General features: G+C 38.8%; 4 protein-coding genes and 1 further gene across 9 annotated transcripts; 1 reads left to right on the top strand and 4 right to left on the bottom strand.

The window, feature by feature from the left end:
• Positions 1–10,952: 10,952 nt before the first annotated feature.
• On the top strand, positions 10,953–46,556 carry ada (adenosine deaminase; the record flags this gene model as incomplete). The annotated part of the gene is given in 14 exon segments (NM_001329302.1): positions 10,953–11,318; positions 18,873–18,934; positions 20,674–20,796; positions 21,841–21,984; positions 22,098–22,213; positions 23,603–23,727; positions 25,626–25,697; positions 28,593–28,694; positions 30,638–30,705; positions 31,232–31,361; positions 32,701–33,172; positions 36,543–36,560; positions 40,373–40,391; positions 46,528–46,556. The product of NM_001329302.1 is annotated as an adenosine deaminase (mRNA).
• On the bottom strand, positions 42,690–67,788 carry pkig (protein kinase (cAMP-dependent, catalytic) inhibitor gamma). Of its 2 annotated transcripts, none has more exons than XM_017488181.3 (3): positions 67,605–67,788; positions 45,567–45,745; positions 42,690–43,145 (listed from the first exon to the last, which is right to left on the bottom strand). In XM_017488181.3, the coding sequence occupies exons 2-3, from the start codon at positions 45,715–45,717 to the stop codon at positions 43,066–43,068; spliced, it is 231 nt and encodes a 76-aa protein (XP_017343670.1). In that variant the 5' UTR covers positions 45,718–45,745; positions 67,605–67,788; the 3' UTR covers positions 42,690–43,065. The 2 variants fall into 2 exon arrangements, with proteins under 2 accessions (XP_017343670.1, XP_017343671.1); XM_017488182.3 differs by lacking the exon at positions 67,605–67,788 and adding an exon at positions 61,134–61,330.
• A 5,695-nt stretch (positions 67,789–73,483) lies between these two features.
• ttpal (tocopherol (alpha) transfer protein-like) lies at positions 73,484–77,951 on the bottom strand. Of its 3 annotated transcripts, none has more exons than XM_017486325.3 (5): positions 77,854–77,951; positions 76,775–77,233; positions 75,303–75,496; positions 75,091–75,201; positions 73,484–74,663 (listed from the first exon to the last, which is right to left on the bottom strand). In XM_017486325.3, exons 2-5 carry the CDS (start codon positions 77,214–77,216, stop codon positions 74,397–74,399), a joined length of 1,014 nt encoding a protein of 337 aa, XP_017341814.1. In that variant the 5' UTR covers positions 77,217–77,233; positions 77,854–77,951; the 3' UTR covers positions 73,484–74,396. The 3 variants fall into 3 exon arrangements, with proteins under 3 accessions (XP_017341814.1, XP_017341813.1, XP_017341815.1); XM_017486324.3 differs by having other exon boundaries at positions 76,775–77,278; positions 77,854–77,915; XM_017486326.2 differs by lacking the exon at positions 77,854–77,951 and adding an exon at positions 77,646–77,844.
• A 4,003-nt stretch (positions 77,952–81,954) lies between these two features.
• On the bottom strand, positions 81,955–86,826 carry hnf4a (hepatocyte nuclear factor 4, alpha). The gene is given in 10 exon segments (NM_001200576.1): positions 81,955–82,102; positions 82,381–82,503; positions 82,614–82,850; positions 82,975–83,127; positions 83,224–83,311; positions 83,940–84,095; positions 84,250–84,356; positions 84,762–84,856; positions 84,977–85,151; positions 86,716–86,826. Coding segments are annotated over 10 exon segments (1,365 nt in total). The 5' UTR covers positions 86,804–86,826; the 3' UTR covers positions 81,955–81,959.
• Positions 86,827–106,339: 19,513 nt separating this feature from the next.
• Positions 106,340–112,485, bottom strand: r3hdml (R3H domain containing-like). 2 transcript variants are annotated; one of them, XM_047160342.2, is made up of 6 exons: positions 112,281–112,485; positions 111,366–111,685; positions 111,173–111,255; positions 110,228–110,330; positions 106,946–107,061; positions 106,340–106,860 (listed from the first exon to the last, which is right to left on the bottom strand). In XM_047160342.2, exons 2-6 carry the CDS (start codon positions 111,642–111,644, stop codon positions 106,728–106,730), a joined length of 714 nt encoding a protein of 237 aa, XP_047016298.1. In that variant the 5' UTR covers positions 111,645–111,685; positions 112,281–112,485; the 3' UTR covers positions 106,340–106,727. The 2 variants fall into 2 exon arrangements, with proteins under 2 accessions (XP_047016298.1, XP_017343348.1); XM_017487859.3 differs by having other exon boundaries at positions 111,137–111,255; positions 112,281–112,479.
• Positions 112,486–126,056: the final 13,571 nt, after the last annotated feature.

The following is a 126,056-nucleotide window of genomic DNA, read 5'->3' as shown; positions in this document are numbered from 1 at the left end:
CAAAAGCACATTTTTATTTATTATCCCACAATAATATTTTTTTGTCAGTTTAGATTTAGTTTGAACATACATTTCTTCCCTGTTATACAACTATATCCACGATCTTTTAGGGCAAATCCCAAATGGCTTCCTATTCACTTTCTATGTGCTCTATATATAATATAATGCAGTGCAGCTGAACCCTATACCTAAAGAAAGAATATTTGCAATTCAGCCAAAAACATCTCTCTATTTTCACTAAAGATTAAAATATTGGCACACTTACTTGTGGGTTTGTTTGTTTGTTTGTTTGTTGACAAATGCAGCATCAAATGAGAGATGCTTGGTCACTACCCAATAATGCCCAGAGATCTGCTCCTACTTTAACAAGTAGTATATTATGTGGTGGGAAACCGTCACATACACTCAACCTGGATATGAATAACCCCAGGTTTCAATTCGACTCACTCTCTCTCCCTCTCTCTTTCTGTCTCTCTGGCACAGGAAAATGTGATTCAGTCCAAGTGAGATAGAGCAATATTTGACCACACACTGTGATTCAAGATGACTGATCTTCAAGCCAGTTATGAAGTCAGAGATTTGGCAGTTCATCATTATTATTAAGTAAAAGATTCTGAGAGTTCAAAAGGGATTATGAAGTCAGAGATTCCGGGGGTACATAATCGTATGTAATATTGTTTCACTTTGAACTTATAAAAATTAACTAAATGGTATGCATTTATAAGCATAAATAAACATGTTGAAAAAACTTTGCCGCAAAGCTACTGTTGACAGTTACAGCTTCTAGTCTAGACTACTAAAAGAAGTAATTAGTTTTTACAGCATCAATTTTGGCCCACTCTTCTTGGCAAATCATTTTCAATTCTTCATGGCTATGAGGGTCCCTCTGTAGACTCATAATTTCAAAATCATCAATAAATTTTCATTGGAATTCAAGTCAGGACGTTGGATAGGCCATGCAAGGCCTCCTGGGGTTATCTTGGCTGTATGTGTCAGGTCTTTGTACTGTTGAAATGTCCATCTTCTTCCCAGAATGCATTTCTTGGCCTATAAGATTATATTCTAGACTAATATGACCCAGTACAACTCTCCATTCAAGTTTCCTTCATGATGTGTAATGTCCCAGTACCATTTGTAGAGAAGCAGTCCCATTCTACTACTGCACTACTGCAAAGTTCTTGGCTCCCTTCCTAATGTTTATTTGCCACCCTATCAAAACAATCTCCAGAGTACAGTACATCCAGAGTTCTCACTCACACCAAACTTTCTGCTCACATTTCACCCACGCTCTTTAAGTTGCACTGGTTATCCAGCTCCTACCATATTCAATACAAAACCCACCTTCTCACCTACAAAGCCCATACCTATCTGATTGAACTGTTACCAAATATCTATACTAATCTGATTGAACTGTTACTTCCATATACTCCCACCTGTGTGTTAAGGTCATCTGGCTTCAGTTTACTCCAACTGACTTTCCTCAGTGAGCAACAGGTCCTTCAATGTTGGTTCACCCAAGTTATGAAATTCATTTTGAAAAAAAGGCCTTTGAGAAACCTCCCCACTTTTCCTGCTTCAAAACACAATTAAAAAACCTCTTCACTCTTCACCTCAATCACTCCCTGATTGTAACTGAGTAGCTCCAACCCCTTTTGCATAGGATAATTAACAGAACGATGTGAAGCATGACGTGGTGAAAAATATTGTGATTGATCTGATTCTTTACATTTGCTGACTATTTTGGTGAATTGTTATATTATGATGCTGATGTAAAGCAAGATTGGGTTTGAGAAAGGCACTACATAAATATTGTTGTTGTTATTATTAGGGGCCAAGCACTGAAGATGAGTAGGCACCCTATTATTATGCTACCTTTTCTTCTTCTTCTGGCTAGGGTGTCTCTTGTAGCCCATAGAACCATCTGGTAGAAAGTTGTGAAATTTGGCACACTGATTTACGAAGGTCTAAGGAACATACCATTTTTCTAATCATCACCACATTTGGCTCGTAAAAAGCTTGAAATTTGGCACAGTGATTGGGGAGGGTCTAAGGAACATTTTGACCACATTTGGGCCAAGTGCTGCCGACACTCTAGCACCACCATTGGGTCAAATTTGGGCCTAATTTGGAAGCACGTTTATGGTCATAACTTTTGAACCAAGTGTACAAAATTTAAAAGCCAAGCATCCCTGCATTCCATAATGAGACCTGGTCGAGATGAGTTCAACACACCTTACAATGCATCATTTCCACCATCTTGGATTTCCCTACTCCTCCTATACATTTTGTCCAATCATCACCAAATTTGGAAAAGTCATCTTCAGAGTAAGCCTCACAAAAATGGTTAAAAGAAATTTGAATACTACAAAAGGTTTGCCTGTAATGGGCCAATGAAACCAAACAAGAAGTGAGGCTGTATCGCAGCAATGACTTTGTGCACTGACACAAAACTTGTTAGGCATTCTCAGGACCATGACCTTGGAACAAAGGCTATGGAACAAATTTCGTGACAGTGCCACCTACTGGTCAAAAGTTACAATAACATCATAAAATGCTTGCGCCTAACTGCCAATTTGCAATTTTGTCCACTCTTCATCAAATTTGGCTCACATCATCTTGACAATCTGAGCAAAAGTTATCAACACAATGGTGTGTAGGAACAAAGATGATTGCAATGGATTGCATCTCTTTCTGTTCTTTGTATAACGTCCTGACGTCCTGTTGCTTTCCTATGTCCTGTTGCTTTCAAGTTGTCCTGCAACTCTTTTTTGAGTGACTGTCTGCTTCTGTTTTACTTTCTTTACCATTAGTCTGAGAGTGCACTGTGAACTTTTGCATAGCGAACTTTTCGCAAGATGATTAGTTGTGGCTCCATCTGCATATTATTGAACCAATTGTACTGACAGGGATATTTAAGTTCTTTGCTCTTTTCTTTGGCTCTATACCTTTTTGCATTCAAGTGTTGTTTAATAATATTGTCCCTGAGCACTTTAGGACGGTCCTTCATTTTCACCATGATTGCTACCTGTTTCATGAAATCTTGTCAAACAAACAGGTGCAATTTGCACAAGAATGTTTTGTTGTTGTTGTTGTTGTTGTTTTTTGTGCAACATATTTAGAACATTTTTTTTTATAAACATACATATCTTTGTTTTAATCCTATGTACAAATACTCTTTTGTTTGTATTTGTAAGTACAAAGTCAAGATACATGGTGTTTGTAATTTATGAACTGTGCATAAATATATGAACTGGAAATAGATTAAATAACAAAAACAAAAGTGTCTGAATACTTATCTCCCTCACTGTAATTACACATTTGATTACAAGTAAACATTCTTGTGAATGGAATCATATGCATGAAGATAATTTGACACATAACCTGAAAAGAAACTAAACAAGTTGGTGTTTATTTGTTTTATAGAAAGAGCACAATCCATAATACATTTTTGCAAGTATTTGAAAAAGGCGTAATATGGCCATAAGAATGGACACAAATGTTCGTCCCAGTTTCCAGAAGTCAGTGAGTTATTTACAACTCCTGCATAGGTGGAGCAAAATAAACATTTTAAATTGTATTCATCTATTTTTAATGGGTGACTGCATTACCAAAATGACATTATGATTTTTCATTCTAGATTGTTGTTTCTGCATGACTCATTATTTCAGTTTGAGTTTGTGGAACTCACAGTAAAAATAGGTTTATGGGAATTTAACTTGAACTATTTAAAATAGCCTGGAGTCTTTAAAAAAAAACAAAAAAAAAAAACACCACACACACACACACGCACACACACAAAGCAAACACAAATTATTGTCCTTTTCTAAACCTTAAAATAAAAGAGAACAAATAAACATGGAACAAGAGCTGTATTCAATGTGCAGCCACTTTCAAACATGTGGCAGGAGTGTCAATATTTTGAACAGAGGATATGCACTCAGCAAGTGAACAAGCACTTCTGAGACATATAGGGGTCAGGAGCTTTCTGCCTGAAGCATAGCAAATGTATGCTGTAAAATAATAGCAGCTTAGAATTGGCCATATATTTCAGATATAGTAAGATGAAACGACTTCCATTTTTCAGATGCTGGCATTAAATTGCATGTAACTCTTCAGTCGCAGTTATTAAAATGTTGGGTTATAGGATATTTTTCGATTTGTTTTTAAAACGATCTAGCGACCTTCTGCACCTTAATATAACATTTTTGTAATGTATCTATGGAGTTATATGGAATTTTCTGCAAAAGAAATAGACATTTCTGCAAATTCCCACAAGTATGCACGTAAATGGTTGTCGATAAAACATCACTTGATTTGGCGAGGTATTTTCGAACTCCAAAGTTTCAGCGGAGGGCAAGGGCAACAAGCAAAAGGCTGGGAGACTGTAGTGGCAGTAAGGAAAACCACACACTAAGGGGAAAAAGACATAAATAAATGTCCGCTGGAAAAACTAATGTTTTCACATCTGCGCAAAAGCTTTCAAATCCATGCCCTCACAGCATGGGGAGCGCGTTTCTCGTCAGCTACCACATTCTTGACACCTATTAGAGCACACATTTATGTATGACACATTTAATAGGATGCTTTTGTTGGTTGTGTAATAGAAACAGGCTTGTGTAGGTTTCATTCTCACCATGTCATTTCCAAGCCAAACAGAAAACTTGCTTTATCCAGGCCCCTGGAATAGGAGCACAGAAAGAAGTGTTGAAAGCAACAGCTGTTTTGAGATCACATCTGTAATGAAAGCTACAATGCCTTCTTGTTAATGAGACACGCCCAACTGTGTGCATTATGTATTCGGGGTTTTTCTTTTTCTTTTTTTCATTGGCAGAAAAGGAGGAAAATTATACTATTTAGAATTTGGTAGCTTGTTGTGCTCTGGTTTTAATCACCAGTGAGTTGCATATAACAACATCAGGTATATTCAAATATATACTATTATCTTTTAAAATCTACCTTCAAGTGTACAACTTGTTCTATGATATTTTATCATCAACTGTATTATGACACACACACACACATTTACACTTACAGGCAATTTTGCATAATTAATACACCCACAGGCATCTACTTTGGTGATAAGGACGAAACCAAAGAACCCAGAGAAAGCCCACACACACGGGTAAACAAGTGAAACCGCCTACTGCACGCCAGCGCCACCTTGCTGCAAGTTTTAAATGAAATCTGCAAACATATTAGCTTATATTTATCCTTTCACCTTTGTTCTATTGCGTCTATGCGTAGATGAAAACTTCACTTCTGCTGCAATGCTGGCATCTAGTGGCTACACCGTAACAACATGCCATGCCTGCAAGGATGCTGTTTGGTGCTGAATGAAATATTTGCTAGTCACTGACTATGTTTACATGCACATCGATATTCTAGGATTAATCTGAATTGTTGAACACTCTAATTAGTACCGAGTCACATAAACGTCACAATCTGATTGCACGATTTATTGCGATAAAGGCAATATTCTGATTGTATATTGTATTCAGAACATGGTTGTAATCCAAATATAGACCTTAAATGGAATTTGATATGCATGTAAATGTGTTCACTGAGAAATGCTGCTATATGAGTAATATGAAGACACCAAGGAAGGCATGAAAATGCCTTGTACTGAAGACTGATTACATGCAGGTGTACACCGAGAAAAAATTTAGAGCTTACACAACAACAAAAAGATATCTTGGTAATCATTTTCTTGCCACTAGACATTTTTTCTTGTTTACTCGACTTCCGTAAATAGCGTGTTATTTAGTTTAGCCAACTGCCATTCTGTTGTCAGCACTAAATGAAATATTTAGTTGAAATAACATAAGAATGTTTATTGTACTAGAAAGCTCAAAGTTATAAGTAATCTTGAGTAAAACACTGAGTTGTACTTCTTTTTTTATATTCTTTTCTATAGTGAAAGAAGACATTCTGTTTATGTAACCTTTAAAATCTTTCTCTCTTAACAAAATGTACTGACGTCAAATAATTTTTTTTTTATTACTGGAAATCAGTACTAAGCAATGATACATTTTGTTGTTAAACTAAATGTACACAGTTAGCATCAGGCTTTATAATAAAACAGCAAAAAAGCTACATTAGCTTTATTTCACTACACTCATGGTCTCTAAACGTATCAAATAAATTTGATCAAATATATATTAAGCACCAGTCACATATTTATTTTCACAAGCAAGATTTCATTCATTTCACTACGATTCAATAAGATTTGTGTCGAGTTAGTACGAATAAAGTGTGCTGAGTTAACGTGTTGGGTAGGTTGATTTATACTTTTTAAGCATATTTAGGTAGCGTCACAGAGAAGGGGTTTATGGGTAACCAGAGCTCACAGACACTCACAGAGGGGCCTAAATGTCACGTGTCGTGTAAGAAGTTCTTTTTAGGTGTGAGAGTACGTTACACAATGTGTGCCTTCAAACAATTTGCAAGTTTCAAATGACTTAATGCAGTGTTTTCGGGTGGTTGTACTAAACTACCCGTTGTACATCATATTAAACATCATATTTAAACAAAATGCATTGAACATTTTACACCCTGTGGTGATGTAGCTAACGTCACTGCAGTAACAGTGTATTTATAAGAGATGAATATTTAACTGGCGAATTATAGTGGAACAAACACTGACTGGGTTGCACAACAGGAACCACAAGCCATCCACTGTCTTTAAGAGTGGCAATACTCATCTGGTGATGAGTGGAGACAGTTTTTTTTCTGTCCTCCCTGTATTTCACTGGCAACTGTTTCTAGGCTATAAATATGCAGGTCCTTCATTCCTTCCTACATTCATTCCTTCAAGGTCAACCCTTGGATAGAATCAACCGTAGATATTTGAAACTGCAACAGAATGAATTAAGATGTAGGCAAAAACTCATTTGAGAGGTGTTTTTTTGGATCCAGAAGACCAAATTGTGTTAAATTGGCACGGTACATCTAATTGCAGAGCTGTAGCCTTTCTTACAGCAGGGTCAAAGGCAGCATCTGGTTATATCCACCAACTAATATCCAGAGGAAGCCTAAGTAGATAAGTATACTGAAAGTGTGTATAATTTGTTCATTTGCTATAGACATTTCATGGCAAAATAAATAAATAAATAAATGAATGAATGAATAAATAAACAAACCCGGGGCGCATGGTGGCTTAGTGGTTAGCACATTCTCATCACACCTCCAGGGCCGGGGGTTCGATTCCCACCGGAGCCCTGTGTGTGCGGACTTTGCATGTTCTCCCCGTGCTGTGGGGGTTTCCTCCGGATTCTCCGGTTTCCTCCCCCACTCCAAAGACATGCATGGTAGGCTGATTGGCGTGTCCAAAGTGTCCGTAGTGTATGAATGGGTTTATGAGTGTGTGTGTGATTGTGCCCTGTGATAGATTGGCACCCTGTCCAGGGTGTACCCCGCCTCGTGCCCGATGCTCCCTGGGATAGACTCCAGGTTCCCCGTGACCCTGAAAAGGATAAAGTGGTGTAGAAGATTTAGGAGTATTGAGTGACATGTTCTGATATAATATAGCTGGGTATTTAAATATATTACATGGAACCTGGTAGCCTAGCGTAATAGGTAATATCGCCCTGCTCTGTGAATGTAGGTTTAAATGTTTTAACGTTTTTTAAATGGTCCTTTTTAAAGTCTAAATTTGCTCTGATATCAGTTATTTATATAGTTCTGCTATTGCAGTGGCTCCTCGTGCACGCGCACACTGAGGTGTTTCCTCACTGAGCTGTTGTTGTCTCTCAAAATATCTTAATAAGATTAAAGTTTAATCTCCTGCCTCGCTAGTTGTTGACTAGACTACAACTCAAACTTAAAATAGTCTCCATTCCCGTCCTAAACAAGTGAAATATATCACTTATAGTTGGTTGAACAGCTCTAAGGATGTCAGCCTCCATGAAGAGGCGTGGCTCAAAACGGGCCAATTGCTGCCCACGTGACCTCGACAGCATGAGCTATTCAAAATCTAACGGCTCGTTCTGTTCACTGACAGAGTATGCAAATAGTGTTGCCAGTTCCACAATTATCCCTCCACCCAAAGCTACCTTTGTTGCATGATCTGATACATGCATACGAATGCATACCTCCCTGCTCCTCAAATCACCACAGAATTGCCTTAAACTTCACAGCACACACAAACAGACAAATCACGTGATCTTACTTTACATCTTCATTCATTTATTAGCTCTGTAGTATACTTTTTGTTATTATCATACAAACATATCATACATAAATAACTCATGAAGTTGTACAATGTTTGTGCCAGATGAATGACATTCTTTGCTAAAAACATATACTTAAGCACAGGTGGAATATAACAAACTACAAGTACTCTTGTTACAGTACTTGAGTATGTGAGTTCACTGTAATGGTACTTTTTTAGTATAATCAAATCAGTGTTTTATACATAAAATAGAATATTTTGACATAGTTATATTTATTTTTGATCACTGTTATAGAGTAAAAAAAATGCATTTAACCCCATAAGACTGTAAGACAATTAAAAGACAATATGTGCAAATTAAAATAAAATATATATTTTGAGACCCAATAAAAAAAATAAAATAAAGCACTTTCCTGGCAAAGGTCTACACTTTAGGCACCAAATGCTTAGTCAGCAGCAGTAATCTCTTAACCTAACACTTTCTGCTTATGTTAGTGGAAAAGTACTTGGGGTTCAAATATTTTTTTTTATTTTAGATATTTGGGCTTGTTTTTTTTTATGAATGACACATATACTTTTACCATTATTTAACCGGAAACAAGAGAAGTGAAATGTTAGAAAGTTGTAACATGTAAGGGGTACGTTGTAACATGACTATATGACAACTTAAAACCCCCCTCTATTAATTTAATCTGATTTAATTTAAAAAAAAAAAAAAAAAAAAAAAAACATACAAGATAAACTATGATATTAGGTCAGTAAAAACATTTCTTAACTTATAAAATAATGTCAATTTACAGCAAATTTTAATGTTTGAAAATGAACACAGAACAAAGCCAACATAATGAAGGCAAAGAGATTGGCAGCTGAGATTTGGACCTGGATATTCAATTATGTAGGCTATGTAAGCGTTTAAGGACTGTGTAAGATTATAACTGAAAAAATAAAGATTAAAATGATACAAAATTTGCCTCGTTTTAAATGAACCGATTTTGCTTTCTCATTTGTAAGTCGCTTTGGATAAAAGCGTCTGCTAAATGAATAAATGTAAATGTAAATGTAATGCTAAACACAGATGCCAGACAGGGACGGCAGAAAATTTAAGAAAAACTGAAGGAGGCAGCAAAAGGGACAGCTTCCTTATCAACATGGGTGGAAAAAAGTGGGATAATATGAGATAGTTGCAACAGATAGTTGTACAAAAGCCATCATATGTTTACAAAGAGTGATAGTCGGTGTTACATGGTGTTCTGAACCATTTAGTTCAGTTGGAGAACGTTCACCAGAAGCTATAATCTGAAAGTGTCTGCTCCATTCAGCATGAGCTGCAGAGTCGTAGCACAGAATAATAATGAACCCACTTTTCACGATAACAAATATTGTTATACTATGTACATATGGTAACTTGCTCCTTGGTAACTAATATGGCAAATTTAATCCTGTAGCCTAAGCGATATGAAAAAATTGTGATAAAAGATCATTAAAATCTCAATTTATCTTTTTAAAGTGAAATTTTGAAGGAAAAAATGACAAGCTTTGAGACTGAAAAGCCAGTTCAGCAAGCAGTGCTGCAGTTGTATGGACCTCAAAAGTGCTGCTGCCAAATGTAAATTTTGAAATTATTAGTTTTACTGACTTTTACGGTAAGAGACATACAGTGGGCATGTCATTACATCTGCAGATGGTAATACTGTATTTTTTTTGGTATATTTCATAATGTTTACATTTTCTTTTAAAGATTCATTGGATTCATCTCTTCAGTAAAAGTTGCCGTTTCGCTGTAATTATTTCTATAAATGTACAAATAAAATACCATGAGGCTATATTAGTAGTGTCATTTGCATATTCATTATTGTGACCATACACAGTCCGTTTACAACTGATTACGGCTTACAGCTCATGGAAATCAAAAATCCAGTATCTCAAAATAGTAGAATAAAGAATTTATAATATAGTAATGTGGACCTGAGAAGAAGCGCTCTAATCAGGTAATTAACTCAAAACACCTGCAAAGATTTCCTGAGGCTTTTATCTCTCAGTCTGGTTCAGTACACAAACACAATCACGGGGAAGCTGAAAGTAAAGTTTAGTAAAGTTTGCGGGTCAGGCGAGCGGGTCAGGCCTTGATTTCCAAATACCCAACATTTGGAAATCAAGGTCCCAGAGTCTGGAGGAAGAGTGGAGAGGAACAGAATCCAAGTTGCTTGAAGTCCAGTGTGAAGTTTCCACAGTCAGTGATGATTTGGGTTGCCATGTCATCTGCTGGTGTCGGTCCAGTGTGTTTTCTCGAGTCGAGAGTCGATGCAGCGTCTACCAGGAGATTTTAGAGAACTTCATGCTCCCATCTGCTGACGAGCTTTATGGAGATGCTGATTTCCTTTTCCAGCAGGACTCTGCACCTGCCCACAGTGCCAAAACTACTAGTAACTGGTCTGCTGACCGTGGTATTACTGTGCTTGATTGTCCAGACACCTCGCCTGACCCGAACCCCATAGAGAATCTCTGAGAGACACCAGACCCGACAATACAGACGAGCAGAAGGCCGCTATCAAAGCAACCTGGACTTCCAGAACACCTCAGCAGTGCCGTAATTCCTGCAAAATGATTAAAGTCCAGAGCGAGTATCAGTGCATAAATTATCATACTGTTCACAAGGTCGACATTTCTGTATTATAAATTCTTTATTCTAATATTTAGAGGTACTGGAATTTCGATTTCCATGAGCTGTAGGCCGTAGTCATTAAAAGATTAAAACTAAAAAGGCTTGACATATTTTACTTTATGTGTAATGAATCTAGAATATATGAAAGTTCTACTTTTTGAATCAAATTACGAGGGGGAAAAAATAAATAATAACTTTTCCACGAGATTCGGACTTTTTGAGATGCACCTGTAGAGTTTAAACAAAAAGCGTAATTGTATTTGGGTTGATGTGAAATCGCAAATACGGGCACTTTACGCACTCCTGGCAACCCTGTCTGTAACCCCCCGTGCTGGGTAGATAGGCTGAACTTTTAGGCTCAGCGCGTGCAACTCGGTAACTTCGTTTCGGTTTGTCTCGCGTGTAAATCACAGGGCAGTCGCTTGATTGAGAACCATGGCGGAAAATTGTGTGAACGGCGGAAAAGCTACATTTGACAAACCCAAGGTGAGTTCATTTGTTTCTTTTCACTCAGGGTGTATGTAATAAGCAGTGTTTCCGTGTTGATGTGGACGTTTGCGTTTGGTGATACTTTGTTTCTGGCAACTGATCCAGCACTTATTCAGCAGAGTTCTACTAGTATTACTTCTCCTTCTTCTCCTTCAGTATTATTATTATTATTATAGTAGTAGTAGTAGTAGCAGGAGGAGGAGTAGTACTGATATTGTTAATAATAATAATAATAATAATAATAATAATAATAATAATAATGGTTGTAGTAGTAGTAGCAGCAGGAGGAGAAGTAGTATTGATGTTGTTGTTAATAATAATAATAATAATAATAATAATAATAATAATAATAATTGTAGTAGTAGCAACAAAATAAAAATGATAATTGATAGCATATAAATTGTCATGCTTGTATACTGTATTCTGCGTACTACACTGTACCATTCCTCAAGCATAATACTCCTTTTATACCTTTTTTTTTTACTTAGAAAGGTAGTCTGCCATCAGATTTCATAAAATTTACTATAAATGGAAATGATTTGTACCTTCAATTTAAAAAAAAAAAAAAAAAAGGTATAATATATCTACAATCCCAGTTACAAGAAACGTTTGAAACGTACAAAATATATAAGGTGAGCACATCAGCGACAAGGAAAGCTGCCGCCATTGTCTGCGAGTGTACATACTATTTCCTTGTAGGTATAAGGTGTACGGTATGCCGTAGGCAACAATTTACAGTTTGTTGCAAAGTCCTAATCCATACTCAAGTCAGCAGCTCTGAAGTCTGTCAGCCTTTAAGTCTAACATTTAAGTCCATAAGCTCAAATCCAGTCCTGAAAGGGATCCCCGGGGTCCGCTCCCGCCCACCCATTTATGGGGGATGGTGAGTGCCTTAATGAACTGCATTAGGTTTTCGATCCCAACCTAATAGGTCCTGTAGTTTGAGTAGCATTATTAAATGTTAAACAGAGACACACGACCGAGCACGAAATAAATCAGTCATGAATAAGTGAGTCGAGATCAAGTTAGAGGTCCTGACTATCAAGCATGGCTGCTTTGTGACCATCGTACAGTTGAATTCACTGCAGCCCATGACAGCAATCACGACGACGGCCGAATGCTTTAATAGAGATAGAGTTCATCAACGTGTCTTAAATTTGATGAGCATAAAAATCACTAAACCTTTTACAATTCGGTGTAGAAACCTGACAGATGGGATGTTTTGGCTCTGACAGTTGTGCCGTCTAGAGAATGTTGCTTTTAAATGTTCCGGATGTACAGACGTGTCGCCAGCATGCGAATAATGTTGCGTGTGTTGCTGCTGCGTCTGCACACACATGCAAAGTCATGTGTCAAGTATAAACCAGGCTGCTTCGCGCTGGGCCGTATCATACCACCATGGCATGGATTTTCCAACAACGCCACAAGTTACAGGCATAATAAAATGTTGCAATGTTACAGTAGTTCTATATTATAATTATAGTTTAATAGTAGCCATATTTAGGCTACTGTGAACACAGCCATTAAACCATTGTGGCAGTACCAGATAAAATCTCCACTGTTAGTGAGATGCTGCACCTCATTAATCTGCAAAATGGTTTCTGGTTTGTTTGTTTTTTTCTGACCTATTGACAAAAATTTTTGTGCCCAAAGACTGTATGATCAAACTAGGTGAACTGTCCTGAATGCTGACTTCATCAAAGGAATAAATATCTTCACATGGTGACCTGTTTTGCATGGTAACTAGTCTATATACATAATATATTTTTCACACTATGGTTTTAGGAAATGCCAACAAGTAACCTTCTAACCCTGAGGCTACAGAAAAAGTACCTTGTACCATGATCTTGGAAACAAAAAACAAAACGCCGTGACTGTGGCTGTGCTATGTTTAAAGTCAACGAAATACATCCATGAAGTTTCTTGGACGTGACACCAGTAACCTCTGTTAGATTGGGCATTTAATCATTTTATAAAGAGAAATGCCTACGTTATGAGTTATACGACTTACAGGTTGCACGTCTTCGGTTCAGTTTCTTTCTGAGTGCTTAGGAAGTTTAGTGTTATTTTTCAATACAGGAAAATCAAGCAGCGCTGTTTGTACAATACAGGAGTACAGGAGTCAATCAAGTCATTTTATGTCTACTGATCCAGTGTCAATGCCATTCAGCAGGATACCGAAAAGCAAAAAGAGAAGAAAACGTATTTCCGAGAAGCTCGCATGTCACCAACCGTTCCTTTACAGAATGCTTACTAAGTCGTGCCCTTTGGAGCCATTCACCTTACTCAGCATGCAGCGAACAAAGATATTGTGAACTGATACAATAGTACAGCTGATAGGAGCGTTATGATGTCCTCTGTAACCAAACTGACCCTTTGCTCTCCATTCATCACGTTATCGTGAAAGTGTAATAGTGAGGAGAGGTCACTGTGGGTTCACGCTATTGATTAGTACTGACTGGGGAATTAAAGCGATGCCTTCTGTTACTATTATCATATTACACCCACCATGTGTAGAGGTTTTTGGCCAAATCTGTAGGCAGCGCTGTACAGAGGAAGGTGGTGTGCATGTAGAGCTGGTGTCTTTTAAAGCTACAAAAAGAGATCAGTATCAGTAAGGGTTAGTTATTGCCAACCACATCAGATTATTTGCCGTTTATAAATGTCTTAAGGTGGATTTTCAAAAATATATTTTTTTGGACCCAAACACACCACCACCACTGAAATTTGTTCTAATATTTTTTAGTCCACTTTGCTGACATCTATATCACTTCCTCAGCAGTGTTTGAGATGGCACATGTGAAATATAGTTGTGGGTATAATGAAAGCAAACATGGTGGTTTATGTTCTCTATTTGGTTGAAATGAAAAGGTTGCAGCGTTTCTGTTTACCATGCTTGGTATTCAGAGGAAGACATATGCATGTTAGACAGTAGGGCTAACAGACTTGAAACACTTTAAAAAAATATATAAATATAAAAATATATAAAAGTCCCAAATGAAGCTGCCTATTTGTCTTATAAAGTGTGACTAATAGTTTGTCCCACATTATTATTATTATTGTGTCAGTGATTAGCGATTTAGATCATTGATATTAATTTTAGCTTTACTAATATGTAATATCTAATATGAGGACCAGCCATCGCTGGTGGTGCATATATCCTGTTCAACGGGCTGCAACTAACGATTATTTTCGTAATCGATTAATCGGCCGATTATTTTTATTATTATTATTATTATTATTATTATTATTATTATTATTATTATTAATAGATTAGTCGGATGATGAAGAAAAAAATTTCAGTTCCATTTTTTCATGTATTTAAAATAAAAGCCATAAACTGAGTGTTACATATATAAACTTCCGACACTGTGTGTATGATTGGTTTATATATGTATTAGTTTATATTATATAGGAGTTCTATTATATATATGAATTTATGCATTATTTTTTATGACTGTACAAAAAGCACTGATAATTATACTACAGTCTTGAATTAATAATAAAATCTCCCTTTCACTGCACCTTGAGGTTTCTGTTACTCACTGCTTTTAAGCATATTTCGTTTATTCGTGTTTACTTTGATCGTAGCGTTTTAATTTCACATTACAAATCTTACTTGCGCTCCCACTGTTTATCACCGTGTGTACGTTACGAGTGAGGAGCAACGCGGCCTGATTACTAATAGATTCACTTACAGATCGCTCCTGTTGTGATAAACGACAGAATTTACACTGCAGGCGCAAATACGGCATATGATGACAATAAACTTGAATTAAACGAAACCTTTTAAGCGACTCGCACCAGTTTCCCCAACCCCCATGCACAGAGTGGAATATTTTGGATATAAACATAAGTTTGTGCTCATGCGTCACTGTCATGCTTCCATGCTACACAAGCTCCACTTTGTGAAGTTTGAAGGTTACAGTTTTGTTTGTGTGGGTCACACACTTTTTTTCCGCTGGCACTTGACGATTACACCTCCGTCTGATGGTGACTGAGGTCATGTAAACTGAAGAAATGAATCATATTACGTCATTTGGGTCTTTACTCTCCGATGCGTATTTTTGGAACAGAAGTAACGCAATGAGTAAATGTACCCCGTGCCGCGCAGACCAACTAATAATCCATAATGAGATTTGTGGACAATGATTTTCATAATCGATTATTATCGATTTCATTGATTAGTTGTTGCAGCTCTACATGGATGTCATGTCAACCCTTTCTAACCCTTAACTTAACGGTGTTGCCATATGGCAACAATTCATTTATCTCCAATTGTTTACTAGACAATGATACAAAGCTACTATTTTCCTATGTAACTGGAAAGGGGGAGCTTTATCTTTGACGTGACATAAAAAATGGCTTGTCAGACGACCAGGAAATGCTGTTTGAACTTCATTTTCTGCAGTCACATGGCATGGTGAAAGTCATCCTTGGAGGGCTTTCAAAATGTGATTTATTTTTCAATATTTAGGCAAAACCACTTAAAGGAAAAAATGTAACCCTATCTGAGATAACCTCATATATTTTGAGTATTTTGTTAAATGGTAAAATGGCATTGAACTGCGGTATGTGCATTCATGAATTGAAATAGGTGCGTATGTATATATATATATATATATATATATATATACACACACACACAAATACATAGCAAAAAAGACACTAGGCTTCTCTCATAGTATATTTACATTTTTTCACATTCAAAGTAAAACTGTTGTAGGTTCAGACATTTTGCAATTGCACCTTATTTTCAAAATGTTATGTTTCGAGGGAAAGAATTAAAAAGATACTCCACCCAAAACATGTTTGGATCTAATTTTTGTTTGTATTTCGTGTGAGTAAATCAATCCATATACTTTTTACAACTGTATTTCCTTTGTAGAAGATGTCAGTTTTACATGCTTACTAGGTGGCAAAAAACAAACAAACCACATAGTCTGGAAAATGCAGTAAATAGAATTGTAATCTCATACATTTTGTGTTATTTTTGACTATAGGATACTTTCCACCATTGCACACTGTTACAATATGGCAACAATTTGCCAGCTACCCCTTTCCAACTAATTTTTTTATTACGTGAACTAATTCGAGTAAGATAAATCCATAAAAACATTTTTTGATGCAAATGTTCATGCAGTTGAGGGTTAATGGTGGAGGGCTAATAAAAGGTTAACTAATAGACGGCTAACTGAGACATGTTTTACACAGTAAGGGATTTGTCAGTTTCCAATACTTAAATACAAACATTTTGACACATTTAACAGAAAACCAGAGTAGATAATGGATTGCATGTGATTTGCTGCAGAAAACATGGAGGCACACATGCGGATGCAGATTTTCCACAATAATCCACTCCTGCGCATAAAAACTATGTTCTTGGAAGACATGCGGTGATTTCTAATGGATTATAAAGGACACACAGTGGAGGCCTTAAGTCTGAGATGGACCATCTGGCAGTGCATTCCATAACAATACAAAAAGTTCACTACAATTTACCCAAACATTGCATACAGGGCCCCCCAGTAATATTCTTAACATATGGGCTTTGCAAAACATGCATTCGTTTTCACCATCCCCTCCATGATGGACATATTTATACTGATCCAGGGTGTGGACAACTGTGTTTATATTGCATGTTTATAGACTAGAGTGTAGAAATGCACTCACATTGGTCTGATCCCTGACTTGACCAGACCCATGCTGGTTTAAAAAAGAAAATATCCATGTATAATTTTAATACGTGCATCAGAAAGGGAAAAAAAAAGATTGGATTAAAAAATTCTCGGCCACAAGCAGGTACCACATGACAAAAAGTCTAGCATTTCGGTGGATGTTTCATGTCTCTAATTGGGTGCTAACAAAGTGAATACAACTTTGAAGTAAAAGAAACTTATAAGCAACAGTGCGATGACAAGTCACATTTATCTCCCACTTTTCCTAAAACCAGTTTATTCATTCATCTTCAGCAACATCTTCAGTAATCACCCCACTCGTCTGTGTTTGTCACATAAAATTCCAATTCCAGTGATTATTATTATTATTATTACACCAAAATCATTACTACGGTAGAATTAGCGACATCATCGGCGGACGTGGCGAACGGTCCATTTTTTCATGAATGTAACTTCTGACTTAAAATATGAAAGCTTGTCAGATAAGAATGAAATGGAACAAGGGAAGCCAATTTTACCAGAAGCAACTTAAACAACACTGACTACGTTTACATGGACAGCAGTAATGTAATTATTGAGCTTACTCTGAGTAAGATAATAATGTGGTTAAGGTGTTTACATGAGTCGCTTTTAGAATACTCCTTTCATGTACCCGTTTTACAGGTTTTAGAACATAATTAGATTAACGGCACACGTCATTACGTCACCGTGCCACGCCGTCCCTCCAGTATTTCAGGTATCGACATACATTTTTACGAACGCTTTAAGTGCAGTTAATTATCTGTCATGCTGTACGTGCTAATAGACGACTGATCGAAGCCGTGGGCTGCGTCTCAAACCGCGTACTTACCGTCTATATAGTAGCCGAGATACATGTATTTTTCCCCACTACAGGCCTATAGTAGGTAAGTACGCGATTTGGGACGCGTACTCTCTTGATCGAACTCTCTTGTTCGCCGTAAAACGTAAAACTGCCGTGTGTGATCGTGTCCTGTCGCAAAATGCGGTGAAAACTCCCACACGACGTTCATAATGTGATTAAGGTGTGTACATGTCTGTAATACACCTCCATGATGCGACTAAAACAGGAGTACTCCACCTGTCTTAATTCGATTAGTGCTTAATTCGAGTATGACCTTAATCAGATTAAGGTAAGTAAAAATTGCTGTTTAAATGGTAGTTTCTTAATCAAAGTCTAAGCGCTTGTTCGCTTCCACGTGAAAGTAAAAAACTCCAACTCTTGCAACTTTTTTGTTGCGTATATGTATTTGGTTACATCCGTATTTCCAATCCAGTACTAGCACTGATACGGAAATTTATATATATATTTATATAACTTTATTAATTATAATTATAATTAATAAACAATTATTTATATTTGTACCTGCCTATGATATTTTGAAACAAATTTAGTTGGTTCTGTTTCCCAAAATATGAGCTTCATTTAAACTGCCACAACACAGACCAGGCAGTTACTAAAGATAAATAAAAATAAATAAATGAACGATCGAACACTGGTCTTTTCTTTCCAGCAAGCTTCATATCGGACTGCTTGCTCAAGCATTTTGGAAAGTAAAAAACCTTCCATTTACACGCCTTTATTTGTTGCATCCCGTAGGATCCCAATCCTGATGCACATCTGTAGACTCAATCAGGTAGCCTATGGAAAAAAAAACAATATAGTGCACCTTCTATTCGTATTTGTACCTGTACATGACATGCTATCTGTTCTGTCCAAATAAAGATTGGTATTCGGTTACATCCCCAAATCTCCACATCTCCATACATTCTTCAATTTGTCTTTGTTTGGTAGATTGAAATGGGTAATAATACTATGTATAATGAATATTGCGTCATGCTTATTGACCCACAGGTTGAACTGCACGTGCATCTTGATGGCGCCATCCGGATCGAGACCATACTTGATGTGGCCAAGTAAGGGCAATTTTTTTTTGCTGTTAATACTATGGGCTTTTTTCCTGGGGGAAATAAAAAAAAAGCAAGGATACATTCAACTAGATCATTTGATGGACAGGATCTCAGGTCTAAATAATGTTACTTATCATAATATTTCTACTGATCTGATTAAATTGAATATTGCTTTATGACTCACTGTATAACTTTAAATAAATTAAATGTAAAGATAAAATACTGGGGTAAAAATAATTATAAAAAAAGAAAGAGAAAAACTTGTTCCACAACATTTAAACATTTAAAAGCTTAAGATATTCAATTTAAATTTTTCCACAACACCATACAGGCTACCTTACATTTCTTTTGGCAAGTCGGTCAGGGCGTCGTCTTTGTTCACGTCAGGTCATTTTAAAACATTTGTTCACGTCAGGTCATTTTAAAACAATCAATTAGAGACGGATTTATTTCAGCTTTAATTCACTGTATCAAAATTCCAGGTGGTCAAACGTTTACATTCACCAGGATGACCTGTCTCTTTAAACAGTCTAGAAGATTCCAGAAATTGATGTAATGACTTTTAGATGCTTCTGATTGGACAGTTGTCATAATTAGGAGCTAACCTATGGCTGTATTTAAGGGCCAGTGCCTTTTTGCCCTCGATACCATGGGAATAACCAAGCAATTCAGCCAGTACCTCAGAAAAAGAATTATTGCTCTCTACAAGTTTGGTTCCTCCTTAGGAGCAATTTCCAAACAACTGAAGGTACCACAAGCATCTGTACAAACAATTGTATTCAAATGTTAACACAGATACTGGATTTATTATGCAGGAAATAGGCACGAATAAATCCCCAGGGATAAACATACTTTGGTCCAAAAGGTTCAAATGAACCTCAAGACAGCAACATTGGAGTTGGTTACTACTATCTATATACCATCATCCAGCACAGTCAGTTCTTTATGTCACCTTCATTTTAGCAGATATAGAATCACTTTTGTAACCTTACAAAGTGATTAAAACAATTAAAATACTTACCAGATTCTAGAATGTTTATAGGCTTAGATGTTCAGTTGTTCTCATAGGTTTTTATACAGTGTTTCTGCAATCTGAACTTTGGTCCTATTTGACTGTGTTAGCAGATATGAGCCATCTTAAGATAATCTTCACTGAGCAGCAGCCACCATGTGTGTCGGCCCTGGAAAATAGTTTCTAAAAAAAATAAATAAAGTGGGAGCCTTGAATGACGCATGAACTAGGTGTTAGATTGAAACTGGTCTTACACACCGTGTCTGATTCCTGTAAAAAAAAATAAAAATAATAATAAATAAAATAAAAAAGATGATGATGTCACCTATGTGAACTGACTGACCTGTCACAGATTTTGTTATTGGCAAAACCTGAATGGTCTGGCATTTGTGTATTTTCGAAATAATCCATATGTCACCAAAGACAGTCATGCACAACTAACAAAAGAACAAACTTTAGTAGGTCGTGGATACAGCTGCGTGAATGTAGTGAACACTGATTTATTGGTATGTTATTGAGCTTCGTCGATGTATTCAAAGTCTATGGAAGCTTTTTGGCTAAATAAATACACAAATATGACATGGTGAGAATGCACATGGACTCGGTTTTACACCCCTGAGCTCTTAGGAAAGGAAGTTAGTAGTGAGACCTCCATGAAAGTAATCAGCATGCTTTTACTTACGGTTACATGGGAGTGCGTGTGATCACATTAATCTTCCTCTGAATGTTTTAGGAGGCGAGGTATTAAACTCCCTGCAACCACGGTGTCTGAGATGACTAGCCTGTGCACGGTGGATAAGCCGGGAACACTCACCGAATTCTTGAGCAAGTTTGATCAGTTCATGCATGTCATTGCGTAAGTATTACCCTAGATAAACCGTCACAAAATGTATCATTTAGATCACTAATGACATCACAGAAAAATGTGTTGAAAATTTTAGAATTTTAAAGAGAGCATCTGCGCTGACGGTTAATATCCAGTTGGACAGTGTGGTGTCCAGTACGTTATTGTCTGTCTCAAGGTTGGCAGACTGACTGTTTTTACCAATGTGGTTAGTACGCAACATAATATTTGCCTAGACAAGCTTATAAAGGAAATGATGATACAATGTGAAATATGATTATGGTTGAGGTGTCTGGAGGTTAAAGAGCAGATTCCGAAAGAATGTTTTCAGTGGAGCTTTCGTTATGAGCACTAGAACATGGGTGTTCAATCTTATCCACAAAGGGCCAGTGTGCGAGCAGGTTTTTATAACAATCAAGCGGGAGCCACACTTTATTCCCCCTGTTTAATCAGTTGATCTTTTACTTTGAGTAGGAGTATCAGGTGTGGTTTCTGCTCGGTTGGAATGAAAACCTGCACCCACACCAGCCTTTTGCAGACATGATTACATACCTCTGTACTGGAACCAGTGCTTCAGAAGAGTTAATTAAACGCTGCAATTGTTTGGACTTTTTCGTCTTATGCTTTCGCCCGTGTGTGACATTCTTTGTGCAAAGTGCCTACCAGCCTAAGGAAGTTCTGCTGAGGTCTGCTACTTGCTATTTTGAGAGGTGTAGCGTTAGGATTCCACAATGTACTTTTTTTTTTTTCCAGAAAATCTTATATCCTGCGTTCTGAACTACTCTTTAATTAAGCACTATCAAATACAATTTTTGAAAATAGTCTCACAAACCCTCGACATGCTTGGGAATTCCCCATGGTGGGAAGGAAGGTGTGCGGACTATAACACAGCTCTGCTGCATATTTGCAACACAAAGCAAGATATTAAAATTAGATATTTAACACTGTGGTTTCACACTCGTGTTAAACTTTAAAAAAAAAAAAAAAAAAAAAGCAATATGGAGGTTTTTTTTTTGGTTTGTTGTGCTAATTACCTGCTTCATGTTGTGGCTCTAGAGGGGACAGAGACGCCATTAAGAGAATTGCCTACGAGTTTGTGGAGACCAAAGCTAAAGAAGGAGTGATTTACGTGGAGACGAGGTACAACCCGCACTTGATGGCCAACTGCAATGTAGAGCCGATACAGTGGAACCAGGAAGCGTGAGGAATCCGTAAACTATTTAACATTATATAAATATCTGTAAGAATATGATCTTTAATTTAGTCAAAAATGCATTTTGATTTATAATTTTTTTTATTGTTTCTCTTTCCAGAGGTGACGTGACACCAGACGACGTAGTGCATCTTGTGAACGAGGGCCTGAAGAAGGGAGAGAATGACTTCAAGATCAAAGCTAGGTCCATTTTGTGCTGCATGCGGCACATGCCAAGTAACGTACCCCTCTTTCACTCTCACGCTCACTCTCACTCGCTTCCTCTCTCCTGCCCCCTGTGTGTACATTATGTCCTGATCTGGGTAAGAGTGCAGTGAAGCTTAATTCACTACTAGTCCCAATGAAGAATCTCTCAGCTCACTCAACCTTGTGTGTCTGCCTGTTCGAGATCAACATCTATGTGCTATGCTTATTTGGTCGTACATCGTGTTGATTTATCATCTTGCTGCTAGGTACAGTGTGGTATTTAAAACGAGGAGGTGCAGACAGGAAGTAGAGGAGCTTGGTGCGCCGCGTGCTCTCGGCTTCTCTCCCAAGCAGTAAACCTTGACTTGTGTGTGTTCTCTTTTATTCCATACTTGGAACACAAAAACGAAACTCGGAACAGTTTAGAATTTACACAAGAGATTCCAAATACGTCATTCTGCAGTACAGAGTACAGACAGCTTGTCCGTATTATCCTAAGTGCATGTGTAATGAATCTAGAATATATGAAAGTTCCACTTTTTAAAATTAAATTACGGGGGGGGGGGTTTGAGCTGCACCTGTATATGGTTTCTGTGAAAGAAGATTGTCTTTGAAATCATATAACACTTATATAACTCTTCATCATCACAAATGGGGATTTATTTTCTTTAATTAGATTTTATACCAGAGCGCTGTTGATTTCTTGAGTGTATTTGTATGGCGAACACTACATAGTGTAAGACTGATTATAAATGGATTTTAAAAGTATATAATTTAACACACACAAAAAAGCATATAATCATTGATATGGGTAATGTTTTCTGTAAGGAGAGGTTTAATTAACATTTATGGAAGGACTCTCTATAGTCAAAGTCAGAGCGTTGCAACAGTTACTAAGTTTTACATCATGGAAAAGTATTCATGACAAAAGACTTTGTGCTTTGTAGTTTTTCAGAAACATGACAAGCTGCATATTTTTGTCTTAAATTGTCTTAATTAACGACTATCTGAGGATATATATATATATATATATATATATATATATATATATATATATATATATCAGTCCCCTTTTATTTTAAAAAGTGTGAATAATAATTCACCTTATTCATAATATATGACGTGTGCGTGTGTGATATAAATATCGAATAATCCTATGAATGTTGCATGTGAAATCTGAGTCAGTGCCCGCTGCACTTTTCACACTACTGATGTATGCTTCATATGTAATGCACACAGCTCCTTCACCACCACCACCACAAGACTACACTGTATGATCACAAAATGACCGATTTATCATTAGACCTATTGAAATGAAAGTCTAGTAAGAACGCTAGGTCTGGTTTTCCTCAATTTTATAACACATCGGTTAAGCTCTTGTACTCTAATAAATCCTGTGTGTGTGTTTCCTCTATGCAGACTGGTCCATGGACGTGGTGGAGTTATGCAAGAAGTATCGAAATGATGGCGTAGTGGCCATAGATTTAGCAGGAGATGAATCTCTAAACTGTGAAGCCTATCCTCTCCACCGCAAAGCCTACGAGGTACAAATTCCGCATTTATTCTACAATTTATATTTTTTTATAAAGTTTACCACATCACTGCTGAATTCTCGATTCTGATTGGTCAGAAAGTAACAGCAGCTCTGACAGTATGGTTCGGCTGCAAGGCAAAGCACTCGTTTTAATACGCTATCCTTCCTATAGTAACAACTACTTCTCAGGGACATGCATGCCAGGCGTGCCACATAAATCTATTCATGATTTGTTGATTCTAGTTTTCTGGGAGGAAATATATTTAGCATTTTGGAAGGCGTCTCCAGTGTCTGTGTCACCACTTTGTAACATTCATAAATGTAACTATAAACTGATAAAAGGTAAGACATGTTGTTGTTTAATTAGGAAGCGCATTCTGCTGTGGTGTAAGAGGAATAAAACACTTGAGGATGTGCCATCATTGGGAAAAAAACAATCAGGGTGGTGACAGTAAGCCTGCTGTTGATTATTTTCCTCGAACATCATGCCTAATTGTGTTTTATTCCTTACATTGGTACTACGTGTTCCTCCAGGAGCAGATTAACAACTAATGCTGGAATAAACTCTGTAAGTATTGATCCTTGACACTGCGTGATGGAAGAGAGCCATAAAGTTTCTTCACGATTGACTGCCGTGGCTGCGGGGTCTAGTTTGATAAGAAAGGAAAGATATTAATTAACCTTTATCAGTGCTATTATGAAATCACCATAGTGGAATTTGATAACTTTCATCTGCTGTTATCTATAACTCGTTGATCCATTCAAGGTCTGCTGTACCACTGCAAGTCACTCTTGCATTTTTACTCTTAACCATAAGGCGCAATATAGTTTTGAAAGGAACTGGCTGAAGAGCTATCTGCAAGCAAAATTTCAAAGCTTTCTTTTTATGAATGCTCAAATAAAGGGATTGGTTTTGTTCCATGGGTTCTTGAATGTTTTCAGGCATTTTTTTTCCCCACCAAAGGGTAAATTACAGGGTGCCTACCAGCCATGGACTGTTGATACACTCAGGATAGCATGGCTTGCCATTTGGAACATTGTGTCACAGGGAGTAACCCGCTACACTGGGAACTGTGCACTGCTAAAATGAGAGGGAAGATTCTCAAAAAATATGGAGGCGTCCCAGGGGTACACATCTGTGGTACGATCTTTTGGAATGTGACTATGCTATGACATCTGTTTATGTCATTATTGTGAGGGCCAAATCCCGTCAATTCTTTGCTTATCATGTTGTCAAGATGGAGAACACAAGCATATAGCGTAACTTGTCTGGCTATAAAAAAAACAAAAAAAAGTGGTGTGAAGCATTACTCCTCCGACATGGATTGTTTTTCCAATAGCAGCACATACTGAAGTGTTTCACTCCTCTTATACTGAAGCAATGTGCCAGTGCTAGCTATTTTTCAATTATTAAAGAACAACACTTCATATGTTCTCTATCTGTTTATAGTTTCATTCGTTTAATGTTGTGGAACATCCAGCTTGTTACAGAGAAACTGCTAAATCTTTTTTTATCCTTAGAGTGTCCTGTTCTGGAAAGGTATGTCTGACTGTTACAAACTGCTGACACTGGAGACTCCTTCCAAAAATGTTAAATAAACATCTCCTTATAGAAAACTTCACCATATCAATAACTGTGTCTTTTTTGTTTGTTTGCCTTTTAAATAACACGTTTTTAATCAGTTTAATGTTAGGCTTTGATTATTTAGAACCTCCACTATACAAGTCATTGTACAAAACAAAACAGAAGCTGTTACTATAGAAACGATAAAGTATTAGAACTGTAATTTGCAGCTGCACTACTGTCAGAGCTGCTGTAATAGAAAACTGAAACCTTCCGACCAATGAGAAGTGAGAATTCAGCGACTTAGTGGTTTAAACAAGCATAACGGCATCTGTTGTTGACAGGAAGCAGAGAAAAGTGGCATCCACAGAACAGTGCATGCGGGAGAGGTCGGCCCTCCATCTGTTGTGAGAGAGGTGAGGCCTTGTTTCTTTCTGGAACACTGTTCACTACTTCCTGTGCTCATACACTGAGAGCAAAAACAGACTGGACCTTGGCTAGTCTTTGTGTGCAAGAATGATAACACAATTATCAAGATGTGGAATTTGAGCATGTTGTAAAAGCAGGAACACACAGTCATGAGTGTAAAGCACTTCTTATTAGCTTCACCAGCAGATCAAGCGCATAGATTCTGGTTTTGAATTTAATATTTCTACAGAATGATCATCTAATATTAATATTGTGATGAATGGCATTGTGATCTTTTTAGAATTAAATTGGCAGCGTCTGATTTGATGTAAAATGGTATCTTTTCTGTTCATTTTCAATATAGATATTAAATAAATGTCAAAATAAAAATAAAAACTCATCCTTTCCCACGGGTTCTTTAAAATACAACACTGCTGTCTAGCAAACCTACAGCTGCAAGCAAAATGATTCAACCATCACTGCAAATCAGGTTTATTGTCAAAATGTAGAGACTTTCAGCTGTTTGCAATGATCAAATCAAACAAAAGCAATTGAAATAGTTTCAACTGAAAATGCAACTTATAACGATTTCTCCAGGTTCAAATTGATTCCCCCCTGAATAGAATCCCTCACAACAGCACAAATATGCAAAACAGGTGTTGTCTCAAGCAGACCTGATTAAACTAATCAAGGGCTTCATTAGTTGCAGCAGGTGTGCTTGAGCGGAACACATGAAATACCTGAACTTGCTAGGGGTAGAAAACATATGAAATACCTGGACGGGACAGAAAAAGGAAGCTATCAACGGATACAAGCAGATTTGTGAGAAGGCAGGTTGTGAAAAATCCTCGCGTGACGGTAAAAGACCTGCAGCGAGACTTGGTGTAACAGCACTGAGGTTTCAGTGAGCTCAGTAAGGCGTGTACTAAACGCAGAAGGTTTCCATGCCAGAACTCCAAGACGTTCACCGCTGCTGACCCAAAAGCACAAGAAAAGTCGCTCAAAATCATATAAATAATCCACGGAAGTTTTGTGATTCTGTTCTGTGGAGCGATGAAACAAAACTGGAACTTTTCAGCACGATGGATCAGCGGAATGTCTGGAGGAAGAAGAATGAAGAAAGAACACTCTGTCCACAGTCGAGCATGGTGGAGGCTCGGTGATGCTCTGCGGCTGCTTTACATCCTCTGGCACTGGAAACCGTGTGGAAGGCGAGATGGATCCATTGAAGTATCAGGAAATCCTAGGAGAAAACGTCACGCCGTCTGTGAGGAAGCTGAAGCTTGGGCGTCACTGGACCTTCCAACAGGACAATGATCCCAAACGTACCTCAAATTCCACCAAGGCTTGGTTGCAGAAGAATCCTGGAAGATTCTACAGGGCCGTCACAGTCACCTGACTTCAACCCCATAAAAAAATCTCTGGTGGGATTTGAAGAAGGCGGTCGCAGCACACAAACACAACAATATTACTGCACTGGAGGCCACTGCTCATGAGGAACGGGTAAAGAAACGCTGCCAGGAGATCTGCATCTCGTTTGCAGCGGGTCATAACAGTAAAAGGAGCTCTACTGAGTACTAAAGATGCTCACCATGAAGGGGTGAATAATTTTAAAACTGGAGAAGTCATTATAAGTTGCATTTTCAGTTGAATTTGTGGAAACCACTTGAAGCATTCGTCGTGTTGAACTATTTCAATTGCTTTTGTTTGATTTGTTCATCGCAAACAGCTGAAAGTCTCTACATTTTGACAAGAAACCTGATTTGCACTGGGGGTTGAGTCATTTTGATTGCAACTGTATATACTGTGATCCATATCAAGTATCATAGAAATGTTTTCAGAATAATATATTTGTCCTATCGCCCCACACTTACTACAGAGGTTCAATTAAAGCAACACACTAGCATTTTCTAGCAACCTAATCTTTATCTCCCACACCTGCAGGGGAGATGTGTGATCCTCACCCCCACCAGAATCGTTTTTGTTTCTTTGTACCGCGAATCTGCTGGGGAAGTCAATACAAGTGTGTGTGAAACATTGTCATTTTGAAGTATGCTTTTATGATTGTTTTTCCCCCTACTAAAGAGTTTGTGTTCTGGATCATAGGTTTAGTCATGTGCGTCTAATCATACACGGATTAATCCTACGCTCCAGTCTTGGCTAAGACTGCAGAAGACTTTCTGTTGTGTGTATGAGCTTTAAAACTTTATTGTTGTACTGTAACTGTTGTAGTTTTGAATTCAGTCATATAAGTGAGTTCCCAGTTAAGAGATTTTGTTATTTGTTTTTTTTCTCAGTACTGGGACATTCTGGAAATTCTTATCTGTAATAGACCACAGGTTTAAAAACCTACAAACAAACAACATTTTCTGCAGAGTGTATTACTATAGTGTATTTACTATATTTGATCCTGATGTAAAACTTCATACATACATACATTTTGTTATTTCTAACGAATAAGATGAAATGAAACAGAAACAGAGTGAAAGCTCAGCTATTCATACCATTAGTAGTTTTCCTTCTAGTCTGTTAATAATTTATGCCAGTGAAATGCCAGCACAGTCATGAGCATGCAGGATTCCCACAGCTCCCAGAGTTCTCTGCTTTATTTGAGCTAGCATGGTGCTTGAAACCATGGCCCCATGGCGAATGAATCAGTTTCCGTCATGTTTGTTCTCACCTCATTTATCAAAATGACGCACCAAGGCAAACACTTGGCCTCTCTCTGACTGGAGAGGAAACAGCCCTGCACTTACATTTTGTACTGTTTCGGTTAATAAAATATATTGATATGGATGGATTCGGCAAACAGACAAAATCTTGGCGTGAATTATAACAGATTGTCAGTCAAAATTCTCAGTTAAGCGTCTTCCGTTTTCTTATCAGTTGTGTTTCCTTTTCAGGCTGTTGAGGTGCTGAAAGCAGAGCGTATTGGACACGGTTATCACACAATCAATGATGAAGAGCTGTACAAACAGCTGCTCGAACAGAATATGCATTTTGAGGTAAAAAAAAAAAAAAAAAAGCACCAAATGCAATTCTTAGCTTTTGAGGAGGTTGCCTTGTGTTGTTTATTTTCTATTTCAAATGAAAGGCTTTAAATTAAACCTGCAGTAAACCACTAGAACAGTTTTAGTTATGTGATTCCCGCAGTGTTCTTTGGTCATAGATGAAGACTAAAGGCACATTAGCATGGTGTGCTATGTGCACCGCCCCCCCCACAAAGTAATATTTTTTGTTCATCTAGAACTTTGGAGAAGCAGCAGACAAATTGCTTTGCCTTGGAAATGTAGAAAATTTTTGAAGAAGTTCCCTCATGAAACAAAAAAATAATGCCAGTGTCCAAAGCTTTCATCCTGTCAAGAATGTCAAATCTAAAAGAGTTTAACGGCTTTGATTTGTTGAACACTTTTTGGTCGCTGCATAATTGATATCATAGTAGTAATGTAATTATTAATATTTTCAAATAGTCTCAAATAGTAAGGTTTTTTTTACTCTATTGTGTATATACATGTACTAAAAATACTCAAAGAATGATTGCAAGATGTTGAGAGAGGAGCACAAGCCTATTTGAAGGTGTTATATCGCCCCCTGGTGGAAACTGTAAACATAAGCCTACACCCAAGTTCCCAACCCTGGTCCTGCACATTTGAGTAGTTTTCCTGCTCTAACACATCCATTTCAACTCATGACTGGCTCTACTTGGGTCAGGTGTGTTGAAGCGATCAATTACTCAGCCTCATGTCGTTCCAAACCCATTAGACTTCCGTTCATGTTCGGAACACAAATAAAGAGATTATAATGAAACCTTGGAGATCTCTGTCTCTCCATTTACAGTCCAATTAACCAACACTTTCAAGCTCCAAAAAGTTCATAAAGGCGTCGTAAAAGTAATCCATGTGACTCTAAAAAAATAAAAATAAAAACTAAACTGAAGTCTTTATTCACAAAATATCTTCATGTCCACGTAGATCTCTGACACGCATTCTATGTGACTCAGTTTGTGTACATCGTCCTTCTTCCTCCGCTGTAAACACTTGCAGCTCTTCCAGGTCCGTTGTATCGTGGACGTTCAGAAGCGCTTCACTGTTTATGGCAACAGAAGAGGGACGCTGTATACAATCTGAGTCACACAGAACAATCTTTCTAACAAAGACTTGTGCAGATTACGATACAGAGGAGGACTGGCGTCAGCACAACACGCACGCACCGGGGTTTTCTCGTGAACATGCGTCTGACGTCTATGTGGAAGTGAAGATATTTTATGAATAAAGACTTCATTTGAGTTTTTTTGGATTACTTTTGTGATGCCTTGATGAACTTTTTGGAGCTTGAAAGTTTTGGTTACTTGGACAGTAAATGGAGGGACTGAAATCTCGCAGCTTTCATTAAAACGTCTTCATTTGTGTTACGAAGATGAACGGAAGTCTTATGGGTTTGGAACGACATGAAGGTGAGTAATTGATGACATAATTTTCATTTTTGGATGAACTATCCCAGGGGTTCCCAAACTTTTCCAGGGCAAGGCCCCCCAAATGGTATTAACATTTGACTGAGGCCCCCCTTTTTCAAGATGTCCTTAAAACATATTAAAAATACAGACTTCTGAATATATCCCCCTTTTTTATTATTAATAATTATCTTTCATCTTTACATTACATTAGGAATTGATTGTGTGTGTGTGTGTGTGGTTGTCTGAGAGTGAGAATCATGTATTTATTTATTTTTCACACCAAGTTGTTGAGGCCCCCGGGCGCCCCCTGGTGGCCCCCACTTTGAAAACCACTCAACTATCCCTTTAAAGCAGGGAAAAGACTCAAATGTGCAGGGCCAGGGTTGTGTACTAAGAGAATGTGCTAAAATCTCAGTTTTTATAAGACCGTGAGGGCAGCGAGCGTATACAGTGCTAAAATTTGTGGTGTAATGTGACTTGTGTGTGCTGTTTCAGATATGCCCAATCTCCAGTAAACTGACAGGAGGTTGTGATCCAGACTTCACTAAGCATCCACTCATCAGGTAAATCTGACTCATGTGAACTCAAATGCACTGCATTCTTACCAGAGGAAGGACTCCGAATCAACCACGATTATATTAACATGATTATCTAGAATTTTCCCTTTGAGTGAAAAAAAAGAGTTTCGCCAAGTTGTTTGAGTGAAAATTGGAATTATTGTGTGTAAAGATTATTTTCTACAAAAATAGTCACAATTAATTGTGAACAACATTTTAATGAGATGTTATTGTAAACCGCTTACATTGTCAATTCACAGATTGGTCTCAATATTTAGAATTAAGCCGTGCCATTTTAATGACATGTAATCATGTAAAAAATTACATTGAATACAAGACTGAATCAATATGAGCATCTCTGTATCCAAGAAGTCTGGCACCACGTCTTTTTTTTTTTTTTTTTTTTTAAATATAATATTGTTTATAATATTGTTTGTACATTTCTCTCCATGCTTCTCTGTGCCCGAGTCCCAGTCCCAGTCTTCCTCAATACCCAATCACATTATGTCGATTTTCGTCTTTTTGTTTGCAGGTTCAAGGAAGACAACGCAAACTACTCTCTGAACACGGACGACCCCGTGATTTTCAACTCCACCCTGGACTCCGAGTACGAGACTGTGAAGCAATACATGGGCTTTACCGAGGAAACATTTGTGCAGCTGGTGAGACATCCCCCCCCCCCCCCCCCCCAACCTTCTTTTCTCTTTTTACAGAGAGAACTTGTTTGTTACCAAATCTGTAAACAGCTTAGATTCATCGCGGGTGAGAAAATATGTAGATCAACCAAAGATCTAGTTTAGCAGAAAAAGATTATCGATTCCATGGGCGCACGGTGGCTTAGGCACGTTCGCCTCACACCTCCAGGGTCTGGGGTTCGATTCCCACCGGGGCCATGTGTGTGCAGAGTTCTCCCCGTGCTGCGTACCCGGTTTCCTCCCCCAGTCCAAAGACATGCATGGTAGGCTGATTGGCGTGTCTAAAGTGTCCGTAGTGTATGAATGGGTGTGTGAGTGTGTGTGTGATTGTGCCATGCGATGAATTGGCACCCTGTCCAGGGTGTACCCCGCCTTGTGCCCGATGCTCCCTGGGATAGGCTCCAGGTTCCCCGTGACCCTGCAGAAGGAGTAAGTGGTAGAAGATGGATGGATGGGTGGATTATCGATTCCATTTATAAAGAATAAAATATGACGGCATAATGGTATAGGAAAATAACAACACGGTGTTGTGATGAAGCATAATGCAGAACTGAGTTACTGCTCCTCCCTGATCATTTTTGAATGCCGGCACTTCCTGAGGTGTTTAATTCCTCATATACAACAGCAGTTTGCCAACGTTTTCATATGAAATTTTTACAGGACGATGTATTTTTATCGACTTATAAATAAGTTTCCTGTTGTAGAACATGCACAACACAGTTTAGTTCCTGTTATCACTTTCTAGCTTTTAAAGTGAATAAGACGGAAAGAAAGAAAAAAAAAAACAACAACAACAACCCTGTAGATTGTCATGTTCCCGTGGAACTGGAAAGAAATTTTGCTTTAGTGGAAAAACGACCAACCAATGACCAAGCTTATCAACGATCATACGCGGTTCTTTGTTTAGAACCTTACATTATCGTGGCGCACTTGCCATACCAGTCTTTGTGAATCAGGTGTAAAAAAAAAAAAATACATTTAATATAATATTAAATATTAAAGCTGTGCTTTGAATTACACACGGCACTGCTGTCAGAGCTGCCGTTATAGAAAACTCATCAACACCTTCTGACCAATCACAATCGAGAATTCAACAGCGCAGCGGTATAAAGCAGCTAACTTGGTCTACTTACAGCGTCGTATCATTATACATAAGGCGAAGGTTAAGGGTTATATTTCTGTATTGAAATGGGATAAATTAAGGAAGAAAAAAAACCCCTCATCTAATACAGTTAATAAAACTGAAAGAATTATGAAGCAATTACAGTGTGGCACATAATTTTACTGTTTCATTTCGGTTCTGCAGAACATAAATGCAGCCAAGTCGTGTTTCTTGCCTGAAAAGGAGAAGAAGGACTTATTGAATCAGCTCTACGAGGCCTACGGCATGATCAACGACACCAGCTTCTAGGCTCAGATCAGCTAACCCAAAGCACACGGAGCCTTTCAAGTACACTCCCGCAGGAATTAAATCCTTTAACTAAGCTTTTACTCCCAATATAAGCCATAACTTAACTTATATATATATATATATATATATATAATGTGTGAAAGAGACACATTGACCTAAGACGCATACATGATGGCATAAATATTAAAAGGATAAAATACTGAAATGCAGATCCTTCTGTCTTTGTGGCTTCAGTACAGACAGCGTCAGAACATTTTATTAAAACCGCCATAAGGCAAAGTAAATCTAAAATGGAAAGCCGGAATTAAGATATGAATAATGTTTTTCTTTCAAATGTAAAGGTCAGAATTATTGGCACCCTTTATAAAGCTTTGTGTTGTGTTGAGCTGAGAGCAGAACTAAACTCTTGCACCCCATTAACAACAAAATGGAGATTACATACAACACAAAGCACCGGATATGTACAGGAAATATGGTTGTGCATCAGAGATGCTTTGGGGCTGTTTGGTGTGGTTTATGGGGCTCTTGTTGTAGCAGGATATTTAAGCCCACAACCTTGTTGCCTCTGCCAGGAGGTTCAGACTTGGCCAAAGCTAGATGCTACTAAACCCTACTGGAAATGTGGACTACTGTCCCTCTACCAGTGTCTTCTCCAACCACCTTCTTTTTTCTTTTTTTTGGCCATTACAGACCCAATGTTGGAGTAGTCTCTCTGGCAGGCGTCACAAAATATTAATTGTAGGAATGCAAACTAGAGTTTGCTCTATTTTAAAAGACATATTTAAATAAAACTACACAATGTCCTTGGAGCTTAAAAGTAGCACTTAGCGCATGTAGTATTCTTTTGATGAAGGGTGCCAATATTTCTGGAGGACAGTGCTCTACAGTACATTTTTTTCAATCATTTTTATAGATTCTTGTGAATACAAATCCAGGTTTAGAGCTCCAACAGAATTAATTATTCGAATATCAGAATTTTTTTTTTTTTTTAGAATGAATGATATATTTTTTATGCCTTTTAAAAAATAGTTTTAATGTACGTATATCGTTTAAAGAAAAAAAATTCATCTTTAAACACCATGCATACATTGCAACAACACGACCGAAGACGTGTTCTGGGAAAGCTGGATAACATTTCCTTTATTTGAATGCAAGGAAACAAATTGTGGGCCGGCCCTCGTTTACAGCGTTGAATCGATTGCGTTGTGCATAAATAAATTAAAAAAAAGTCGATGACTGTACACTTAATTATGCTTTGAATGGGAGATTTGACCCTTGGTTGCTTTTTCCGGATTGAGATGTATAATTGATTATAGTTTTGATAACAATAAAGTGATTAGTGTAATTAATACAGAACCTGCATTTTGAATACAGAACCATGTCCATTTTGCCTATTTTACCAGGAGTGTCTTTATCACCCAGCAGGCACTTCTGTGTCTGAGAAATGACATACGTTTATAAAAATTAAAAAAAAGGTTTTTGTACGTGACACTGAGCCATTTTGTCAGGAGACACTTGACATCAAGTCAGAATAAAACACAAATTAGCATGGTGTGAGGAGATTCCTAATGCTTTATTGTGTTGCCAGTTATGTCTAGGATCATGTTTTGTGGTATCTTTTGAGCTATGGAGAAATAAAATACTGACTGCACGTGCTGAAAATCTTTATTTATGCTGAAAGATCTGGTTTGGTTTGGGGAGACAACAGGCCTCAGAAATGCTCTCCAAACAGTCCAAATCAGTATTTTTTTCCTATTCATGCATTTATTTTTCACCTACTGACATGCATCATGAAAAAAGGCTTAGTCGTCCCCCCCCCCCCCCCCTTTCTTTTTGTATGAATATCTTTTTTTTTTTTTTTTTTTTAAATGACCTAAGATTCCTTATACCAACGCTTAAACAATCACGACACCAAGTCTTAATCATTGCCCAGGAATTGGCTTCATTTATTTCTTATATTTATACACGATAATATAAATCCTCATGCACTTGTTCTTTTTATATAACACCTGTAGGCTTTGTCCTGTGCAGTCATACATATCAAGGGTTCTCAAACTTTTTGTATCCAGGACCCTCTTTAACTGTAAAATAAATTCCATGGACCGCCTCAGTAAAGATTTATTTCAAGAACTTTTTTTTTTTTTTTTTTTTTTTTTTTAAATGTGTACGATAATATTCTGTCTAATAATTTTTTTAAAAACTTTTTTTCTCTGGTCTTTCCACTGATTGAACACAATAGCTTGATATGGACATTGTTTTTAGTGTCGCGGTTTGGATTGAACCTATTCAATACAAGTGAACTGTCGAGCAGGCTAATAACTGTACTGTACGAAGCTAGTAATAAACATAACTTTCATGTTGGTGGTTTGTGATTTGTAGTGCTGTAACTCAATTTAAAATCACTGACCACACTTTGAGAACCTTCGAGTATTGAATATATTTCTAATTGTGGTGGTGTACTTCCTGATCTTAACAGAAGGGGGCAGACTGTATATTAACTCCAGTTAATTAAGTACTGAATATAGAGTATTATGTAATCACGAGCGAGAAGCGTTTTTCACCTCAATAGGTGACGAACGCTTTTAAAGGTTATTTGGGAAGCTGCATGGTGAACTGAATGAAGTGCAAGGCTGCTTCTAAAAGCTGGAGATCCATAGTGAAAGCTGGAGATCCACAGTGTTGCGAGTATGAAGTGTAGACAGCAGTCAAGCCAGCCACAGTAAAAACTGTGTGTATACTGTTCAGTGTGGTCCACAAGTCTGAGACCGTTGGAGAAAATGCTTTTATTTTGCATTCTTTTCTAATTTAATACAACCATTTTCATTACAAATTCTATTATTTACAACAGCTTGAGTGAAAAGCAGAATGTTTAGTTTCTAGACTTTCGTAGTGTTTGGTTTGTCCCCTTTTTTGCTTTAATGACAGTGTGCACTCGAGCTGGCATGGACTCCACAAGTTTGTGCAAAACCTTACGATCCATTATATATCAAATCAGCCGGAGTGTCGTCTGAACACATCCTTTAATCGAAGCGGTTAGGCGTGAAGAAAATCAAACCTTTTGTACAAAGCGGTTAACAGGGTCAGTATTTAACACATTTACACTGGGACCTAGAAACAGTGTAGAATCTTGAATATTAAATACTCAAGATATTGAACATTTATATTCTTGGTTTGAAAGTTTCAATGTCTCCTGCCTTGAATCCCAATGATAACTTATGGAGGATTTTGAAATTGCACGCCCACCAGAGGGATCCTTGTAACCTTGGGAAACAATTTGCCACGAGGAATGGACCAAAACTGAAACACAACGCTGCAAAAACTTATTTCTTCTTACCGTAGACGTCTCGAAGCTGTAACGGCCAACAACAGCTTTACGACAAATCATTAGTGACGGTCATTTGTAGTGTCCTGAGACTTTTCCCCGTATTAATTTAGTTTTTTCAAACATATGCTTCTTCATGCTTATGAACACGACTTCATATTCATAAGTGCACACTCACGAGACATTCCTTAATTTACTTAATACTTAATTTTCCTTCACTGTATCAGGGTTGCCAATTTTGACTTCCTGGTTGGAGCGGAATGAGTCAAATGACCTTTTCTGCTGTGCGGAAATGAGAATTATGGAGGTAAAATGCGCTTTTTTCCATTTGACTGTTTATTATTTCTTCCACACCAGGCCCTTGTCTTTGCCCTCCATTGCCGTCACAATCTTTCATGAAAGTCCCCATGAAATCAAAATGGAAGATTTGTTGCTTTTAGTATGAATATGTCAGCCTAAAGGTTATCTAGTGTGCTCCAAAACAATGACAAAATTCACATTTAGGAGATGTATGCATTCAAAATGTACAGTCTCTCTACCACCGATACGGATCAACAATTTTGATAACATCATCCGGTACTTCAGTTTCTCATCAGATTTTCTGTCCAATCAAAGGCTCTCTAGAGTCTGAGATGTCCCGCCCCAACATTATAAAAATCCATGGTACTAACTGTCAAGTACAGCTTAGCCCAGCTAGTTACCACAAACCTGCGTTACTGTACCGGTCACTTTGTGTAGAAGCACACCTTCTCTCCCTGGAACAACAGTAATAACACTTTCAACAAGAAGTCACTGTACGCGGCGAACTGGTTCCAGCGTAACATAGTAATTGCAAACCAGCTTATTGACAAGAACGGGCAATTATACACTCGTAAATGAAAAAGACTTTTTAAAAATAATTAATTCTATCCCCAGTGGCATACTAACTTTAACCAAATCTTCAGAAACTCCATTATTGTCAGATCCAATCCTCCATGCAAATCAAGATGGTTTAACCCTCACCATTTATCATCTAAACCTCATATATATATTACCTTCTGTAACACTGATCTTAAGGTATACTTTAAAACCCTTTCAAACATTAGAATACAAAACAAGAAACTTTTGAAAACTGCTTTTCAGATTCATGTAACATGCCCAAACATTAACATGTTCTTTACTATTAGCCCAGGCTGTGGAGTAAACTAAACGCTATTGGCTATTTTAAAATGGAAGCTGGGCCACTCATTATGTACCGCCCCGACTTCCTGTTTCGGATGAAATTACATCCACACAGCGAATAACGCCGTGCGTTTCAAGGCACTTCACGGGGACTTTAAAATACCGTCCCTGTCTTCTCCGATAACTTTACCCGCTCTCTTCTTCCAATACTTTAGAATACTTATCTGCAATCCTAATGATCGCAACTGTTTTTCAAATCTCATTCAAACTGGTTACATTTCCGATAAAGAAAGAAAGAATGAATGAATAATAGCTATTTTAGACATGTAAATCGAATGATTTGTGTGCACAATGTCTGAACAGCTCTGTCTCCGGCGATCGTGGCGCAGGCGGCGGTTAGCCGCCGCTTATATACGGTGACATTCACAGCGTGAGAGTTGGCAGTCCTGCTGCATACAATAATTTGCCACAAACCAACGTGTGCTAATAGTGGCTATTATATCTAGGCTAGCTTAATTATAGGATTGTCGATAAAGACATCCTATTCTTTCCTCTAAAAAATTTTACACTCTTGAATGTAAAAAAAAGAAAATCGTGCTCACCTCAGAGTAGAGAAAGGAAAATGACCTCAGAACATGAAGGAACACATTTCTCAGCTAGCACCTCTGGTGTTCGGAGGTATGAGCAGTAGTGATGGGAAATTCGGATCATTATACCGACTCGGATCTTTGAATCTCGTTCAGAAAAATGAACGAATCTTTTTTCCGAGTCATTTCGTTCATTTCAGCAGAATATAATTAAAATGTGTCATGTTAAATTCCCCAACACATCTACTACTTACGCAAACGTCGATCACATTTGGAATAAAAATAAACTATAGGCTAATGCAGCCAAGGCCGAATTACGAGGAAAAGAAATGATTAATGAATAGTCTAACATTAGGTCTTCAGGCTATGCAGTCTGTTAGTTCACCTCACCTCCCGAGCCGAGTCGTTCTTTCGTCACGTCACATTTGATTCGAAACGATTAGTTCACGTCTCGAGCCTTCGGGTTCATTCGTTCATCTCGTGACTCGTGACATAGTCTGAACGCAGTGGGGCTGTGACGTGATGAACGGACGACTCGAACCCGAAGACTCGAGAGGCGAACTAATCATTTCTGTTTCCGGTACTGCATGGTGCCTTGCCTATGGGGCGGTCACGGGAAGAACGCACGACTCGAACCCGAAGACTCGGGACGTGTACTAATCATTTATGTTTCCTGTACAGAACCTATGTGGATGTTGCAGCGCGTGCGCGGTCAAAACGGAACGAATCACTCTCCGAGACAACTCGTCGTTCCCGAGTCATATTAAAGATTTGTTCAAAATGAACGAATCATTCATGAACGACACATCACTAATGAGCAGTGACACATTACCCCGCTGTCCCCTATATTCCTGTAAATAAACACTCATACTGTGCGTCAGGTTCCCGTTTGTCACTTTGAAAGAAATATAAACGAAAATTTCAGAAAAGGCTGTACGATAATGTGAGCGTTCCTATTTTCGTACACTGATAAAAAAAGCAAGGCTACATTCCTAAAATCCCTTTTCCGTCCGTTTTGTTGTCTGCTTTACTGAGATGGTGGGAAAAACATGGCATTTTGTAAGTCTGTTTTTAGCAGCGGGCTGGAAAGATAAATACTCTGCTCTCTCCAGAAAAGCCCGCGGTCTGACATGGTGGTTTTCAGCTTAATTGCATGCCTGCTCGAAGCTTAAATTTGAAAGCGAACGCAAATGCTTTCTAAAGTTCCCTCCCAACCGTCTCCATAGAGATCCAACCGGAAATAGGCCTCCCATAGACTGAGACAAGGGCTACGTCCCAAATCACACACTAGAGGATGTCACCTCATTACCTGTAAAGTGAGATGGAAAATTATTTTGTTAATTTACTTAAACTTCCAAGAGAATTTTTTTTTTTTTGTACTCCATTATGACCTTTGAAGTACCTTTTGTTTTTGCTGTTTTCATTGTTAGTAATGTGTCGTCTTTCATAGGAATTACAGATTCAGACGTGGTGCTGTGATTTCTTCTCGTACTAAATTGTTTCAGAAATTAAAACGAAATCTAAGATAAAGCAAAGGCAACCCGAGTAAACACAAAACACAGTTTTCAAATGATAATGTAATGTATTGACGCAAAAAAGTTATCCGATACCAACTGGGCCTGTGTGAAAATGCATTTTCCCTGTGGCAAATCTATGAACCTGCACTGATGATGGGGTTCAGCTGGACCAGACACAACCAGGTCTGATCACTGCAAACCCTGTTCAATCACATCAACACTTAAATAGATCTTTATCAACAGCATGAAGTTGGTTAAAAGATCTTACCCAGTAACACACTATGGCAAAGTTGAAAGAAATTTTATAAATGATGAGGAAGAAGGTGATTGAAATACATCAGTCTGGGAAGGGTTACAAAGATATTTCAAAGGCTCTGAGACTCTAAAGAACCACAGTGAGAGCCGTTATCTCCACATGGAAAAACTCTGCACAGTAGTGAACCTTCCCAGAAGTGTCCGCTCTTCCACAATTCCTTCAAGAGCACAGCAATGACAACATCGAAGGAACTACAGACCTCTCTTGCATCAATAAAGGTCACTGTTCATGACTCCACGATCAGAAAGACACTGGGCAAAAATGGCGTCCATGGAAGAGTGACGAGGCAAAAACTCTGCTGACCCAGAACATCATTAAGGCTCGTCTGAATTTTGCCAAAACACACCTTGATGATCCTCAAACCTTTTGGGAGAACGTTCTGTGGACTGATGACTCGAATGTGAAACTGTTTGGAAGACAGGGATCTGTTACACCTGGTGCAAACCAAACACTGAATTCCACAAAAAGATCATCATGGCTACGGTGAAGCATGGTGGTGGAGTGTGATGGTGTGGGGATGCTTTACTGATTCGGGGCCTGGGAAACGTGCAGTAATTGAGGAAACATGCATTCTGCTCTCTACCAGAAAATCCTAAAGGAGAATGTCCGGTTTTCAGTCTGTAAATTGAAACTCAAGCGCAACTGGAAGACAATCATCCAAAGCATAGGAGTAAGTCCACCTCTGAATGGTTCAAAACAAGCTAAATGAAGGTTTTGAAGTGGCCTAGTCAAAGTCCTGACTTGAACCAATTGAGATGCAGTGTCAAGACCTTAAACGGACAGTTCACGCTCGAAAATCATCCAGTGTGGCTGAACTAAAGCAGCTCTGCAAAGAAGATTCCACCACAGCGCTGTGAAAGACTGATCTCCAGTTATCAGAAGCGTTTGGTTGCAGTTATTACTGCTAAAGCTGGCACAACCACATTTTAGGTTTAAAGGGGCAGTTAGTTTTTCACACGGGTGACAGGTGTTGGAGAACTTGTTTTTTTTTTTTTTTGCTTCAATAAAAAAAAGTAAAAAATAAAATCTGTACTGTGTGTACACTCAGGTTGCCTTTGTTTTATGTTGTATTTCGTTTGATGATCTAAAACTATTTAGTAGGAGATACACAAAACCAGAAGAAATCAGGAAGTCAATACTTTTTCACAGCAAAGCATTCTAAAATCAGCCTTTAAAATTTGCCATTAAAAGCTAAACGAGTATGGTATCTTAACAAAGAGTTTGTAAATGATCTCGTTATGTTTTATATTTAACTAGTTAAATTAGCTAGCTAGTGATGCATTGTACGTTAGTTTGTTCAGTTAGGTAGCCAGTTAAGTTTTGTAAACTAGCTTGTTAAATTAGCTAGTTAGTTATATTTTGTTTTCATTGCTAATGTGCCTCAGCATTCATTCCAAAATATGTATTCCTCATTAACTAGCAAACCAAGTTCTAGAAGTATCCGAGTTTACTCAAATTTTCTTTGCTTATCATTTGTTATAAATGTTGACTGTTTTTTTTTTTTTTTAAACAATATGTTTGAATGCAGATACATTTTGACTTTCATACTTCTACATTTAACTGAGTAAGATTCTGACAGAGTACACATATACTTTTACTTAAAGTCCCTGTGAAGTGCCTTGAAACGTGCAGTGTTCTTCAACGTGTTTATGTCATTTCCACTGAAACAGGGAGTCAGGGTGGGACATATCAAGTGGCCCCTCCCCCTTTTTAAATAGCCAATAGCATTTAGCTTACCTCAAAGCCCGGGCTTATCCGTACTTGACAGTTAGTACCATGGAGTTTTATAATGGTGGGGGCGGGACACTTGAGATTCTAGGGCATTTGATTGATCAGAAAATCTGATGAGAAGCTGAAGTGCAGAATGATGTCATCATCCGTATTGGTGGTAGAGAGAGAGAGAGAGAGAGAGAGAGAGAGAAATTGAGACTGTAAATTTTGAATTCATATATCTTCTAAAGGCAAATGTTGTTATTGTTTTGGAGCACACAAGCTTATGGATAACCTTAAGGCTAACATATTCATACTAAAAGCCACAAAACGTTAAACTTTCCAAAAAAGGAAGAAAAAAAAACGTGTAATAATATATTTTTTAAATCATTTATGTCATTAAAACTAAACAGAAATAATGACGCACTAATGGTGGCACAGGGCATAGTGAATAGTCTTGCTGCCTGAGTGTTCCAGGGTCACCTGTTCGATCCTGAGCTCCGGTTACCGTCTGTGAGGTGTTTCACATGTTCTCCCCATGTTGGTGTGGAAATCCTCTGGGTTCTTCTGGTTCCTCCCAAAAACATGTAGGTACAGCAGGTCAAATGGGTATGCGAAATTTCCCCTATAGGTGTGAAGGAGTGTATGAATGTGTGTGCATGGTGTGCTGTGATGGATATTCTCCTGCCTTCCCATTTTAAGTGTTTTTTTTTTTTTTAATTATTTTTCAGTTTATAATAAACTAAATGTCATTATTAATCACAATGTGTCACATTTCATATCTTCATGTTCATGAAAGATTAATCCTTACTGGCTTATCTGATGCTGAGGAATAACGGGAGGATTTTTTTCCCCTCCACATAAAATGCCACAGGATCACAGAAGAGATATAAAAGTGTATTCAAGCAGGCACAGAAATAACTGCGAAAACATCAAACTATATTGAATTTTGTCTAATTAGCAAGAGCACATATTTTAATCAAGTTATTCATGGATGATTTACCATAGATAGCTATGTAGTGTGAACTCAAAACAGATAAAATTGTAATGTCATTCGCATTTATTGAGGTACATACAATATAAAGAAAAAACAAATGCAGTTTTTTGAGGGCGCAAAAAAAGCTTTGACTCGTACTATATAAATATAGTTAATAATGTTACATACACTAAAGTATATAATGTAGTACAGAAACACAAAACTATTGACCTCGGGGAATATTAGGAAGTTAATATTTTCCCAGTTTATTAAACTATGCCGGTTATCGTTTAAAAAAAAAAAAAAAAAAAAAAAAACTATCAAATTGATTCAGAATCCTCAGCACGTGTGTTATTTGGTATTTCTTTGTTTGAGATCATGAAGTTCTGAACCCAGGGTCTCATATTTTCCACATAATTCATGTTCAGAGTGGAAAAGGCATCAAAAAGTCAGTGCTCCCTCTAAGGAATGGCAGGAATAACGCAACATGGAGTGTGTTGTTGTACATGGCAAATCCGTTCTGTGTAGAGATTTCTCCAGGAGTCTGTCAAGGACGCAAGCGCGTTCAGGCACATGAAGTATGCCCGTCTCAGAGCAGCTCCTCACCGCACACAGTGTGGGGGAACGAGAGAGGAGGAGGTGCTGGTTCTCCCCTTTTAGCTGCTTCATCTTTAAGACGCTCCTTCTTTAGCTTGCTCCTGACTACTCGAGGCTTCTGCTTCGGCGGCAGGAGCCCCGGCAGCATCGGCCTCTGAAACGTACAATATAAGGAGATCTGACATCGCTCATATCGTTAAAGTAATTCTATACTGTTGTAGAGGTAATTACCTCATTTCTACACAAATTAATCACAGCCGTTATCCGTTGTTAAGTGCACTATACAAAGTTGATCTACTGCAGAAGTCTAGCCCATCCAGAGCACTTCAATGGGTTGAGGCAGCAGCACTCACTTAGGCCCGTCACGATAACTACCTTTGTTGGACGATATATCGTCCCGGAAATAACTGCGATATTGGTGTTATTTTAAGACCAGTTTATGCCGCTGTTAGAACGATAATACAATAGCATAATAATGCACCTACACTCTTTAAAAAGAGCAATGCACTTTTAATCCTTAAGAATATTCAGACATTGTAATACAATATAGTGAATTCTTTATGCTTCAGTCATTCACTGTCCGTGATTTCGTGCGTCGTTCCAGAAAAAGCGTATTCACGACGTGACTTACCGTTCTCCCTAGCGCCTCACTTAAGTTCAAGTTCGTCTTTGTGCATCCGTGTCATTGTGTGCATTAGGAAGTTGTAATATTATGCTTATGTCGTGTATAGATCTGATTAATCTCACGTGTGTATAGGATGCGTTCGGGTGAGTTAATTAACCGGCTAGTAAAGCGCTTCAGTTTACCACTGTTCAGCTTCAGCTCACGCAGATTAATCGGCTCGATCCCCGACATCATTCACTACGACTGGATTGTTCGAAACGCTAGTTCTTTCAGGATTGTTCATCTTTTAAAACATCGTCAGTGCATTGTTAATATCTTGCGTCATTTCTTCAACAGTACGTTTTAATTCAAAGCGGTGGTAGTGCTTGCTACGCATCGTAAATTCGAAACGCGCGGTTTTTGCATTCGGATGTGCGTTTTTCCTCTTAAATTCGACTGATATTCGAAGTTCGAATTTTAATTGGACAGCCCTGGAGCAGACAAGGGGATATGAGCAGCGCGGATGGCTAAAATGTCGATGGCGTTCGTTCTTATGTAAACAGACACGCGTGTAAACACAATGGGCGATATCGAGGTCAGCAAAAAAATGATCGAGGTCACGTCTGTATATCGCAAGATAAGTCGATAACGTAATTATCGTGACAGGCCTACACTCACTAATAATCTCAAGCATCACTCACAGCTTAGGTGGCAAAATTGCTTACCATAGATCGCCCCCTATATACACCGCTCCATAAAACATTACGAACACCAGCTCTAAGGGATTTTAAACTCCAGACTAACAACATATTTATTGTGGCCTATCTGCTGTATTTTCCATTTCTAGTCATTTTTAATTTGATTTATAGTTATTTCAGGGCAGCAGGTCGACACAGTGAGTAAGGTTGCTGTCGGACACTTCCAGGGTCTCCAGTGTGATCCTGAGCTCGCGATCCCTTTGGAGTCGTCTTTCACGTTCTCCTCTTGTTCTGTGGTTTCCTCTCATCTCCCAAAAACATGCCGGTAGGTGCACGGTCTACACTAAATTGCTCCGAGGTGTGAATGTGTGTGTATATAAGGTGCACTATGATGGACTGTCCCCATCCCAGGAAGCCCTGTGCCAAGCTGTCCTCGGATAGGATCTGAACCCACCGCGACCCTGACCAGAATAAAGAAGTCATTCATCAGGATGAATGAAGAAACGTTATTTCATAAACAACTCCAGCTGCTGATCGATTTATTTTTAAAAAATGCAAACGTAAGGTGCCGGCGATGGCGGTTATTTAATATACGACCGGACCGGAATAACGATAACCGCACTTCAGTTCTCGTCACCTTTTCACACTCCGTATCTGCAGGTAAATATTAACGACTGTCAGAAAGGAGTGAATATTTCCTCAGTATTTCCCTTTCTTCCTAGTTCTTTCGGTTGTGTCAAAGTGCTTCTTAGTGAAAAATTCAATGACGAACTGAACAAAAGAAAGAGTCCGGCACACGTGGGCTGCTGGGCCGCACTTCATTATTCACCGGAGTGGAAACGTTCCCACACAGAGAGGAAGCGGTTAAGGGAAGTGGGACTTGTTCCAAGCGCTGATGACAGAGCTATGCGTGATTGTGGCGACAGCATCTATTCAAGCTCTCCTTCAACTCCTTTTGTGTCTAAGACGCACTGACAAGCACATCTGACCTTAAGGGAACGGTAACATAATGTAAGAGGGAAGTGGGCTCTTAGGAGACGGGCTCAAATTGTTAGTAGTGACCGAAGGCTTTCTTCCGAGCAGCCTTTAAAATTAAAATAAATAAATAAATCGTCCTTCAATAAGTATCGGGTCATTTGATTTCTAAGTGGATTATTAACACACACCTGAGGGCCTGCAATATATAAAGACAGGAACTGCTGCAGTCAGAGGCTTGACCCTGTCCACCTGGGCTACAATACAAAGCACACTTTACACACACACACACACCAACCTCCTGCCTTCAGGTCTATCTGAGCCATGTCTTTGGTCAGTTCACTGGTGCCCACCGCTGTTCCGTCTCCCTTAATGTCCGGCACTGCGTTCCTGCGGCCCGTGCGATCACAATTAATGAAATCCGAGTATGATGACTCAACGTCCATCATCTGCCCATGACCTGTCTTCTCATTCCACCTGCAAAATATAAAGATTAAAAAAAAAAAGCGCAATGAGTACTATTTATACATACACACGTAATGCTCATTCATGCAGTTAGCTAATCAGTCCCTCCAGGATTTAGTGATTGCAGAAATGAACACAAAAATCCAGGGAAATTACTGCAGATTTTCCACAGATTTGGGCCGAGACACGTCATGTGACATCATCACAACATGCATTCAGTCAAAGCCTTCATTCGATTTATGTGTGTCGAACATGATGAGCTTTCCGGTCCTCTCGCTGAACTGCCTACCATCACAGCGTGGAGTTTTGCCAGCGAAGCTTGACGAGATCAGATTAACTCCGTTCAATTTTTCTGTTTGAAACATCCTGAGATTATACTAAACAAACACAAAACACATTGTCAGAAGGCGTAACTTTGCCATTTCAACGTGAGCATTAGAAATGTGCGAGGCTAATTAGATACAAATACAGCTCTCCTAGCTCACCAGCTACTCTGCTAATTCTTATTCCGTTCACTGTTAAAGTAATCCTTCTCGCCATCATCACACAAACGATTACACTAAAACAGCGGATATACAATTTTACTAATTTTCTGGAGCTTGAGCTGCTGTGAACAGATGGCTAATGCTGATTGGTGCTTCAGTAGCATTGCTGTCGTCTTTACCAAATATAGTCTTGCTAAAAACAAGCCAGGAAGAAGAAAATGGAAGAAGAATCGATCTATCCGAGTGCTAAATGGATACACGAGGAACTGAAATGACTAACTGGCCTTGGACACTTCGTTTCTTTAATATTTATGACAGAGGGCATTAACTTGTAAATTGGTATAATTATTGCTCCGGAGGTTCTATTTCTATACTTAATCGAGTGGCTCCTGAACTCATTTCATGGCCTAATTACAACAGGAAGTTGAAAATGTACATCTGAGACCATCTAGAGTCATGAAACAATTACCATCGTCTCGGTTTCACTGGGCGCTTTGCAAGCCTGTAAGCCAGGCAAAATGAAGGAGGTAAAACCTTAGGCAATGGACAAAAATGGTATTGGTGCTATTCATATTGGCAGAAAGCATCAAGCTGCTTTCAAAAAGTTGGGTGGGGGTGTCTTCCTGGCATATTCCCCCACCAACACACACACACACACACACACACACACACACACACACACATACATACACACACACACACAGTAGCTATTCATCTCCTGTGTGACTCCTTTTCCCAGACCGTATTTAAGTGGGCCAGGGATCCTGGCGTCCACTTCAGTGCTGTGCCAAGCTGAGGAGAGGAGACCGCGGGAACAAGACGTGAATAAAAGAGAAGAAAGGGGTGTTCCAGAGAAATCAATGAGGACAAGGAAACACGACACACAGACACACACACACACACAGCTGTAGCGCTGGGGTGTTGGCACTCACTTTACCACACACACACACACTCTCTCCTCAGCTCTCTGGTTAAGGCTAATCGCAGCTAATTGAACAACTGGTTAACTTTTTACTACACAGCCAATTTCAGAAGTATTGGCACCATTTAAAAGAAAAGGAGGTGAATTTTGTACATTGCATATGGCTGAAAATAGTAACCCCCCTCCACGAAGTAGGACATCCACTGCAAAGGACTCGTCAGCAAACGAGGTCTCATGAAATTTCTGCTGAAGAAGAGAAGCAGCTTACCTACCAAGTTCACCCAAGTGTTGTGTGTGTGTGTGTGTGTGTGTGTGTGTGTGTATACACACATTATGACTAAGCTAAGTCTTTAGATGGGGCTCCGGCAAAATAGGCACAACCAGTTGGTCAAAAAAAAAAAAAAAAAAAAAAAAACCGCCCACGATGATTCGGTGTGTGAATGTGAATCATCTGTTCAACAACAATTCGATTGCAATTATAACTCAATGGCTGGTGCCATGATTCATAAGCAATTTTGTATCCAATTCGATTAAGTAAACTGCCCTCTGATTCAGTAATTTCCTGGGAATGATGGGGTTGTGCATGTGTATGTGAGAAGACGACACAGACACGGAGAGAAAGCGAGAGAGAGGAGCAACACCTCCTGCTGCGATAAAAACCCAGCTGTCTCTGAAATATGGGGGTTTCTAACTGCGTAGCTTCTGAAAACAGCTTTCCATGTGACATGGTGGGTGTTACGTAGGCTGGATACTTGACAATATTTTGTTGCATTCAGAGCTACCAGGGCCTTTTGTCATGAAGAACATTCTTTAGCTCATGCGTCGAGCTCAAACGTCTTTATATTGATGTCTGATGCAACAGAAATTGCAGCAATGATCATTTCTATTACTCATGCAGGCCTAACATGTGCACTGTTGGATGCCATGCTGCAAGCCATCGCATTAAAGATGGTGTCACTTTGCAATCTGTTTAGAGTCACGGAACAGCTTTTAGTGTCTCGCATCACTACGGAACACATTTCTGCATATTGCTATTCGAAATGCTCTGCCTAGCAGTACACTCTGTGGACACATCCACGCTCCGTGCCAGGCAAGACTCACCTGTGGACGAGGTGTAAGATGCTTTACATGATGCTTCACACAAGATGCATCTCGTGTGATGTGAGGAGATGAGATGCGTATTTGGTTAGGATTCACACCACACGGTGCGACAATGTGACGCGGATAACCAGGCCGACAGCTGTTTTGCCTTGTTAATCATCACCAAAGATACAAAATGTTGCACAGAAACGTGCGGCGTCCACTTGAAAGGATCAGCATATACTTTGAAAGGAACACCGGTACACCTGCTCATACATGCAATTATCCAGCGAATCCTCTGGCAGCAGCATGTATACAATCATGCAGATACAAGTCAAGCGCTATAGTTAGTTGATGTCCATATCAAGCAACAGAACGGGGCAAAAATGTGATCTCAGAATCTCTCATCTAGGATTTTCTCACAGCAGTCTCTAGAGTGGTGAGAAGACAAACAAACAACAACAAAAAACATCCAGTGAGCACCAATTCTGCTGGTGGAAACGCCTTATTGACCAGACAGACCAAAGGAAACGGCCAAGTCGGTTTAAGCCAATAGGAAGACCTCAAATAACGCTCTTTACAACCACAGTGAGTAGAAAGGCATCTCAGAATGTGAAACACATTTAACCTTGAAGCAGTTGGGCTACAACAGTAGAAGACGACATTGGGTTCCACTTCCGTCAGCCAAGAACGGGAATCTGAGGCTACAGTGGGCACAGATAGATTCGCCGATAGATTCTGGGCAGTTGAAGATTGGAAAAAGACCAACAGACAACACAAAATGCTGTTTTCATAGCAAGTTTTCATTCCATGTTGAGGTTTGGACAAGGGTTAAAAAAATATATTTAAAAAATAAATAAATAAATACCATACACACTAAACTGCAAAGAGCATAGCAGGCATATTTAAAATATCGACACCATTTATATGGATTGACGTGATGTGCGTCAGCAAAGACGGCCAAGTTAAGCAATAACAACAAAACAGTCTCTTTGTACAGCCGGGATTGAGCGTGTGGTGGTCACTTATACAGCAGTGAATACAAAGAACTTCGTCTCGCACGCCAGTATGCTGCAAATATATTTTACCTAGCTCTACGCACGAGCGATTAAATCAGGGAACAAGTTTAATGAACTTGTCGGTTTATGAATACCCCTGGTTGCCCTCATCCACACTATAAATTGAATCTAATCGGAGTGTGCAGGGGTGAACAAATCATAAATCCATTAGGTAGCCCTCTGGGCAATGTCCTTTTCTAAGAAGCTATCTTAGGTAGCACCTTGTATTCGTGACTAACAAAAACTCAGCAAGTCAGTGGCCATCGTTTGGCCGTGAGCTGTGAGTTTTGTCTTCACATCGCACATAAACGATATTATTTGTGTCTGGTTACACCTTGTTATTTTTTCCATGATGTGTTTAACCGTGAGGTGACTGCAGGTTGTGATCGAGTTACAGTGGTGCTTGAAAGTTTGTGAACATTTTCGAATTTTCTATATATCTGCATTAACATGACCTAAAACTATCAAGACATAGTAGGTAAAGAGAACCCAATTAAACAAATGAGATAAAAAAATTATTATACTTGGTCATTTATTTATTAAGGAAAATGGTCCAATATTACATATCTTTGAGTGGCAAAAAGTATGTGAACCTCAAGGATGTTGAGTCTTATTAGAAATTAGAGTCAGTTGTTTTCAGTCAATAGGATGACACAGGTGTGAGTGAGCACCATGTTTTATTGAAAGAACAGGGCTCTATCAAAGTCCGATCTTCACGACACACGTTTCTGGAAGTGTATCATGGCATGAACAAAGGAGATTTCTGAGGACCTCAGAAAAAGAGTTGTTGATGCTCATCAGGCTGAAAAATGTTACAAAACTATCTCCAAGGAGTTTGGACTCCACCAATCCACAGTCAGACAGATTGTGTGCAAAATGGAGGAAATGCAAGACCATTGTTACCTTCCTCAAGTGTGGAGACCAACAAAGATCACTCCGAGATCAGGACGTGTAATAGTCCACGAGGTCACGAAGGAACCAGGGTAACTTCTAAGCAGCTAAAGGCGTCTCTCACGTTGGCTAATGTTAATGTTCAGCATCAGGAGAACACTGGACAACAATGGTGTGCATGGCAGGGTTGCGAGGAGATAGCCACTGCTCTCCAAAAAGAACATCGCTGCCCATTTGCAGTTTGCTAAAGAGCATGTGGACAAGACAGAAGGCTAATGAAAAAAATGTTTTGTGGAGAGATGAGACCGAAATAGAACTTTTTGGTTTAAATGACAAGGGTCCAGAGAAAGGAAAACACTGCATTCTGGTATAAAAACTTTTTCTTTGAAACATGCTGGTGGTAGTATCATGGTCTGGGCCTGTTTTGCAGCATCTGGGCCAGGACGACTCACCATCACTGACGGAACAATGAATTCAGATTTACACCAGTGAATTCTAAAGGAAAATGTCAGGACATCTGACTGTGAACTGAATCTCAGGAGAGAGTGTAATATTGTATCCTGACTATATCATAATGTATCACTGGATTACCTCAATAAAATAATGACCAAGTATAATAATTTCTCATTTGTTTAATTGGGTTCTCTTTATCTACTTTTAGGACTCTTAGGACTGTGCATTCTAATTAATCCCACTAGTAAAAACTGATGTGTGTCGTGCAGCAGGTGGTGCGATTCAGATCTTCAAAAAGATGTATTTTAAGTGGATGAAGGCCAAAAAGCATCCCTATAACCCCCAACATAAATGAATAGGAATACCGTATTAACAGTCCTGGTATGGGGTATTTTATTACAGTTGAGATGAGAAATAAAAGATGAAGCATAAGTATTTCCGGTCTCCATTGAATACCTTTACCTAAACACAACACAGAAAGAAAGACGGTAATTTAATATACTATATGAAGATAACGCATGTTTATGAAGGACTGTGCTAAAGACAAGGCTAATACTCTGACCACGGAAAATTGTAGGATTTAGCGGTACCAATTTAGTAGTTCTGAAAGCAAAACGCTGCGGTTCAGAGTAGGTCAGTGAGAAAGTGCAGCAGTGGCCAATGGGGAATGCCAGTGGAAAGCTGAAATGTCATGTGCAGTGCAAACTTCCCTGACCTATTCAAAAATGCCAAGCTTCCCCCCAAAAAAGAAAAGATATTACAATCCATCCAGTTTTAGGACCACGTGTAAAACATGTGGCCTCTTCGCTGAGGTTCTCGGCAGGACAAGACATGCTATTTGACTTTAAAATGTCTGATGCAAATGGAATCAATGGCATGCAAATGCATTAATATTCGAAAGTAGGCATCGTCTGGATACGCATCAAAAAGGCTATAAGTACAAGGGTCCCTTTAAGAGTCTCCGCACAAAAGAATTCCCAGTTGGCCCGTTTGTTTTTCAGAAAAATAAAAGAATGCTTGTTACACCGTGACCCTCTTCCTGGGAAAGCCATATATTGCAGTACTTATGTTGTTTTGCATTTCGCTGTTAGCTGCTTATTCTTTATGTTCGTCACTATCCAAACAAGATACAGCATTGCCGTTCGCATGTTAAACGTCTTATAGTATGTTTACTGAATTCCTAGGCATGAACACACAAGCTCCCAAAATAAAGCCGTGTCTTTATCCGAGGATCAGGGGGCAGGAATAGAGTTGTTTTGTTTGGCTCCACTACCTGACATTCAACTCCTTTGTACATGCTCACCAGATTTCAGCCTGAAGTTGTACACCATCTCTCACGCATCCCACTTGAAATGAAATGGAGCAAATTAAAGCGAGTTGGCCACAGCTGCAAGAAATGGCACAGGTGTTAACGATATTACCAGAGGGAGCGTTGCACAGCTGATACTGGTGACCAGGGAGTTAGGCGTTCCATCTTGAGACCGAGGATAGTACAAACACATAATGATTCTTATTAATGCAGAGTGCGCTGCAACTTCCAGACTTGCAGAAGGCCTGAGATGTTATCGAGAGAGGGGAAATTAATCAGCCGTTTTAAACATTTGGATACATGGAGAGCATGTCTAAACAGTCTGGACACGTCCAGTGAGTGTGGGATGTATGGCCCACTCGGAGCAATCACTTATCTCCATAAAAGGCCAAATGAGATGGCTCATCATCAGGCAGTTCCCTGAGGCATGGCTCGGTCCAAAGTCAACAGGCGAATTCTCTTTTTCGTTTACAGGGAATAAAGAGTCAAGATCAGGGACTGAAGGCTGTAATCCAATGTTCTCTTTTCACTGTGCATTCCTGATTAGACTGAAGATAAGTATGTGGGCTTGCTCGGAAAAAAAGGACTTACTCCGCCCGTGCTCATGAAACGTGCACTTCCTCTATGAAATGGATGTAATGGACTGAAAGAGCTTATGCCAGAGATGCTTTGATTCATAACCAAGTGCTCATTCTTCGCTTAATCAGTGTTTTCAGTAGAAACACATTAGCCTACGATTGCGACTTTGTGCGACTTACAGTTTACAGCCATAGTCCAAGTAGAGCTGCAATAACTAATCGATAATAATCGACCATGAAAATCGTTGTCAACAAAATGCCGTGGAGAAGACTATAACCTGTAATCGGTGCAAAGTGGAGCTTGTGTAACACAGAAGCACGACGGTGATACGTGAGCACAAAACATGTTTATGTCCAAAATGCTCTACTGCTCAAGGGCCTGGGGAAACTGGTGCGACTTGCGTAAAAGATTATATATATATATATATAAAATTGGACAAACGGCTGTGTTTCAATATTGTATTCCCCCCCCCCCCCCCCCCCCCCGATCATTAATATTATTCCAATCAATCTAAAAAAAATAATCGGCAGATTAATCGATTATGAAAATAATCGTTAGTTGCAGCCCTAAGTCCAAGCAAGTCTGGGAGACTCTTGTTATTACTTGTGAGATTTAAATACCAAAAAGACGTCACAAAATGTCTACATAGTGTCTGTACTATATGCGCACTTAACTTGACAGTTCTCCCAAAGTATGCATCAACATGCATCCAGGAATATCACACAAGTGTTACACTTAACCGCTTCCCCTTTGGCTTACTCAATTATAAAGTAGTTTCCATTTAGTATTTCAAGTAGTTATCAGTGACTGCTAGCTACCATATATAAATCATTATTGAGGAGGAGGAAATGGTTTCTTTTACTTAATGAAAAAACTGGATTAGAAGGATGGCTCTCTTGGTCAATTTGGAGTTTCCAGGGACTTGACATGTATTGAATCCCAAAGACAAGAAAGCTGACTCAGAAGACAGAGGCCTCAGATCTCAGTAAATTGTACCAGGATGTCCACAGATTCAGACTGAAAGGTTCCTCTGTCCAACTCTCATATTCTGTGGAAAAATATAAATATTCTGTCACAACGGTGTCACAAATTTAGACACCACTTACATGGTCACACTCCCTAGTCATTTACCGAGGGCAAATCAGAGTGAAACCGATGCCCTCACTGCACGTACGTGAACAAAACAAAGAGCAGAACACACCCCGTTGTGCGAGGGATGTGTACGACTGAAAATGCATTTGGAAAGATTTTCTATTTGTTGGCCATAAATATGGCAACAGAAAAAGATAAGCAAACCTTTTCCAAATGTGTAGAGAAATCATAAAAAAAAAAAAAAAAAAATCACCCAAGCACAGAGAACATGGAGGCAGTGCTCAATAAATTACAAGGTAATTCTATAAATAATTCACTTTTTGTGTATGCATCATCTGTTTATTTTCTCGCTTTTTTTTTTTTTGGTCCAAATATCCAGAACGTAGCCTATTTCTGCAGTGCTACAGTCAGTTTGCACCAGTTTAGTAGCTCACGTCTATAAAACGTTTAATAAAGCGTCTCCTGCATCCAGAAGCGCACTGCATGTTTGGTTCCCTTGATGCACTTCCAACGGTACGGGGTAGAACTGCTTTCGCAGTGCAATTAAACCACTAAAGTTCTCTTGGAACTGGAATGAGACCAGCTTGTTGAAATGCTCTCGGAGAGCCTGTTTTGGTGTTCTCGCCCTCCTGAACAAACTCCACCAAGCGGGGAAAATGCACCAGGGCTCCATTCAAACAAACTGCAAAATGCTGCATTATGTGAATGCGCCCGTATTATACAATTAGTACAGCTCAGGAGAGAATGTAAGCTGCCATGCTTTTATTGGGCCATGAGAAAATGAATAGATGGGGGTAAATTCGTGCTGCAGTCCCACTGGGCCTTTTGGGGCCCTTTTCTACATAATGACTACACATCATCTGGAGTTTAGCACAACATATGATGGGGTTTATTTAAGAAGCCCCCTCCCCAAGTTCCCCCTATAGAGTCCATGTTGTTGCATTCTACGCTTTTCTTCATGACATGATAATCCATGATGAAGCACATTTATACCGTTGATCTAACCGTTATATAGATAACCTATAATGCAACCTCTAAACGTGAAATCCCCCCTTGAACAGAAAATCCAGGCTCTCTATAGACTCCAGGTCTATTTTTAGCAAGAGTGGTTCCAGACCCACATTACTGGGTGAGAAGGCTCAATTTATCAAAAGCTGCCCGAAGACACATCCCTCGTCACTGTAGGAACCAAGAAGCCATTTTGATCTGCCACCGCAGTCACTCTATGCTCTATTACAAAAATGCACAATGCTGGAAGAAAAATGCTGGGTTGACCGGGTGAAAATCCTCATGGCACTTCCCATTAGTCTAGAACAACCATTTCAGTTTACCCCAGGCACTTGAAAAAAACAAATGAAAAAGGGTGGGCGTTCACAAAAAGCACCAGCTCATTTTGAACCGTCTCAGGCTGTAAAAATGCCAACAAATATGTACACTAGGAAAATGTTAAGACAGAAAAGAAGAGAATGTGCGAGAGAGCTTGATAAAAGGTTCCCAATTGGTGGTTCATCAACAAAGAGTTGAGCTAGGAGAGCTGCTTCTAATCAAGTTAAAAGGACAGAGGTTTGATGGACGGAATATAAACGCACAAGCGCTAGCTGAGGCCTCTTCGCTCTTTCGTCAACTAGAAATCACTTTCAGCTTCCAACATCTGGTGCTTTAAGAACGCTAGTCTGCTTGTGCTTCTTTGGACAAACTAGCATTGTTGTTCAGCACTGGCGTTTCTTTTAAGACGCAAACGAAGCACACTTGTGACCCGTCGATATCCTTCCTCTTTTTTTTGACCGACCACTCCAGATGGCTAAATGCAATTCTCAGGCTTGGCATTAGGAAAGCCTCACGTGACGTTCAAGCAGTAGCGAGTTAAAATCTTTCACGCTTCTGTAAATGCCAGTCCTATTAATGTCTCTTAACAGGCTTTTCAAAAGAAATTCTTTATCAGAGCTTGCAGAAATTTTACAACCAACAACAATTAACCAAAAGTACTGTTTAGTACTGTTTATAAAAAATTTTTACAAAAAAAAAATACAGCCTGTGGTACAGTCATTTATGATGACTAATTTTCTAACACACACCAAACTCAAGGATTTCTTCCTGTTCTTCTCTGAATAGCTAGGGAGTACAATGATAGTGCGTGATGGAGCTGAGAGGGAAGACAAGGACATCGACTGCCAGGCTCGTGGTCATGCGTCGATCATGATGGGATTACTAAGGTTTTGCCTACACACGACTCGCCTTCATTCATGGTCCTTTAAAGTGCTCCAAAAGGTCCACTTAATACAACCAATCCTGTACAAATATCATGTTACTTAAGCTTAATGATCGCTCAGGGTTTTTTAAACTGAGCCAAAGTTGTTGAACTATAGCTCGTTTTCCTTTTCAGTGGACTGAGAAACACCGGACGTACAACTCCGTTTTCCGTTCTATTCCCGCTGGTTAATGGTGGCAATCAAAAACAAAGCCAACCCAACAAACTTTGCTCTGCGAAATTACCGAGAGAGATCCTCAGCACGAGGAGTTCATTGCGAACAGCACACGGCAGCTACTAACGCTAATCCTAGCTGAGTGAAAATAATCAGCTCTTACCCAGTGTATTGAAGATTAGCTAGGATCAGTCCTACACAACGAGGGATTCAGACACAACAAAACGTACTCTACTTACAGACACGTGAGACAAAAAACTAAACCTGCTCTTCTTTCCCGCAACCTTACTCGAGTCAAGGCAGCGAATGTAGCTAGCTATGGCACTTCATTTAAAATCTAGCTAACGTTAAGAACTAGTCTAGCGAACATGCACGTATTTGCTTTTCATGGCCACTATTTAAACCAGAGAAACGTAAACAGTGCTAAACAAATGTTTCAAGATGCCCCAAATGCTTAATACTAAGAAGGTAATACTGGTATCAGTATTAGTATCGAGGAGTACCAAAAAGAAAAAAGAAGAAACAACGTATTTAATCAGTCTGGGGAAAAAAAATTCGTATTGATTTATAGTTATTTTAATATCAAAGACTTAACTGTGGAATTTACCTTCCTTTATGCTCGGACTTAATACAGAATAAAAACCGTGATCCCTCGAAATTGTTGGGGTGACTTTACCTGAAACGACACACAGATTAGCCTTTTAGCTCATAAGGCCAGTGACGCAGCAGGACAGAAGTGCTACGTCACACAACAAAGTGTCAACCATTTAAAAAGCAGGAGATCAAGGCCTATGACGGCCGCCCTTTTACTAACGCGCAAGCTCATAGTTCACACAGGAAAGCCGAGCCCATTAGACCTTTAACTATCAGATCAACTATTAAATAATAATGAGGATGCTACAGAGAGCATGAGCCTTGTGGAAACACTTCTCATGCTTCACCTGATCCCAGGCCCACAACGCCACCATTTTATTAATGATGATTCCATTCCACCTAAAATCATTACGTACGTGATTATGAGGCGCGGTACGGTACATGTCCGCCTCAAAAAACAGAAAAGGCGTTGTCCGAAAGCTCAACCACTACATCCGCGAACAACAACAACAACAACAACTTTAAAGCGAACTCATTCAAAAGGCCATTAGGAATACATTAGGAAGACACTTTTCTCTCCGAACTGTTGCGCAAAAAAAAAAAAAAAAAAAAAAAAAAAAAAAAAAAAAAAAGCCTGTTGGAGTTATATCATCAAACAAAACATTTCCATCAAAGATGCATAGATAAAATGGACAAAACCGCAAAAGGGAGTTTCAGACTGCTGATCAGTTTGAGGTCAATCTGATGTTTACAAATCACTGACGCAGTGATTTAGAGCTAAAAGCTTAATCAGTTGCACTCGGTTTGAGAGTGGAGCCGTCTCAACCGGCTACCAGCTAATGAGAGAAGAGAAGAGAAGGTCTGGGCTGACAGTTGGAGATCTTCCCATGAGTCAGCAAGTCATGAACAGATGACTGCACAAAGGAATGGTTTACTAACCAACCCCAACATTATTCCTGATTCACTCGACATAATCCGACCTCTTCTATTACTGTGACTGTTATAATTCTGGAGCAAGCTGACTACTCTCTGACAGCAGACATCAGCCTCTTTCCTTTTTTTATTTTTTTTTATTTTTTTACACAAACTGTTCCCATAAAAAAAAAGCCAGTTAGCTGATGTTCCTAGTAAAAAGCTGTAATACCTAGTAATAGCTGATTGAATATGTCCCTTATTATTTTCAAAAGTTTCTTTAAACAATTCCACAGATAGAAAAAAAAAAAAAAGTTTCTTTTGCAGCCTCCCACACACTTGGGGTAATGAGTTGTAAAAATATAATTCAGGAAAATGACAGTTTCAACTGCTCATGAAACATCATGATGCATGGAATGTATTTTGCAATGTCACCGAGAGAAATTCATACACTTTTCCTTTTACAATAAAAGATTAGTGCGCTTGGCGAGTTAAGAGAGCTCCTTTAATATCAAAGTATTACTGAGTTATTACGATTAAAAACTATTCAAAACAAAATGCATGCAGTGCACAATAAATCCCACATCACTCTAAAGCTGGGTTTACACTACAATTTTTGTCTGATTTCACTCTCATAGACCCAAAAAAAATTGTAAAAAAAAAAAAAAAAAAAAAAGACGCACATCGTACAAATTCTTTGGTTAGGAAGGGATGGAAGGGATATCATACTCGTTCTCCTCAGTCAACCACAGCAATACTAGCCAATCATGAGCATCTGTGAGTTCATGTATGCGGAAGAGGGTAGATAGTTCCCTCGGTGTGTTACGTTGCCCTGTGATGCAGCAGGAGCAGCAGGTCAAAAGATGCATTTGGATGGCTTTACACATCTCTGAGGAAGCATGTGTTAGCCTTCACCCTGCCTGGTTGGTAGTCTATGATGGAGGAGAGCTGGCTGGTGGGTAGGAATTAGCCAAGAGCAAATTATGAAGGAAACAAAAGAAAATGTTCATTAAACTGTGAAAGTATGAGCACTGTTACAGCGCTTGTCTAAAAGCCACTAATAGGAGGATGGCGTAGGATGACAAAACTCACTGGGCTACAAATACAGCGGTGGCGCGGACGAAATGTAAACAAAACACGCCTAATGGACGGAAAAAAAAACAAAAAAAACAAGCTCACTTTGAAAGATGTTTCTGTTTACGAGAGCCCAGATCACGTTGAATTACACTTTGTTATTGACAAACAGAACGTAGGAATTTTCTTAAATATCACAGGTCTATCGTTAGAAGATCTTCATCGTATAGTCAGACGTGGAGACTGATGAAACCGCACCGTGTAAAACGCAGCTTACCAGACAAAGGCAGAGGCTAGGTCTGTGTGTTTGTTTAATGCAGTTCTGTTGGGACAGCCATAAATATTTAAAAATCCCTGGACTTCATCATAGCCACAAAGAGAAACAGAGTCTGGCACGATAGGACTTTTCAGCTCATGCTTTAACAGGAAGCAGGTGGCCCATCTGTCCACACTGTTTGTGTGGCTGTCGTGAAACTGCTGCGTGCGAGACAGGGATAGGGAGGAAAAACAGGAGGAGCACAACCATCGAGCAGGCAGTAAGTATGGAGAATGAGCCCCAGTGCAATTATGGATAAATCAATAAAGCCAGAAACTCACAGAAGCCACTTCTAGTCAATGATTAAGACATATTTACTCTTTTGCACACTAGGTTTCTAAGACCGATATTTTACAGGGTTCATATAGTACATCGGGAGGACAAATTGAAAATTCATTAGTAAGCCCACCAGACCATGCCAGAGCGCCAACGTGCTTGTCAAATCCCATATTATGCTTGCCCAGAAGTTTAATTAACTATAAAATAAAAATAAAATGAAGAGCTAATTGTGTTCACGAACACCCACTATGAAAAATGAACGAGTTCTTGAAACCCTGGGAGGCTTTATGACTTCATGTAGCCATCATCTTTATCCTTTCCGAATAATGCTTCATACCCAGAGATATTATGTTTTCGCCAAATGTCGCTGATGAGCTTTGGGGTGTTCTCTCGTCAGCATAACATTATTTAAGTCTTCATTTTCATTCAGTGAAATGTTTTTAAGAATGATGGTTTTTCTTTTCATTGCTGTTCTGTCTGGCATCCGTTCAAGCTAATTAACCAGTGCGGATAGGATTTAAGAGATTTTTTTTTTTTTTTTTTTTTTTTTTTTTTAAGTGAACATTGCAGCCAAAAATGCTCGATTTTGCTGCAGATTTTTATTTATTTATTTATTTTGCAGTTTTGCTGCAGTTTGTTGCGTTTTCTTTTTGCAGAAAACTACTTGACTTGGCAAAATTGCAATTGCAAGGAATTTGTTCTGCACGGTCTTTCGCAGTGATGTTTGTTGGTAAATGAGACCTTTTAGCTGTACTTGTATTCAACGCACATGACTCGACGAGGGCTTTGGCTCATGCGACACATTTTGGCCCAAATCTTCAGAACAACTGCGGTAATTTTGAGAAATTGAAAGCTTCTCAGAACATTGCAGAGTTTGCTTGATTTTGCGTTCATTTCTGCGATCGCAAAACCATGAAATCCTTGAGAGACTAGAAAATAGTTCCTAATAACGGCTAGACCGTGTCCTCGGTTTGCGTACATACTGCAGCAGGTGCGAGATTCATAAGGGGGTTTGCATCACTGAGAAAACAAAAATGGACGTGTTCTCTTGGGCAAGTCAACAGGTAGAAGAGTTTTTGAAAGAACGGCATGGTTCAGCAGATAGCATTGCCAGCTCACAGCTTCAGGGCCCCCAGTTGCATGTTCTTCCAATGTCTGTATGGGTTTCCTCCCACCTCCCAAAAACATACCAGTATTGCGGTTCTATTGATACTAACTTGCCCCTAGGTGTGAACGCATGTGTAAATTTGTGTATACACGATGCCCTGTAATGGACTGGCGTCCCATCCATTGTGTATTCCCGCCTCACATCCAAAGTCTCCGGATAGACTGGAACGCTGATCAGGATAGCATCATTGTTGAAGACGAATAAAAAAAATAAAAATAAAAAATAAATGGATGATTCCCGTCTCCCCAGGCTGCTGATTTGTCCATCTCTATTCACAAAATGTAACAGTGGATTTCAAAATGTTGAGTCTGAGGCTCAGTAACTATGGAAAACCACTGTAATACACAAGGAAGATGACTGTAGTCAAGGCTACGCCTTTCTAAACTACTACGACTAGACTACGATCTGCCTTCCACCAACTGATTCCCCATTCCTGAGTGAACACTTCAGATGAAGGACAGTGATCAGGGATGTGTAACGTACATAGTCGAGCTATACAGCTACTGTACAGTACAGATAGCTGGTGAAATGACACTAAAATGATTCAGAAAACATTTCAACAGGCACAACATATAAAAACACCTCATCTATATCCTGCCCGATAACCTGTAAACATTATCCATTAATGTCAACGTGATGTTGGACAGCTGTACATGTGTCAACAGCACCTGCCACGGATCGGTCCACTCCTTCCCTCCACTTTCTTGCTTACAGCATCAGTGTCCATCGCCAATCAACGACATTGGCTCAGATTTCACTACTTACCAGACTCATTTTAAATGCGGATCACATAATAGGCCGGATGATATCCGAGATCCGATCCGGGACGAAAGAAAATCCGCAGAAGGAAGAAAACGCAGATTGGCTTTAACGCTCCGTATGGTTGAGCTCTCGCCGGTCTTTTTCTCGCTCTCTTTCTTTGCCGTCTGAGCACTGAGCGTATCCCACACAGCTGCAGCTACAGCTCTCTTCTCCTCCTCTCCCACTGATCATGGAGGAAGTGGGCGTAAAGTGACTATGATCACATACATACATGCAGTGGTGCTGGTCATACTCAAATTATTGTACTTACCATATGCAAAGAGACAACGCTGAACAATGCTCCGATAGTTTTAGTCTCGGAGAACGCCAAAGGGATATTTCTACTCTATGTGCACGACCAAGATTCAATAAAAGTTAAGAGATCACGTATTTAATCGCAATTTATTTCACCAGAGCAACTGTCAACGAGGCTGTAAATCATTGACGTGAAATGGTAAAATTGTCCAGCTAAACGCATCAGCTAAGCGAGTAAACCTTAGTGAATTATAATGCGATAACCACGAGTAGATCGCTCAGCACTCAGCCTACACTTTAATAAAAGATCAAATAAACAAACACACTACAGCTTACGCTTCATTTGATGAAGGAAGGCTTAATGAGTCTTTCCAAAGCTCAACCCTTTTACATATTTCTGAACTAGAACTGAGAAAGCAAGAAATAAGATCAGAGGTCTTAACGCTAGACTCGGTGAGACCAGGAAGCGCCTACATTCACAAGAAGAGGCCTCTTGACTACGCCTTTACACCACAGAGTCGTGATGCCCAAAGAGGGCAGAAGTAATTTACTTTTAATGAGGTGACAGTTTAGAGGAATAGTGGATGATGCGGCTCTTAGCAACACAAAAAAACTCTAACTTTATGGAAATAAGAAATGAAAATCTATTAATGAGGGTTGAGGAAACACTGTCTGAGGTACACTCCGTCCCTTGTGTTCAAGAGACTTTTCCTTTGGGTGCATGGAAAAATCGATGCATGGTAAGTGTATAACGCACATCAGAGAGTCTGTGGCAGAGCTTCCGAGACAGGACATGGACAGTTTGGTAAATTGCTTGCGCTGCTACACCGACTAAGCCTCTGAATTAAGAGCAGGAAACTGTGTGGCCTTCCAGGACTACAACTGATCACCCTGGTTTCTTTTGTTTTACAGCCGCTGTAATTTGTCAGGCATGAACTAGAAAAAGACTTCCACAAAAAGACAAAAAAAACAAAAAACAACAACAACAAAAAAAAAACACATTAGCATTTCATGTCTAAACATAACGTGCCTCACGGTGGAGTGAATGCGGTCATGTCAAAGGCGTCAAATTACTCACCTGTTAGCTCAACGCACAGTTACCTCGTAGGTTAAACAGCTCAAGGGGAAATAAAAGACACTAGACAGTCTCCGGTAATATCTTATAATGTGTGATGGGAGGACAGAACACTATGGCTACATAAAGTCATTCTCTCCTGGAAATACATACATCCATCCATCTTCTGTGCTGCTGTGTTTTCTGAACCTATCCCACAGGACAATTTAGAGATATACGATACACTTTATTATGATTCTCCACAAGGGGGCGCTTTTACTCACTTAGCACCACGTTTTTGCATGAATCCCTCTTGAACCGCTGAAATAAACCTACGTGAGCGAATACAAATAAAAACGTCGGCCCTGACAAATTGCACGTATATGAAGCAAAGGTCCTACAGCTATTGCGATACAACACTTTCAACGCGATTTTTTTTATATTTTATATAACACGGTTAGCGTGGCCTAACTGTAAAAGGATCCGCCAAGCTTCTTTCTTTCTGCATGTATCACTTTTGAGCAATTTGCCTAAACGCAGCATAACTGGTTCATTCTCATTACAACGTTACCGTTAAAGGCAGAACTTCTATATTTAAAAAAAAGAACAGGCTTCCGGACCTGCGTACGCCGGTATGCATAAAAGCAGCTTCGTCAGAGTGACGCTTCACATCAATGACACGGTGTCCTTGTGTCCGTGAACCGTCTTTATATCCTGATTGCCATTACTGAAATAGATGCTCGGAGATAGAATGTGTGTCTGTGAATGTCCTGGGCTCTGTAATCAGCAACCATCAACACAATCAGGAAATGTCTCTGCAAGAAGACAGTCTATTATGTGTGTTAATTCCTTGACACACGCACAGACAACTGATACAGCCTGAAAGCACAGTGCTCGTGTTAATGTGAAGTACGATCATCCCTGAAGTATTGATGTTTATCTTCAGGAAGCAACTCTAGAGAAAGCTGAGTGCGCTGGAGAGACCTGGACATCCTTGAAGATCTTGAACACCGATATAAAGTTTGCACAACCGCTTTAAATGCAACACATTAGATGTTCACAGGCACTCAGCCGTGACTTGCGTTTGCTTTGATGTAGGTCACCAATGCTGGATTTTGGATCCAGTGAACCATTCGCCCTACAAACTACCTCTGAAAATTCTATCTGATCTGCAGAGGCTATTGCAGAGTTTCTTGATCAGGAATTTGGTGTGGAACAAAAGACGGCATGTGCTCTGGAACTTTCTGAATCGGGTTGCCAAAAGGAGGGAGGGGATCGCTGATGTCACACTGATGTCCGTCATTGATGGCAACAAGCTTAATCAAGCCTGACTTCTTGTTGCCTTGTTGCCTGACAGATGGTAATAATCAGTGTTCAGAATCACTTTCTGAAAGGTGGTCTAATGGAAGAAACACAGTCTGGTAGGATATTGAAGTTCTTTAAAGTGGACCTATTGTGGTTTTTAAAATATTACCGTTCATGTAGTGTGTTCTAGAGCCGTTTGTGAATGTAAAAACATCTGCATAATTTCAAAAGTCAAAAGCGCATGACAAACAGGGTCATTGACTCCCAAAAGAACGAAGCGATTCTGAACAGCTGAAACGAGCCGTTAGTGATTCCAGACTTTACTTCCTGTACTGGCCTATGTAATTTGATAACAAAAAGCCCCGCCTCTGGTTTTCATCGGCTGCTCGCGAACAGACGGAGCTGAAACTCGTTATGGTAGTGGGCATTTCCTTTTTGAGACACAACAGACTGGGATGACCAATCAGAGAATCAGCTCTCTGAAAGGAGGAGTTTAGAACGAATCATTGAACGAGTCGTTTATGACAACGGGGGGACAAGGTAACGCAGCAATTTAAATTATGAGCACATTAAAGTGTTTTTTGACCTTGTATGCATGTAAATCTATCGTATGAGACTTAAAAAATTAGGCACATTTCAAAACTATAATAGGTGTGCTTTTAAAAATAATAATAAAAAAACTGTAATTGATAAGCGAAAGCTGAAGCAAACCCAGTTCAAAATTAGACTCAGATCCCCAAAACCGCTAAAATTTGATTCATGTTGGTTACATATTATTCTGTGGAGCATAAGTTGTGTGCGCTCATGGTTATACATATTATACATATAAGTTAATGATCGCAATATTCTTTGATGCTATACTTTCTGAATTTGATGTAATCAGTCATGCTCGGCTGAATTCTGCTCACACGCTTTATATTAGTATACATTTACACATCCTATACATCAGAGCTATTCAAACCTGTAGGACAGCCACATCTTGGAAACATACAAGAACATAAAACACACAAAACCCAATACATACACTTAGCAGCCACACACCCTACAAGACCAGGCAATGTTTTTACAATCTTCAAAAAAAAATATTTAAAACTATTTTTTTATTTAAAAAAAAAAAAAAAAAAAAGACTATCTAAAAAAAAAATAAATAAATTTTAAAAATTTTAAAAATCGCAGTATGCACCCGGCTTTATTCCCCATTCTGATGTTTAATCTGAACATTACGTAAAGCTCTTGACCTGTATCTGCATGATGTTATGCATCGTCCTGCTACCACATGATTGGATAATTGCATGACTGAGCTGGGGTACAGGTATTCCTATTAAAATGCCCAAGAAGTGTATATTTGGCACAAATCAGACAAATCGGATGACCTTCTCTTCACAATAACTAATGTCGAACGTGTGTTCTACATGAAGGCGACCATGTTTTCTTATCTTTTGGTTACTTTTCTTGTCTTAGTTGGTTCCGTTGGTTGTTTTTTCAGTTAAAGCAGATTTTGCATTTTCAGCACCTGATACCAGAGATGTCTGCATGGCTGTGTACACGCTCCTCTATTCACAGCCCAACAGCCTGTGTTCATGCCGTAATTTTCCTGTTTTTTTCCTACATGGAAAATCCATGCAAAATCCATTTTGCATATCCCATCCCTCCCCTCCCTTCCCACCAGCAAATCATCTATGCCCCCCAAAGGAGATCCACCCACAGTTTGAACACCACTGCTGTACATCTTGCAAATATGAAGTAGGAACATTTCTCTCCTCATAAAAGAAGAACAGTTCTCCAGTTATTTAAAAAAAAAAAGTGTACATACTTCCTTACTGTTCCTATTGCTCATATCGTAGCTTATGTTGTTTAATTATGCAAGTACAGTATTACTTGTATTACAAGAATGTCACTTATTACAGTGTAGATGTGTTAGTCGTGTTGTGTTTGATTTTAACCAGCTGATGCTGGAACTGCAGTGGACCATAAAGTTCTCTTGAATCCTGTTTTAAAGCCACCAAGCAAACATTGCAGACATTTAAAGCTTACACAAGAAGTAACATGCAAATAGACATTTTGTTTGGTCAGTGTTGCCAATTTAGTGACTTTAGACTTTTTAGTTACTATATTTTGTAAATAAAAGAAAAATGAATGAATAAAATAAAAATGTTTGGCTTTTTGAAGAGATGTTAATGACTGCCCTCTATTCAATACAGCTCTCCAGCATGGTTCCCAGCAACCAGCCGCTGACCACCACTGCTCGACGACCAATCACTCATCACCATTCTTAGCCCACCCACACACTGTTTTAAACTCACTTGGATATACAGTATGACCCCGAATCCTTGGGGGATATTTTAATAGAGCGATTAAAATAAAGTTACATGAATGTGGTCTTTCTCTCTAAAATTTTTACTGTACTCACCCTTCTTCTTTTACGTTGGACAAAGTGATGATTAACGTCCCAGGTGGGACCGCACGAGATTTCATCCCGTTACTCAGAACGCCGTGCAACTTAAATGATGAATGTTTACTGTATTCCTGGAATTTTCTTTTTTTTTTTTCCCCTCTCAGTCAACCACGGTTAAATGAAACCACGGTAACCGAAACAGCGGATACTGGGGTCTTACTGTAATCAATAAAAGTGCATTATTCCATCTACAACCATTTTCTTAGTGTCTGCTTACTTGCACTGCTTTATTTTGTCTGAATGCTTAATAGAAATCGATAGAAGTTATTAGTATTTTGTAAATATGCAAATAGTTTGTGTACGGTGCTGTGACCGAAGACCACGTCTTATGAGCACGAAGTTATAATAATCTATCTTCTATTCGGATAACGCTCTATTCAGTATTCAGGGTGTCGTCAGAAAATCTTATTCATGCAGCGTGTTTTGATATGCAAATGAAAATCCGGGCGATTCAACTGACATGCAAATTAGCCAGTGACGTCATCCGGTGACTTCTAACGCCTTCTCGCGCGTGCATTAACTACTTTCCCCTGAAAAGCCCTGCCAACAGTGTTTTGATGCTCTCCTCATTCGTTATGCATGATACATTCTACCTTAGTATGTCTTTTCAGCCATTTTTTTAATTGATCACAAATGTAGAGAAAATCAGATTAACACGTTTGTTTGTTTGTTTGTTTGGGGTCACGTGGCGTTAGTAGCCTGTAAACACAATATTACGTCACTCCGCCAGTGCTACAGCGTTAAACATGACTGTTTTGGACATAATCTGTGTGTGTGTGTTCATTTTACAGAACAAAACAATTTCTTATTTTTGGGCGCAAGGTCAACCAACTTTCAAGAGTTCAGAAGTTACAATGCCCAGGGCTGTGGTCGCTAAAACAGTCTAAAACATATTAAAAATACATTCAAACTGCATTATTCGACGGATGTTTGCATAACATTCCTCCGAAAGTAGCTATTATTACATGACTACTATGCAGCACGGTATTTAACCGCCCTGTGCTAAACATCCCAAATACTATCCCACTTTCCTGTATACATGCACTACCTCTGGTCTAACATAATGCCTCTCGGTCCCTATGTAGTGCCCTATATATCCAGTAGGAAGCCATTTGGGATTCAACCACACGCCACTTCACAAAGCATCAAACGACAGCCCTTCTTTCCCTCACAGACCACCTTAAAAACAGCCCGCTTTGTCTGTTCTTTAAAACACCAAAGAATAATAATTTTAATTAAAAAAAAAAAAAAGAAATAGCGTTTACTTTAAACGTTTTGAAGGAAATATTCGTTCATTTATCCCTAATCCTTTGTGTGTGTGTGTGTGTGAAGCTCAAACCAGAGTGAAGACGCCAACACGACTAACCTTCATTCGGATTAATTTCCTCCACTTGTTCCCACGCAGCTGGACCGTGTCTTCTCTTAGCTATATTTCGGCTTTCCTTCCAGTCATTTTGAAATTATTTCGACTTGCAAGTTCTGTGACGAAGAGACAGCAGCGTCGTCAAGCCCGGGGTTTCTTTGACAACCCCATTGAAGCAGTGGGCGGGGTTACATCTCAAACAGCTGTTTGCAAAATGGAGTTTTAGCTGACAGCCAATGGCACATCGCCTCAGATCCCTGGATCCAATCAGAGGGGGTTATTTTGGCGTTGTTTCCGTCTGTTCACGTGCCAAACAGGCTATACCCTGAAGCAAATATATATATATATATATATATATATATATATATATATATATATATATATATATATATATATATATATGAAACAATGTACAGGTCATTGAACCACAATTCGTTTAAATAATTTACATGATAGAGTTCAATTCTTGTCCCAGGACCTCTGTTTTCCTCTTCAGAGCGAACTCTATCTAACTCTATCTATCTAACTCTATCTAACACACAAGCTCATGATAAACAAATTGATTAAGCGGATCAGCTGTGTTGATCAGTGACTGGATTTTGTGAGAAAGTAGCAGGATTCAGGGTTGATAGTCCACTTATACGACAGCGGATTCATTTTCTATAACAGCAGCTCGGAAAGTAGTTCCGGCTACGAGGCAAATCACAGGTTTATATTAATGTGCATATTCTAATATGTTCCCGCCGTGGCTCTGTGTGTGCGGAGTTTGGATGTTCTCCCCGTGCTGCGGGGGTTTCCTCCGGGCACTCTGGTTTCCTCCTCCAGTCCAAAGACATGCATGGTAGGCGGATTGGCATGTCCAAAGTGTCCGTAGTGTGTGAGTGTGTATGTGAGTGTGCCCTGCGATGGACTGGCACCCTGTCCAGGGTGTACCCCGCCTTGTGCCCAATGCTCCCTGCGATAGGCTCCAGGTTTCCCCGTGACCCTGAAGAAGGATAAGCGGTATAGAAGATGGATGGATGGATGGATGGATAGATAGATGGATGGATGGATTCTAATATGTCTTGTTGGGAGGATTTTCAATTGACGTCACACATGAGTGCACACAGCTGAAGTAAGCTTTCATTTCCATGTACCCTTTTAAAACAGTTAGTGTACACATCAACTAACTGTGTGTTAAATTCAATACTATAAAATATGCATACTCACAAACCATTACCTTTATGACCCCTCTAACCACACAATCCCACTAAATGGTTTGGTCCCACCATTGTTCAAGACACGGTTACGGCCTTGATATTTAATGCTCCACAACTATACATTGCTAAAAAGCATGACATGTCATGCATGAATAAATTAAAAATGAGCAATCATTGGCAATTTGCTGTGGTATAAGAGGAATAAAATAATGTTATCGATAATTAATCAATTTCTGTTTGGCTTCACATCATGTTGCATCCCACCATCCTGTTTTGAATGAATGAATGAATGAATGAATGAATGAATGCCTTTATTGTCACTATACACATGTACAATGAAATTAACAGCCACTCCTTTTTGTTCCGTGCCAACATGTACATAAAATAAACAAGAAGAATAAACAAGATAAATAAGATAAATAAACAAGATAAATAAACAAGATAAACAAGATATTGGGGCGGAGGGGGGAGGTACTATGAGATGCACAGTTTTGAGACACTATATACATATACTGTGAAATCAGTACATGTATGTGTTTAGAATGGTAATAGCTTTTGGGGAAAAATATTCTTAAATCTATTAGTCCTTGTTTTGATGCACCTGTAACGTCTCCCTGAGGGCAACATATTGAACAGATCAGAGTCAGGGTGAGAGCTGTTCTTAATGATGGTTTTTCCTCTGCTGAGGCAATGGGAGGTGTAAACATCCATCAGGGAGGGCAGAGGGATTTTTTGTTTTATTCCTTACTTATTCTTGAGTCTTGTGATGTGCTAAATATAACTGCAACCTGTACAAAGAATTCTTACCCCACCTGTCCAACATTAAATATGAAGAAAAAAAAATCCAAAATATTTGAGTTCTTTTAACAGAAAAGGGTATTAACACGTCTTGGTGTCCATTAAGCATGTGTGGTTACTACCGAAACAGGAGCAGTCCAGACTGTAGGGTGCTCGTGTATCACCCTCATATTTACGCCCCCTCTTTATTATTCTGACTGAATGTAGCTCATGAATAAATCCTGTCACCATGCCACAATATACTCCCAACTCCTAGATCACAACGCAGTCTTTGATTTTATATATAAGGACTGTTATTATGACATTACGACATTACTACAGCCACTAGGTGAAGGTGAAGAGAACCCTGAAGGGGAATTTGATGACTCAATTCCAGTAAAGATTGTAATCGACATCCTGACACGTCAATTGAACCTTATGGATTTGTGACATGTCACTCAGTTGTGCTGGCTTCCATGAACTGCCCAAGCTGCCCCAGAACTCCTTATAAAGATTCATTCATTCGTCTTCCGTAAACGTTTTCTCATGGACAATGACATGTTGGTGGATCCAGAGCCTAGCTTGAGAACACTGAATACACCCTGGATGGGACACACACACATATTCCTCAGATCCATTTTACTGAAAACAAGAATTAAGCTAGCCAGCTAATTCTCACAGGCTACAGTATAAACTGTGATTAAAGTGGAAAGAGTTGCTCAGCTTTTATCTCACAGTGAGCTGTTCACACAGAATCACAGCTCCGATGCAAATGGTAGTGAGCTAATCCATTTTCTCTAGCTAGTTAGCCACCCAGTTAGCAAACTGATGTTTTGCTAACGTTAGTCCAGCATCTTCCATTCCAGAGGCCCAATATTGGGTGGCAACAATGGGCCAACAAACGTTCAGCTACCTTTAAATCCACCTTGCCAACATTTGATAGGTGCTTCCAGTGTGTGTAGCTCTGTTACCTGATCTTTGTTCTCTGTGCATTTTGTAATCAGATTTTTGGTCCTCTGGCCTGTCAAACATGCAACGTTTGCCACAAACCAGGTATATAATTATCACAACAGCTAAAACAAAGCAATAGTTAAAAGCTCAGTGAATGAAATGCGCATACCAGGCTAGCAGAAGCCTTGACTGACTTGCTTTTACCCAATTTAACCAGTAATGAAGTAATGAAACAGCTCTTGCCTGCCACCATGCAGATGGACGTCTTTCATGTCTAAGGCTGAGAAGTCAGTTGATATATTTGAGGTGGAATACGACGTACGTGTACAAAACTCTCACCAGATAAGACCTGAATCACGATTACAGGAATGTCATTGCAGCTCAGAAGTATTTTGTTAACCTGACACAATAATTTAAAAAATATTTTTTAACAAAAAAAAAAAAAAAAAACAGTTACAGGTACAGGATTGTGGCCAAAGATGCTTGATTTTGCAGCAGCTTGATGCTTGATGCTTGAAAAAAAAATAAATAAATAAATTTTTATTTAGAATTGGCAAAATTGCACTCATGTTCGATGCATGTGATTCGAAGCAGGCTTTGGATAAATGCGCTTTGTGATGATGTTACATGTTACATGACATGGCCCAAATCTGTAGAAAATCTGCAATAATTAAAAAATAATTGCAAGCTCCTGTGGTAATTTAGAAATGTTGCGGAGTTTCCTTGATTTTGCGTTAATTTCTGCAATCGCAAAATCGAGGAAATCCTGGAGGGATTGAAAAAACATTATTAAACACCATTTATAAATATAGTTAAATGAAAAATAAAAAACAAGTAAATGGACGGAGGCTTAGTGGTCAGTACGTTCGCCTCACACCTCCAGGGTCGGGGGTTCGATTCCCACCGTGGCCCTGTGTGTGTGGAGTTTGGATGTTCTCCCCGTGCTGCGGGGGTTTCCTCCGGGTACTCCGGTTTCCTCCCCCAGTCCAAAGACATGCATGGTAGGCTGATTGGCATGTCCACAGTGTCCGTAGTGTATGAATGGGTGTGTGAGTGTGTATGTGATTGTGCCCTGGGATGGATTGGCACCCTGTCCAGGGTGTACCCCGCCTTGTCCCCGATGCTCCCTGGGATAGACTCCAGGTTCCCTGTGACCCTGAAAAGGATAAAGCGGTATAGAAGATGGATGGATGGAAATAAAACTGGTCAGCGCTATAATGAATTCTGATTCCTTGTAGGTTATATAATAATTAAAGAGGCTCAGTGAGTCTGTGTACACCTTAATATCAGTAGACTTTATTGTCCAACTGCAAAAGTAGTGGCCTCTAACAGGGTTTGTACAAGAACCTTGAAGTGTTTGAATTTGGCTTTTTGAAATGAAAGTAATGGAAAACCTTGAAAATAGTGTTTTGTTTTGTTTTTTTATCTAGAGGTACCTACAAATTGCTTGAATTAGGCTATAAAAAGTAAATAAATAGGAAATTGCTAAGTAACTTTAAAGTGTTTATTTTGGATAGAATACAATACAATCCTTTCACTCAAAATATGCCTCCCCTAATTTTAACAGAGACAGCTCCAGTCCACTTTCAGACCCCTTTAGCGACTCTTTTTTAGTCATTTATTTTTTTATTTAAAGAAAAAAAAGAGAAGCACCTAGCAACAAATCTAGCAACCTTTTGGACAAACTTGAGCTGCTTTCCGTAGAAGAGAGTGGCCTGTACTGCCCCAAGGTCCTGCTTTCCCCCAGAGACACACCTCTCTCTGTTCACTGAGGGGCAGAGAGGAGCAGCACATTCATTCACTTCTAACTTTATCTCCGGCTGATCATTTTACATGTAAATATAGCTGAAATCACAGCACGGCCGTTGTGTTTAATTTATGTGTATGGTGATTTTGTCAGATGACGTCACGGCTATAAAATCAGATTTTTTGCAGTGCAGAGCAGCAGCTTGGAAGTGACTGCTGGTTAACACATAGTGTCTTAATGGGCTTAATTTCATTCTCGTTCCGTTATCTGACAACAGAAACAGAAAAAACTATGTAAATGAGAACAGCTTTATTTGGGAATGCGGCTGTATTAAAATACAGCATGTGAGCACAGTATAGGAGAAAAGCAAACAGATGTAAAGTGCTGACACTAGGCAGAATGCAAATATGATGTGATGATGTAACCAATATGCTAATTAGCACATGACGTCATCTAGTGACTTTTAGCGAAAGTTGTTGGCAACAGTGCTCCTGTCATTCACCTGGGGTATACTGAGGTTATGGTGAAGACCAAGCAATGCCTGGGAAATGCAAATATAGTGCCATATTAAAATTGGTTGTGTTATTATTATTAGAATTTTTTTGGAGTTAAAAAAGAAGAAATAAACTGAATAGTCCTTGAAACCAAAAAAAACCCAAAAAACAGTTCTTGAAAAGTCCTGTAATTTCATTACGAAACATCTGTACGAACCCTGCTGTAAGACATTGAGAGTGAGTAAATAATCAGTTATTGATAACGACTCATTCATTTGAAACGCAAACACAAATGAAACGTTTGAGTCGTTTGATTCACGTGATTGACTCTTTAAAGATGTACACCAGAAATGAATCGAATTCTGGTGCGATTCTTAACAACGTAACGCCGGGCATTATTTTAGCACTGAATGCCACCAAGTTCAATGGCCTCTTTATGATTGTATTGTTTTAAAATTGCGATGCGCATTAAATCAAATGAATCATTACTTGAAGTATTCAATTCACCTACACGCGTAAATCAAGATAATTGAATCACATTGCTATGATCATGTCTCTATTGAGCATGATGACTCCAGTATGATGATGGCGCCACCTAATGGAATGTCAAGCAATCATGTTAAGTCTTTTTTTTTTTTTTTTTTTTTTTTTTTTTGAAGTACCACTACAAGTCACATCATTAAAGCAAAAGCCAAAACACCCAGGGAAGACAAATTAACCTCTAGGTAATGATTTATTTCACCTACTGGAATATTAACAACCTTACAATGCTGTGCAAGCTACAACACCCATACTGTAGAGAAATGTGAGATTTAAAAAAAATAAAAAAATCAAAATTCCTCACAATAACATTTTTTTTAAAAAATTAAAAAATCATATGATAACCATAAAAAAAGTGTAATGACAGAATGGCAAAAGCAACAACACAGTGAACAGAAATGCAATGTAAACCTGAACTGCAGCTTTAAATCAAGATAGGAGAAAACTTTCTGTGCGGTTACAGTACCCACTGACATAATACAAAATAAAGGCAAAAACATGACAAATAATGCTAAAAATAAAGCATAGAAAAAAAATGAGGTAACACAATCAGTATTGCTTTGGATTTAAATCACATGGTCCTTACATCCGTTTTTTTGTTTTGTTTTGTTTTTCTTAGATTAAGGCAATACTTTGTTGCATTGTAACATCAAGCATTAGTGTTAAAACAAGCCGTTTGCATGGTTGTGTGTAACATTTGCACAAGTAAGCGCAAAACAATAGCAAAGGACGTCTATCGGCATTTAGATTTTGTTTGTATGGCATTCTTTTAAAATATTCAAAAACACCTTAACTTGATCCGGCAAGTCCAGAACCATCACCTCGAGCCATATTGATGCTATAATAAAATCAAATAAAAACTCCTGACCCTAGTAGTCTCAAAAAATGTTTCCTATAAACTGTCCTTTATTAATGCTCTATAAACAATAATGCTGCACCTCACCGACCTTTCATTTGTAATCTGTGAACCTCGAAACACCATTTTTAGCTTAATGATTTCAGAAAAATAAAACTCCATCTCTGAGCCTAGTTGTGAAAAATAACACATCTTTAGAGAAACAGAAGGTGCCGGCCGCCTGACGAGACATCAGTAGCAGTAGTAGAGCTGCGAGCGCAGGCTTCTGTACGAGTCCTCAGGATGCTCGCCTTCAAACAACATCGAGTCGTGCATTAACGCCCCCTCAAGAGGCTCCGGCTGGCAAAACTCCACGACGAACTCCTCCTCGGCCTCCAGCAGTGTGCGAGTCCAAGCTGTCATGTCCAGTCTGCCGTCCACGCCTCCGTATTCCTGCGGCAGCACAGAGCGCGGGATGACACGATGCAGGGACGACAGGTCTGAGCCGTGCAGGACAAACTGGAATAGCGGATAGCGGTCACATTAGCACAGGTATGTTGAGTAAAAACACTTTCATTTTAAATCATAATGAGTCAGTCCATACAGGAATTTGCAGAGGTTTGTTTTGTGTGTGTGTGTGTGTGTGTGTGTGTGATTGTTGTGGCCAAAAATGCTTGAATTTGCTGCAGTTTGCAGAGCATTTTGAGACCTTTTAGCTGCACTCGTGTTCGACGCACGTGAATCGAAGAGGGTTTGGCTAAACACGCGTTGTGATGATGTCACATGGCACGTCTTGGCCCGAATTTGCGGAAAATCTACGGTAATTTTGGAATTTAACCCAGAACATGGCGGAGTTTCCTTGATTTCGCATTCATTTCGGCGATCGCAAAATCCTGCAGGGACTGAATGAGGAAAAATGAAAATAATAATAATTGGAATCAATTACCCTTTCAGCCATCTTCTCCTTCAGGAAAGGCTTTATTAATGCAAATATTCCCTTAAAGATTCGAGGCTCATTTATGATATTGACTGCCTTTATTCTGATAGGAAATCCATCCTGAAACATGAAATCAACAGTTTTTGAATAAATATGTTTTTTTAAAAATTCAAGTGGGAATGTATTTTTGGCCCACGAGGTTTATTTGCTTATAGACTCGCCTGAAGAATGCTAACGACTTTCTTTGCCAGTAGAGGGCCGGGATTGGAGGCCTGAGACAAGCCGACTCCGGTGTAATCCACCAGGATGACTATTCCATTCACTTGGGTCTCCTCAGGTTGAATCAGCTTTTCTAGCGTCAGATAAATGGCTCGAATATTGTCCACAAACGGATAGTCATTCGGTGTCCATTTCCCTGTCGTCAAAACAATGCAAAAGATGTATTATTCAGCATTTAATGATGATATTTCTACTCAACATTCTACAGATGTCGCTCAGGCTGGTCTAAAGGATTAAACCGACGAGATGTTTCGTGATCTTCAGATGACTCTGATCAATAGACAAAAATAAGTGAATAGTCCGTTTATGTAAAAAAAAAAATATATATATATATATATTAAATACCGACATTTACATTGCATGGAAAAGCATGTGGTTGCTAATGGACCATATTGCATCTTACCATACTATATGTAGACAAACATTTAGCTATTTCTGTATATTGATTTTAAATACCGTCAGATCAATGAGTATTTGGGCGGTGAGACAAGTTTCATCATTTTGCTTCCGTGGTATGTTTTGGGATCATTATCCATCTGCACTGTGAAGCAGTGAAACTGTCCTAACAGTTTTGCAGCACTTGACTGAATCTGAGCAGAAAGTATAGCTCTATACACTTCACAATTCATCCTGTTACTTCAATAAACACCGGTGACAGCCATCAACGCCCATGCCATAACACCTCCTCCACCATGTTTGACAGATGATGATGATGTATGCGTTGGACCAATCAACCTCACAATTTTAATTCCTTAAGTTGTCATGAAATAACGAGGAAACAGCCCACACCTGGCCATGAAACTGCTTAAAAGTCAACTGTCCAATTATTTTTAAGACTGTGAAAATGGAGGGGATCCATTTTCACAAATAATGGCTGTAATTCCTAAATGGTTAATACGATATTTTTTGTTAAAGCCCTTGAATTAAAGCTGAAAGTCTACACTTCCATCACATCATTTCAAATCCAGTGTGGTGGTGTACAGAGGCGAAATTTCGAAAATGATGTAACTGTCCAAATACTTATAGACCTGACTGTATAACTAAACACTCACCCTAACACTAAACCCTTCTTTAATAAACTGATGTTCTCACAAAACTCAAGATCACTCCTCACTTATGGAGGATTCAAATAAAACCGCTTTTTTTTTTTTAATTGAAACTCAATGGGAATATATATTCATACGGAATAAATATTTTAAATATATAATTTCTAACAGGGTTAGCCTGTAACAGTTAACGCGCTATTGTTTCAATATTACATAGAAGTGAAAACAACAGCTAAATAAAAAAATTATTGCCTATTTATTTATTTATTTATTTATTTTTAAGTTTAACAACCACGGTAAATAGATCCTACATGACTCTGAAAGACTCCTCCTGAAACTTTCCTGGAATTTTTAACATTTCAACCAACCTGGCCGTAAGCAGAGAACGTAGCGGCCTTGAGGATCAGGTCTGGGCAGGACAGTAAGGAAGCCTAGCTCAAGCACGTGCTTCACCGTCGAGGGCTTCAGGTCCTGGAAGACTTCAGGCCAGGCCCTCCTGCTGCTGTGGTAGTTCAGGAGCAGCTGCAGCGCACGGTCATAGTCGAACTTCCTGGCTCGGAGGAAGCGCAAGAGAAAGGCGTCGTCCAGCCGTGTCCTCAGACTAGAATGCTCCTTCAGGATCATGTCTCGCAGCGCTTGGACGTCCCGAAGACGCCACTCGGGCTTCTCCTGAAGCTCCTCTCGTGCCTTGGCCTCCAGATCCGGGGTGAGAGTGCACACGTAGATGGGTGGAGGAGCTGCAGGGAACCGCTCGCCTGCCATCACGTCCACCAAAGGGCTGGGATCAGTGTGGCCATTCTGATGTGCCATTGGCTACCTGCGCGTGTCTGACATCAGAAGGTAAATGTACTCTAAATGTAAACAGCTCACCCCTGCTTGACAGTAGGCACAACAAATTAATGCATTTTATTTCATTCCTTCTTAATCTGTGTCTGACATTATAAAGTGAAACTCAAGGTTAAATGATAGATATGTATTTAATGATAAATAGAATAAAAATCCTGACAGGGATGAAATAGAAAGAAAGAAGATAAGAAAATGTGACCTTCTTGAATTTTTTTTTTATAACCATTAGCAGGTAAAGTGGATTAAATAGGAAGCATTTCATATAGAGGAAGATCAACTCATGATATGAATATTTGCAGGTTGTATTCAGAATAATCAAACCGATCAAATTTGACCGGAAACATGTTTATCAAACTTTTTTTTTTTTTTTTTTAAGTGTGAATAAGAACATACAGTGAAGTGCAGAGATGCTAGTTAGCCGGCTAATATGAGCTCTTCCTGTCACTATGATGATGATACCGTGCATATTCATGTCGTCATTACACTACTTAAAAAAATTAAAATAAAAAAGGCAAACACAATGGCAATCGGTTTACATTTTTCTTTCCTGCACAGGAAATATTTGTAATCGATTACAAAAACAATCGCAGAGATAACTGACCTGCTAAGCAAATCCGCAATCAGTTCCGTGTACAGAAGCAGCGCGCTCTCTGATTGGCTACTCTGTGGCAGCTGTGCGACGACGTCACTCAAACCCGGGTTGCCATATTGGGTGAAAATCACCCATTCAAGTTGTTTGTTTAACTGATGCTACGCACTGTATATTCTCACAGCTCGATTCCTATATGGTGATACAGTACATGACAGGATTATGTAAAATACTGTTGATATAAATCCATATTAAGAATGTTTCATGGAAGTGTATGTACGGAAGCTCTGAACCTGGAGCCTATCCCAGGGAGCATCGGGCACAAGGTGGGATACACCCTGGACAGGGTGCCAATCCATCGCAGGGCACAAACACATACACACTCACACACCCCGAACATGCCAATTCCGGAGGAAACCCCCGCAGCACGGGGAAAACATGCAAACTCTGCACACACAGGACCATGGTGGGAATCAAACCCCCGACCCTGGAGGTGTGAGGCGAACATGCTAACCACCAAGCCACCGTGCGCCCCAGATATTAAGTCGAAATCATGAAATATTATACAACATATCAAAATAACACATCACTTCCTGGCTTCTGTGGAAGTCAACAGGAAACAGGAACTATTCATCCATCCATTTTCTATACCGCTTATCCCATTGGGTCACTGGGAACCTGGAGCCTATCCCAGGGAGCATGTAGCACAAGGTGGGGTACACCCTGGACAGGCACACTCACATACACATTCACACACCCATTCATACACTACGGACACTTTAGACATGCCGATCAGCCTACCATGCATGTCTTTGGACTGGGAGAGGAAATCGGAGTACCCGGAGGAAACCCCCGCAGCACGGGGAGAACATGCAACAGGCACCAAAATAAAAGAAATTTTTGTTAAAAAAAAGCATATTGATGCAGGTTAATGAGAAATAGCTATTTCAGTGCTCTCCTCTCACACATAATTCCAGTAAGGTACTGCTGTAGGATTGCCTTTAAGTGACTGCTAAAGGAATGTCTTTTAAGAAAGGATTGGATGTGCCGTTACACGAAAAATAATCAACGACATGGTTCTGTGATCCCAGAGTTGATTATTTTCCTATAACAACCCTTTCTGAAGTGGGTTATTGTTCTTATATCACAACAATTAGCCTTTTACGTTTGCCTTTTACGCTACATTTTACATGCTTTTTATAAACGCCAATTACATTTTATAATTTATTAATGAACAGGACCTACTTTTAGTCATTTCTGATTACCATTTAATGTTGTGGAATGTCCACGAAAGAAGTCAGTTCCTGATACCACTGACAGATAATTGTTCCCTCACCAGCATGTCTTAATATTTGTTTCTCTCACTTATACTTAGTGTGCTTAAACAAACAAACAAACAAACAAACAAACAAACAAAAAAACAGCTTTTCAAGTACTCAGTCCTTAAGATACGTCTGTGATGGAGACTTTTCTTCTTCTTCTTCTTCTTTTTAAATAGAAACGTTCACGATAGTAACATTTAAGTGTTTTTCCTATTGACCAATCAGATTTGAGAATTCAACAGCGCTGTTGTATAACGACAGTTATCCAATAAATAGCTGTAATGTTTGTTACATGAACAAACAGAAAACAATCGATAATGTCCTGCAAACTGCTAATTGTGGCTTTGTTGCCTACTTCGAGTTGGTTTGGAAGTTGTTTAAAGGTGTCAGGGTCATGTGTGATGTCGATAATATTAGTTGCGGTGCAAATATTCTCAAACCAGCCTGCTCACACCTCATATCTACAGTAACAATATTAATTCTCATATTCGCAAAGCAGGTTTAAACCATGACGCGATCTTTCTTTCTTCATTTGTATACGTGCATAAATGTCAAATATAATACTGAAATCTCACAGCACTGGAAACAGAAACATATGACAAATTTAATCTGATCTTGCTGACCTTCTTTCTTTCTTTCTTTCTAAAATTTTACCCTCCTTTTGTTTTTGCCTGTATTTGTTAGTAATACATCAAAGCAAACAAACTTTTAATCCATGTTCTACGAGGGGTCCTCTGTGTAAGGGTAGTCTTCTGGAGCTCCTGATATGTGCTATATATCCTGACTTTGCTCATTTCATTAAACAACATACATTGTTAGTGTTCAGACTGATCGGTGTTTGATTGGTGAAGACATTACTGTCACCTTTCTAAATTCGATTTTTCTAAGAGATGGTAGCTTTTTTTTTCTTTTTTTCTTTTTAAATAGATGCCAATCCAGAAATGGAACTCATGGTAGAAACTACACTTTAAAATCTTACATGAAAAACCGTGAGCCGAATGCCCACACCTTGTGCAGTATCATGACTCATCTGCTGTTCTAGGGGTAGGCATGCTGTGTGCTCATGATGACAGAATATCACTGCGTTATTAGCCGTTACAATGTAAGCTCATTAATGTATGACAAGATAAGACCAATATTACCCTCTTGTACTAGCTCTGCAGATTTCAGAAGGAAGGCGCCTGGTTCTTTCTTGGTCTATCTGGAATTTGGTTTATGACATTTATCAGTTTCGACACACACGCCCTAGCACTAGAATCCATGACCATGATCTGCCACGTAGGCCACCACATTTATCGTCCTGTTTTAAAGCAGGTTTACTGCCTGAGAAGATTAAGAGATTAGATGACTTCTCATGTGTCAATACGTTTCAAATTGGACTTTTAGAAAACAAAGCAAAAAAAAAGGATAATAATAATAATAATAATAATAATAATAATAATAATAATAATAATAATAATAATTTCCCAACATAAAAAAAAAATTAAGACTGGCTTTGAATTTGATCCTCCTTGATCACAATTGAAAAAGTTTTTGCAGTTGATTATCCATTTATAGAACAAATCTCGCTGAGATGGAGTGAAACACCGGTTGCTTAAGGTTTTTATAATCCTGTGGCGACATATTCATCTGGTGAATAAATTAACCTAATGGAAATAAATGAATAGGCTGAGTGAGTTTATGTAAAAATATAACCTTGACATTTAATATCAGTTTGCAAGGCCCAAGTCAGCTTTCATTTCAATGTGCACTAAGGCACTTCTTTCCAAACCACATATTGTATACTAACACACTGTTTCAGTTAGACGCTTGCACACTCGTATGGCTGTCGGCTTCAGTGACCAACACTAAAAAAAAAACTTTCACCAGTAAACTGTGATAGTCTGTGATAGATGGACAAAAAGTAATGGCATCTTAGTAATGGATCAATGGGGTAGAACAGGACATTTACGTAGGTTTTTTTGTTGTTGTCTCTATACAGACTTAAATACTGGACATGTGGAACTTGTTACAACAAATATATAATCAAAAGCTGAAACAGAAAGCATGCGATGTACATTTTTCTATGATACGTCAAAGAAAAAAAAAACTATGAACAGCTCATGAAGAGCAGTTTTATGCAAATTGTAAGGCACAAACAGTGTAGCCTATTCCTAAGTACTTTAAAAATCATTCATATTAACTCAGTCATTAAAATACTGTACAACATACACATCTGATTTTTGCCAGATGAAAGGCTTGTTGTAACATTTATTTAATCTTAATATAATAATATTAATATAAACTTTGCTAATTCTCTTTCTTGACATGTTGAAATATGTATTTCTCCTAGGGGAGTATAAATATGTATCACTAAAAAAAAAAAAAAACAGCATCAGCCTATAAGTCAGGTTGATTGAATACATTAAAAAAAAGCCTCTTCCACAGAATATCTACTGTACAATCCTGAGGTTTCTGCTCTTTTGGTCATTATCTATGACGGGGTGGGTGGGTGGTGGGTGAGGGGGGGGGGGGGGGTGTGTGTGTTGGGGGTTCATTTGTTGCTTACTGTAATGTTTAAACAAAAATAAAAATAACCCAAAATGCACTTTATATTATACCACTTGCAAACACTCCTTCCCAGAGCAAATGGTTTACCAATAGACCAATGGACTTTTAATGGCTGCCTCAAAATTAAATAATTATTTTCCAGGAATCTCTGAAGCAAGCCACTTGTCCATGGCTAATTTGTTTTAGGATGTGGGGTTTTCTTTTCTTTTTTTTTTTTCTTTTTTTCTTTTTTAATTTTTGAGATGGTCAGATGCTCTCTTGCTTGGTGATTGTAGGTTGAGGAATGGCTGTCGGCTGTTTAGGCACCGAAGCTATGACGCCCTGAGCCAGTTTGTAATGCTCAGAGCTGGAAGCCGGTGGAGGAGATGGGATTGGAGTTTCAGGTGTGGCTGTGAGCACAGAAAGTAAGAAGATCCATTAAAGACACACCAAAGGTTCTACAGAACAGCATTGCAAACATATGCAGTAAGAGCTCTGACATTTCTGAAGGCATTAGAAAGCATAAGAAAGGGCTTTTTTGGACCAAGTAAGCCTGATTAGTTCACCAAAAGGATTACTACAGGAAGCAGGTTTGCCCCTCCAGCCTGTTTGGCTCTGCCGTACATGGGAGGGTGAAGAGTAAAAACGTGCTAGGGAACCTAATAGCAAAGGTACGTCAAGGACTTACACATTTGTCCATTGTGAATTGGAGTGGCCATGCTGGTGGTCACAATAACATTGTTGCTGAGGTGCTCATGGACCAGGTGTGGATGCAAAGATGGAGGAGCATGGGGGGCCTCATTAGCAGAACCTATCATAAGAACATGAAAACATCAAGGGCCATCCATCTCGCCTTTGGGGCCACCTCAAGAAATCAGTCTGATGGTCATGTTTTTTTATTTCCAGCATTCATATTATTACCTCCCAGAAGCATCTCTTGCAGGAGGTTGTCAATCTTGGCCATCCCGAACAGCTTAACAAACTGGATTTGCTCAATCATTTGCCAGGTGATGCTCTGCAGTGTGGGTAACAGAAGCAGAAGCTCGCCGAATCGTCCCCGCGAGTCATACTGCCGGTCGTTGATGTAGTCCTCTAAACTGACCTGCACCTGGTAACGCATCCGCTTGATCTTGCTCGGATCACTGAGACCTTTGGCATCTACCGATGACAAGAGAATGTGAATGTACTCATGACTTAACTTTTAATATCCAAGATCTGGGATTTATACATCTAGGTAAATATGATTTCAAAATGATGCTCATTTCTGGGATCTCATAGCTACCTGGATCAAAGAATACAATGGCCTTCAAGCAGGCATATTCATTATCATCTATTTGGAGTTCCTGGAAAGGAAGGACCAACTCATCAAGGATCCTTACTGCTACGCGACTCACTTCCAACTCTGGGCAATTCCGAGCAACTATATGGTCATTACCTAGGGAAAGGAGAATCACACACAACCATTAATATGTGCATAAAATCTAGTACCAATATAAAGAGTCCAATTCATGGTTCATACTAAACACCTTACCTAATAGCAAAAGGTCCTTGTAAAGCATGGAGCGCTTGGCAGCTCCAAGCAGGAGATGTTCTCCAGCATGAGCTCGAAGCAAAGCCACCTGAAAAACAGACAAAAAACAAAAAATTTTAGTTCATATACAATCCACAACTTGTGCACCTTCTTTAAACACTGTAGGTACACTCTGAATGATAATAGTCAGAAGCTGGGTGTCTGGGGGAGGAGGTCTTTAAATGGTTTAAAAAACCTTAGTGTTCGTATACTCAAATCAGAGGTTCTCACAGATTTTAGGCAAGAAAGTTTGTTTGGAAGAAGATGCAGTGTCATTCATGACCAACGTCCACAAATCAGTTACCACATCCTGGGGCTTACATTGTTAATGATTCTGTAGGTCTTAAGGAGCATGTAAGTTTTCAAACCAGCTCATCACTTTCTAACCAGAGTCATCAAAACATATTAACCACTAGCACTACAGATTCCCCCCACTCCAACTCCTCACTCCTCCTATCTCACTTTCATCCCTTAAACATTTTAGACATATTTTGGGTTAAAAAATGACAAAGACCCCTCTGAATGAATGTACATTACAGTGCTGGACTGTTCCTTCAGCAGTGTTGCACACCTTAGATTACCATCAATGAGATCTTTTGCCAATTCATAATAGTAACCCTTGCCTTGAAGCTTTTTGCTATTTCCACGATGTTGCAGATTCTTGCTTTTAGTCTTACCTGGTCATCCAGTGGGAGGTCACAGAAGGCTGGGATATATTTAGCCCACTCGACCAGTACCAACAGTTGCTGCTTCATAGATTCACACACATCTGTAATGGTGGCCATCTTTTTTGTTCTGATGTCACCGTTCATGATCGGACCTGGAGAGGAGATCTACAGCGTAGCGAAGGTTCCTGTTAAAACTTGCGTTCAACCAAACAATATATATATATATATATATATATATATATATATATATATATATATATATATATATATATATATATGTCATTTACGATATATCATCTTTTAAAGAGAATGAGCCAACCTGTCTGGAGAGGACATCAGCTTGGATGAGTGCATTGATGGAGGGAAAGCTGCTGTCCTCGTAACTGGACCTTCTGGTACTGATTCGGTCTCTTTCATTCTGTACAGCTATGCCAAAGAGAACAAACAATGAGCGATTGATGCGAGGAAGTGCTCATCACATAAATTCAATCACTGTGATGACTCAATCTCAACCAACCAGTCCACATAGTTGAGGGAGGTGGAGTGCATTAGCATTGCCTCTATTAGTCGAGGGGGAAAATGCTCAAGGTTGGCCTGTTTATCAGTGTGCAATTATGATGCCTCTGAACTGTTTGCTCAGTACGAGTTGGCCATAGATTTCATTGCATTGTAGAGTGAACATTAACAAGTTGTCTGTCTCACTGATGTTGCAATACACTCTGCATATCAGACTTCTCTCAGTCCCACAAGGCACATGAGCTTGCCTTCAGTCCTGTTTTGCCAACAGAGCTTTACTCAAATGTCACGAAACAACATGAAAGTGGCGCATACCTTCTTTTTTCATTCCGGCCCGAAAGCATTTCTTAAGCCTACAGTATCTGCATTGGTTCCTCTTGTCTTTATCCACTATGCACTGTCTGCTGAATCTGTAAACAAAACAAAAAAAAGGGGCACTAGATTGAATAAGCTTATTTTAGAAGTCTATAATGATATAACTAAAAGAAAAAAATTAATTGTAGAACAAGCAAAGGTAATCTATTGCCGACCTGCACGAGTACATGTGGTTTTTGCGAACGCTGCGTCTGAAGAAACCCTTGCAGCCATCACAGCTGGAGGCTCCATAGTGTTTTCCTGTTGCCCGGTCACCACAGATAGCACACAGAGTCCCTGTGCCCAGGTGATTGGCAGCATTCAGGTTGGCACCCTCAGCTGGCGAGGAGTCTGAAAGAGAAGGGTGATTGCTTATAGAATTTTTTTACAAAATCTCCATTGGATATCTTTTCCTCTAATACTACGTCGTGCTTCTGTTTAAACTTTAATAAAATCATAGATCATTTGCAAAAAAGATGGTGACCTTTTACTTTCTGTATTTACCGCACAAACATTGTTTGAGGAGCCATAACTTTGCTATGTATATGCATGCTTTAATACAAGGGATGAAGTCATTCATAATTCTTGTGCAGTGATCATCCAGGTCTGTTTTTCTCTATCAGATACTCAGCTAAAAAAAAAAAAGGGGGGGGGGGGGGGGGGGGGTTCTGTTGCTCTGATAGGTAATAGAAAAGCAGTGGGCAAAAGGCCATGGAAAGGCAGTAATATGGTTTGAAAGAAATCTTGTGCTACAATGAATTAAATGTAAATCAACCTGGTGAAATTAAAGTAATGTTTGATCTAGTGTTTGCTCCCGTCATCCAGCAATGATTATAGCTGAAATCTGCACCAAGCAAAAAGCCCTGATGACCTGAAGAACTGATGTGGATTTATTAAAAACATTTAGGAAAAAACTATTCAAAGTAATATATGCAAAAGTCTTTATTAAACTCTTGCTATAATACACAACTAATTGACTAAATGGGCAAATCATTTTTAAAATCATCAAATACCATCTCAAACGATGAATCATTTAAAATGAATCATTTAAAAGATGTTTACTTTTATGTCAAATCCACTAAGGAGCACTGAGTGATTGCATTAAAGGCAAACAGGGTAAACACATTTCCTCAGCTGATCAAAGGGAAACATGCTACATGATAGCTCCATTAATTGACTCCTTTTGAACTGATTCATTATCTGAATGGGGAAGACCATGTGACAGATTTGGAAATCATATTCATCGCCATTTAAATGATGATCTCATAAACACAACGAATCGGTTAAAAAATACAGTTAAACGCACCATTAAATAGCTATGTAAATACATTCAGTAGTATTCAGTAAACTGAAGTGCAGAATAGGTGTTCAAACATGACCCAGAAATGAATACGTACATTAAATCAAGATGGTGGATCGAGTTAATAGAATCAGTTAGATTTCTCATGAAAAAAAAAAAGCCATGGGAGACTAAACCACTGAATGGTTCAGTGACATCTTCTACAGTCTGGGTCCATTTATCTTGCATGTCAAACATCCTTGGAAATACTACTCTGAACAGACATCTTATCCTCAACCGACCAACTTCAGGTAAGAAGAGCTGGATGGAATCACATTGGGATTTCTGGCTGTGCAACTCTTGGGATGAAACACAATCCTAGCTTGCCTACAAGACAGAGCTTGTAGCCATAATCTCTCAAAGCACCTTGCATTTCAGTCTCATGCATGCTGCCCTGCTGTCACAATCGCAATCAGCATGGAACATTCAAAATAAGCCACTGCAGGCACACAGCACACCTTGAGTCATCCTCAAAAGTCTATAAAAGAGTGTGAAACTCATTAAACCTCATTATCCCACACTTGACCAAACATTCACTAACTGAGGACTCAAAGTTCAGCTGGGAGGAGGACTCACCTGTGCTCATGGCGAGCACTTGCATGTTCTCGAACTCCAATGTGGTGTAGGCCGGGTCCAGGGCCTCGCTATAGTCTGCCATCTCCATGTCTGCTAGTGCTTTGGACAAGCGCATTCTCAGCTACCTGACACTGGGGGCAAAGACTTGTGCTCTTCAGTGGAGTTTGAACCCCCCCTTCTCTTGGACAAGCCCCACCCCCTTAGAGAGGTAGACACCTCTGAGTGACATGGGCCATGTCCTCTAGAGCAAAGATGAAACTGACTTTGATTGACAAGTCAGACCTTCCCACTCCAGGCCACGGCCAGTTCTGGAGTGGGATGGCCCTTAAGTTAATCATTTTCTTGCTTTTCAAGTGCTAAATCAGAATTGTTTTTAGATAGGGACAAACAAGCTCTCTCTCTCTCTCTCTCTCTCTCTCTCTCTCTCTCTCTCTCTCTCTCTCTCTCTCTCTCTCAATATCCGTAAAGGTTTATCAGCTTCATGGGTGCAAGTACATTCTGTACCTGACATTTTACTCTAGTTACATTTATTGGCCTTTTACACCAATCCAGTCCAGTTTTCAAAGATATACCTTGTATTTTTACCTCAATATTGTTCCTCATTATATCCACAGAACACTATCACAGATACAAAAAAAATGATGGAGGGGGCTGACTGAAGTCACCTTTCCCTCAGCCAAATTATCAGTTCCCATTCACCCACAGACATCGTCAAAGCTTTCTTCAGAATCCTTTGTGTGGGGGTTGGGTTACATCACTGAATTTGGCTAGCCCTGTCCATCACTCTGGTCCTTGTTATGTCGTTTTGCTTCATATAACATAATTTTATGATATAATATATAATTCATATAATATAATTTTGGGGGTGAATTATATTACTGTATGCAGCCACTCAATTCAGACTGAGGGGCAGCCTGCCTTGTTTGCAACATTTGGTAAGTCTGTGTTAATTCTTACACAATAAACAACAGCAGTGACTCTTGCAAGCAGCAAATTGTGACCTTTATGTAAAAGAACTCATTGTTCACTGAAAAACCCATATGCACATGATCTGTCACTTTGGGTCCAACTATGGAGAACAGTACGCTCAACATTATGCTAAACCATCATCATTAATAAGTAGTGTTCTAACTAGCCTACTGGTTTAAGTCTAACTACTGATCTAATGACTTGTTGGAGGACGTAAAGTTGGTGGACGTCAGCTGGTGGAATATAGTCTGGATGCAAACTCAATAAATTATTTCCCCTGAAACCGATTCAAGCACTCTATATCAAATCCTGTGTCGTAGTTTATCCATTTTATCAGCAGTTTATCATGCATTTATGTAAATTATTTAGCTGAAGCCTAGCTGCAGAGTTAAAGACATTAGTTCAAAAAGTGGAGCGCTTTCACAGAGTTTCATAGACTTTTCATTTCATGTAACCGTTCCGGTCTGATTAGCGGCCTGACGACATGGTTGATGAGAAAAACTGAATGTTTAAAGACGAGTGAACAGATAAATATTGTATGTGTTATTTCTCTGCTTCGAGCTCAAAGCAGAAGTGTCTCAAATACCATGGTACTAGTCAAAAGTGGTAACATCAAGCAGCACTATGAAACAAATTCGAACCACTATTTAAAACTGTCTTATATACAGATATGAATTAATTTTAATGGTTCGGCATTAACAGCTGCATGCTAGTTGTACCTTTATAGTGTTAGGTGAATATCCCTGGTCTAAGTGGTCTTGTAGTGGGTCTTAATCCTTGTCTATTTGCTGGATTTAAAGTAATATAAAGTTATTTAAAAAATAATAATAATAATAATTTTTTAAAGTGCTATAACCTGATCAAGGAACATAATAAAAAGCCATAAAAAATCTTGAAACTCAAAGGCTCACTTACTATTCAGGACACAGTTTCCCTAAACCAATATCTTTCATCTTAAATAGATAATAGTGAGGTAAGAATCACTGGAATTAACAGTGATGCAATCTCTACAATCGTATGATAATCTTATAATAAAAGCATAGCATTGTCATTGCATTTGACATGCTGACATTCAGGGTTGTTTTAAACCAAGGGGAGAGTATTGGTTGGGTAAACAAGCACAGCAAGTGCATAAGTGTAAGGGCATGAGCAAACACAGGGGAGGATATATTTGTAGAAGGGAAAGTGACAGTACAAAGTGATGGGTCAATGTTCCCCAGATCAGGCAACGAGGGCAGTAAACGTACTCTCATGAATCTACTTCTCTACACGCGCACACCCACACACACACACAAATGTCGCAAACCCCAGAGTCGACTCACGTGCTAACCAAGTGAACTGACAAAATGCACAGTTTAATTGGCACCAACTTTGGGACTCCCCAATCAGACGACTACGATTACACATCAGTGTCTGGTTGATGTCGTGACACATATGTGCATTTCCATATTGTTCTTAGTTATCTATATTCACTAATGACTGGTTTGGTGGTATGGGTCATGAATTTTTTATCACCTTGCCAAAATGTTAGTGGAAATGATGCAGAAATGAAGCAGACTAAATTAGCTGTGTTGTTTGGAGTAGCCTGGAAAACACCTAAACTTACTAGCAAACCGGCAATATACTGGTATGTACTGTATATTCAGAATCGTACTGTGGGTTATGCATTAAAAAAGCCAACTGCAGTCAGATATTATTTCATACTCAACATCTTGTGCCAAACAATATTTGTAAACCTCCTATAAGGTTTATATAAAGTGTTTCCAAGACTTTATTCAGTCCAAACTGAAACACACATATAAACACGTCCTGTCATCTCGATGCATTGTGCCAACCTAAACGTATCTTCAGAAATCTCTTATTTGCTCAAAAGCTTTGTTCTAACCACACTGACAAGTAACCTGAGGCGGATAAATAACACGGCAAATCAGTGACTCACACTGTGCAAATCTTATCTGGCTTACCATTACAGTCTTTATCATAACTCACATCTTCCAGCGTTGTGTGATCTCTTCCTGATGGCCCTGAAAACCTCTATAAAACCTAATCCGCAAGGTTATGGCTTTCCCCCGTCACATGCAAAGTCAGGGTGTTCTAACCAGGCAAGTCTAGATCACTATCATTAGATATTCACTTGAGGTGGGGAAGTAATCCAAGTAAACCTACATTTGAAAGTTTTGTTAAAATTGTCTAATTAGTAACCCACTCAGAACTTGTAAAGCTCAGATCAGACAGTAATCAGACTCAGGATCGAACTGGCGACTCTGTTAGGAAGCTTAATATAAGATAAATATAATATTCACAAATGATACTTTTACTACCATAGCTATTGTTCTGAAACTGGCGATGAATGCTGCTTTATGGAATAGTAGAGGGAAAAAGGTTTTTATATCTGCTGGCATGATTCCTGATTGGGGCTTTAAAAGAGTAATGGAGCTACTTTTTAACTAGACACTTAACTAGACATATAACTTTCTTAGGTGTTTGAAACACTACAGCAAAGGTTCTCAAACCTTCTGTAAACCTTTAGTAAAATACGTTCCACAGACCCTCTCAGCACAGTGTACTTCATGAGCATTATTTCAATTCTTACAAGCATATTTTGTCTATTTATTCGAATAGTTTATTAGCCATAAGCCATTCTATTCCTTAACTTTCCAGCAACAGAATAGATTAGGTCCAAGTTTACATATATATTTATTATAGGTAACATTATATAATATACTATATACTTGTTTTTTATGCTACTGGGGTTTGGATTAAACCCATTAAAATTCAAAGGGCCAGTCAAACAGGCTAATATCTATAAGAACTCAATAATAAATATAACTTTGATGATGAGGGGTTGTAACTTGTGCCACTTAACTAATTACATTTTATAAAATCATTTAGCAGCACTTCATGGACTATTGGTGGTCCCCAGGCCCCACTTTAAGAAACCACTGCTTTTGGGGGGATACGATACTGTGGCTGCCTGTTGCCTTCATTGATAATCCATCAACCAATTAACAGGTGAATTATCCACTCTTTCATTAATCAATCACTTAAATGTTCCTCATTCTCAGGGAGCTTTAAAGCGGCCGAAGACCCTTGAGTGAATGTAATTGATTTAACTTTCACCTCATTCTTCGGTGATTACATCATTCCTAGCTCAAAGCACTGAGTGATACTCTGACTCCTTCTAGACGGCTTTTTCTATCTAAAATATAAAGCTCCAAGACTGGCCAAAGCACCCATTTTTAACAAACAAATAGAGCATAGAACATCCGTGAACATTCACAACATAACACCTTATATTTTTTTGTTCCATCAAATTTGATGCACACCCAGTCAGAGCACGGAGGTGTACTTTGAAACTGATTATGGAGTACATCCAGAGGATCTCTCCTTCCCTAATAGTTCCCTGAGTGTGATATGAGGCTGCTATGTCATGTCCATGTCCTATAATCAGTCACCCATGCCGCCCAGGGCTAAAAGTCAAAGGACTGTTCCGAACTGATGTAACTCCGCTGCCTATTTCCCCCTTTGAAACTTCAAACTCCAGTTTGTGAACAAAGTCCTGTCTATCTTCACAATAGAGATCTCCGACCACTGACCAAACTCCATTTGTAACCACTGCCTATTTGTACCTTCTCTTGAATGAGTGTTTTTCATTTCCACTGAGCGGGACATGGCAGTAATGCCACGATCTGAATTACCAGCTATTTGGCCTACCTGGAATAACATGGTCTTGGAATAATTATGGATAACTTTCGGAATATATCGGTTTCTCTATTTGGACACCTGAAAGGGGTTTATGATGCTTGCCCACCATGTTAAGAATGACAAGGGAGTGGAAGAGAGAAGGAAATATGCATGCTCCAGCACACCTGAGGCCAGTAAAAAAAAACGCCAGCGTGGACTCACTGGGGTAGATGGCACAGGTACGTAAGACTAGTGACATGGGGAAGACCTTGTCAACAGATTGCTATCTGTAAACCACACAGCTTGTGCAAGCCCCCATGATGAACTACTGGCAGTCAGAGTGAAAGACTTTACTTCATTAGATGTAATGCAGCAGGGCATGCAAACTGATTTGATTTTCGTTTTAATCCATTTCTCATGTATTATACGACTGAAACAGAGCGTGATGAGATCGATCATATCACTGTGTACGCTATGAGGATTAATAAGCATGGTCTATGCCCCTCCTCTCCATTAAAACCAGATTAGTGCTCTTCAAAGCAGTCCTACATTTAAAAGGGCTTGAGTAGTGAAATCAATGATGGTGAAGAGAAAAGACAGCAGACTCGGCAAGTATTCAGCTCAGAATAGGTGTTACTGATAAGACTTTTTCCTGTAATCCCATCTGTTAGATGACTACTCTGTCTAATTACTGACCCAAAAAAATCCTTTCTGTGGACAAGTTGATGCACGAGTGTTCGGTTTACATTTATACACAAATCCTTTTTCCCCACAACACTCTTTTAATAAGTATAGCTTTAAAGAGTGTCTTGTTTATTGTAATTATGTCATTTACTCTATGTCACGCATAACTGTCAAAAGTGTCCATAACTAGACGGGAAAGATGTAACCGAATACGAATTCAAAAAAGTATGAATTTAAAAAAAAAAAAAAAATTGAACTCAAACTTTGCAATTTAAAATAAATTTTTGTTATATTTAAGTGTATTTGGCTTTGATTTATCAACGTAAAAAATTTTGAGGTAATTAGTTTGCTCAAATTTTTTGAGTTAAATGAACTTTTTTACAGTGCATAAATGTGTCGCACTATTTGCTTTTTAAATTTTTTTTTTTAATGGTAAAAGGTTTACATGGCATCTGGTCATGTGATTGGGAGGTTTATACTTTCATGTGGGATTTAAGTTTCATTTAGTGTGGTACATTTCAAGCTGTGGGAGTGTGTGAAGCCCATGGGACAAAGAAAGACCAGATTCATTAACATGAACGTAAGCAATGAATTTACAGTGATTCATTTACACTGGTAATTCATTCATCCTTAGTAACTTACTGGGCAAAGATAGGTACAAAAAACAGCTTCAAAATTATATATTGTCAGCTGTATTTAAAACAAAACCCTTCAAGTTTAGCTCATGCCCACTTTGGGTTAAATCTGGATATAGATACAGATACAGATACAAATATTTGGAGTACTAAACAGATATAGATAGAGATAAGGTCATTGCATTACACTCTTACTAGACTGCTATGGAAAAGTTTTAGATTTGGATAAAGAGACAGTATGAAAGCATTAATCAAAGCAAAATTGTAGCCTACACAACTTTTCCTAGCGTTAATGAATAAATTCATATTCTCAATTTTTTTTTCTAAAGAATTGAATTAGTAGTCTAAAGTCTCACAGTCCATTATTATTTCATTAGACATCTCTGACAAGCAAAACAAGGCTACTTTGCTTAGCTCCTCACAGATGTTTCTTAAGAAAATACAAAATACAAAGTGTTAAAACATAGTATCATGCCCAGACATAATATAATCCATGCCTAGACATAACATCAGCTATCCTCAGACTCACCAATACAAAGTATAACCTTCTTATATGCTTTCTTATCATTTCATCATATAATCATGCCACTGAAATTGGTTTAAATCATCACCATTCAACATTTCGCTTATTTTAAAGCAGAATTTTATTTATCACTGGTGATTTTTTTTCGAACATATGAGCACCTGAGAAAATATTTTTTGCAACACTGATTCTCAAAGATTCTTCCCAGACAAAAACAGCCTCTTCCATAACGATTAACAGTTACTGTATCTGTGAAGTTCTCAAAGTCCTTACACAGCTTATTATTTGGAGTCTGGGTAATCATAAACCTCTAGGGCCTAATACGGCACCGTAAAGTATTTCAGTTTAAGTCTCAACATCATAGGGTAATAAAGATATTTGCAGGTGTGGGGGGAAGGGAGGTGAAAGTGTCAGGATCGTCCATCCCGCTTTAGTATCCCCGGAACCTCGCAGAGATTTGTTTTTCCGTTGAAAGGATGATTACGATCCTCCAGTGTCAAGTCCTCTTGAAAACTTCTGACCACAATTTGCAACACATACTGCAAATAAGATTGGTCCTGACATCCTGTAACATTTTGGTGCCATTAAAATCGAAACAGAAAATCTATCTAACTCTATTTTTTTTTTTTTCCTTATAAAACCATAAAAAGCCCAAGAAGCTACAAGAACATCAAATAAGTAAACAATTGCATCAATACACATTTAACGCAATGCTCTTTGTAAATCAATCATGGCCTCTGATAAGATTCTTTCAATTATTAACTACTGTTTTGCTGAGAATTGAGTTGGCTAAATCCATTTTGCTGGCTCAGGGATACTAAGTGGACACTTATCACTTTTTTTTTTTAAAGTCATCAATGAATCTGAACCTATGTATAACCAACCTGTAAAAAAAAAAAAACAACAACAACTCCTGTCACATATATAAGATTAGCAGTTTGCTATTTGTATGGGTTTTTTTTTTTTTTTTTTACAGTTTGATTGATTGAGTCATTATAGTACAGTATCATTTTATACAGAACTGTGATGATGCTTGTTCATTTAACTGTAAGCAATTATTATCATTAATGTCATTAATGGGACTGAGATTTGGTCCGTTTTTTTTAGGTATAACAAGTTTTCACAAAATTTACTCAATAAAACATGTTTCGAAATATTTACACCAACAAGTCCTGTGTCCTACTCAATCTCCAATCATGTTATGCAGTGCAATTTACAAAAATTAAGCAGCTTGATTAAGTTTTTTTTTTTTTCTGAATTGTTGCTTGTGCCAGGAATTGCTTCAGCAAGGAGTTTGCTTAATACAATAAATGAACATTATTTACTACAGTACTTTACATTAACAAACTGTAAACATTACTGAACCATAGGTAATGTTAGCAAGGTAATAATGTAATAATATTAATAATGTATTAATTGTTATTGTTATTGCATTCATTATATAGCATCATGTCAGACACATTTATGAGTTCTGCCTACGAACCACCACAAACAGGTCAATTTCGGCATTAAACCATCATATTGGTTGATATGAATACAATTCCGGGGGGTGGGGGGGTCCCCGGGTGGGGGGGTCCCCTCATGGATGGGGAAAAGTTTGTTTTCTGGCCTATTGGGTCAATTAATAAATAAATAAATAAATAAATAATATGATAATTGTGATGACTACTCACTGCAAAAAAGACATCTTAGCAAGTAAAAAATATCTTAAATGTGGACAAATTTATTTAATATTTCTTCTTATTAAATTATTACAAATCACATGTCAGATTAATCAACCTGTTTTTATTATTGTACCTCTTTCTAGAAATAAATGCTCGAAATTACAGGAAAAAAAAAGGCTTCCAACAGAACAAGGCTATTTCAAGCTTGAAATTAGTAATAGCTTTAACAATCATATATTTTATTTCTTGTAATCTTATAATAGTAAATACTAGATCAATTTATCTACTGTATTCAAGATATCTTTACTCACTAGGATGCCATTTTTTGCAGTGCTTTGCTCACATTACTCACTGTGCATTAATGCTTACGTTTCTGGTTTGCTTGCTAACTAATGCAGTAAATAATATTCATGCGCATATGTGACTTGATGTAGAATATTTCACCAGGTCGTTTAAAAACAATTCATGTTTTTGAATCAAAACTAGAAAATGGGTACAAAATGGAGAGGGATTATTATGGAGGGTTGGAGACTCTGAGTTGAGCAGCTCCACCATGTGGTTTTCTTGTGTGTGTCTGTTTACAGGAAAACGAGCGAGCTCTACATTGACGTTAGCAAAGGTGAACAGGAAATTTGTAAGAAGCCAAATGATAGAAGCAACTATATCTGGTAAACTGGTGAAAACTGTAAGGGTTAACGGTATTAAGTGTTTGCATGTTTAAAAATAGTGTATGTTTTTAAGTTATATTTAGAACCCTATTAGGGTTTGTCCGTCTGGATGGTTTTATATTTCAGTGACAAAACTCTTATTAAACAATGGGAACTCGCACTTATTCCATTCTTTAGAAAGACTTCTAAACTGGACAGACCCAACAATACTCCCTAATATACTCACAACAACACAAACACGAAGGTTAACTATAAAAAACTCGATATTCCAAGAAACTTAATAACACGATGACCTCAAATAACCTTTAAGCTATCACAAAGCCATAATTATTATTACAAAACCAAAATGCCTCAATAATAACCCTCAATAATAAATGAGTGAAAAATTCCTTGGACCCATATGCAAATCGAGCGCATAAGCCAAGCCCCCACCATTATTAGAACACCGCTACAATACAGAACCCTAAAACATAAGGTCTCCATGTAGAGAATAACCAATAACTATCTCTGGAACCCTTTAATAACCCTTCTTTTCCAGAGAGAGAAAGTAGACCGTGCCACTATTTATATGGATGACAAAAATATTTTTTTATGGTATGCAGAACACAGTAGGGAAAGTGCTTCTCGTGTGTAATACATGAAGGTAGGAGGCTATCCAATGCACTCCTACATGTTTCTATTTTAAAAATCCCATATGCACAAATTACTCATCATTTTGGAGCACGTTCCATATGCAGTTTTCACAACACCTTCTCACACTAATCTAGCACCAAACATCTGTCCTTAAAACTACCTGACAGCAAAATGCCTGGTAAACAAATCCAACACAACGACATGTCATGTCATGTAAACTACGCCGGCGTCTCTGGCATCTGGCAGTGTGCAGCGTGTAAATGTGAGTGTGTTCCAGCAGGTCAGTACCTGGATTCAGCGAAACACCATGTTCTCCATACATCCTGGGCTCTAAATCGGCAGATGCAGGCCCAGCGCCTTCAGGCTCCTCAGCCTTTTCTGTGAAGCAGGTTGCCCATTCAGGCCTCACTGTTGTGTGTGTATGTGTGTGTGTGTGTGTGTGTGTGTGTGTGTGGGGCTGAATGTGTGTGAGAGACGCTGCCTCCCTGCAGCACATGCAAGCTGACCGCCAGCGATCCTAATCCCTTAATGCCTGTCACACTGAGATTTCATAGGAGACTTGGGTTCACAGCTAATACTATCAATTGTGTTTGGAGTTTGTAATTATCCTTAACACACCTCCACTTCCAGGTCAGGTACCAGAATATACTGTCGGTCAAAAGTTTATCTACATGTACCTCTATTTAAAATACTCATTTTAAAATTGGAAAATAAACAGATGTTGTAATTTAGCAAAGAAAAAAAAAATCATATTTTAAAAAAAAATAATCAATACATATGGGGAAGTATCCTATAAGCAGATGTTTATTTAACATTTGTGGAAGGAGTCTCCAGTGTCAGCGCTTTTGTAACAGTCCAAGAAAGTTTTCTGCCACGGGAAAGTCTTCACAACGGAGGACTTTACTGTTTACGGTTCCTTTCTAGCATGAGCTGAGGCTTTTTTGTATTTTGTCTTATTAACTTATTAAGAGAGGGGCATGGTGGCTTAGTGGTTAGTGCGTTTGCTTCACACCTCTGGGGTTGGGGCTTCAAATCCCGTCTCCACCCTGCGTGCAAGGAGCTTGCATGTTCTCAACATGCTTCAGGGGTTTCCTCAGGGTACTCTGGTGTCCTCCCCCAGTCCAAAGATATGGGCTCACTGGCATTTCTAAATTGTCCATAGTGTGTGAATGTGTGTACGATTGTGCTCTGCAATGGGTTGGCACCCCGTCCAGGGTGTCCCATGCCCTGTGCCCTGAGTTCCCTGTATAGGCTCCAGAACAACTCCACCACAACTCTGTGTAGGATAAGTGGTATGCAAAATGGATGGATGGATGGATATTATTATGAGAGAAGGAGAGAATGATTTATAGCTGCTAAAACATGAACAGCAACAGGAACTATTTTGTCTCTTAGATATTCCACAGCATTAAATATAACTATAAGCGGTTACAAACCAGGACCTCAACTTCATTAATAAATGAAAAATGGTCAACTTTGACAAATTGCTGTGACACGGGAGGAATAATTATAGGGAAATAATCAACAGTGTGATAACCGTGTCTCATCAAAGGTGCATCACACCACCATGGCATTGACTATTTTCCTATAACAGCACTCCCCCAAAGTAGCTTTATTCCTTACCTAGTGATCATGCTAGAACATCATACTAGTCACCGTACTAGAACAATCCAGATGTAAGCTAAACAGTAAAGCTCAACGTCTAATTACCCTGCTGAAAAGAACAACAGAAACCCTCATGGAATTTGTAATGGTTTTAATGGTTATAATGGGAATCGTAATGGTCCCTGTGTTTCTCTACTGGTAATTGGTTGCCTTTTATTGGTTGCATGTTATGTCCTGTGGATACCATGAAGGACTTACCTCATTAATACTTCCTACTACATAATGGAAACCATTTGGTAATGGTTTTAGTGGTTAAAAGCTGATGAGTGTAATGGTATTTGTAGTGGAAACCATTAGAATTTCTGTGATGGTTTCTATTGGGGTTTTTTCCCCCCCAGCAAAGTACACGCCACGTATTTATATTTTACAGTTAATACCAACACACTCTATGATTCTTATGATTTACCCTTCCAGTGAGCCTGACTTTAATAAAATGCTCATTTTAGAGTCCTCTTAGATTTCCTTATTTAATGGTTTAATCTGTGTCGTTTTTGCTCTGTGCCATTCTTAGTAATTAAAGTGATAAAACATGTCTATTCCTATAAAATTTTCAACATGTAGTCCATATCAGCTGGTGCCATGGGATCATGTTTTAGCTTTAATGCCTCAGGCTATTTGTCTTAAAGCATACTGTGATATATTTAGTAGCTACAGTGAAACTAATCAGGTAAGAACATACAGTACATCATGGGAGCAAAGGACAACAGGTCCTGGGAAGTTAATGGGGTTAAACAGGAGTTTCAAGGAATATCTAGTGAAGGCGACGCTGTCCGTTAATTAATCACAAAGGACAATGTCAATTAATGTTTCAACCTTGAACGCAGCAATGAATGATTCATTAAAAAAGAGACAGCTAACTACTCGTCACTTAATCACAGACAGACAGTCATACGGTGGTATCAAAGGAAACAAGGCAAAGTTTCCTCTCACATTAGCTAGCTAGCTTTTATCAATAAAATCGCTAGCTGACTAGCTAAGATTGATATGTTCTTATAGATATTACATATACATTATATGTACGTGTAAATTTAAATACGTAGTTGTTTGACAATACCATTTACGGATAAAAAGTTTCTGACAGACAGTTAGGGGTTTTTTTCACATTTATTTGTAGCACAGCTAATACGTTAGCCTAGTCTTGTTCTTAAGACTATGATGGACATCGTCTCCTGACAAATTAGTTTCACGTCAGGTTAGGGCTGGGCGATATATCAATAATATCGATATAGTGATAAATGAATACACGATGCACTTTTCTGAGATATCGTTGGTATGGTGATGTTTGTTTGGGGGTTTTTTTTTTTACATTTGTCATCATTACACATTGAATGGTACTGAATAGATGGCGTTGATTTGACGTAATTAAAAAAAAACCTTAATCGTCTTTGTCTTTGTAGGCATTAGAAAAGAAAAGTATCGTCAAAATGTTTGGTTATGTTACTACTGTTTTGCGGACAGTTTGTTAACTAAATTATATATTGTCATACACATTGTGTATTGTAGAAATGTCCTCAATTATTGTGATGTGATATTTTTGTCAAATCGCCCAGCCCTACTTCAGGATACACTTAACCTCACTGTCCCAACTGATGACATGCTAACTCACTAAATTTTCAAATCTACCACATATCACTTATCCAGAGAGATGCACCGAAGGGTTTTTACGAAAGGTACAAAAGGTGTTCAAGTGAGAGTACCACACCAGCAGAAACGGTACAGTTTAGTACCTCTTTTCTACGACGATACCTGTGATTAACAGTCATGTGAAAAAGTAAGTACACCCCATTGTTGGCTTTTTTGATATATTTGGACAAGCAAACGTCTGATCATCTTTGAAACCCTTGGCCTAGAGGCTAGTATTGCCCCTTTTAGCAGAAATACATTTTTATAGGCATTTTGCATAATTGTCTACCTGTCTCTGACATCAGCTTGCTGGAATTTTTGACCACTCTTCCATGCAATTTTCTTTCAGTTGCAAGATGTTTGAGGGTTTTCTTGCATGTGCTGCACGTTTCAAATCCCCCCAAAATATTTCAATGGGATTCAAATCTGGGCATTGCCTGGGCCATTTCATAACCCTCCATTTCTTCTTTTTGAGCCGTTCCTTGTTGCCTTTCTTAGTGCACTTAAGATCATTATGCTGTTGAAAGGTCCATTTTTGGTTCAACTTCAACTTCTGGACAGATGGCCTCACATTATCTGCACGCACTCTTTGATATGATGCAGAATTCAGAGTTGAATCAATGAATGCAAGCTCTCCAGTCCCTGAGGCAGCGAAGCAACCCCAAACCATAACACTTCCACCACCGTGCTTCACAGTGGGTATGAGGTGCTTCTCCTGAAAAGCTGTCTTTGGTCTGTATTTGGTCTACGTTTGTCTAGAGCACATTATTCCTGGTCTTTGCCTATATACTCATTGGAAAACTGTAGTCTTGCAAAGGCTTCTTCCTGGCACGCTTCACACACAGGTCAAATTAGTGCAATCTCTTTCTGATTATAGAAGCATGCGAAACAGTTGCAAGACTTTTTAGCAGATCCTGTGATTAAATTTTGGGGTTCTTGGAGACTTCTTTTTGCATCAGACGGAAAGGGCTCTCTGGCTGAATTTGCTGGGACGGTCAGTCCTGCACCAATTGCCAGTCGTTTGAAATCTGTGCCATTTGTAGATGATTTTCCTTACAGTAGAATGATGTATTTCAAATAATTTGGAGATCTTTTTAAATCCCTTGCCAGATTCATAGGCATTCAGAACCTTTTTTCTGAAGGCCTTATAGAACTCTTTAGATCTTGGCATGATAACACCACACACCTCAATAGCAAAGGGAACACCAGACACTAGATATGAGAGCGGTTTAAATAAGACCGCTTCCACCTGCACTCCTTAAGCAGGTTCTAATCACTGGCACCCGATCCTGAACCCCTGATTCTAATTTTATAGTTTTGAAGGAGTGATAAATGTAAGGGTGTGCTCACTTTTTCCATGTGACTGATCTGTTTTTTGCTAAATTAAATTGTGAAAATTACTACAAAATTTAAATCTCATGTGTCATTTGAAAGAGTGATTCGATCCTTTATTAATATGCACTGTTTCAAAGAGGATCAATTGTTTGCTTGTCCAAATATGTCAAAAAAGCCAACAATTTCCGTGGGGTGTACTTATTTTTTCATATCACTGTATCTTTTGAAGACATGACAGTGAATTACAGCATGACTGCACTTTTATTAGAAATGTAAGCACACAGAAATATGTTTCTGTTAGACCTGCTCTCAGCAAGGTTTGCTACAGGAATTGCCTTTAGAATGACAGATTTTTTTTATATATATATGACCTTATTGATCAGGAATAAATATTTCATAATCCTAGAAGCAAGGCATTATGTGTGATCCACTTTTAGCAGCATTGCTCAGGCTCAAAATCCTATGACGTGGTTGCTTCGTCTTCTGGCCTCATCACTAACAGGCCCTTGAAGTGTCGAGTGCTGGACCTCCTCTTCCGAGTAATTCGAGTTTTTTCAGGGTAAACAGAACTCCTCGCTCCAGACCTGTTTCGATTGCATGTGTTGTGTTTACTTTTAGCCAGGGATCCTGTTAAGTTTGCAGGGGAGTTATTTGCCCAGGTTGTAACGGCTAGACAATTAATCGAAGCTGGTCCTTGTAGCCAGCGTCTTGCTGAAAAGGCATTATGTATTGTTTTAGTTTGAGTTCAATTTAATCCTAATCATTTTTTTTTTTTAGCTTTTTTTTGCATGAAAAATACCAAACATAGCAAAACCATGTTCATTCTGTTAAATAAAAAAAAATTTTAAAACCTGTTTTTACTTTCACGTGATTTTGGCTTTTTACATGATTAATTTATTTTCCCCTGTGATTTTTTTTTTAAATTTATTTATTTATTTTGCATAATTACTTTCATGGGACTTTTTTTTTTGCATAATTAATTTATTTCCAGATTTTCTGTTAATTTTTCACATGTATTGAATGTGGTTTTATTTTTCCACATATGATTTTTTTTCACATGATCTATTTATTTTAATGTATTAATTTATCGACTGTAGGGTGTATTGGTTTTATTTATTATATTTTTCTTAAATTAATTTTTAAACGGGATCATTAAACGGTTTTTTTTTTTTTTGCATTTTTGCATTGTTTATTGGAAATAGATGTCACAAAAGCATATAATTGTTCTACATGATCTGCATTTCGTTCAGTGCAAGTGTTCCAGTACTCAACAAGTGTTTGTATTCCTCTAGAAAACAAACTGCTAATGAGCCTAATATATTGTTCAAATGTGACCGTGTGTTTATTTGAGGTCACATGTTCAATTTCATGGCGTAACCTGGTGATTTATCACTTGTTTTTCAAATGTACAATGTTCGTAATATACAAATGTCTGATGATTATTCCCTACAGTTGCTACTGAAGAGTGGTTTGTGTTCAGTTGTAACCCATCATACATACGTTTTGGCTCTTTTTTTTCTCTTATTCTGAAAGTTTCACAGCAGGAACTGGCACTAACACTAATCTGAAGCATTCTTTGATTGTGAAATCTCTGTACAGTACAATGCATTTATTCTGAGATTCTTATTCTGAGAGGCTTAAAGGGCATTCAGCCAAAATGTAAATGTTACAATTATTTATTTGGCAGACTCTTATGTCCAAAGGTGCTTACAACTGAAGCAGAAACCAATCGTATAGCTGAACAGTTAGGATTAAAGGCTTCACTCAAGGGCCCGAATGCGGCTCCTGGAATTTAAACTCAGAAGCACACAATTAGTATCCTTCCAGTTAAACATGTCATATAACATGTCATTTTACATGTAAATGTCATCTGGTCTTTTTCCAATCTTCTGTCCAGTTTCGATGAGCCTGTGCCCACTATAGCTTCAGATTCCCGTTCTTGGCTGATAGTGGAGCTACCCAATGTGCTTTTCTGTGGTTGTAGCCCATCTGCATCAAGATTCGATGGGTTCTGAGACGCTTTTCTGCTCACCACATTTATAAAGAGTGGTTACGCGAGTCTTTGTGTCAGATTTAACAGATCAGCAAGGCGTTTCCACCCACAGAACTGCCACTCACTGGATGGTTTTTGGTTTTCGCACCATTGTCTTGGAACACATAAAAAAATGGTTGTGTATGAAAATCCTATGAGTTCACCAATTTCTGGAGACACTAAGATGACGTTTTTTTCCCACTTTCTGATTTGATCTGAACTGTGAACCTTAACTGAGGCACTTGACTTGGATGATTTTAACAGCAACATTGCGCGGCTGCTACATGATTGTCTAAATGACTAATTGCGTGAGTGAGCAGGTGTGTAGGTGTTCTAATAAACTGGATGTGGAATACATACTCTTTCATTTGGACTGGTCCAAATGCCGTAAATGATGTAATATTGCATCATGTAGAAAGCATATGACCAGAGGTGATATGAAGTCAAAGATGCACATTTGAGTGAAGAAATGTTCAACCCCAGCCATTTTTGTAAATAGAAATAAAATGTGTCTCGATGTTAAAATTGATTTCATCCAATTCAAATAAAAACAATTCCAAGAAGTTGAAAGTGTCATGTCGGTGTATTCTGAAACAAGTAACCCATTCGTGCTAGCGTATGTTATTCTCAAGAAGAGTTTAAAACAGCTATGACGAGAAGAACGTTTCTTGGTTGCAACAGATATATCGGGGACAATGAGGAGGAGAAGACCAGTGGGTTCTATGGGTATGCAAACTTTTGCACTCAACTGTACAAGCACATGGTACCAGTTTGACTTTCATTATCATGGATATTCAAAGGGAAACCGGAACATTTGAGTCACAACACTGCTTTCTCTCATAGTTCACTAGGTCAGACTTTGTCACAATCCACGTTAGATCAAAATAAAATGCACCAATGATCAAACTGGCACAATGAAGACATCCTCACTTCCATTTGGTTCAGGTGTCAGTACTCAGTGACAACATCATTTTTTCCTACTGCACACTGTACTTATTCCTCAACGATCTGGCATATTTACTTTGTGCAAATATTTTCCACTGGGCATTCTCTTAAAATATTTCCATTCCTAACACAAAAGAGGAAGTTCTCTCGGCATCATTCACCTGTAGCTACATGTAGGCCCTGTTTACCAGCCATCATGGCTCTGCCACACCTCCCAAACACAACTAGACTCCACAAAAAGCTCTCACGATGCCAATGGCGGCTTTCCCACCAACTGTGACAAGTCCCACATGGCTACGTTTCTCTACCTGAAGTCAGCAGGGAAACATCTGGACTCGTTCACAAATCCACCGGCTTCCTCCCCAAGCTGTTAGCGAAAGGACAACAGAGGACAGAGTGAGACAGAGTGAGAGAAAGTGTGTCTACTCACCATACGGAAGCTCCATATTAGTGCTGGCCTGAGTGTTAACATTGACCATGCCGTTCCTCGAGTTCTACAGCTGTTCCTCTTTGCTGTTGCTGTCCTTTTCTGAGTAAGTACGAAAGTTGGAGATGTGGATGGAAGAGTTTGGTGCCACAAGCTGCTTTTTTCTTTGTTTTGTTTAGAGGAAGGTGCTGGCGGCGCTCTGTAAGGCCGGTACTCCTGTTATCTTATTGATTCTCCTAATCTGGGCAAATGTGGGTGGGGAAGTTAAACAGTAACCAAGCTCATATAGAGGAGCAATCTATATGACAGCTGTAGCCATAGCAACAGGATGATAGAAACTCAAATAGACAATTTGTGTTGATTTCAGCCTCTTTTTTTTTTTCTTCCAAATGTGCATATTTCTTCAAGGGTTGTCATGACTATTGATCAGGAGAAAGAATGATTTGGTGCATGAGTAAAATAAAAAGGGAAAGACACAGTGTTACTGTGTTACGTAGTGGTTTAGAGCAGGGGTTCTCAAACTTTTTGTATCCTGGGACCTCTTTAACCGCAATTTGTTTTTAAAAAAAGATTCCATGAAACTCTTCGGTATAGATTCATTTCAGGAACATTACTTCCCACTTACAGAATACATTAGGTCCAAGCTGATATTATTTATAGACCTGCTTATTTGTGATACACTGAGGATTGGAATAAACCTGTTCAATTCAAGTGACCAGTCAAACAGGCTAATAACTATAAAAACATCTTTAAAAATGTAATAACTTTATAATAATAGGTTGTGATTCCCACCACTATAATTAAAAAAAAAAAAAACAACAACAATCCATTTCAATGATTATATCTCTTTCAAATAAAAAGCAACATTATATACTTTTGCATTACGTTTCATACAGGGATTTTTTAAAATTTTATTATTTTGTTTTCAACAGAACGCACAGGTTCGGTTTTCAGCCGACATTTAGATATAACGAAACCACACTTTTACAATATTCCCTCTCAGTGATATCGCATTAAACATGTGCAAAATGATTCCGTGTTTAGTTTCCCATGGCTATAAAATGATAGACTCAGCTAAAAGCATCGAATTACACAACAGCACCACAGGGGCTTTCACTTTTGAGTGTCCTCATGAAACTCACTACTACTTCACACACACACACACATGTTCTCACACACTGTCACGGTGAAAGTGATGAATGATGAAGTGACACACAATATCAGCTTTATTCATTAGGCAACATTTCTCTACTACTCGATACTGACTTCTGAACACTGAAATAAAATTGGAATGGCATAAATATCCCCTTCTAATGAATCCTCACTGCTCAGTATAACCCTGCTATAAAAACAATACTGTAGCTAATTCACTGTGTGAACCGGAAGGGGTCCTGCTCTCGCAGTTTATGGTTTTAAAAGCCATTTTGCTCGTGTTTTATAGCGCAAGTGGTCCTGCTGGATGAATGGAAAACATTATGGAGGTGATAAAAGCCTATTTTCACCCTCTCCCTAACAGCAGGTCCAGGATCAGACTTTGAATAAGCAACACTATCCAACATCGTTATACATAACTGATATGTATAATGGTAACAGTAATATTGTAATCAGGAATAAAATAAATTGTAAGCAGGTGTAATCTAGTTAGGATGCACTTTATATGTACAGTCCTTTCTGATGCGTTCTTTCATCTTGATCATCCATGTTTTTTCATCCAGCATTAACGCATTTACAATAATAAATATTAAAACAACTATATGGAGTCAGTTTATATAACACAACTTGAGATAAAGTGGGTTATAAAAACTAATGCCAGAATGATCACCGAGTTACACCATCTGTCTTCTGAGTAATTTGTTTGACAATGTCAATTTCCTGTTTATATTTATTTCAATTTTTCCACATTAATCGTAAGAATTTTAATAGCTTGAGGTTTTATTCAGGATCTGACCATCAAACGTAACATGAAGATGCAGATGTAGGATCTTTTTTTTGCATATGTATTAATTAGATATTTATATACAAACCTTAAGAAATGTAATTTTCGTTCCTAAACACGACAGTGTTCTTTTTGTGAGTCTGGTACACGTTTGGAAAATATAGTAACTTGGATATAGTGAACCACAATTCAACTCCAAATAAGCCATCACAAGGTTAGAAAATTTATTGGGTGTACACAAACCATAAAAGTGCTTAACTCTCAACATGAACCTTAACGGCAATGCCACTCTTACAGTAATGCAAACATACAAAACAGTGCAAACAGTCCAGGGACAGGACAAGAGACAGCAACAGAGTCACAGGACTAACTCTTGGGACGACTACAGCGATTAAATCAGCGGGTCTGTGTGTGACGATTTGTTAGTTCGACCACAGTAAACAAAATTTAAAAAAATAAAAAGACATTTAAAAGGTGTAAAAATGCAATATTTTACAAAGGAAATCAACTGAGTTAATAGTGGTGCAACACAAAAATGTGCTTCCAAGTTCTTGTGACACTCACAATTCATTCACGTCAATCAGTGTGACTAAAACCTCTTGAGCTTTGTTCTGGGTTTTGATGTGGAGCACTGATTCCTGTTACATGATCCGCCATAAATAGAAGGACAAGCTGAGCATGGCTTTCCCGTCTTGTATGGAGCTTCTCCCACCCAGTTGCCTCTGCAAAATAAGCAACAACACAGTTACTATAACTTTAATACTAAATATGAAGGTTGTGTAAAGGATCATTTGTGTTTGGTCTTACTTGATGGAGTAGTTGCAGACCAGTAAGGTGGCCTGTTTCCACTTAGCACCAAACACATACATTTTTGAACACCTGTTGATGGCACACCCAATCCGATTGGTGCTGGCCCACACCATCTGCAATCCAAAATGAACAGCACGCATGGTTTCATAGCAATCCAGCTACTTAAACAGCAGTGTTCCGCATAGGAAGACTTTCTGCAGTCGATTCATCAATGATATTTGTTTTTCTTTGTCGAAATGTGGAATTCCAAAATCGTTTTTAGCTGTGTGTGTAATCTTTGTATGAAATTGAAATGCAGTTGACGTAACATTAGGAAAAACTGAAGAACTTTATAGCAGCAAGTCTTTTTTTTTTTTTTTCATGCAAACACAAATATAATTTACTCGAGAACACCAGTGTGTTGCTATTTTGGTTGGACGCAAGCCTTTTTTTCTTTGTATTTAGACACTGTTGCTATTTTCATAGCCATAAAATAGTGGGTACCAAAAGGAACAAAAAGGGGTGTGGCATTCAAAATCCATCAACACGGTGGAATTTATAAAAATCCATTTTAGTCCTGAAAAGGTGCTACCTGAGACCCTCTCATAGTGTAAATGCAGACTCTATTTTCCTTACATCATTCGCAGCCTTATAAGTCCTGTCCCTTTTCTTCCAATGCGGTTTAATGGACGTTCACTATCCAATTCAGCATAAATAAATACTAAATACTAAATAAATCATTGCAGACTTGCATACTCTTAAGAAGCAACTTTTACTCACACATGAGCTTTTATTTTTAACTAGTGTTTAATACACATTTGCACATAAGGCACACCTTAAAAATGTACACTGTTATGCTGATGATACACAGCTGTATGTTTCAGCGAAGCCAGAGGACAGACTGCAGCTTAATAAAGTTGAGGAATGTGTAAAGAACATTAAACACTGGATGCTTATTAACTTCCTTTTACCAAATTCTGACAAGACAGAAGCACTTGTACTAGGACCACGTGTAGCTAGAAGTAAGATTTCTGATTACATAGTAACTCTGGATAGTCATTCCGTTTCGTCATGTGCAGCAGTAAAAGACCTCGGAGTAATTATTGACTCCAGTATTTCATCTGACGCTCATCTAGATAATATTACTAGGATAGCCTTGTTTCATCTCAGAAATATTGCTAAGATGAGAAACATAATGTCACTACATGATGCAGAAACATTCGTTCATGCTTTCGTTACCTCTAAGTTGGATTATTATAATGTCTTACTGTCTGGATGTTCCAGTAGGAGCTCCAGTTAGTCCAGAATGCAGCTGCAAGAGTCCTAACTAGAACCAGAAGATACGATCACATCACCCCGATCTTCTCCACACTGCACTAGCTCCCAGTAAAATTTCGCATTGATTACAAAATACTACTATTGACCTATAAAGCGCTAAACGGTCTCGCGCCACAGTACCTGAGTGAACTTTTGGTCTTTTATGATCCACCACGTCTACTTCGATCAAAAGGTGCAGGCTATTTGTTGGTACCTCGATTAGCGAAGGCTACAGCTATCTCTTACAAAGCGACACAGTTATGGAACAGCCTTCCAATTAGTGTTCGGGACTCAGACACAGTCTCAGTGTTTGTGTCTAGGCTGAAAACATATTTGTTTACTCAAGCTTACCGTGAATAGACTTTCTTTTACGCTAAGTACACAGTCTTATCCATCACGGGATAGTAAGCATACCTAACAATCTCTCCCTCTCTTTACCTCCCTCTCCCGCTCTCCTTCTGTCGAGCCACATATGAGTTTATGCAGTGATCCTGACCCTTTCTACGCTCCGGACCTGCCTGATCCATCCTGACGCCCTACCTCTGGATGGAGCTCTCATCAGCTGGAGGCTACAGCCTGCAGAATGCTTAGGATGGTACGGCATGGAAATGGGTCTGGACCTCAATTCCACATGGACATACTTCCACATGGTTGCTGGGACTACGGTTACTACTATGCTCTTAGGACTGCAATTACTACATACAATTTTGCACTCAAGGCTCCTTTAGTGAACAGTGGACCAGTTCAACAAAACAGACTTCACATAAAAAGCATAATGAACTTTCTTTTACTTTCACACTATCTGCCGTTACCCAGATGAGGACGGGTTCCCTTCTGAGTCCGGTTCCTCTCAAGGTTCTCTCTCAAGGTTCCTCTCATATCATCTGTGGGAGTTTTTCCTCACCACCGTCACCACTTGCTCGCTCAATAGGGATAAATTCACACGCTTAAAATCTCTATCCTGTGTTTATATGTTTCTGGAAAGCTGCTTTGAGACAACGTCCATTGTTAAAAGAGCTATACAAATAAAATTGAATTGAATTGAACTGAATTGAACACACCCATCGTTCCTCTTGTGAAGCAGAAATCCATCCATACCCATTGTCTAAAGTCTAAAACAACATTACTGTAATAATATAACAAATGTGTGTACAAAATACTCAGCAATATCAATCCTATTAGGAACCAATAGCACTTTACATGCGGTCAGATCACGTCTTTTGAATTTTTGCAGCACTTTCTCTTTCACATGAGCTTCTTTTATTGATGTTTATTTAAGCCAGTTCTCAAAAAAGATGATCATAACTACAGTAAAAGATCCAGTAGCTGGATATGTGAATCAGATTATCTAGATAAAGCTCTTGGGTACTGGGCTTAAATTCTTTTCACTGTTTGTGATTTGTGTAGAGATGGGATGTTGCATGTCCTCTCCACGTCCTTGTGGGTTTTCTCCAGGTTCTCTGGTTTCCTCCCACTTCCCAAAAACATGCAAGTAGGTGGATTGGATCTAATTTGCCCCAAGGTGTGAATGTGAGTGTGTGTGTGTGTGTGTGTGTGTGTGTGTGTGTGTGTGTGTGTGTGTGTGTGTGTGTGTGTGTGTGTGTGTGTGTGTGCGTGTGTGTGCGTGTGTGTGCGTGTCCGTGCGCACTGGATCTTGGACGCGGTTACTGAAGATAAAGGAATAAATAATGTGTGTTTGTCTATGTATGTGATCAGACATAGTTTGTAGATTGTAGTGCCCAAAGAGCATCCAGTTATGAGATTTTTGAAAATAAAATGATTTGCAATAAAACTATTGATTGTACTTCATATACTATTTTAATTGCAAGTATAGGATTACACAATATAGCATTAGTCTTGTTATTTATATTCTTTATAGTGGGAAACCATGTGCACTTACTGTACCACATAGCTGCAGAGCACTGCTTCTGAAATTTGTTCTATTGCTTTTATGCTTTCGGGGTTTTAGTTTGTGCGTCTTACCTGTGTGTAGTGGGTGCAGACAGAGCCGGTGCATCTGTTGGGGTAGGAGAAGGAATACTTCTCATCATGCCATGATTTCACCAGCTCAGTGACTGATCTATATCTACAGGAAAATGAAAAAAAAAATGACCAGATTGTTATCTTTTTCAGCATGTATACTATTGGGGAAATAGGTATTTGGCTTGTTTCTTTGGGGAATCCACAAAGAGTCTTCGTAGAACCCTATGAAATAGGGATTCCCTATCAGAGAAGGTTCAGCGGGAAGTCAAGGACTATCCAACGAGCCTTGAGAAACCAACCATAATAAAATGAATGAACAGAGGTGGTGTAAATTAGGGTTCAAAAGTATGAGTCCACTATCAACAGGTATCTTTATTTTATCATTCAAATCAATTTCATGTTTTAAAAAAAAATTATATTTTAAAAACAAAAGTACGTCATTCTTTACAAATATTGACACAGAGAAAATTGTATTATTTACTGAAAACAGCCATGATGATAACACAATTCATAAGTCCTTATCAGGTTTTACTTAATAAAAAAAACACAGATTTGTTAGGACTTGTGTTATACAGATATTATTTTATGAATAGAATATTTGCAATCAAGAATCTTTTGAGATACGTTTCATTTCATGCAGGGAATTCTTACAAAGTTCAATTTTTTAAAAATTGTCCCATTTTTATATAATGTGTTCTATCAAATGAATAACACTTTTTGGTCACAGGCTCAGAGTTTTGGACCAGTCCTGGACTCGGTGTGGGAGAAAAGGATCAACTGATCAAATGCTGTCAAACAGGACTGGATAAGGAATGCAAAGTATTGTATGATGTTATACAATGATGAAATAAGGCATATATTATGAGTAGAAGAGTCTAATCATAATTTTACCCAACAAGGTTTTAATACCTTCCAGTGGTGAAGGACAGGTTCTGGCCTGTGTACCTCATAACATGTGGTGGCCCGTGATCCCATATGCACTGTGCGGCCCAGAACTCAGCTGATTTAGCAAGCCTCTCATCCCACACCTTTCCAAACAAAGAACAACGAGAAGACTCTTTAAAAACAATCATCACTAATGTATTCAGTTGTTGAACAATATTTCAAATATTTCATAACTGACAAGGAGGCGCACTACCATGTACTCCATGTTCGCAGCAGGTGGGAAGACCTGAGATCGCACACGGTTGTGGTAGTCCAGCAAAGCCATCATATCCCTGGAGGAAATGTAGCGCTTCCTCCGGCTATGAGACGCATCACCGCTGCTGCTGCTGTTCCTCCAGCTCAGTTCAATCCCAAAATCAGCCACAATGAGCGGAGAGAGCTCTGTGGGGTTGGTCAGAGCCACAGCTGCTCTGGTGCACGGCATCGCCCACAAGATGGCAGCCAAGACCAGGTGACTGCAGCACACACGCATGGCACTGCTGTGGAAAGAGCTTCCTGGATAAAGTCTTGCCACTGTGAAGGAATGGGTTGATTTATTTATTTATTTATTTACTTTATTTTTTTTTAATCTAAACTACACGTTGAAAACACTCTTCGAAATGATGCATTGCGGTTGACTATATGGATGTCATGACACAAATATGGAGATGTAAACGTATAAATATTATACGTAATATATTGGCTTGCATGAGGTTCATTCAAAATGAATTCAGTAACAGTGATATAGAATGAATCTAGCCTATGAGTAGTGGAAATAGTATTCATTTTAAAGATCGTTAAATTTGAGCACCAGTGCTCTGAGCAAACTCATTAACAGTACCGCAAATATACATGCAAGTGTAAGAACAAGTGCATTCACACACACACACACAAAGGATGTAATTATAAACTAAACTAAAAATAACATTGTTTTAATTCATTTAAGAAGACACTTTGGTGATCGACAAAAGACAAATGTGAATGCACAAATCAACTCTGCAGCTAAGTGAACAGTTGTATAGCCATCATCTTAAAACTTACAGAATATGAGCACTAGATTATGGTTTACCTGGTAATTAAGCCCTACAATCCCCCTAATGAATGTATGAGAGCTCCTCACTTTGCATACCTTCAGTCAGGATTCCAGCACTTTGGTGCAGTTGAGTGTGGAAGTGAGCAGAGATCTGCACTTAAACACCAGCCTTTGAAGCCATCTGACGTCGAAGAGCAGAAGCTCTGAAGCTTCTTCAGCCCCCACAGGGATGGTCCCTGGGTTCACGAAACACATTGATGGGAGTTTTTGCTTTTTCAGCACACACTCTCGTCGTGAGCGCCAGGCTTCCCGCTGTTCCTCAGCCAAACCCCACAAATGGTCTTTTTCTTTTAAACAGAAGTAATCGATCGGAATGTAAAACTTCACCTGGGTGAGTGGGGGTTGTTCTGCAGGATCATTCGATTCATTTTTAACTGGTGGATTTAAATACCTCTTATGAAAAAGGACTGCAATCATTTGTTACTTCCCTGGGTATCCATATTCACTCATTCTGAAGCCTGAGAAAAGCAGCATTTATAAATATGCTAATTTCACTCCATGCTAATTTTCGTCAACATATCATATGTTGCACATTTGTCTGAACACGTCACATATAGGTCTGAGTGTATTTGGGGTAAATATAGTATAAAATGTTAAAATAGCATTGGTGTTATGTTATCATAAGATTACACATGATCTCCATCCAGAGCATAGTAGAGGCCCATTTCTGCCAATTCAAAAAAAAAAAAAAAACGGATTAGTACAATATACTATAGTATAATATATAGAGAAAGATTCTCAAAATTAACCTAACTATCACTTAAAATCTCATTAAAGATAATAATCGTGAGATAGGAACTCATCTTTACGCCAGTGTCTCTTTATTCTGACATAAAAACTTAGAATTATAACATAATATCTTATTATTATGAGGCACCAAGTCATAATCATCTTTTTATCCTGACATAATGAGTCATAACTATGGCATAGTGTCTCCTAATTGAGATAATTGAGCTACTAAGCCATAATTATGAAAACAATCTGATTATTATGAGATAATAAGTTATAAGTGAAGTCATAACGGAAATATTCGTATTACTTGAATAGAGCGAGTGCGCAAGACGTCACGTGTATGTAGTTCGTTTAACCACATTTTACTGGCTAAAAGCTGCAATGGTGAGAAACAGCATTAACCAATCAGAATGATGCATTTTTCCTGTTTCCGTTTGAAAGCTACCAGCTGAACTCAGAGATGAAGTAATGGAGCTTTACTAGTGGAGGAGAAAAAGAACCATAGATCAGGTTTTATCGGATTAAATACTGTATAATTTTCCTTTGATTACTGGCATTATTTTAATCACTGTCAGTGAAACTGTCATGAAGGCATTTTAAGGAAACATTATTAATATGGAGAAATTGTTTGATGATCGATTGTGCCTTAAATTAATAAATATCACATTCCTGCCCTCACTGTTCCTAGATAATGTCACTGGTCCTTTGTATATTTATGTCACTATACCTTTGTATGGACACTTCAACTTGATCTAAAGCTTTAATCATGTGAGATGGATGCGTTCTCACAGCTACATTAACACGAGAAAGAAGTGCAATAATAAGCGCATGGCGGGGATGAAAAGAGAGGAACACCAGATGTCCAGGATTCCAGGAAGGCTTGAAGGAGTTATGCCATGTGCAACACATCTCATCCTAGACTGCTTGTAGTGCCAAGGTACATGCCATGGACTGGCAGAGATCCACTGCACGGGGTCACTGAGAGCATGGAAACTGTAAGAGAATTAACTGTTGGAGATACAGATACTGCATGTATTATTTTACTTTTACTAGTGTATGTTAGTCAATTTTCCCCATATGGACAAATTAACCGTTACCTATTAAAGCCACCCCAAACCAGGTTCAACTGACTGAACGTATGCGTAGGTTGTAGTAAAGTGCACTCATCACTGCTGACGTCCCTGCTCGTATTCACATGAGGATTCCTCCACGGCATACAGTACTTTATTTCAGCATTTACTACACACGCCGGGAACCTTTATGGTATTTGCCGAGGCCGTGTAATGTTCACCCAACATTGCTATAGTGCAATGACACTTGTTTTAGTTTCTCCCAGACAAACAGACATCACTATGGTCCATTATAGAGCTAGCAATAGGCTGGTCGGATTTTAAGAGGAAAATTACTGCTGTTGCTGAAGTCATGGGTTTAGGTTTGCTTATTCCTAAGGTCTTACCTCATGGAGAAACTCATAAACAGTACAGTTGTGAGGATATATAACAATGTAATAATGTTTATATATTGTACCATTAACAAATACACTGAACAGGTATAAATAATAATGACAGAGTGGGGTCCAAAAGTCTGAGACCAAATAAAAATGCTTCTATTTTGAATTTCACACAATCATTTTCATTGCAATTTATTTTATCGACAACTTTAGTGAAGAGTGGGATCTTTGAAGAAGTTCCATGAATTTCAGCATTTCTTCGTATTTCTTATGTTCCCTTTGTGCTTTAATGACGGTGTGCATGGACTCCACAAGTTTGTGCAAAACCTTATGACCGTTTCAGATCAACTCCATCAGAGTGTCGTCTGAACTCACGCTTCACTGGAAGAGATTAAGCAGTACAAAGCAGTTAACATGGTCAATATCGCACACTTGCACATTTACGTTTAAATAGTGACCTATAAACAGTGTAGAATCTTGAATATTAAATATCCAAGATATTGAGCATTTACTTTCTTTGTTTGAAATATTTCAGAATTCTTAAACCTTGTGTTTATTTCCAATTTTAAATAAATAAATAAAAAAAATAACAATCTCAGATTTTCAATGTGGTCTCAGACTTTTGGACCCCAATGCATATTTAATAATAAATAAATTTTTTAAAACACCAAAAAAAAAAGAGTGTGGAGTAGCATTTAAATAATTGACATACCAAATGAAAGTGGTTTTTCAGTCTTTTCATAAGGGCACAACTGTGGCTTTCTGTGATTTCATTTCACTAGGACATATAACCTCTGAATTAGAGGACTGTACCAGAATTTAAACACAATTATACAATCTGTAATAGAAAAGAATATGATGAAGAATTCCACAATTACTTCCTTTCTAAACTTCTGAACACAAGTCATTCAGGTGGTTCTGATGGCCATGCACGTCTGATGGGATCCAGGGATTTGAAGTGTTTATGGCTAACTCATGGAAAGTTATTACTGTCATGGCTACAGATACATCACCTAATACCTTAAAGACTGCTATTCTACTGCACTGCTGAATTCTCAATTCTGATTGGTCAGAATGTCTTGATTAATTTTCAATAACAGCAGCTCTGACAATAATGCTGGCTGCCGGGCAAATCGCAGGAACTTGTTTTGCTTTATTAATACTGCATAATGCATAATATTCATTATAAGAATGGGTTAATAAGATGTTAATACGAAAATATTATTATATAGGAATCAGTTGTATATGCTTGATTATTTCCTATTGCATTAGGGATTAATGCGTGTTAGGGCAGTGGTATCTCATCTCAGTGGTTAAGACGTTGGACTATTGATTGGAAGGTGTGAAGGTGAATCCAAATCTGGATAAGGGTCTCTGCCAAAATGTCGTAAAGTGGTAATTCATTATTATGAAAGTATTAGTTAAGCATTAATATACTGCTTAATGGTTGACTTTATAGTAAAGTTACCAAGTATCCTACAGCTCCTCTAATAAACACTAGTAGCTTGACACGGTGACTTATTGGTTAGCATGTTTGCCTTGGACCTCCGGGGTTGGGGGGTTCAAATCGCGCCTCCACCCTGTGTGCATGGAGTTTGCAAGTTCTCTTTGTGCTTCGTTTGTTTCTTCCCCCAGTCCAAAGATGTTGCATTGTAGGCTGATTGGCTTTTCCAAATTGTCTGTAGTGTGTGAATAGGTGTGTGATTGTGCTCTGCGATGGGGTGTCCAAGGTGTCCCCGGCCTTGTGAGTTCCCTCGGATAGGCTCCAGGAGCCCTTGTAACCCTGTGTAGGATAGGCGTTATGGAGAATGGATGAATGGATGGATGGATGGACGGATGATGCAATGACCATTTCTTTCCTAGCTAGTGGAAATAAAAGCTGGATGGAAAGGGGTTTCCAACGAAAGAACATTTTTTTGTGATTTCTCACATTTTTTCGATTTATTAGCCTTGCATATATACTGTAAATACACAAATACTGTATATATCACTTCAAAAATCATTTGAATACCAAACAAAATGGCTTACTAAACATTTTAAAGAAACCTGACAGTTCTAGTACCGACAGAAAATCTGTGGAACCATGTTCTTTCAAATATATTACATTTTCATGAGAAGCAGGAGTGTGAGTGTGTTCACAATGAACAATACGCACGTACACTGCCAGAACTGACATGGAGCATTCTAGGCATTATTAATCCACAATACAAACCATTTGTACTGAATATAAGGTAACCTTAACCAGGGATACAGAGGCTGATGTTCAGGCTGTATCCTGTTAGTACTCAGTGTTGGATAGCTAGGAGTGAAATGATGAGAAGAACTGCATAAGTTCACTTAACTATTATTTTATTACTCTAAAAAGAGCTGACCAAAACTTCATAATAAACAATTATATCTATATATCTATATATATATATATATATATATATATATATATATATATATATATATATATATATATATATATATATATATATATATATATCTAGAATTATATCAGAATTTAATGCAAACTTATTCATTTAATGCTCATACTGAACATCCTTTTGACACACTCAGTACTGTTTGACTTAGTCTTTACTGTAATGATGTATAATTAGGGCTCTATATCAACATCTGGATTTCTGTACAACTGCATTGTGACAATTTATTTTTTTAAAGAATTATACAAAGACAAATAAATCCGAAATTGAAAATTTAGTTCGGTAAGCTCGTTCTTGTGCAGAAGAAAAATGCCCTAACAAGAAGGATTTTGAAGCTACAAGGACCCTGTCACATTGTGATTTAAGAGCCACTATTCACATGTTTTCTTAAAGACCCTTCTGAAGTTAGCAGTTCCCAGGGTCAACCTAAAACTCCTGGGTCAAAGCTCATAGCTGCCTGGTCACATCTGTTTATACCACTTTCTTTTTGTGTGGTTACAAAGAAAAATCAGTTCAATTCCTTGCACTTCTATTATTTTTGGAAGTTAACACGCTCGTAAAATATATTTTCAGAAAATCCAGGTTTGCTGAAAGATCTTAAATGTTCGGCCTTATTCATTACCTTCTGCTCCTGAGGTGAAATACTAGCCAGTTTTACGTGTTAGCATGACGGATGTGAACGACAACCTCCTGCACTCAAGACTACAAAGTGCCCTTGTGTAGCATAGTATTTATATTTAGTAACAGGCATATCCATGTCAATTCTGCCACATACTTAATAGTTCTGTCATCATGTATGAGTGTATGGGGGGGAAATGTTGAGTGAAAAAATATCAAACAATCCAGAAAAGAGGATGTTTGGCGGACGAGTAGAAACCTGTAACCAAGGCTGAATACAAGGCCAACCAATGGGTTCTAGCCTTGATAACAGATTGAAGGGATAAGAGCTAATATCTATCAATAGCTTGGCAATGAATGTATTAGGGTTGATCAAAATAAGAAAGACGTGATGCAAACTACACCCCAATTCCGAAAAAGTTGAGACAGTAGGGCACATGCTAATAAAAACAAAGAGGAGTGATTTGTAAATGCACTTTGACTTGTATTTAAACAAAAAACATATAAAGACAAGGTATTTGATGTTTTACCTAATCAGATGCCTAGTTTTTTGAAGGTAAATGTTTATTTTGAAATTGATGCATGCAACACGTTCCAAAAAGTTGGGACAGGGACAATTTAGGACTAAGAGTCATGTGAAAGTTGAAATAGTAAGCTCATGTGAAACAGGTGAGGCAATCGTCTAATCATAGTAAGGAGCCTTCAAAAGCCCTTGTCCGTCAAGAGCAAGGACGGGTCGAGACTCGCCCAATCTGCCAACAGACGCATCAGCAAATAATCCAACACCTTGAGAACAACATCCCCCCAAAGACAAATCTGTAGGAAAGGAATCCGGTGAAATCTCTGTGCGTAAATGGCAAGGCCGAAAACCACTTCTGAATGCGCGTGATCTCCGATCCCTCAGACGTCACCGTCTTAAAAACCGTCATGAGTCTGTATTGGAGATCCTGACATGGGATCGGGAATACTTTGGTAAACCTTTGTCAGTCGACACCATTCGCCGCTGCATCCACAGATGCAAGCTAAGGTTTTACTATGCAAAGCAGAAGCCAACATCAACACTGTCCAGAAGCGCCGCCGACTTCTCTGGACTCAGTCTCATCTGTGATGGACAGTAACACAGTGGAATCATGTTTTGTGGTTCGACAAGTCGACATTTCAGATAGTTTTTTTTGGACAAAACAGCCGTCGTGTTCTCCGGGCCAAAGAGAAAAAGGATTCAAGTTGTTCTCAGCATCAGGTCCAAAAGCCAGCGTCTGTCATGGTATGGGGGTGAGTCAATGCCCATGGCATGGGTAACTTGCACATCTGTGCTGGCACTATTAATGCAGAAAGATATGCACACATAATTACATCGAATTACAAGCGCAATGTTGCGTAAGTAGAGAGTGCGAGTGCTAGCATGACCTGCCTGCAGTCCTGACCTGATTATGAATTGGAAAATAAGGCAAAGAAGGTCACGTACAGTTGCGCAGCTGAAGAAATGCATAATGGATGAAGGGGGGATATTCCACTCGGCGCCCAAACGCTTAATAAGTGTCACACAATGGCAAACAGTTGACTGTCCCAACTTTTTTGGAGTGTGTTGCAATCATTGTTGTGTGTTGCAAATTTTAAATGAGAGTATATTTTCAAAAATAAATTCAATTCACAAAGTAAAACATCAAATAATGTGTTAATAATGTATTTTCAATATACTACAGGGTGAATTGACTCTCTCTTTTCTTTGCATTTTCCATACTATCCCAACTTTTTTGGAATTGGAGGGGGTTTTTACATTTTAAGTTTCTAATACTCATGCCATGTTTCCTCCAAATACCAAATATGTTAAGCAGAAAAGCCGTAACCCTTTCATTTAAACAAATTGATGGTTCTGCCATCAGTCCTTTGATATAATTTGTACTATAATGGGATAATATATGCTTAATCTACCGATTTTAGGATGATAGTGTAAATAGTGTCAATGATAGGCAACATTAATCTACAGTCTGGGCTAGAAAGGAATCAGCCCCTGCCTCACTTCTTTATACCATTCTGTACATTTCTCTTATAACTGTTGGTTGTTCTGTAACAAAATCAGCTTTAATGCATTTCTCTTTTGAAAGGTTTAGTCACCCTACACTGAGAAATAGAGACTGTGATTACATCTCTATCTCTCACAAAACAGAGAACTGACTGCGCAAGGGAGGACAAGACAGAGTAAGAAAGACTTTGAAAAAAGCTGCACAGCTGTGAAATTACCCCCTTGGGGGGAAAAAAGAAGAAGAAGAAAGAGGGCTGAATGGGGGCTACAGTAAACTCAGTGTCTTTTCATCTGAGCTCCTGTTCTCACTTAAACCACACAAAGAGAGCTCACACTTCAAGAACGTATTAGGAAAAACTAGCGAAAGCGGAATGGGCTGAAAAAGGTGCACAGCTGTGCGATTATCCCCTTCACTGCAAAAGAAAAGGAAATAGAGACGGAGCTACAGTGTGTCTCCTGGTCTCCAGGTCCTGCCCCTGCTGCTCCCTGTGCCTCTGCTGCGCAATGATCCATTTCTCGTGTCAGCAGTCCAAACTTTGTTCTGGCGGCCCAAAAAACAAATTTACTGAGTAGCGAAGCTGCTCACGCTGATGGATCGCTTGAGGGGAACGCAGACAATGGGCTCATACTGGCCGACCTTTCCTAGAAGAAACTTGCAGATGAGTCAGTGGAAGATTTGATTGCTTGCTCACAGGAGAGGCAAGAGCACACCGCTGAAGAAATGGTGGCACAAATATTCACCTCTAAATAGAAGTGGTAGCTCGGTGGTTAAGACGTTAGGGTTGTGAGTTCAAATCCCAGCACTGCCAAGCTACCACTGTTGGGCCTTTGAGCAAGGCCCTTAACCCTCAACTGCTCAGTTGTATAAATGAGATAATTGTAAAGTCGCTCTGGATAAGGGCGTCTGCCAAATGCTGTAATGTAATGCAATGTAATGTAATGTAAACGGTTTGGTTAGACTTTCTAAGCCATCTATCCATCCATCCATCCATTTTCCATACTGCTCATCCTACACAGGGCCACAGGGGAGCCTGGAGCCTATCCCAGGGAACTCAGGGGCCCAAGGCGGGGGACACTTTGGGCGGGGTGCCAAACTATTGCAGGGCAAAATCTCACACAGCCATTCACACACTCTGGACTATTTGGAAATGCCAATCAACCTACAAGACATGTCTTTGGACTGGGGAAGGAAACCAGAGTATGCAGAGGAAACCCCTGAAGCACGAGGAGAGCATGCAAGTTCTGCACACACAGTGTGGCGGAGAGACTCAAGCTCCCAACCCCGGAGATGCGAGGCAAACGTGCTAACCGCTAAGCCACCATGTCCCTCTTTCTATGAAGCCCATATTCAAAACTCATTATAACATTATAAGTGCTGTATTTTTTTGTAAGTTAATAATGATTCCTTGTAAGCATTTACCTCTATATAAACTGCAATAATGCTTCATATAGCTCTTATAATATACTATAAATGATTCCTCAAAGATTTCTTTTTTTATGTATATATTTTTTTAATTTATTTATTTATTTTCATATGACACATTTACATGTGATTCATTTACATGTGATTCATTTTCATGTGATTCATATTCATGTGATTCATTTACATGTGATTCTTTTACAAGTGATTCATTTACACGTGATTCATTTACTGATTTGCTTCTCTTTAAATCCAGTTTTAGACTGTGATATTACAAAGGCTCGATGATTTCTAATCATGTTGTAACACACGTGTCACTATTCATTATAATGTCGTGTGCTGTATTGCACAAATAGCTAACAATGAACTATGAATAATTATAAAGCACCTATAAGATTTCTTTACAATTAGAAACATTTTGTTTATGTCATCACAGTGGGCACAAGTGTACAGAAACTAAGCATTTGAAGATTGGAGGAGAAAAACAGGTGATTTTTTTTTTAAATCCCAATTTGCAATAGTCCAGTTATGGTGAACCTCTTCCCACTGTACAGACAAATTTCTTGTCTGCGCTGACAGGAGTGGAACCCAATGTGGTCTTCTGCTGCTGTTGTCCCACCTGCCACAAGCTCACAGTTGTAAAGAGTGGTTATTTAATTTATTGTAGCATTCCTGTCAGCTCGAACCAGTCGGGCCGTTCTCCTCTGACCTCTCTCATCAAGGCTTTTCCACACGCAGATCTGCTGCTCACTGGTGGTTTTTTGGGGGGTTTTCTCAACCCTGTTCCTGGAGATCTACCTTCCTGAAGACTTCAGCTCCAACCATAATCGGTGTGTTAGATTAGATGTGTTAGATTTTGGTTGGAGATCAAACCTGCAGGAAGGTAGATCTCAAGGAATGGGGTGGTGACCACGGCTCTAGAGACCCTTGTGAGTAAAAATCCCAAGAGATTAGCAGTTTCTGAAAATAATCAAGCCACGGTCAAAGTCAAGGAGATCCCATTTTATCCCCCCATTCTGATGTCTGATGTGAACATTAACTGAAGCTCTTGACCTGTGTCCACATGATTTTATGCATTGAGCGGCTGCTATGTGAATGGCTCATTGGATAGCTGCATGAATGAGCAGAGGTACAAGTAGTCATTCTTGTTACTTGAAGTACTCTGTGATAACGATGTAAATGTTAGCAATTTATTTATATATGTTGCTTAATAATTATGCATAAGTCATTATTAGTAATAATAAAGGTGGTATAGAGCACCATAGGTGGTACAGAGCATTTATAATGAACAGTGGAAAGCATTACAACATGTTTATAAGTTATTAAATAATTATTTTTAGCACTATTGATATGTTTAATTTGACACCCCCCCCCCCCCCCCCCCCCCCCGTTCCTCTGTTGACTCGGGTGTGGACAGATAAAGCCCTTCACCATTTGCGCATTCCTTTGTCTTCCCAAAAACCATTCGTGTGCATTTACATACCTTCCTGAATAACATTTGCACATACTCCTATGACTGTCTATAACCCATATATGGAGTTGTTCCTGTCATACATCGATATACTTCCTGTTTTATGCAAATATGCCCTCCCACCTAGCCAATCAATAGTTAACCCATTGCTTCTGTTGTGTGCCACGCCTGATATATACTCTGCCGTTCTTCGAATAAATCAGAGATCTTGCCATTTGAAATTTGTGTGTCTGTGTGTTATTTGGCAAACCCTCCCAAGCTCGGTGTGGGAAGTGTGTAGCGGGGCGAGGGCGGCGTCTTTCTTGTGTACTCTCGCTTTCTCTCTTCTTAAGAATCGTAGCCCGGAGACTCTCTCTTCTCAATTCCTAAAACTATATGATCTATTTATGAGGCATTATTAGAGCTTATACAGCGTTAAATGCTTACAAGGAATCATTACCAACTTGCAAAGAATTATAAGCACATTTCTAATGATTTATGAACATGGACTTCATTGTAGGGGTTACCAAATATTTATTTTTTCCACTCGCACGTTATACTTACGTATATTTGAAAATCCACTTTGTAAGCGAGACGGGCTTCCATTCACAAGAAGTCTCATAAATCTAAGCAGGCTTTAGTACAGGATGAGCCTGGAGGAACAACCTCAAGCCAGAAGCAATCTCACTTCCTCTGCTACATGACATCACTCTGTCTAGACACTTGAGTACAAAAGCACACTGTAAATTTGTAGTGTTCATGGCTTTTCAGCAACTTTAGGACTTAGATTTGCCTGTTGAGTTTGGGAGGTGTTAAATAAAGGTGAGGGGAAAATTCGAGTTTGCAAAACTCTCTCACAAATTAGCATTTGAAGAACTTTACTGGTAAGAAAATAACTTGGCAAAGATACAGACTGTGAGACACACAGAAAGACATTGTGAAACGTGTAGTAATGTGTAGTTACATCACCCATGTAAAAAAAAAAAAAAAAACTAATTGCCCCCTTAAACTTAAAATCTTAAAACTTAAAATTAAACTTGAAATTCAGATGAGCCTTAATGTTCTGGGTTAGCAGTGGTTTTAACCTCGCCACACTTCCATGGATGCCATTTTTGCCCAGTATCTTTCTGATAGTGGAGTAATGAGCCCCATTATCAGTGCAGTTCATTCATTATCATTTAAAAACTGTATTTTGTGTTTACTCTGGTTGCCTTTGTTTTATCTTAGATTTTGTTTTAATTTCTGAAACAATTTAGTATGAGATATACACAAAAATAAAAGAAATCACAGCACTGTAGATATGGAAGCCTCCTCTACAGATAGAATGCTCATCCTGGGGTCCCTTGTTCAATTCTGAACTCAGGTTACTGTCTTTTCAGAGTTTCTAATGTTCTCCTCATGTCTGCATAGGTTTCCTCCAGGTTCTCTCAAAAACATGTCGGTATATGGATTCGCTAGTGTGTATAGAGCTGTCACGGAACGGTAATGGAGGCGGAAGCAAGTGCAGATCAAAGACTTTATTCACTTGAAAACAAGGTCATAAACATGAAAACGAGAAGCGAACCACTTCGAGCAAAGGTAAACATAATACTGCGTGATTTGCACAGAGACACGAGGGGTTTAAATCACAAACATAATCATGGGTAATTACAGACGGCTGAAACCAATGTAGACACACCTTCGGAAAACAACCAATGACTAAACGGGGAGGAGACAGAACAGAAACTAAAACAAACGCACGTGTCCATAGTAAACAAAGTCCCAGTTGTCCACAATCGAAAAGCGAGCGTGAGCGCCTCTGGCTCATGCACGCGCATGCACTCTGGCCTTCAGAGCACGTCGCACACCACCGTCTAAAGGGGAGATCGTGGACCAATATCTCAGAAGAAGAAGCCTTTATTTGTCACATATACATTACAGCACATTCAATTTCTTTTTCCACATATCCCAGCTTGTTAGGAAGCTGGAGGGTCAGCCATGATATAGCACGCCCGGAACAGAGAGGGTTAAGGGCCTTGCTCAAGGGCCCAACAGAGGAAGCTTGGCGGTGCTGGGTTTGATCCCTGACGTTCTGGTCAGTAAGCCAGAGCCTTAACGGTTGAGCCACCACTGACCTGTGAGCTAGGGTGTTCCTGGATCCATCGTGACCCTGACCAGGATAAAGCAGCTCCTGAAGAAAAATGAATGAAATTATGCGTTATTTGTTAAAGGAAAGGCGACGTATGTTGGTAATAGGGGTGTAACACAATACCACAATCTATATCTGTATTTGTTTAGTGCTCCAAATATTCATATCTGTATTTGTATTCAGATTTACCTCGGAAGTAGGTGTGGTCTATGTCCTGGAAACATTGGAAAACAGTTGGGGAAATCAAATTAACAACAAATTGTATTTTTGCAGAACATCACTGTACTCAACTTCTAAACCAGATCCCTTGTGGAACTATTTCTATTTTATGTGACTGAGTAAGCTATCTAACTATGTTTTACAAACAACAATATCGTTCCCAAATCAGGGAACCGAAAAGTTCATTAGACATCGGAATCTACTAAAAAGCTGGAACTTAATGCTGTTGCTAGTCACAGTAGGGTCCTTAAGCAGCATTTGATGGAAAATGATCATTCAAGAGATAAGAAACATGAAATAAGTGATGAGAAACGAGCAATAAACATTTTGTAATTCATTAAATGATTCGTTTTTGGTGACCCCAGTAGAGATAAGCTGATGTGTTGACAGTGTGTGGTCTGTTTGGGCTCTGTAAGTGAAGCAGAAATGCGTGCGCACCACTGTTAACCTGTTTCACACACAAACACTGTGAATAAAAAGAAAAATGCTTCTCCATTGTCCAATGTCCAAAATGTTTGAACAAGTTTCAACGCTTTGTAGCTGAGAATTTAGCTGGAATCTGGCAACCTTAGGTTCATAATCATGCCTTTTAAAGCTCCACATAAAAGTAAAAACCTCATGTTTGTGCAACTTATTTGTTTTGTCCTGTGGGGTCTCAGTTCTAATGCACAAACCTAGTCTCAACGTGACACGTTAAGGCCAGCTTTCTAAAGCAAACAAACAAACAAATACTGAATAGTGCACCTCCTATTTGTATGTGTATTTGTATTCATTTAGAGCAAATGTTCAGTTCAACTCGAATAATGTATTCATATTCGTATTCATTGTGTGTTGTGTAGTCTTTATTTCACACAATTATTTTTGCACATTCTCTCAAAGGGTGCCAATAATTCTGCAATTCACGCTACACAAATGTGACTTCAGAAATATGCTGGGAAAATCACTAAATGGGGTTACTGAAGTCTTAACCACCTTCAACCATTTACAGAGGGTACAGAAAGGGTTCATTCTTCTGACAAGACGTATTTTTATTGTCACTGTCATTTCAAATACATCCATCCATCCATTTTCCATACCGTTTATCCTACATAGGGTTATGGGGGAGTCTGGAACCTATAGGGAACTTGGAGCACAAGCTGTGGGACACCCTGTGATGGGTTGGTACAATCTACACAGGGCACACATTACAGACAATTTGGAAATGCCAATCAGCCTATAACACGTGTGTTTGGACTGGGCGAGGAAACCGGAGCACAGAGCACAGGGAGAATATGCAAGCTCCACGCACACACGTGGAGGCGGGATTCGAACCCCCAACCATGGAGGTGTGAGGCAAACCCGCTTTC

The sequence above is a fragment of the Ictalurus punctatus genome, chromosome 15 (genome assembly GCF_001660625.3).
Source record: "Ictalurus punctatus breed USDA103 chromosome 15, Coco_2.0, whole genome shotgun sequence".
Classification (NCBI taxonomy): Eukaryota; Metazoa; Chordata; class Actinopteri; order Siluriformes; family Ictaluridae; genus Ictalurus; species Ictalurus punctatus.
This window is presented reverse-complemented; position numbering and strand designations above follow the sequence as displayed.

Bases quoted from the DNA above. Each gene is read 5' to 3' on its own strand.
- pkig (XM_017488181.3), bottom strand. From the start codon at position 45,717: ATGATGGACGTTGAGTCATCATACTCGGATTTCATTAATTGTGATCGC. The intron at 43,146-45,566 runs GTTGGTGTGTGT...TGTACGTTTCAG, and splicing joins GATAGACCTGAAGGCAGGAG to AGGCCGATGCTGCCGGGGCT.
- ttpal (XM_017486325.3), bottom strand. From the start codon at position 77,216: ATGGCACATCAGAATGGCCACACTGATCCCAGCCCTTTGGTGGACGTG. The intron at 75,202-75,302 runs GCGAGTCTATAA...TTCATGTTTCAG, and splicing joins AAGTCGTTAGCATTCTTCAG to GATGGATTTCCTATCAGAAT. The intron at 74,664-75,090 runs GTAATTGATTCC...CCGCTATTCCAG, and splicing joins AGGAGAAGATGGCTGAAAGG to TTTGTCCTGCACGGCTCAGA.
- r3hdml (XM_017487859.3), bottom strand. From the start codon at position 111,644: ATGCGTGTGTGCTGCAGTCACCTGGTCTTGGCTGCCATCTTGTGGGCG. The intron at 110,331-111,136 runs GTATTAAAACCT...ATTTTCCTGTAG, and splicing joins CTGTCCTTCACCACTGGAAG to ATATAGATCAGTCACTGAGC. The intron at 106,861-106,945 runs GTAAGACCAAAC...CTTATTTTGCAG, and splicing joins GTCTGCAACTACTCCATCAA to AGGCAACTGGGTGGGAGAAG.